This window comes from Miniopterus natalensis, chromosome X (assembly GCF_054644295.1).
Source record: "Miniopterus natalensis isolate mMinNat1 chromosome X, mMinNat1.hap1, whole genome shotgun sequence".
In the NCBI taxonomy this organism is placed as follows: domain Eukaryota; kingdom Metazoa; phylum Chordata; class Mammalia; order Chiroptera; family Miniopteridae; genus Miniopterus; species Miniopterus natalensis.
Window position 1 is genome coordinate 25,905,041 of NC_142103.1, and position 138,783 is coordinate 26,043,823.

Below are 138,783 nucleotides of genomic sequence, written 5' to 3' on the forward strand. Positions count from 1 at the left end.
GTCCAGGGGTGGCACTGGTTAAGCTCTTGAGAAGGTGGGATGAATGTCCTCTGCTTTGTATCCACACAGCTTAGTCACTGACACACCCTGAGTCTGTCTGGACCGCAGGACCAGGCAGCTGACTCCTTGCTGGGCATGAGCTCTAGGATGGGGCAACATAGAGTCAGGAGGTTGGGGCATTTCCCCAGGCTGATGCCATATGGAGAGGAGTGCTCAATTCAAGAAAAAGGGCTTCTCTGGTGTGGGAGAGGGACTATGCACAGGGGTACTGGTGGCTGCCTCTTCAGCTCTCTTGTTACATTACTCTAGTCTGCTTTGCCGTCCCTCTGCCAGAGCCGAGGGTGAGTGGCTTCGAATGAAATTTTGTGTGTTGGCCCTTTAAGAGAACACCTAGGTTTTTATCATACTCCTGTAGCTCCCTGGCAGACAGAATCCATGCTGGTTTTCACAGCCAGATGTTATGTGGGCTGCTCTTCCCAGCTCTGGTGCTCTGGGCTTGGAAGCCTAGCATGGGGTTGAGATGCCACAGGCTTCTCAGCCACTGCATGTGGGTGTGGGGTCAGCCATTTTTATGTCTCCGCCCTTCCTACTAGTCTAATGTTGCTTTTTCTGTAAATCCTTGATTATAAGACTATGTTTAGCTAGTCTTTAGTTGGTTATTCAGTTTTATTATTCTGGATTTTAGTTGTAATTCTAGTTTGGTTCTGGGAGGAGGTGAGTATAACATCCACCTACTATGCTGCCATCTTGGAGAGGCAGAGTTTGTCTTTAAATCAAAGGAAGATTTTCCAGTGAAATTCTGCCAAAAATATACAAAACGCTATCAGAACCAAATGATTCTTATCCTTTGTTCTCCAAATGGCCAAAAACAAGCAGTAGCACAGGGTGTGTGATCTACTGGAAAAAAGAGAAAAATGTCACAGTGAAAACCTATTAAGCAGTGGAAATATGAGGGCCATAGAAGTGTTATATCAAACCAGTAGTAACATGCTCAGCTGTTCTTTTTTTGTTTTTCTTTTTTTAATTAATTTTTTTTTTCAATTTTCATTTACATTCAATATTATTTTCTTTTATTTTTAACCACAGCATAGTGGTTAAAACATCATATACTTTCAAAAATATTCCCCCTGATTTTTCTTTTAACATATTTCTATTCTCCAGCTTCTCATGATAGCAGTTTACTGGATTTGAAGTTGGGATATCTTTTCCACCATTTTCTGGTTTCAAAATTTTTATCATTCTTCAATGAAGAAACAACTGAATATAAGTATGAAAACTCTGATGAAAAGACACAAGAAGCTGGAGGTGAGGAGGAGGAAAGAGATAGAAATAAAGAATCAGAAGGAGAACTGGAGATGGATGTGGACTTAGCAGATGTCAGTCTTGGAGTATCCAGGTATTAGTGTATACAGCTTTGAGTATTAACCAGCTATTCCTGACATATACTTGTTACTGATAGCTTTATGCTTTTAATTTTTTTCTGTAAACTAATATTTGAAAAAATGTTGAAATTTAGTTTTGAAAAGTTTGATATTAGTAATGTTTTCTATACTATACATTATGAAACCAGTGTGTTCTGGAATGTACTTCATTCACGGCTATAGCCCTTTTCCCTGTAGCTTTAAGACTACAACATGTGGGAAATTTATCAGACCTGGTAATAGAGAACAATAATTTTTTAGAGAATGGTCACCAGAAGAAGCAGTTAAAGCAGCTAGGCCATGCACTAACTGAGGCTTCATCACTTGGTCACAGCAATGTAATCTCTTGTAATAACAATGCCTTTGAAAAGGTGACTCCTTAAAAAGTAGTAAAAAGTTAAGGATTTCAAGTAAGACCATATTTTAGGATTAATTTAAAAATATTAGTTCAATTTATAATTTTGTATTTCACATGTCAAAACAAAAGAAAATTAGTCATAGTAAGCTTATTGTTTATCATTGAATTGTTAATTAAATCTTAACTTATATTTCCTCTACCTATCCACTCCTCCCTTTCTTTCTCTTTTCTTTCTCTTTATTTCTCTCTCTTTCTCTTTCTGAATTTTCAGAGTTGTGGATGTCTGATAACAGCCTTATTTTCACTTTACAGATACAGAAACTGAACTTATAAGAGTATAAGGGTTTTTAAATTAGTGTAAAATGCATAGGCTTTTAAGGTAATGAGATTTATTTAAATCAAAGAGTGGCATCTCAAAAAAAACAGCATTTATAGTGCTAGGCAAAAGGCAGACAGTTGGTGTAATCAAATGATTGAAGCACGTGCATTCTGACATCCAAGGGTATGAAGAAAGCATTTTATTTTCTCCTTGTTGAGACAACAGATGTGGATAGGATTGACTTTTATTTAGAAAATTACTGGTGCATGTTAATGGTATAAAATTGTTAATGGACCTTTTTTATATTCCACAGCTGGAAAGCATAGAATGAAATGGACGTTGGAAGAAAAATTATTTGTTCTTCATGGATATTCTAGTTTTCAGTAGCCCAAAATACTAGTTTTGTTTCAAAGTTCATCACCCAAAAATGATACTAACTGACAGCTGACTTCACACTTACCTTTTAGATATATATTTGACAGCATTTGTTTATGTTAAAAATAAAAGCTTCTTTGAAATGTATAAGCCGAAGATATTTTTTAACATAAATAACACTGACTCAAATCTATCTTTGTATCTTTTCTATTTGTTTTGGCTCACCTTACTGTCATTGAAAGAAATCTCTTTCAACTATTTTGTAAACCTGTTTAAATTCTTTTATTGCAGCCACAAATAAATTAAAATATAAAGTTATAAACAATTTGTTTAATGGCAGAAATGGTGGTCTAGCCTCTAGTGCATGTTATTGAAAGAAACCAATGGATAACCTAGCTTTCCTGGAGACCAGAAGGTGCTATTGGGCTGCTATGGGCCAGCAGCATCAACAGCACCATCACCTGAGAACTTGTTATAAATGCTAATTCTCAGAACTGACTATAGACCCACTGAATAAGAAATTCTGAAGTTAGGCCGCTACCCATCAGGAGTTTATGTCTTCCAGGTGCTTCTGAAGCACATTAACGTTTGAGAACTACTGGTTTAGAGCAACGGGGTAAAACATTGAACTTCATCTATAGTAGGATCAACCTTAATTTCACTAACTTGGTACTATTGCAGGTAAACTGAACAGGTAGTAAGATCTGGACTGAGGAGAAGAATAGAATCTCATGAGCCTGACACACAAAGACTTCCTGGAGGGATGTGTTAGTTTCCCAGGATTGCCATAACAAATTACCACAAAGCAGGTAGCTTAAACAACAAATTTATTCTTTCATAGTTCTGAAGGCCAGAAGTCTGAAATTAAGGTGTTACCAGGGTTGGTTCCTTCTAGAGGCTCTGAGGGGCAATCTGTGCCATGCTTCTTTCCTAGATTCTGGTGGTTGTCATCAATCCTTGGCAATCCTTGGCTTATAAATGCATTACTACAGTTTTTTTCTTCATTGTCACATAGCATTTTCCCGTGTCTCTTTCTGCATCTCATCTTCTTATAATGACACCAGACATATAGTGTTAAAGGCCCACCCTAATGCAGTATGACATCATCTTAACTTGATTACACCTTATTTCCAAATAAGGTCACATTTATAAGATCTGGGGATTATGGCTTCAACACATCTTTTTGGGGTACACAATTCAACTTATAACAAGGGGCAAAGATTAGGGGGGTGGACGTGACAAATGGATAAAGGAAAATGCTAGTTTTAGAAGGATAAAAACATGATACTATGCATATATGAAGTTAAAAGCATACAAAATCATTAATATTCATTATAGATACACATATTAGTAGTAAAAGGCATACATAAAAGTGATGCATACATATAGTAGCATGCAGAAAGATATGTATGAGAATGATAAACTTCTTACTTAGGATGGTGGTTAGATCTCATGGAGAGAGAAGTTTAATTCAGTCTGGAAGGCATACACAGTGGGTTTCAACTTTATTTGTAATTTATGTTTCTTATGTTGAGTGATGGGTGCATTGATGTAATATCCTCCTTACTTTTGTGTGAGTCTGAAATATTTTCTTAAAAAAGTTAATAGAAGGAAGGGCAAAAATGATCCTACATTGTGAAAACTGTTTAAGAAAAAAAAGTGAAGTATTTGACTGGACTGTAGGATCAGAGAAGGGGAGGACCAAGGGTTTGAGAGTAGAAAGCTTTATTAAGTTAAGATTCCTTGAGTGCTTGTTAGTTAGCATCAATACATTTTTCTATTTTCTGTGGTAGCTCATCTCATCCTAGAGTATATTAACATTATTTATATTATCTCCCTTACTCCCTACAGTGTGATCTTCTGAATGATTGGGACTTTAAAGGATTTTATTTATGTCTCCTAAAGCACTGAACACTGTGTTTTCTTCTTCGAAGATGCTTGATAAAGTTCTGTTAAAATAAAATTAGTGTAATGTGTCCACGACCCTTTTCTGTCACTGAGGTTGACTTTTAAAAACATATTATCACATAGTTACACAGTAGTCCTTATGGCCACAACATAAAAGGTACAAGGTTGTTTAATGAAAGAGCAGTCCAAGTAGGGATTGTCACTTGAAAAACCTCAAATTGGTTCTGTTTGGTTCATGCTATGTTGACTGTGTGTGTGTGTGTGTGTGATGCATGCATATCATATGTAGCATACAGAAAGATATGTATGAGAATTATAAACTCATTTAGGATACATACACACACACAGATTATATATATATATATATATATATATATATATATATATATATATAATTCTGTTTTCATATAGTTAATATTAAAGGTCCTTATCTTATGTGGGCTCAAAAATCTTATGGGGTTTGCATTAAACAACAGATGAATATACAACTCTTTGAGATAAGCCTTTTTGGGGCACACTCAAGATCCATGCCCCTCCCACTGACCATGCTCCAGGTACTTGGAACCCTGAAATTGCTTCCCAAGTGGCTCCATGTCCCAAGCCCCAATAGGCCTACATGCTCCTCTTCACTAAGTCTGTGCTTCTGAGGGTTGAGTGTCACTGTCAGTGTTATACTCTCAGGGATGAGAGATAACCAAGAGGTAATGGCTGTATGCAGGTAATGGAACAAGTGGGCTGCATTATCCACATATGTGCATCTGAAGCCTTTCATGGTGTGGGAGGGAGCTCAAGGTATATACAGAAGAAGCCGGCAGAATTTAGGGAATGCGATGTGGACCGAGGGTCTGAGGTGGAAGACCCACTCTCCTCACATCACTAGAACAGAACTTTGTGGAGTCTAAGTATGGAAGACAGACCCTAAACTGACTCCCAATAATCCCAACCTGGAATTCACATTCTTGTATAGTCCCCTGCTCTTGAATTGGGCAGGACCTGTGACTCTCTTTTACATTAGGTCCAATAGAGGGCAGCCTTGGACACTCCAAGGCATCCCAAAGTGTAGTGAAATTCACCTAACCAGTGATTCCAGACTTATATTAGTTACTGACAGACTTGCGTTTTAAAATAGTCTTGATAATAAAGGGTTAATATACAAAATATATAAGGAACTCATACAACTTAACAAAAGGAAGACAAACAGTACAATTAAAAAATGGGCAAAGGACCTAAAAGACACTTCTCCAAAGAGGACATACAGATGGCCAAGAGACATATGAAAAAATGCTCAAAGTCACTAATCATCTGAGAGGTGCAAATTAAAACCACAATGAGGTATCACTTCACATCTGTCAGAATGGCTGCCATCAACAAATCAATGAATAAGTGCTGACAAAGGTGTAGAGAAAAGAGAACCCTAGTACACTGCTAGTGGGAATGCAGACTGGTGCAGCCACTATGGAAAGGAGTATGGAGTTTCCTCAAAAAATTAAAAATTGAACTGCCATTTGAACCAGTGATCCCACTTCTAGGAATATATCCTAAGAAACAGGAAACACCAATTAGAAAGAACTTATGCACCTCTGTGTTCATAGGAGCACAATTTACAATAGCTCAGATCTGGAAACAGCCCGTGTCCATCAGATGAATGGGTAAAAAAGCTGTGGCACATTTACCCCATGGAATACTATGCAGCTATAAAAAAGAAGGATCTCATCCTTTGGGACAGCATGGAGGGAACTGGAGAGTATTAAGCTAAGTGACATAAGCCAGTTAGAGAAAGACAAGTATCACATGATCTCACTCATATGTGGACTATAATGAACAGAATAAACTGATGAACAAAATAGATCCAGAGACACAGAAGCATGGAACAGACTGATCAATCTCAGAGAGAAGGTGTGGATGGGGGAGTGGGGAGAGATTAATCAAAGAACTTACGTGTTTATAAGCATAACCTATGGATACAGACATTGGTATGGGGAAGGCGTGGGGGTGGGGTGGTTGCGGGGTGGAGGGGATCAATGGGGTAAAAAGGGAACATCTGTATATTTTCAACAATAAAGATTAAAAAAAAATTCTTGATAAACTAAATAAGAAAAATACATTTCTAAATCACACCCAGTATTCTAAATATGAACATGGTCTTTCAGGTTAAGAAGGTAGATTTTTCATGTTATTAGAGATATTTAATAGTTTATTCATTGATTTAAACCTTCCAAATATTTTTATACATGGCGTCTAGGCTCCCAGTTGAAGTTTGCCCTGAAACCTTTAAATGTTACAAATGTTACAGGTGGTCCAATTTGAATATCTGGTCTATTACCCCATCCCTTTCCTCATTTCCTGTCATACTTTTTTACCTAAGCACTGAAACAGTGCTGCCCCTTGCTTTGGAAATGGCCTCTGCAGATGGATCCTGTAGCCCATCTTTCATAGGTCTTGGACCTAAAGACCTAGTCCTTGGGCAAGACTACCCTGCCCCTTTGCCCACGCCAGACCACATCCACCCTCTCCCACTCATCTCACTTTATCTGCACATATTCCATGCACATATTGTCTAACTCCAAACCACTTCTTCCCCATGCAAACAGTCCCCTGGGGGCTACCAGTCATCAGCTTGTTAAGGCACACCTGTATTGAGCCCATTTAGGATCAGCACAATCCTTCTGAAGAACATTTTCTTTCTCTGACAAACCTCAGGTCTGAACTGTCAATATCCTATTTGATTTCTGACCCATGTTACATACAAACTGAGACGCATTTCAGGACCATTTCTGTTTTTATAATTTTATTTTTTCATAAAGTAAAGACCAACAAAGCCACAAAAAGTTGAAAATGTGTCAGGATGTACCTCTTGGCATTTAAACATCCTTAGCCTCTTCATTAAAGTACAGAGTTTTATTGCTAACTTTTTAAAAGAAAATATTAATTGGGAAATTTCCAGAATGAGAACAACACAATTATCTGGGTGATGCTATCTACCAAAATAAACGATTTGCCGTGGAAATAAGAAGAAAATATTAGCAACTATATCACCTAAAGGAGCCTGAAAATACTCCATACAGCATCCTGATTTGCCACAGTGCCACTGGATCTGCTGAGCCATATTGACAAAGTGTCAGAGCAGCTTGCCTAGCAGCCTGGGTCTGTTGTAGAGTATCTTCTTGTTCTGGGTCCTGTTAAAAAATGGCAGCCTTTTGATTACCCACTCAATAGGTAGGAGTTTCATTCTCAAGCAAGGTATATGTTGCTTTCAGAATCAAAAGAAGCCCACCAGTCATTTGTGCCTATTTCTTAATAGGATTTGAGATGTAGCAACCTGTATTTCCACTTGGAAGGGATATTTCAATATGCCTTAGAACTCTAGATCCCTAGAAAATTCATCAAGGAAAACTGCCTTTGAATTTCTGTGGGGTTCATTTCCCACCCTCTGGCATTTATGCATCCTACCATGGTGTCTAGGTCAGTTGCTACATCCTGTTCATTAGGTCCAATCAGCATGATATCATCAATATAATGGGACAGTGTCCTGTGGAATGACATGATGTCCTGTGGAAGAAAAAGGCAACCAAGGTCACTAAACCCTTGTTGAAGCTGTTGTTTGCAAATATCTTCTCCCATTCGGTTGTGCCTTTTTGTTTTGTTGGTGGTATCTTTGGCTGTGCAGAAGCTTTTTAGTTCGATACAGTCCCAATCATTTATTTTTGCCTTTATTTCCCTTGCCTTTGGGGTCAGATTAATAAAATATTTTTAAAGACCAAGGTCCATAAATTTAGTACTTATGTTTTCTTCTATGTAATTTGTATTTTCAGGTCTTATATTTTGGTCTTTAATCCATTTTGAGTTATTTTTTTTTTGTATATAGGGGACAAACAGTAGTCTAGTTTCATACTTTTGCATGCAGCTTTTCAATTTTTCAAGCACTATTTACTGAAGAGGTTTTGTTTTCTCCATTGTCTTTTTGGCTTCTATGTTGAAAATTATTTGCTCATGTACACAAAAACTTAACAGGGGGGAAGTGCATGTCTAAATTGGCAAAGGGACATGGAAATTAGATGCATTAAGAAATAGAGGGACTACTGTACATACAAAACATTCTTTTACAGAAACTTAATGTTAACCACACACACAAAAAAAGGAAAACTGAGACACATAACTTAAAAAAAAAGAGGAAAGAAGAAAAAAGTATAGAATACAACAGACAGAAACACAAAGGAAAAGAACCAATGGAGGCACAGAGCTACCAGGAAACAAAAGATAAAATGGCTACAAGAAATTCTCATACATCAATAGTTACCATAAATATAAATGGACTGAATTCACTAATAAAAAGGCACAGAATAGCAGATTGGATCAAAAAACAAAACTCAATTTTATTAACCAATGTCACCCCAATAAATTCAATAAGAAAGTAAAAAACCACAACAACCATATGCTGCTCTCAGGAGACACACCTAAGCTTCAAAAACAGATCTAGACTCAGAGTGAAAGGGTAGACAATGATTCTCCAAGCAAATGACTTCTACAGAAAAGCAGGTGTAGCCATACTTATATCTGACAGGACAGATTTCAAGATAAAAAATGTAACAGGAGACAAAGGTGGACATTTTATAATAAAGGGGACACTACATCAAGAAGACATAACACTTCTCAATATATATGCACCCAATCAGCGAGTACCGAAATATATAAAGCAACTACTAATAGAATTAAATGGAGAAATCTATGAAAATACAATAATAGTAAGGTACTTAAATACCCCATTTACAGCTATAGATAGATAATCCAAACAAAAAAATCAATAAAGAAATATTGGCGTTAAATGACACATTAGACCAAATGGACATAATTGACATTTACAGAGCCTTTCATCCCAGAACATCAGATTATACATTCTTCTCCAGTGCACATGGAACATTCTCAAGGATAGACCATATGTTGGGACACAAAGCTAGCTTCAACAAATTCAAGAAGGTTGAAAGTATACTAAGCATATTCTCTGACTACAATGCTTTGAAATTAGAAATCAACTGCAAAAATGAAGCAAACCACCCCCCCCCCCCCAAACATGTGGAGATTAAACAACATGTTACAAAAAAACTATTGGGTCAAAGAAGAAATAAAAGATGAGATCAAAAGATATATAGAGACAAACGAGAATGACAATATGGGTGCTGCTTCTGTCCAAAGGAGATTATCCATCACAGAATACTTGCTGAAGAACATCAACATGTCCCTCAACACCTGGTATGAAGCTTCTGTGCTGGTGAATTTTTTTCTCTATCTGGTAGTAAAGACTATATGAAGTAGTAATGGATTACAGAGTAATGAGGGCATTCTATTACTGTTACAACATATTACAGGGATACAAACAAGTGATACAATGTTTAGTACTAGAGTGTGTAGTGAGGTGGCATTCATATGAAGGATGAGTAAATATGTTAAGGAAGTCCAAGGAAAGAGTGAGGGAGTTCACAGTTGATCCAGAAAGAAGCACCAGCTGGTGACAAGGCCCCTGTACTGGAGCAGGCCTGGCACATCTGAGGAACATTAAGGAGACCAGATTGACTGGAGCTGAATGAGCAAAGAGAGTAGTAGGAGATAAAGTCAGAGAGGTGATGAGGAGGCCAGACTATATATGACCTTAAAAGGCCATTGGAAGAATTTTGGCATTTACAGTTGACTTTTCAACAATGTGGGTGTTAGGGATACTGATCCCTTATGCAGTTGAGTATCCATGTATAATTTTGACTCCTCAAAAACTTAACTGTTGACTAGAAATCTTACCTATAACATAAACAATCAATTAACACATATTTTGTATGTTATACATAGGGTGTCCCAAAAAATGTATACACACTTTAACCACTGATAACTCACTTAATTGTCACTCCTTTTCAGGTTTAACTGATTTGAAATAATGGGTGAAGCCAGACTAAACTTTGAACAAAGAAAATTTCCCCTAAAGTGCCACTAGACTTTTTTTTAAAGGGGGTACATAAAAGATAAAGTTTACGGTTCAAAATCAGCAACAGTGGATGAATTGAGGGCACACAAATACCAAATGAAATGATTATTGATGTTTGCGATTCCATTGTTTCGAGTTATCAGCAGTGCCTCGACCAGAAGGGTCATCAGTTTGAAAACAGGCATTGACAAAAAATTATTCATTTCTGTAGATTCTTTTAAATTTTGAAAATGAACTCTATGTTAATAAATACTGACTTTGTAATCATTCAAAGCGTGTATACATTTTCTGGGACATCTTGTATTATATAATCTTTTTTAAATTTTTATTTTATTTTTCTTTATTTTACTTTATTATTTTATTTTATTTATTTTATTTTTTCTATCACCATTTATCATCCCATACCCTCCTCTACATCCATTCCCCTCTCCCCCTGCAGTCACCACACTATTCTTACAATAAGGTAAGCTAGAGAAAAGAAAATGTTAAGAAAATCATAAGGAAAATACATTTACTGTTATTTATTGAAAAAAAATCCACATGTAAGTGGACTCGTGCAATTTAAACCTATGTTGTTCAAGGGACAACTCTACTTTGAGAAAAAAGATGCGAAACAATGGCGGAGTTTAGAGTGCAGAAGTGACACAACAGTGATAGCAAACACATACGTAGATTTTATCTATGTCAGACTTTGTTGAAAATTTTACAGGTATTAATTCATTTAATTCTTACAACATTCCTCTAGAAGTTAAGTGTTATCACTATCCCCATTGTTCAAATGAGTAAACTGAAGCAAGAGAGGTTAGGAATGTTGTCCAAGGCTACACAGCTAGTACATGGGAGAGCCAGACTGCAAAGCCAGGCAAGCTGCTACAAGAGAGCTGCTTCACCCAGTGGGACTTCAGTTTTAAAAGGCTCACTTTGCTGCCATTAAGTAGTGTGCTCAGGCATCAGTTAAGTCTATTTCATCAAATTGCTCCCAGTGTTGCAAAAGATCACTGTGTCAGGTCAAACAGCAGATGAAGTCTGTGGCTTGAGTTCAGGGGCCATAGCTATACTGTTTGTAAAATACCCATGTTTTCTCATAAAAAATGGGAGACTAATGAGCTCCAAGGACCTGTCCCTCCATAGAAACACCAAGAAAATGAGCAAAAACTGGAAGAATCGACTATGTCAGACCTATGGAGTATCATCAAAGGATTATAGTTATCAAGTAAATGTTGAATTCAGTAAAAGGTGACAAATTTCATAGGAATGTTTTGTGGCATTTTAATTTAACCTTGTCCCACTCTCCTCCCCAGTGTGATGGCAGTTTTAAAGTGGCAGCCTGTATTCTCCCATATGGGTACCTGGTTCCAGAAGTAGTAGAGTAGAATTTGTTCCCAAGGAGTTGTGTTTGTTTGGATCTGTCTGGAGGTTCCTTGAAAGACTGATTGATGCAAGGCACTTCCATTTGCTTTACTTAACTGGAACTCTCAGGGCAGAAAAATAGCTAAGCAGAGGGTGCTCCTGGAAAATATTGAAAGGCAAATGAAGCCATTGATACCTGGGGCAAAAGATTACAGTTTGTGTAAATACTAAACACATTAAAAGACTGGGAAGAAAGGCTGAAGAGAGTTACTTAAGGGAATGAGGGCTCTGAAAAGCTCTCACTTATAATGAATGTCACATACTTGTTCTGGTCACAATGCTTGTGGCCCTCAGCTTTCACCTCTGGCTGATTTTAGCCACAGCACAAGTAGATAGTGAAGGCTAAGATAGTTATAAATGGATTGGCTCAGCACCGAAAGTGTTCCAAAATTGAGCCAATCAGCAAAGACGAGAAGGGTATTTTTTCTATTATCTTTTGTGGACTCCAGGAATTTACGGAAATTTCTGCTATACCACTAACTGATCATAAGCTAAAGAAACAGAGATTTTAGAAACCACACATGACAAAGTCTTCTTAAAAATTCATTTATAGCCCTGGCCAGTGTGGCTCTGTGGTTGGAGCGTTGGCCTGTGGACCAAAGGTTCACGGGTTTGATTCCCAGTCAAGGGCATGTACCTGGGTTGCAGGCTCGGGGCATGTGCAGGAGGCAACCAATCGATGTCTCTCTCTCACATAGATGTTTCTCTCTCTTCCCTTCCCTTCCCTTCCCTTCCCTTCCCTTCCCTTCCCTTCCCTTCCCTTCCCTTCCCTTCCCTTCCCTTCCCTTCCCTTCCCTTCCCTTCCCTTCCCTTCCCTTCCCTTCCCTTCCCTTCCCTTCCCTTCCCTTCTATCCTCGGATGAGGATTAACAAGGAAAATTCCTTTATAAAAGTCATGAAGCAAGCAACTACATTGCACAGCAAGCAATAACAACAAATCCTAAGGAGAAAAATTTGACTTACAGAGTTACTACATTATTATATTCAAAATGTCCAGTCTTCATTTAAAAATTAAGAGGCACACAGATCCCAAAACAAGAACATACACACAGGAGTAAACTATATTAGCAGTGAATGTCCCTCAGACATAAACACATGGAAAGATGCTCAATGTCATTAGTCATAAGGGAAATGCAATCAAAACCACAATGAGACACCACTTGCCACACAATAGATTGGCTATAATAAAAAGACAGCCAAGAACAAGTTTAGCAGGGAAGATATGGAGATACTGAAATCCTCATACATTGCTGATGGGGATGTAGAGTGGTGCAGCCACTGTAGAAAATGTTTTATCAACAAGTTAAACATCTAGTTTTTATATACACACTGATATATATTATCAGCCATTCTACTACTAGTTATATACCCAAAAGAACGAAAAACAGGTATTCAAATACTTGTACATGAATGTTTATAGCAGTACTATTCACAATAGCCAACAGGTGGAAACAACCCAAATGTCTAACCATAAATAAATGAAAAGATAAAATTTGGTATATTCATACATTGGAATAGTACCAGTTATAGAAAGGAATGAGTACTAATACATGCTACCATATTGATGAATCTAGAAAACATCATGCTAAGAAAAAAAAGCTAGATACAAAAGGCTGCATATTGTAACTTCCATTTATATGAGGTATTTAGAATAAGCAAATCCATAGAGAAAGAAAACAGATTAGTGGCTGCTAGAGACTGGGAGAGGGTCCCTAGCTTACTGGCTGTGAGATCTTTGGGAGTGATGAAAGGTTTCAGATAGAGGGGATGATTACACAACATTGTGAAGGTACAAAATGTCACTGAATTGTACACTTTAAACTGGTCAACTATGTTATATGAATATTTTAAAATGCTCACTTTTAACCACTGGAATCACACTCAGAGTTCTCACAAGATTATGAGTTCACAGGAATGAGACTAAATAAAGCAACATCTGGATTAGGTCTCCACATCACATTCAGCCTTGGCCATAAATTCATTGACAGAAAGCATCAACTTTCCCACCTTTCCATACTTCATACCCTTTGTGAGTGGGACTATTTGAATGTGTGTAGGTTAAAGTAATAGGGTTAATGCTTCTATCCAACCCTTGCTGACTTGCTTGCTCCTCTCTTTTCTCTTTGCCAGATAAGACTGCTTGCTGACTAAGGCTCATTGCAATTGACTGCTTTACTTCTGTTATAGAACATGCAATGCCCCTGGCTCTCAGAAACTTGCTTGACCCTTCTCTTATTAATTTATACCTGGCCTTGACCTGCTGCACATTGAACACTGGGAATTTTTCCAGGTGCTTCCTAATTTTTATCTCCTAAACTTGTCCGTTCCTATTTGTACCTATTCCTTAGCATGTCATTCTCTATTTGGAATCCTTTCCCCAGTAAACAATTGTGAAAATAAGACACAATATGCAAAGGACCTTTGTGAAGTACATACATGGTTAATAGAGCATTACTTTTCATAGTGAACATTCATAGAACTACTCAGAGAGAACCTGAACTTTCTCTTTTGATAATTAATTCCATCTTTAGGATGCATTAAATCCTTAGGAATAAGATTAGGATTTAATCAGCAGGTGCTCAATGAGTGCTTGTGCTTTGAAGTGAATCAATGAAATGGTTTTTAATGCTATGTGCTGTCTCTGTTTCAAAGTATGTGAGATCTTGGTTGGGTAAGTGTAGGTGGGCAGGTGCTCGGAGGTGGAGATAAATGGTAAGGATGATGACCTGTTCTGTTGCATCAAGTCCTAGCCAGTACTATATGAAACAACGCTTAGTTAAAGCCTGGGGGAACCACAAGACAGAAATGGCCTGATCCTGTCAGCAATTTTTCCCTAGCTCTGAGCATGGTGCTTGGCACATAATAAGCATTCATTGATTTTTTTTTAATGAAAGAAAAAATAAATGTTCAGATTATGACTCACAATATAATTAACAAAGATGGGCTGTAGAAGTAGACTTGAACATGAAATCAGAATCCGTAGGTTCTAATACTAATTCATAGACTCCATGCAGGGCTTGGTGCAAGTCCTTTCCCTAGTCTGATCCTCACACATATCTGGAAAACAATGGTGTGATGGTGGAGAGGAAAATGGACAAGGTTATTTCTAAGGGCATTCGTACTACCTTGATATTTTATGATAACAGTGACCACATCTTGACAAATGGTAAATTGATGAAGCACAGGGAGTTGTGATATGGCTGTGAAATGTGCCATCAGGGACCCAGATTCTAACATGGATACAAGTTTCAGCTTCTGTCAGAGAATGGGAAAGAGACAAGATACCTCAGAACCTGAAGACACAGAGGGAAAGGCAGTGGTCCTTGTTGTTAAAACCTTGTCTTTGCCGTGCTAGGCAGTGGCAATGACTGAAGTTAGAAGCCATATAGCATCACTCAGATGTAGAACCTTAGCTGAAAAGAGGGAAATGCCAAAGATCCAGGGAAATAGAATTAAAATCAAGGTTAAGTCAAGAGCTACCTTAGTACATAGAACCCTAGGAAGATAGAACTGAAAGGACCCATCCAATTCAACCTCTTAATTGAAGTTATAATGATATAGGCCCAAAAGGAAAAGGAAACTGGATGAAAGTCACACATACAGCACATGGCAGCATCAGATCCAGAGGGCAGGCCTCTGATTTCAAGTCCAGTGCCATGGCTGTGTCTTCAGATTATAAGTTCATGCCTCTGCCTCTCTGTCTCTGTCCCTGTTTGTCTCTCTGTCTCTCTCCTCTCCCTCCTCATTTTTTATAGCATATAAGAGGAAATTCCATGAATGATTTACAACCGGAAGAGAAAGTATGACCTGGGAAGATCTTACAGAGCAAGCAAGTACATAATTTTGTCTGCAGTTTCATGGGATGATCGGACTCCATGTTAAGGACCCATGTCATATAAGATGTCCTAGAATCCTAAAAACTCAGGGCAGGAAAAAACTCTGTCATTGATTGTACTATTATTGAGCATCTTTGACAGCTCTTCTGTTTGACAATTTTCTTTATTAGAAGGTTTTTGGATATTGTAATCACATCAGGTTTGTATTGCTTTTAGCTAAAAGCTATTATAATACTCTAAGTGAAGTAGATATGATGTCAGGTTTCAAATAAATTAGATTAAAATAGATCAAATGAGAGTATGTTACCAAGGGTAAGAGTGAGTCATATTTTTAAATATTCAAACCACTTAAAAGAACTTTAAATTTTATTTTTCAATTATAGTTTATATTCAGTAAGAGTAATATTTTAATGTGTTCATAGAAGGTGTCATCCAGTTGATGCACATCTGTTCATTTTATATACAGCATTTAAAATAGTTTCACATGGATTTCTGATGTCATCATTACAAATTAGGACTCTACAGATCATACTTACATCCATTCTGTGTGGCAATTTAATATTTTTCTGGTATTCTATTCTCCAAAATTTCTATAATAACTCTAGATTCTTGGAGACTGAGTTTAAAATTGTAAATGTGGAAGAACCTCCCACAAAGGCAAAATAGTTGAGGTGGGAGCCTCCATCCGTAAAGCTTGGCAGTGGATTCATGGAAGTTAACCTGAGGTTGGAAAGGTAAAATAAAGTGAACATGGAAACAAATTTGTAAGTTTGTGTTCTAACTAGCCAGCCTGTGGGATCCTGTTTTTTAAAAATATATACCTTTTTAAAACCAACTTGTTTTTTTAAAAATAGCTTCATTGAGGTAATAATTGACATACCATTAACTGCACATATTGAAGTATGCAATTTCATTTAAATTGTTTTTTTTTTTTTTGTAAAATACATCTTTATTGATTTCAGAGAGAGGAATGGAGAGGAAGAGAGAGAGTTGAAACATCAATGATGAGAGAGTCTTCATTGATCTGCTGCCTCCTGCACACCCCTGACTGGGGACTGAGCCCACAACCCAGGCATGTGCTCTGGCTAGGAATCTAACTGTGGTCTCCTGGATTTTAAGTTGTTCCACCCCTGGCCGGGCTCATTTAATTTTTGGCATATGAACACACTTATGAAACCATCACCACATTTAAAATGGTGAACATAACTTTTATCCCCCAAGGTTTCCTTATTCCCTTTTATATTTATTCTTTTGCCCCTCCCTATACACCAATCCCAACACAACCATTGATCTCCTTTTTGTCACTGTAGACTAGATTGCATTTTATAGAATTTTATATAAATGAAATAATATAACATGTACTCTTGTTGGTCTGGCTTCTTTCACTCAGCATAATTATTTTGAGATTCATCCATTGCTCAGTAGTGATCCATCATATTGATGAACCACAACTTGTTTGTTCACCCGGTGATGGACATTTAGGTTGCTTCCAGTTTTTGACTATCACTGTGGACCAAAAAGGGTCACATACTAAACTTGACAAGCTCAGGGGAGGCTTGCATGGCAGCCTTGCAAACTCGGAGACCAAAAGTAACCACATAGGATGATCTGAAATTAAAACTTTTATTTAAAAAATATATATATGTCTTTATTGATTTCAGAGAGAGGAAAAGAGAGATAGAAACATCAATGATGAGAGAGTCATCAATTGGCTGCCTCCTGCACACCCCCAACTGGGGACCAAGCCCGCAAACCCCGGCATGTGCCCTGACCGGGAATCAAACCTTGATCTCTTGGATCCTAGGTGAATGCTCAACCACTGAGCTAGGAAAACTTCTTAACTAAAGAAGTCAGGGATGGTAGTCATGTCTTAAGGTCTGTATCTTCCTTGACAAAGATCAGTCTCTACCTTAACTGAGCCTGTTGCCTTTTTGTATCTAAGATAAGGTACCTTTGGAATGTCAGAGTAATCTCTTTCTTGAGACCGACCCCTCAGGGCACAATCTCCCACCAGAGAGCAAGACCAATGAACCCCTCATTGTTATCTTGTTCCTTTGCATACCATCTCTATGTGCTGTAAATGTTAATTGTTAACTACCCTATACCCACCAAAGTAAAGGACTATTTGTCTCTTCATTTTACTCTTTATCCAGTCCCAGAGATTTTCCCGCTTTGCTTTCTCACACCTCCCTAATCTATCACCATGAATTTCATGTACCCCTCTTTAGGCCTCCTTCTTTGATTGTAATGTATAATATAAAGAGCAAAATTGCCATTCTCTGGAGCATTTTCTCAATCTGTTGAGATTTTGCTTCCCAGCAATTGTCAGTTCAGCTCAAATAAACTCATAAAACGCCATTAAAGAGTTTCAGTATTAAAAAAAAATTCTTACAGGTTTGGACGTTTCTTACATTTACATTACAAATAAAGTTACTATACAAACATTTGTTACAAGTCTTTGAACAGATACATGATTTTATTACTCAGGTAAATACTTAAGGGTGGTATGACTGGATCATATAGTAAGTGCATGTTTAACTTTTAAGAAACTGCTTAAATATTTTACAAAGTGATCGTACAGTTTTACATTCCCAACACCAGTGCATGATTATTCCAGTTGCTTCACATCCTTATCAACACTTGCTCTTTGAATTTTAGCCATTCTAGTGAGTGGGTAATGGCATCTTATTGTGGTTCTAATTTGCATTTCCATAATAACAAATGATGTTGGGCATCTTTTCACATATTTATTTGCCATTGATGTATCTTCTTTGATGAAGAGTCTACTCAAATATTTTGTCCATTTTATTTGATTATGTATCTTCTCATTGAATTGTGAGTTTTTAAAAATTAATTCTATATACAAGCCTATTGTCAGATATATGATTTACAAATATTTTTTTGAAGACTGTGACTTGTCTTTTTATTCTCTTAACAATGTCTTTCAAAAATATAGGTGTTTTTAATTTTTAAAAAATATATTATGGATTTTAGACCGAAAGGAAGGGAGAGGGAAAGAGAGAGAAACATTGATGTGAGAGAGAAACATCAATCAGTTGCCTCCTGCATGCACCCTGATTGGGGATCAAACCCACAACCTGGGCATGTGCCCTGACCGGGAAATGAACCAGCAACATTTCAGTCCATGGGGCGATGCTCAACCAACTGAGTCACTGGCCAGGCCTAGAAGTTTTTAATTTTGATGAAGTTCAATTTATCAAGTTCTTCTTTTATGGATTTTTTTTAATGCCTTATAAAAGCAATCTTTGATTAACTCAAAGTCTCAAAGATGTTTCTTTTACATCTTTTCTTGAGGTTTTATAATTTTGGGTTTTATATTTATGTCCACAATCCATTTTGCCTTAACTTTTTTCCATATTGAGAGCAATTTATTTATTTATTTATTTATTTATTTATTTATTTATTTACTTTATCTTTATTGTTGAAAATATTACAGATGTTCCCTTTTTCCCCCTTGACTCTTTTCACCCTGCACCCACTCCCCACCCCAGGCCTTCACCATACTGTTATTATTTGTGTCCGTGGGTTAAGCATATATGCATGTACATTGTTTGGTTAATTTCTCCCCACCTCCCACCCACCCCGATCTTCTCTCTGAGATTCATCAGTCTGTTCTGTGCTTCTATGTCACTGAATCTATTTTGTTCATCAATTTATTATGCTCTTAAGATTCCACATATAAATGAGATCATGTGACATTTGTTTCTCTCCCTGGCTTATTTCTCTTAGCATAATATTCTCCAGCTCCATCCATACTTACCCAAAGGGTAAGAAATCCTTCTTCTTTACAGCTGCATAGTATTCCATTGTGTAAATGTCCCATAGTTTTTTTATCCACTCATCTAGGCAAAGCATAAATAAAAGTTTTGTTTTGTATAGTGTAAACACTGAAATTGTTATTTTTTAATTTTTGTAATGAAAGTACATGATTGTTGTGGCATCCACTTCAAAGATAGCTATCTCCAATAAACACATTGCCAGCCATAGGGCTAGGCAAAGAGCCAGGCCACTGAGTTTCCTATGTTTTACAAATCTTGGTTGAGTTCAACAACTGACCATTTGAGCCTCTTTTTTTTCTTCTTCTTTTTTTTTTTTTTTTTTCTTTTCCCAGGATTTAAATTCTGGATCTTTGTTTTAAATTCACCAATAAAAAATGAGATCTTGAAACCAGAAGCCCCACCCTTGACCCCAATAAAAGTAGAGCTCCAGGCCCATGCTCAATCCCTCTCTCTTTGCTGTGTGGATTCAGGTATGCCATTTCTAGGTCATGTAAGTAATATAACATTTCCCCCCTCAAAGTTTCCTGGTGGTTACTGTAAAGGGTATCTTGCAACCATACTAAGAACTGCAAGGGGCCAATCCAACCACAACATTGGTTTTGATAGGCTGGGACTAGCACACAACATTTTGCATATGGCTACCCTAATTGTTCCAGCACCATTTGTTTGTGCTATGCTAACACCACACTATCTTAATTATAGTAGCTTTATAATATATAAAGTCCTTCCATTTTGTTCTTTTTAAAACTTAATTTGACTACCCCAGATCATTTGTCTTTTCATAAGAATTTTAGAATCAACTTGTCAATTAAAAAAAAAAAATGTCTGCTGGAATTTTGAATGGAATTGCATTGACTCTATAGATGAATTTGGAGAGAAATGGTTTCTGAACAATATTGGCTCTTTCAGCCAATGATCATGATGTATCTCTATTTGTTTAAATATTTATCTCAGTAGCATTTTGGAGTTTTCATTGCACAGGTCATTTATATCATTTGTTAGATTTATCCCTAAGTATTTCATATTTTTTGATGTCCTTGTATCTGGGAATTTTAAAAATGTTAATTTCCAATTGTTATATGCTAATATATAGAAATTTAGTTATTTTTTGTATATTGATCTTGTATCCTGCAAACTTACTCAACTCATTACTTCTAGTATCTTTTTTGATACATCATAGATGAACATACAATGTACACAAAGGAGAGTTTTGATTCTGCCTTTCTAATACAAATGACTTTCTTTCTTTCTCTTTCTTTCTTTCTTTCTTTCTTTCTTTCTTTCTTTCTTTCTTTCTTTCTTTCTTTCTTCTTCTTTCTTTCTTTCTTTCTTTCTTTCTTTCTTTCTTTCTTTCTTTCTTTCTTTCTTTCTTTCTTTCTTTCTTTCTTTCTCTCTCTCTCTCTCTCTCTCTCTCTCTCTCTCTCTCTCTCTCTCTCTCTCTCTCTCTCTCTCTTCTCTCTCTCTCTCTTTCTTTCTCTTTCCTCCCTCCCTCCCTCCCTCCCTCCCTCCCTCCCTCCCTCCCTCCCTCCCTTTCTTCTTTCTTTTCCTTACTCTTCCTCCTCCTCTCCCTCCTTTTCTTGCTCCTTTTCTTTTTCCACTGCCTCTAATTCCTTTCCTCCTCTTCCCACTCTTTCTCAATTGCTCTTGCTAGACTCTCCAGTCCAGTGTTGATTATAAATGATGAAATGGACATCCTTGCTTTGTTCTTGATACTAAGGGAAAGGATTCAGTCTTTCATTATCAAGTATGATGTTGGAATAGTTTGAGGAGGATAGGTGTTAGCTCTTCTTTGAATGTTTGGTAAAACTCCCCTGTGAAACCATCCTGACCAGGGCTTTTGTGTGCTGGAAGTTTTTTGATTACTGCTTCACTTCATCAGCAGCTATCAGCCCATTCAGTTTCTCTGACTCTTCCTGATTGAGTTTTGGCAGGTTGTATTTTTCTAGGAATTTTCCATTTCATCCAGGTTGTCCAGCTTAGTGGCATATACTTGTTCATAGCATTTTCTTCCAATCCTTTGTATTTCTGTTGGGTCAGTTGTTATTTCACTTCTTTCATTTCTGATTTTGTTTATTTGGTGCCTCTCTCTTTGTTTCTTGATGAGTCTGGTTAAAGGTTTGTCAATCTTGCTTATCTTTTCAAAGAACCAGCTCTTGGTTTCATTGATCTTTTATTGTTGTTTTCCAGTCTCCATGTCATTTATTTCCATTCTCAGTGGGAACGCCCCACAGCTAGATATCCCTCTGTACCTTCAGCTGCTGTCTGTGGGAGCCCAGCCAGCCCTCACATGCCTCCGCACTTCCTACCAGTCTCTATACAGTCTCCACTTTTCCTCCTTGGTTATGAGGGTGCTCTCCAGCTTGTCTTCAGTTGCAGTTCATTATTCAGGCTGGTTTTTCTATATTTTAGTTGTAATTCCAGTTTGGTCCTGGGAGGGTGTCAGTGTAGCTTCTGCTCAGCCTCCCTCATCCAATAAAGATGAATTTTAAAAGTATATGGCTACACCTACTCAAATACTTACTTTTTGTATAAATTCCAAATACTTACTTCTAGCCTCCATTTTAAAACTTTATATGACTCCTTTTATTTATCATGGTTCCAACAGAATCATATGGCTCTCTCAAACTGGATAATTGAGAAACATTTAATTAGTGGACTATTTACCGAGTTGTGGGCAGGATTTAAGGAAACCAAAAAGATTCCCTGGAGTTATTAACTGTAGCAGCCCTTATTTTCCCTAGGTTTGAAGGAATAAGAGGAGAGTGCACTTATCAGAATCTAAAAGGAGATGGTAGCCATAGAAAGTGCTGCTTGACAGAAGTTGTTACCTTCAGAACAGGGACAAAAGAAACCTTTGGCAAACTATCAGGGAAGCAGCCATGGAAATAACTACTCTGTCCTCTCTCCCTTCTAACCCCTCACTCTGAGCTCCTGGAAGTCCTTCCCACTGCCTGAAACCAACTTGAAACATTACCTTGAGGGGAGCCTATTGAAGCAGTCCATGCAGGTTACACCATGGGGTAGCCTATGGGGCAGCGGCAGCAATGGAAAATATTAAGCACAGAAAACTCAATAGGAGTTGGAAATACATGTAAGAACTCACTGGAAAGCCTTCCCCCACTTGATAATTTGGTTAAAGCTATGGAAAGTTCCAAATAAAGATAACAAAAAGTACAAATAAGTATAAATATTTGATTTTTTAAAAATATATATTTTTATTGATTTCACAGAGAGAGAGAAACATCAATGATGAGAGAATCATTGATCTGCTGCAGCCCACAACCTGGGCATGTGCCCTGACTGGGAATCAAACCCCAATCTCCTGGATCCTAGGTTGATGCTCAACCACTGAGCCACGCCTGGCTGGGCTAAATATTTGATTTCTGCATGACTTTTCAAGGGGGTTTTAGCCCCTGTGTTTTCTCCATAGTGTACACAGAAGTTCCACAGATACTAAGTTAAGAACTACTTACTCTGGAGAGCATTATATAGGAATGCATGCCATCTTATAATAGCTTTTATTTCATTAGATTTTATCCCTGCTATATTTCCAGCAACTTTGATATCCCAGAGTAAAGCTGACATATTTGGTCAACTGTAAGTGACCCAATCAGACCTGTCCTTTTCTCAGGTCTGCTGAATCTGAGCTATAGTATGGAATCTGAGCTCTAAAGGTGAAGGAGACAGAAAACATGGGGTTGACCACGTGATACTGGGTTGCCTAGCAACACTGGCTGGAAGGCTCTTTTTCTGTGTCTGTTGGTAGAGAAACTTGGCTTAAAAAGTGTGTGACCAAGATGGGGGTGGAGAAGCAGAGAGAGAGGGACAGAGAGACAGAAAGTGAAATTCAGAGACAAAGACAGGCAAATGAGAAAGTTTATTGATATACAAAAAAATTAAATTAAAAGAGAATAAGAGCAAGTTTAGGGGAAAGGGTAAGTGGAGAGAGGTTTAGGGAGTGGGTGGTGAGATAAATTTAGCTGAAGAAAAGAGAAAAGGTAGAAGAACAAAGGCCAGGAATTATTTATTAAGCACCACTGTGACCACCGCCATACTAAGGCCAGTAAAGATCCTTTTATAGTAACCACAATGATGATTCATTCTCTGAGCACAGCTCTTTACAGTTTACCAAGTGCTTTCACAACTGTCCTTTCATGGGGGGCTTACTGCAGCTTTGATTGTCATTACTTCAACTGTGCACATGAAGAAATTGAGGCCCTGAGATGAGGAGGAGTTGTCCAGGGTCATAAATTTAGTGAGGTTAGAGCCTGTGGCCCTGACTCCAAGTTCTGTGGCTAAGGCTGGGATGCTGCTCTGTTTGGACTTTCCAATTACACCCTAAGTGTGGTGGACACGACAGGGTGATGGCTGCTCTTTACCACCTGTTGAGATGGGAGATGAAGACCTATTGTTAAATCTCAAGCCAGGAGAGGCCTTTTTCTTCCAACTTCTTTCCCCCTAATGTGTAAATGTGTCCATTTGTACCTCCAAGAACAGTGCTTAATTGGCCCAAATATGCAGTGAGCATCCTACAAACCCTTGATATATCTTTGGGCACACATCTTCTCAGGGAGACCTTGCCTCTCAATTTCAGAACAACCACTAACGATCGCAAAATACCTCTTGGACATGACAGGAGTAATTTGTGACTAGAGTAAGAGGTTCTGAAAGACCACACATAGCAGAAGAGCTGGCAATTGTGTGTGTCATGGAGCAGTTGAGTAGTTATTTCTTTTCATGACTCTCCAGTGTTTGAGGGCTGGATCGACAAAAAATAAGCTCAAGTCCTCTGTTTGGTACTAAGGTTCTCTCCTGCTACAGTCTTCCTCTTGTCTGTTTTATCCTGTACCTGCTGAGAAATTTCCAATAATGTCACTCATCTACTCAGAGATCTTCAATCATTTCTTCATTCATTATATTAGTTTCATTATCCTGCATTCAAGAGTCACTTAATATTGCCCCAAACTTCCTTTTCAGCTTCATATCTGTCTATTCCTAGAGTTAAAGTGCCTGAAAAACTAAGCTAATTATTGATTCTCAAACACACTCCATACCTCACATCCATGCCCTTGTTCAACCTATCCCCTGTGCCTGGAATTCCTTCCCCATTCCAGTCAGACAGTATTTCCCCATAGCACTTGGCTTTGTGATGTTGCAAATCAGCTAAGCTAAGCTATGTTTTTCAGAATTTCTCTTTATGTAGATTAGGGTGATCCACAAGAGAGATTCCTGTGAGAGATTTGGCACAGAAGGGAAGCAGCAGCCATTTTTTACCTCATAAACATTGTCACTTATCTGCTGTCTCACCTTGTTCGTGCAAGGTAGCAGTCAGGCCTGCAACTACTCTATCTTCTCCTGGATCCTATTTCAGCTTTTCTGACTTCTGAACCAGGATGTGTTTAGTTCAATGACAAAGGGGCTCAGCTTCTCCAAAATATTTACATCATCAAGGTCAGAGGCAACAGGAATGGACATGGTTTCAGTTTATTCTTGTGAGCTCCAGCACATGTCTGCAGGATCCATCTTGTTCTTGCTCTCCCCCCACCTTGCATTTATCTTCCCTTTCCTGCTGCCTGATTTGTGGGTTTTAAGATACAAAATCAGATGCACAGATAACAGTGCTATAGTGACTGTTTAACCAGTCCCCACAGTAGTCAAATCCCTGTAACAAATCCATGTATAAAATTATTTCTGTCATTCTACTTCCTTGATTAAACTTGAATGTGAGCTTCTTGATGGCAAATACAATGCCTTTGACAAATTTTGACAAATTTTACAGCTTACAAAATGCTTTTGTATTCATCATTTCTTCGAATTATCACAAGCAGGGCCAACATATATAGTCATGCATTGACCAGCATTACTTTCATTATCCTGGTATCAAAGTTTTGATGGGACTGCTGCTCTTCCCTGGAGTTGAACAATATGACAGTCATGGCCACCACAACCATTCATAGTGGATTACACAAAGATTCTTATCCTCATTGATCTGATGAGAAAATGTGAGGGCAAGGGAGAGATTACCTCATTTGAATGAAGTAACTTTCTTGATTTCACACAATGAATAGTGCAATATATATTGTTATTTTTCAAATAAAAGATCCAATCCTTTATTTTTGAACTATTAGGATAAAGCATAGGTGATGCTCCTTAGTCTCTTACTTTCCCATCTTTCATTTCCTTTTGCTTTCAAAGTCAGTTATGACTGGGATGACAATAAGGTTTGTCTTATTAAAGAAAACACCCACTCCACAATGATTTGGCATTTGCTCTTTCCATGGCAAGAGCATGCTGGGAACAAAATGGTGAGAGCCACCCTAAATGAGGACACAGCTGTGTGATGGTACATGATCCAGACAAAGGTTTATCAGAGCCATCTCCTGAAACATAAGTTCTTTATAGATATTGTTCCACTTGAGTTGCTAAAATTGTTCCATATAAGTATTGTGTACATAGAGAAGTCACACCCATAATAGGGCTAAATAAGGCCTAAAAATAAAGCATAACTGAAAAATGAAGAGAGAAGAAAAGTGAGCTAATCATTTGAAACACTGGATATATCCTTGAAATTCCTAGTTAGTAAGCCAATAATTTCTTTTGTGCTTGAGTCAGTTTGAGAGGTGTTTCTGTTACTTATAAATAAAACCCCTGACAATTATACAGATTGGTACTAAAAATTGAGAGTTTTGAGTTAAAAGCATAAAAATAATGTCAAGGGAAGTGTTTAAAGTCTGAAGACCAAGTTTTAACATCAGTCTATGAAATTTGCAAGTCACTTCTCTTCTCTGGGCCTACGTTTTCCCACCAGTATAAAAAAATGATTTTACTAAATGATTTCTAAGGATACTTCCATAACAGTACTCCTGGTTCATTCTGGAATTCTTAACTCCTGAAACAACAAAGCATTGAGTTGGAGGTAGGAGAGAAAGATTGTAGCCTCACTTCTGTTTCTGCTTACCTGGGAGATATTGGTTAATACTGTTTCTCTTTGTGGGTCCCACCTCCTCTCCCACATCCATGTGTAGAATTTAGACTTGATGCCCTGAGGGGTACACTATAGCCCTAACATAACAGGCTTCTCAGAGTCTCTGAAAGCTTGTCCCTAAATCAGGTCAGGGACATTTCCTGCATTTCCTGTTTCTCTGGATGTTTGTGGGTTTCTTTATTTTCACATTTGTAAAATATGTTCCCAGTGAGTCCTTCAAACTTGAACACTTTGTGCTTCTTCTGGAGAAAGGTCTTACTACCCTCTCCTCACTTAGGAAATGTTAAGATGTTTTGATGTTTTCCTTGGTTATGGTTCAGTCTTTAGAAGGAATTCGACTAAAATTTCCTTGTATTCCACTATCTGAAGAGTAGCCACTGGGTTAAAAAAAAAGGAAGCAGGGTGGGTGCCAGAGTTGGAATCAGATTTCTGTACCAGATGGGAATATTTTAATGATAATAAAGTTAGATATGAATAACTTTTAAATGACAGTATTTCATCTTTTCTTATGAGTAGTATTCCATTTTATATATGCACCACATCTTCTTTACCCATTCACTTATTGATGGACACTTAAGTTGTTTCCTTGTCTTGGCCACTATGAATAATGCTGCAATGAATATAGGGGTGCATATATCTTTGTGAATAAATGTTTTCAAATTTTTCGGGTAGTTACCAAGAGAAGGTTTCTGGGTCATATGGTAACTCTATTCTTAACTTTTTGAGGAAACTCCATACTGTTTTATATAGTGGTTGTACTAGTCTACATTCCCACCAGCAGTGAATGAGGGTTCCTCTTTCTCCACAACCTCTTAACACTTGTTATTAATTGTCTTGTAGACAATATCCATTCTAACAGGTATGAGGTAGAATCTCATTGTAGTTTATTTTTATTGTTGACACTATTGCAGATATTTCCCATTTCCCCCTTCTTTGCCCACCTCCACAAAGTTCCTGCCCCCACCCTCCTTTGACCTTCACCACTCTGTTTTCTAGTAGCTGGTTAAGTTGAGCATCTTTTCACATATCTGGTAGATATTGTATGTCTTCTTCTTTTTTTTAATATATCTTTATTGACTTCAGAGAGAGGAAGGGGGAGAGAGACAGAAACATCACTGACGAGAGAGTCGTCATTGATTGGCTGCCTCCTGCATTCCGCTGACTGGGGAATGAGCCTGCAACCCAGGCATGTGCCCAGACCGGGAACTGAAGCGCAACCTACCGGATCCTAAGTCAACACTCAACCACTGAGCCCACTGAGCCACAGTTGGCCGGGCTTGTATGTCTTCTTGAGAGAACTGTCTGTCCAGGTTCTTTGCCCATTTTAAAATTGAATTGTTGGTTCATTTGTTGTTGGGATGTATGAGTTCTTTATATTGAGAATTAGAAGTAAAATTGTCACGTTTTGAAAATGACATGTTTTATATAGAAACCTCTAAACACACTACCAAAAATTCATAGAAACAATTAAAAAATACATTAAAGTTGCAGGATAAAAAAAATCAATATACAAAAAATGCATTGCATTCCTATATTCTAACAAAGAAATTTCAGAAAAAGAAATGGAAAAAATGCTTGCAATTGCAACAGAAATAATAAAATACCTAGGAATAAACTTAACAAAGAACGTGAAGGACCTCTACACTGAAAACTTCAAAACATTATTAAAAGAGATTGAAAAAGACACAAATAAATAGAAAGATATTCTGTATTCATGGGTTGGAAGAATCATCATAGTTAAAATGGCAATATTACCCAAAACAGTATACAGATTTAATGTAATCCCCATTAAAATCCAAATGGCATTATAAAAGAAATATAACCAAAAAAATCATCACATTTGTATAGGACCACAAAAGATCCCAAATAACCAAAGAAAGGATTTTTCTCAACCAAATCCTGAGAAAAAAGAATGAAGCTAGAGATATCATACTCCTTGACTTCAAATTATACTAAAAAGTGATAATAATCAAAACAGCATGGTATTGGGGCAACTTGGTTGCTACCCAGTTGTTTCTTACTATCAAAAACAGGTGTTATAAAAAATCCTATACCTACTTTAGTCCTTGGAAATTCCTAAGGGCTTAACAGAGGAGGTTCCATTTGAAGGGGCAAGCAATTTCAGTATCTGTTCTGTACAGTGGCAAGTCTTGATTAGCCCAAATCTTCGTTAAGTGGTCTCTACTTAAGGGTGTCTTGGGTAGAGATTCCAAGATGGCAGAATAGCCAGAAACTCCATCTGCTTGCTTCTAACACTGGACCAGACTTGCAGCTAAACTGCAGAGTGATTGGCTTGAAAAATCAGTTGAAGTGTAGCTAATCTGAATTATTGAGAGCAGGGAGCACAGAGTAAGAAGATCCAGAAGATGTGGAGGAGCACCTTATAACAGCTGGCAAAATGTGGTCAGGCTTGAGCCTCAGTCACCCAGCTTGAGGGCTGAGCCCAGCCATGAATGGGACAATAGCAATCAAAACCCAATTACAACAGGAAGGGTCACATAAGCCACACAAGGGACATTCCTAGAGCACCTAGTTCAGAAGATCATAGAGACTACACCACCGGTCCCACAAGACCCCCTCTACAGAAGGCAACCCCACCAAGACTGTGAATCAGAGCCGTCCTGTCAAACACATAGAAACAAACACAAAGAAGCAGCAAAATGGGGAAACAAAAGAAACAGGACCCAAATTAAAGAATGAAAGAAGAGCAGGAATGTCCAGAAAAGGAGCCAAATGAAATGGATGCAAGCAATTGATCAGAAACAGAGTATAAAGTAATGGTGTTAAGAATGCTAAATAGCATGAAAAAGGACATAGAAACCATGAAAAACAACCAGTCAGAAATGAAGTATGACATATGTCAAATAAAGAGTACACTGGAAGGAATAAATAGTAGATTAAAGGAAGCAGAGGATCAAATCAGTGAATTATAAAACAAGGTAGAATAATATTACTCAATCAGAGCAGCAAAAAGAAAAATAGTTTAAAAGCATGAGGATAGTTTAAGGGAATTGGGAGAACATCTTCATCATAGGAGTGTTAGAGGGAGAGAAAAGTGAGCAAGGGATAGAGAACCTGTTTGAAGGAGTAATGACAAAAAACTTCCCTAACTTGGTGAAGGAAAATGTCACACAAGTTCTGGAGGCATAGGGAGTCTAAATCAAAATGAATCCAAAGACACCTATACCAAGACACATCATAATTAAAATGCCAAAGTTTAAAGAAAAAGAGAATTTTAAAAGCAGCAAGAGGAAAGCAGTTATCACCTATGACGGAGCTACCATAAGAATATCAGCTGATTTCGCAACAGAAACTTTGCAGGCCAGAAGGGATTGGCATAAAATACTCAAAGTGATGAAAAGCAAGGACCTACAATTAAGATTACTCTACCCAGTAAAGCTATCATTTAGAATCAAAGGACAGATAAAGAACTTCCCAGACAAGAAAAAGCTAAAGTTCATCATCACCAAACCAGTATTACAAGAAATGTTACAGGGTTTTCTTTAAGAAGAAGAAGAAAAATGATAAAAAATATGAATAATAAAATGGCAATAAATGTATATCTATCAACAGTGACTTTAAATACAAATAGATTAAATACTCCAATCAAAAGACATATGGAGGCTGAATGGATACAAAACAAGACCCTTACATATGCTGTCCACAAGAGACTCACTTTAGGTGAAAAGACACACACAGACTAGACTGTAAAGGGATGGAAAAAGATATTTCATGAAAATAGAAGCAAACCTAGAAAAGCAGGGGTATAAATACTTATACCAGAAAAAATGGACTTTAAAACAAGAGACAAAGAAGAACCCAGCAATTCCACTTCTGGATATTTATCTGAAGCAACCCAAAACACTAAATCAAAAAGACATATACATCCATACGTTCATTGCAGCATTATTTACAATAGCCCAGATATGAAAGCAACCTTAATGCTCATCAATAGAAGAATGAGTAAAGAAGTGGTGCATATGTACAATGGAATATGATTCAGCCATAAAAATGAATGAATTCTTGCCATCCTCAACAACATGGATGGACCTAGAGGGTTTTGTGCTGAGTGAAATAAGCCAGGCAGAGAAAGACAAATGCCAGATGATTTCACTTATATGTGGAATCTGAAAAACAAAATTAACAAGCAGAACAGAAATGGGCTCATAAATAAAGAGAACATTTTGACTGCTGCCATATAGAAGAGGTTTGGGGGAAAGGGTGAAAAAGGTGCAGGGATTAAGAAATACAAATTGGTTGTTACAGAATAGTCATGAGGATGTAAAACGCAGCATAGGGAATATAGTCAATAATACTGTAATAACTACACACTGTGTCAGGTAGGTACTAGATTTATTGGGGTGATCACTTAGTAAGTTATATAATGTCTAATCACTGGGTTGTACAACTGAAACTAATATAATATTGTATGTCAATTGAAATTGAAAAATTAAAAAAATATATTTAAAGTAAAAAACAACCACAACATGGAACAGACTCACAGAACTCAGAGGAAAGGGGGAGGGTGCAGGCAGAAAATAACCAAAGAACGTATATGCATATAAACACAGCCCAAGGACACAGACAATAGTGTGGTGAAGATCTGGGGTGGGGTGGGAACCTGGTGGAGGGGGTTGATGGAAGAATAATGGGGAACATCTGTAATACTCTCAACAATAAAGATAAACAAATTTAAAAACAACAAAAAATAAAATGATATTAAAACTATTCTAAGAGTCACCTAAAAGCTGGTTCTTTTCTCTCCCTCACACAGTTATTTACTCTGGTGCCCTTCTCTCCATTTTTTCTGCTTGATTTTAGACCCCATCACTTTACAAATTATGAACTATTTTATGTATACATAAGATAATATAGTATATATGTAAGGTATATATAATAATAACATAAAAACCTGTATACCCATAGCCAAGTTGAGAACTGGAACATGGTTAATGCTTATGAAGCTCACCTAGGTCCTCCCTGATTCATGGCCTCATTCCTTTCCAGAGGAAACAAGCATCCTGAATTTTGTTAATAATTCACATATTTTCTTTATATACTCACTGCACAAGAATATTCCTTTAAATGATGTTATTGTTGATTTTTGGACTATATATATGCTTGTTTGCTTCTTTCTCCCCTGCCCCCACATTTTTCTTTATTCATGTTGATGTGTACAGCTGTAGTAATAAATTTTCAGTGCTGTATAGTTATCAATCATATAAAAATTGCACAATGTATCTATTTTCCTGTTAATGAAGCTGTGGGTTGTTTCCAGTTTTATGCTTTTGCAAATTATGCTATTAGGATGCTATGAACATCCTCATATTAAAATCTTTTTGATGAGAAGATGGTCTGACTGGATTCTCCTTGTTTGCAATTGAGCCTTCCTTTTAAAAAACCGCACACAATGTGAGAAAGTCTGCTTTCATTTGTGACAGTAAACCCAAACCCATTTTTTCACTTGGCAAATTATCTGTGGTTAATATTAGTGGTTCTCATATCTTACCATACATAACATTTACTTAAAATCAAGGCTGCTGAATTCCAGGATTTTTGGAGCTGCCCTCATAGAGAATATAGAAGGTGGAGAAAAAAACCTTCCTTTTTAACAAGTATCCCTGGAGATTCTAATGCAGGTGATCCAGGGACATAGAAAACCAACATTGCAGTGCCTAATACTTTCTTCAGTTTTGGTTTAATAAATTTTAAAAATGTGTGGTCAATCCTGTTTCAAACTGAATTTAACTTCTGTCTAGTTTCAAAGGACTTTGAACTGATTCCATGGTTTCAGATTCTCTATCTGCTCTCTTCCCTCTACAGAACATCCATCCTATCTGATTCCTACAGGTTGGTCCTCTCCTAGTCAGCTCCTTGATCCTCATTGTAGAGTATTTCATCTCTCTTGCCTCTTTGCAGAAAAGGGTGTGTCTCCCTTTTTTTTACTCCCATCCCAGAATGCATAGTGGTGGGCTGAATACACAACAGTGGCTTGCAAAGTGCAGTTTTGTCCCCTCAAATTATCTGAATTTGTTTTATTACTCCCCAGATGACCAGATAGTACCAAGAACATGCTTTTGTAGAAGAAAATCCAAATAGGCTGCAGATCAAGTCACGAACCAGCCTTCTAATTGGATACCAATGATGTACCGATACCCACTGCAAACACATATCTGGCTGTTCTTCACATTAATTGCTTACTTCTATCTCACAATTGCAAGAATATTCTTCAGAAATTGCCACTATTCTCAGATGATTTGATTTTTAGTCTTTTGTGATTTGCTTTCTAAAATTCTCTAAACATTTCAGCAGCAATCAAAAATACCTTGTCTCTTCTATTTCTTCATCCTCTTTCTGAATTCCTAGGTACTTTTTATATTTGTATGTGTCATTGCTTTTCCCATGGAGCCACTGAAAATAATAAGGCAAGGTCTCTATTCTTGTGAAACATATTTTCATAGAAAGAGACAGGTGATGTACAAAAAATTGAACAAGATGACCTTAGAGAGTGATGCATGATCTGCAGAAAGCAAACATAGAATGTAAACATAGAGAGTAAAGTTGGGCTATTTTAGATTAGAAATATATGACTGGAATGAAGTGAAAATTTGAGTCATCCATCTATCTGGAGAAAGACTATTCATTCCAGTTAGAGGGAGCAGTAAACACTAAGATTAGAGGCAGCAGTGTCCTTGGTGTACTTGAGGAACAGCAAGAGGGGAAATAGAGTTTCAGCAAAGTGATCCAGGGTTGAGTGGAAGAAAATTATAAGTTTGACTTTTATTATAAGTAGAAATAGAAAGCCATTGGAGGATTTTGAGCAAGGAGGTTATAGGATCTTGCTTTCATTTAAAAATATTTCCTTTACCTCCTGTGTAAAGAGTAGAATGTAGAATTCTGTTATAGATAGCAGAAACCACTTTAATGCATTTAAGAATAAAGAGGAATTAGGTGCTTACAAAGGTGTTGGAAGAGCCTGAAGAATAGACTGTAGGTTGAATTTCCTTGAATATATTTATATTTCCTTGAATAATATCACAGAACTGGTATAATCCTGAGGGTGGAGAGTGAGAAAGCCATTGCCCTAATAGATGGTTCTAGGAGTACTTTGCCTCTGCTGAGATCACCACGAGTTTTAGCTTCAACACCACACTGCTCCATTCTCCATCTACATAAACAAAATAGATGTCTCATGCCTTGCGTTTTGATACCCACAAAACTTGGAAGTGTACCCTGGGAGCTCTATTATTGTTGTTGCTGAAGAAGCAAAAGCTTCCAAGGCCATGCTCACTAGCAGAAACCAGAAACCACAGAGGAAGCAGCACAGACTGCACTTCACTGCCCTTTCCAAATCTCATGCAGGTTTATCTGTTTGGCAGAAGCTAAGTTGTCTGTGTAATCCAGGACATAAAGTAAGGAGTTCAGAAAATGTAGACTAGCTTTCCAACCTCTATCATGCAGTAAGTATTGCTGTGATTAGTTTGGAATGGAGTCAGGTGAGCTAATATATGAAATTTGCCCAGGATACAAAACAAAGTGGGGGAACCAGTTAGGAAGCAATTGTAGTAATCCTGAGAGATGAGTGTGACTTGGACCAGAGTGAAAAAAAAAAAGTAAAGGTGTTGAAAAGAGGTTGGATTTATATTTTAGTCAGAAAATCCAACTTGTTTTTAAATTGGGCCAGGGTTGAGGAAAAGATATAAAAGTGTGAAGATTAATACTTTCTTTCACTCCTGCCCCACCACCCAACTTTATTTTTTTTTTGTAAACCCTCAAGTCTGGTTTAGGAGCCCTTTTTATGTTTATCACAGTATCACTTTGTACTGGAATCCCTTGTTTCAACATCTATCTTTTTATTAAATGATCATTTCCCCAGGGGCATAACATGTGTTTGGCTGTGCATGGTACAGTGCCTGAACACATGTTGTTCTATCAATAAATAGTGTTATAATAATTAATGAATACTGGATTACCTTGAGTTTACCAGCTCAGTGGCCTGGTGAATTCCTCTGTACTAAGGGGCCCTTATGACACCTTGCTGATTACAAGTGTTGCTATCATGCATTGTGAAACTGTTTTGACAGTCAGAAACTAGAATCCAACTCCAAGTTAGGGGCACGGGATTGAACTTTACTCAAGTCAACACACATTTTCACTTAAATTTCCCCAGTGCTCTCCATTGGGAGTGATTGCTCTAAGCAAACTTATCTCTTATTATAGTAAATCAGAAACATGAAGAAATTCTGCATTTTGTCCTGTGCTGCATTGTGAACCAGTCTGTATCCACATGATTATCTGAAACATAGCCACTGACAGAAAGATCCAAGTGCTCAAGCTGCTGCTATAAAAACTACCTAAGAGTGTAACAGAAAAGTAAAGGGGAATCATTAGCTAGTTCAATATGGATGGACAGCTTTGAACAAAATCATATTTGAAACATTTAAATTCTCTGATGACAATAAAACACCAAGTCCAATCATTGGAAATTGCAAGGTAATATGGCAAGGTGACTCCATGAAACTCAGGTCTTTGACATCCCTACTAGGTAAGCCAGAAACTGTGCTTCAGTTCTCCCAAAGAAAAAACTATGAAGAACAGTCAATGTTTTCTAAGTTGTCACTTCTAAATTAAGAGGGTAAAGTAGTATTTAAAAATGAATTCACTGTGATTTATTGAGCTTAGTGGTTTGTATATTCCTTGGGGTTATAAACTGTTCCTGTAGCCTATGTTGGAAAGGGCCTTTCTCCTCTTCTGGATTCTAGCAGCTTCAGGCTTGGGCATACACATTTGTGACACATCCCAGGCACTAGCTCCTCCTGGTCTGTATTCTCCAACCATTATATACACCTGCCCCTGCCCCCAATCAGAGTCACACAGCTCATCTCAGGAACTATGGATAAGGCCAGCCAGCTCCAGTGACCCACATTTTTCCTTCTAGCTGGCTTTAGTAATCCATATTTTTCCTTCTCCCTTGTCCTATTGACTGGCCAGAAAGTGTGAGCCTAATTCCAGAAGATCTTCCACTTTGTGAGCATTGACTGTGTGCTCACAATAGTTTAAATGCTTTCCACAAACTCATCTTATCCCTCTTGGCTGGAAAATGGGAAGAAGAAGAATACCTGCCTTACAGGGCTGCAGTGAGAATCAAAGAAAGAAGGGGGGACACCTGTAATACTTTAAACAATAAAGATAGATTTTAAAAAATAAAGTATTATTATTTGTCCTCTGGAATAGGGTGGTCATTTCTGACCAGTGGGCTGGAGTAGAAAGTACATTTTGTAAAATAAGTTTTATACATAATCTTTAAGCTGAAACAAGCATTTCCATTAAATTTTAATAAATCCAAGTTAATGACATGCCTTAATAATGTATTTCAGTAGGAAAAAAGCTGTCTTAACACATTTTGCATTTAATGGAACACAAGAAGGGTCACTCTGGCTTCATTTTGCATAGCTGACTCCTTAAAAGGATCTATTAGGTCCACAGTGAAACTTTTTCAGACCTAATAACTTTTGGAATAGGTTTAAGCACTTGAATATGTATGCACCTTGTTTCAAATGTCAGTTGCGCTACTTAATCATGTCAGTATTAACAAACACAGTCTTGATGGCTGTTTGTCTACTAAGGCATGTTGATCCTTTATTGCTTCATCTCGACTCAGTATACTCCATGTGGGAGAAACAAAGTCTAGGGAAATCAATTCACTGTAATGAGCAATATTCTCATAAACATCAGGGACATGGAAGCTGTCAGAAGAGCTGTGGTGGGTCCTTGGCACCTTGTTTTATGGAAATTGAGGCAGCCCAAATAAATGTTATACTTGCCTCTGGTTTCTATGCGAGCCCACTCACAGGCTAACAAATAAACCAAGTAAGTAGTCTGAGCAACCTTCCCTCTTAGGTTTGACATTTCCAAAAAAAGGAAAAGTGCACTAGGGGAGCAAATGTGACTCCTTGCCAATTAAGTACACCTGGGCAACATTCAGTGGAATTGATAAATTGTAGCCTGATTTATTTTTCCCTACTCAGACTTCTACAATGTCAATTAGCACCTAAAGTGACTTCTGTAATTTGTCTTTTAGGATGTCAGGTGTTAAATTTCCCTTTCAGTATAATCCACACAAAATATGATTGGGTTATTTATTTGTTAAATGGAATAGGGATTCAGGGGATAAAAAAAATCATGGTGGACAAAAAGAGCTTCTTTTTAAAATGAGAAGGAATACGGAGAGAATGCAGCTACTGATGTGAGGAAAGAAGCGTACAGAGTTTCAAGGGAAATAAGGCACACATACACGTAGAACTCTAATAAACGGTATTATGTGATCAAGGCACAAAGAAAGCCACACAGTGCATGCAGGGTGTATGGTTTTGGTTTTTAAAAGAAGGGTGGGATTTTGGCATAAGGAAAACTGAATATCTGCAGGAGAGGGAAAGGCCAGTAGCCCTACTAGATTGGAGTTGAGTATGCATGACAGGAGGGGCAGGGATGAGCAAACTAGAAGGGAAAGTTGGAGTCAGCTGAAAATATTAAAGAGGGGATGAACATCAGAGGTGAAAAACCAATTAGAAGGGTATTGCAAAAGTCTAGGTCAGGGTTCAAGTCTTGAACTGGGGTCCGAAGCAACGATAGGAAGAGGGTACAGTGGGGAAAAGCATCATGAGTATTGCTTTGGAGGCGAAACTGAAAAAGATATTTTAAGCCACACATAAAAGCCTAGATAATCAAGAAACACTCTTTCTCACTGTGCCATTTAAAGTCTTCTCTCCAAAAGGGAGCCATTTATGATAAAACCATAAAAAATGAATGAGAGATTAGTATGGGAAGCCCCTGTTGGCTGAGTCAAGGAGTAAAAGAACATGCTGTCTTTTCAAGGGCTTATTTGATTATTGAAAGGACATGCACGCAGTGCTGAAGCAGAATGCCAGATGCCAGCAGCAGACAGCACAGCTGGCAGTGTACTTTCAAATGCAAGACAATACTACACAGTACTATACATGCCCCCCCCCCCACACACACATAGTCCCTTGAATGGTATTTACCCTCATCCTTAGGCCAATTGTTCCAAAAAGACCTTATTTGTGCATGAAGTCTCCACTGTTAGCAGGGTGGTCTCAGTAACATCTTTTGTGTCTATTTTTCTATTGTTTGGGATTCTTAGAATTATAAAACTGAAGATTGGAAAGGATTTCAATGATCAGCTGGCAAAATCAATTAGAATCCTCTATGTAAACTTTCCACCAAGTAGTTAGTCTGTCTTGGAACATCCCCAATGATGGGGGCCTCATTCCATTTTTGGCTTTTTCTGCATATTACTTCTCTTTATCAATCCTTCTCTAACAATTATCGTGTCACTACTCTACTCTACTGTTTAACTAATCTTAGTGTCTTAACTAACTTGATTTCATTTAATCCTTGCAACACGTAATTTTATAGATGAGGAAATAGGATCAGGGAAAGTGATCTATCCAAGGTCACAACTGTTGAGTGACAGAGCTGGGATTTGAGCTCCTAAATCTATCTGACTTGGATGCTCTCTCCATTAGAACTTAGTCTAAGCCAAAATCAGTTTGCCTGTAAATCCCACCCACTGTCAGAGTTATAACTTTTCTTCTTGGAAAGAAGGTGGCCTCTTTGTGGTACAGTTAGAGATGCAAATCTTCTGGATCTCTTTCATCATCAAAACACTTGAAAAGTGCTGACAAAACTATTAAAATAGCAGGTAAGATAGTTCTCATATTAACGCCTTTGGAAAGAGTGCCTGCCCTTACCTTCTCTTGACTCTTCCATACATGGCACTGAACCTTCTTCTGCTCCCTCACTGCTCACCAATGAGCCTTCTTATCAACAAATCTGATAGCTGCTTCCAAGTACTCATCTTCTATAACCTCAAAATTCTAGAAATTTTCTCTTCTTTTATTGTCTGGGATGCTTCATAACAACTGGACTGGGTCTTAAAGGAAGAGTAGGAAAGTGCTGTGCAGAGTAGGGAGGATATCATATATTTGACAAAAGGGACCACAAGAGTGGATAAAATGGCCACTGGTGGAAAAAAGAAGTTTCCAGGACTCCTTCATATAGGAGCCTTGTACAGTGTGTACCAAAACCCATTGGTGAAACCCTGACACAGGTTACATTTAGATTGAAGGAACATACAAATGCAAAAGCCAACAAGATTATGGAAGTTGAGATGTTTAAACAGGCTTTATGTGAAAAAGTTGTGTCTCTTTTACACAAATGTTTATGAGAATGGATATTATGTCATCCTGGGGAACACTTTCCTATCTATTATTGTAAAAACCAAAACTTTTTGATAAAGTATTAATGGAGGCAGTAGTTAAGAATGTAAGGGTTAATGGAACCAAGGTAAAAGTCTGTAGGAAAATAGGTATGTTTGAATCTGCTTTATGTGTAGTGGCCTTGTCTCTTTTACCTGATTGTATTATGGGGATGAACACTGTATCTGACTGAAGAAGGTTTCCCCTACCTAGGATTGTAAATCAGAAGGTATGTAAACTCACCCTTTAAGCAATGTTAATTGGATATGCTAAGTGAGAACCACTAAGATTTCCTGAGTCCACACAGTGTGGAATAGGAGCTGGTAAATTCTCTATGGCATGTGGTCACACAGGCTATGCCCTGCACAACTCTAGGGGATACTATTCACCATTTGTATAGGAACTCAGATTCTCACCCCCTGGGAACAAGAACAGAGGCAGGGGGTAACTAGAATCCAACCAAGAGCAGCCTTGCCGAAGGGCAGTGTAGCTAGTGGCAGTTAGGACTCCTGTGTAGAAGTCCATCCATTAGTACACTAAAACCTCCACCCTCAGTAGTTTCTTATCTCTGTGCTTATCCCCCTTTGTTATACAAAGCCTCTCAAGAAGATTTGATTTGTCAATATCAGCCTGGCTTGCCTGAATTCAGGGAAACAATGAGATAGTTGCATCCCACAATTAGACAATGAGAACTGAGGACCTCTGGTGGCTAGAAGTGGAAGTGACAACAGCCTTTCTAGACGGGAGATTGAGAAACCAGATGAGGTTGAGGGAATGAGGGAGGTGAAGCCTCAGATTCAGGAAGCCTGGACAAACAGCAATTCCCTTCTGTCAGGGTTGTTCCACTAGCAAATAGGCATTATAATCACCTCCAATTTCAGATGAGAAAACTGAGATTCATAGGCTCTGACACTAGATCTTCAGATTCATAGTTCCATGCCCTTTTTTTGTTTTTTTGTTTTGTTTTGTTTAAAATATTACAGATGTCCCTTTTTCTCCCCAATGACCCGTTTCCACCCCATCCCTTCCCCCTCTCCAGTCGCTCTCCCCAACATTGTCCATGTCCTTGGGTTGTGCATATATGCTTATAAATTCTTTGGTTACTCTCTCCCCCTCCACCCACCTGCCCTCCTCCATCCCTCTGACATTCATTAGTCTCATCTATGCTTCCATGTCATTGAATCTATCCATGCCCTTTTTAGTGGACAAGTCCCTGAGATTAAAACCTTAGAGTAAATGGAGCATTTTCCCTGCATGGTCACGGAGGGACATATGGCTAGCATATGCTATAGATGTTAAAATACAGGTTTCTGAAGGCTCTTGGAGAGAGCTGTAACTTATCTACACAAATTGTGAATGTCCAGCAAAAGTGAAGAGAAACCCTGCAAAATCAGGATAAAAAATCCAGCAATATGTCCCTTTGCAACACTTGGTCAATATTGTTGGTGACATATTGCACACCAGAAATGAAGACAGTTTAATGTCTTCACTGTTGGATATATTTCTGATTGTCTTGGGATTAGGTAATGGAGAAAGCTTTTCTACCCCCCACATATCTTCTCCCTGACAAACAGTATTCTGTGGGGGTTTGTTACTGGAACCTCCATGTTTATCCTTGAGTCCACCTGCCTGGAAGCACTTGCCCAAATAAATGCATGAGCAGGAGTTTGCAGCATAGAAAGAAAAATAGTTTAATATTGAACTGGCCAATCCAGAGACAGGGAGCTAATGCTAAAGACCCGACTCCCTGATGCATGTAGATTATAGATTATACAGGGTAAAATCACAAGACACCATGGTTTAGGGGTTCATGGTCATTCTGGGAGCTGATTGGTCAGAGGTTAGGTAAGGGTGATGAATCATTTCTTCAGGTCTTGAGGACAGCTCTGAGGTCTCTTTGTCTGGTATCTCTCTGTCTGGTATCATGGGAAAGTAGCCAGGGCATCATTCCACCTTAGGACTCAGGAACTGAATCCTAACATAGGTCAAGATGTTATCTTTAGCCTGCCAAAGGTCTGGACCATGTGACCATTAGTCAAGTCCAGCTACTGTCTGCTGCTGCCTAGGGGGTTGCTGATTATCTGGGGAATGGGCTAGGTCTATATATAAGAGAGAAAGAGAGAGTATGTATGTAGATATGTCGGCATTTATTTATTTATTTAATATAGGAATTGGCTCACGTGGTTATGGAAGCCAAGAAGTCCCACAGTCTGCTGTCTGCAATCTGGAGAACCAGGAAAGCCAGTGGTGTAATTCAATCAGAGTCTGAAGGCCTGAGAACCAGGGGCTAATAGTCTGTGTCTGAAAGCTGGAGAGCCAGGAGTGTCAGTGTCTGAGGGCAGGAGAAGATGGATGTCTCAGTTCAAGCAGAGAGAACAAATTGACCCTTCCTCCACTTTTTTTCTCTTCAGGCCCTAAATGGAACGGATTATGCCCACCTGAGTTGATAAGGGTGCTCTTCTTTACTTAGCTTATTGATTCAAATGTTAATCTCTTCCTGAGACACCCTCACAAGCACACACACAGGAGTAATGTTTTACCAGCTACTTGGGCATTTTTTAGCCTAGACAAGTTGACACATAAAATTAACCATTACAATTTTTATGGAATATAATCACCCCACTCATAGTCTATGAGATAAGGGACACATAGGATGATGACCTTCCATGTATGACAAAGAAAATTAGGAATAGCTCCTAGGTATCAGGTTGCTTTAACAAATAAAGGAATTCATACAGCTTAACATAAAGAAGACAAACAATCCAATTTAAAAATGGGCAAAGGACCTCAATAGACACTTCTCCAAAGTGGAAATACAGATGGTCAGGAGACATGAAAAAATGCTCAAAGTCACTAATCATCTGAGAGGTGCAAATTAGAACCACATGAGATATCACCTCACACCTGCTAGAATGGTTACCATCAACAAATCATCAAATGACAAGTTCTGGTGAGAATGTGGAGAAAGGGGAACCCTAGTACACTGCTAGTGGGAATGCAGGCTAGTGCAGCCACTATGGAAAACAGTATGGAGTTTCCTCAAAAAATCAAAAATTTAACTGCCATTTGACCCAGTGATCCCACTTTTAGGAATATACACCAAGAAACCCAAAACACCAATTAGAAAGAATATATGCACCCCTATGTTCATAGCACTGCAATTTACACTAGCTAAGATCTGGAAACAGCCCAAGTGCCCATCAGTAGATCAGTGGATAAAAAATTGTGGTACATTTACACCATGGAATACTGTGCAGCTATAAAAAAGGATCTCTTTCCCTTTGGGACAGCATGGATGGGCCTGGAGAATATTATGCTAAGTGAAATAAGCCAGTTAGAGAAAGACAAGTATCACATGATTTCACTCATATGTGGAATATAATGAACAAAATAAACTGATGAACAAAATAGATTCAGAGACAGAACCAAGGAACAGTCAGATGAATTTCAGAGGGAAGGTGGGAGAGAAGAGTAGGTGAGGAGAAATTAATCAAAGAACTCAGATGCATATATGCATGACCTATGGACACAGACAATAGTGTGGAGAAGGCCTTGGGGTGGGGGGTGGATGCCTGGTAGAAGGGATCAGTGGGGGGAAAGGGGAGACATCTGTAATACTTTCAACAATAAAGATAAATTTTTTAAAAAGCAAAAATAAAAAATACTGATAAAACAAAAAAATTAAAAAATGCATTTCATTAATTTGGAGTGAAATGGATAATATTTATAAAAGTCTCATGGTAAGTTTGAGAAAAAGGCATTTTAAAGGTCAGCTTCTAAAGGCTTATCTCCTTGCCCTTAATCTGTTCTGCTCCGGCCTAAGGATAAATTTTTTTTTTTTTATAATCCTCACCCAAGGATATTTTTTCCATTGTTTTTCAAAGAGAGAGAGAGAAAGAAACATCAACGTGAAAGAGAAAGAGGCACATCGATTGGCTGCCTCCCGCACGTGCCCTGATCAGGGCAGGAGATCAAGCCTGCAACTGAGGTACATGCCCTTGGACAGAATTGAACCTGGGACCCTTCAGTCCTAGGGTGGATGCTCTAACCACTGAGGAAAACTGGCCAGAGCCTAAGGATAAAATTTCATTATCTGTAACTTTGATCATTAAAACAGCTTTCTTTCTCTTTGGTTTTCTGAACTTTCACTATGATATATGTAGGGAGTAGATTTTTTTATTTATCTTGCCTAGGGTGCACTGGGCTTCTAGAATCTGTACATTTGTTCTGAAAAATTTTTGGCCAGCATCTTCTTGTTAATTTCTCTCCTGTCCTTCTGAAACTTAAATTAAATGTAGCTTAGACCTTCCTACTCTATTCATTATGTTTCTTATCTTACATTTTCCTTTTACTTCATATTATTTGTTTCTCCAGGCAGAATTCTAGGTGATTTCTTCTGATCTATCTTCAAATTTAATAATCCCTTCTTAAGTTTATTTTTCTTCATTGCACTTATCATAATCTAACAGTTGTGTTTATCTTTCTGTTAAACACATCCATTGAACGCTCAATCATTATATTTTTAGTTCTAGATGTCTTATTTGATTATTTTTTCAAGTTATGTTACTTTTTTTATGATTATTCTATTTCCTGCAGATATTTTTAAGTTTTTTATTTTTTGAACTATAGTGATTATAGTCTGTGTCTCATAAGTCTGATATCTGAAGTCTTTGTGAATTTGTTTTCATTGTTTATTTTTCCTTCTGGCTATCACAATGTATTTTTCTTCTGTGCCTACTTATCTTTGACTTTGTGCTAATATAGTATTGACAAATTATTTGTAAGACTAATTTCAGGCCTAGGAAGACAGAACTTTCCTGCAGAGAATATTTTCATCTGCTTCTGACAAATGTGTGGCAACATTACCTATCCAAGAACACTTTAATCCAAGTTCAGGGATTGAAGTGCCTCAGTTACCCCAATAATGAGTATCTATCTAGGCTGCAAGCCCATGCAAGGACTTGTTACTTCTGGTTCACCATTATCCTGAAGGAGTAGCCACTTAGTTTCATCTTAAAGTGGCTGGGGGACTTATTAGGTATACCAGTTTGGGACTTGGGCTTCTATTTTTGTCCCCTTTACCCATGATGCTATCAAAACCACAGCTCAGTTTCACAACTCTTTTTTCTGGATTAAATAAATGCCCCCAGGCAAAAGTGGTTTTGAACTCTGGGCTTTCCCATCTGGGTTCTTGTCCTTTTCTAGATTTTAGCCTCATCATTTCTTACCTCTTGATGAAAATCATTTATTTTTATATTTTATCCATTTTTGTCATTGTCCTCATTTGGGATGATTAGTTCAAATTACTTAGCCTGCCACTCCAGAACAGAGGTGTGCAACACCCTCCTAACTGTTCTCCTTGAACTCAGTCTCTCTTCCTTCCATTTCCTCCTGGAAAAGTTTCTTCCTGATTGCATCATTCCCCTGCACAAATCCTCCAAAAGTTTACTGTTGAACGTAAAATTGAAATCAAATTCCTTAGTTTGGAAAATCAGATCTAAAACTCTCTTTTTTGTTTTACTTATTCACTGAGCAGTTATTTACTATGCACTGAGTGTGTGGTCCTCACTTCATATGGCAGAACTGGGTCAGGACACAGATGCACAGACTTCTAGGTCAATGCTCTTCCCTCTACACCTTGATCCCATGTTCAGGTGTAAGTCCTTTCAATCTAGATATTTATGTATATTCTAATAAATTAACTAGACAAAAGCTTGACAAGTACAAATTATACTGGCTTTTTTACATTTCTTGTTGCTTTGTGGGCTATGAGTCTGGGATGTAAGCACTGCAAGTGAATTCATTATTGCCATTACATTTTTGGCAATTGGCATAGTCACAAGGATACCCAGGGGGTAAAAATCAGGCTTGCTTTGCCTGACAAATTAGGGACTGATTGTGGAATTTGATTCCAGGGTGCTAGAAACAACCTGCTTCCAAACAAATCTACTCCCACCTGCTGGTAGTTGCCTGAAATACCAAAGCCCACTTCCACTGGCAAGGGGGGTGGGACAAAATAAAACACTGTTCTGGAAGCAGGCCAACCTGGAGATAGGGTTCTAGTTTTGGCCTTTGTCACTATGTAATCTTGGGCCAATCCATTTTCCTTCTCTAAGCTTGGATCTATTTCATTTAGTTCCTTTTCTAGAGATTTCTTCTGTTCTTTGCTTTGTGACATGTTTCTTTGCCTCCACATTTTGGCTGCTTCCAGGTGTTTGTTTCTATGTATTAGGTAGAGCTGCTATATCTCCTGGAATTTGTAGAGTGGCTTTGTGTAGTAGGTGTCCTGCAGCGTCCAGTGGCTCAGTCTCCCCAGTCACCTGAGCTGGGCCTTCGAGGTGCTCCCCTGTGTGGGCTGTGTGCACTGTCCTGTTGTAGTTGAGCCTTGGTTGCTGTTGGTGTCACTGGGAGGAACTGGCCCCCAGACAATCATCTGTGAGGACCAGCTGCAACAACAGTCAGAGAGCTGCTGTGCTGGAGACACCCCTATGGAGCAGGATTTACTTCAGTGGAGCTTTGGTGTTCACCAAGTGCACCCCTTGAGTGTGTCACTCGTGGATGTGGTAGGGTTGTAATCAAGCGTGGTCGAGTGTGACCACCAGGTGCACTGTCTCTGAGGCCTCCCGGGAGGTGCAAAGGCAGCCTCTGCCAGTGCCTTGCCCAGGGCCACCCAGCCTGAGCTACACAGCAAACCGTAGTTAGCTGTTTATATCTGATGCCTAAGGTAGGTTACATTAAGCTGTTTTGGTATGCAGACCTGGGGCATATGAGAAAAGGTAGGTCCCTGGATTGATTTTGCCAAACAGTAGATGAAGAGGAAGTGCAAGAACAACTGAGGGACTTCTTAAGACAGCAGGGGACACTGCACGCTCTAAGTCTGAAGCTGGTGTGTGTGTACTTGGGGAGCAGAGTTCAGAAGTTGGGGCAGCTGCAGTCTGAATGGAGTGGGTCGCAGGGACGAGGGAAGCAGAGAACAAAGCAGAACATCGTTGTGCAAGGTGTTCCTCTTAGGAGGTAGCTTGTTCACCCCTACCTGGTCAGCAACCATAGCATGCTCTGCAGAGGAAGCTCAGCTCTGGAGCAAGAGAATAGGGAGGTTAACACCTGCCAACAGTCTGTAGGTATCATAGAGGCAAAGTTAAAGTTGTTGGGAGTGTTTCAGTGGGAGGAAAGAGGAACTAGGTAGAGATTTACAACTTGATTCTGAAAGAGAGTGAGACTCCAAGAATCAAGGCATGAACATACAGATTACACTTTGAATTGCATTTAATTTAAGAAGAAAAGGTGCAGCAGGAGAATGAGGGCTGGAGAGAGATGAGTAGAGAAACCAGGACAGAGAGTAAGAGGGATGAGGACAAAGAAGAATAGTGAGGATAAGAAGGAAAATGCCGCCCAGAGATAAGTAGTAGTTCATGTATCAACAGTACTTAAAACCCATTCAAATCATCTCCTGCTCCACAGGCAAGTTGAGCCCACCCCCACCCCAGGTCTGTCAGGTCATCCATCAGTGGCAAGTAGGAGGGAGGCAATGATGCCTACCCCATGAGAGTTACTTGCCCTCTACCTATTTCTCTTTTCAAGTAGGGTTTCAGGGAAATTGGGTCAAGGGTTTCAGAGTTTAAGGACCCCTAGATTTCTCTATGAGGCTTCCCACTAGACTCAGAATTAAATCTTCTCTTTGTGTCTGAGTTAGAGTAGAATTTCAGGTGTTAACCCATTTTTTTTCTCCTCCACAAGTTCACAAGAAAAAGCCTTAGGAATTGTTCCTGTTTAGGTTCAAATAGGAGCTTTATTTCTTCCTTAAGAAGGAAGGGAGAGTGAGAAGAGGAGAAGCAGCCTTGGAAAACTAGCAAAGCTGCTTCCTTCTGGGCAAGAGAAATGAGAGCCACAGTATTGTGTAAAGCAGCTCCCTGAGGGCTTCACCCAGCCCAGGACCCACTATTGTGGAGTAAAGGAATGAATGAGACAGTTATTCCTTCAATCATCTGTTCTTTGAGCACTGGAACTGTGATAGATACTAAGGAGGTAGAGAATTTGGAGCAATGAAGTTTCTAAGAGGGAAGGACGTGGTTACTTACACTTTTCTTGCCTTCCTGAGCTCACTAGGGAGGACAGTGATGGAATATGAGCTGAAGACATCACTCCAAAGATGGGATTTAGGCACCTCATCTGGAGGCTTCTTGTCTTAGTTCTGGCTACTGTTACAAATACCATAGATTGAGTGGTAAAAGAATACATTTATTTCTCATACTTCTGGTGACTTGGAAGTACAAAATCAAGATGTTGTCCAATTTGATTCTTCATGAGAACTCTCTTTCTGGTTTGTATACAACTGCCTTCTTGCTGTATGCTCACATGATGTCTCTTCCTCTTCTTATAAGGCCGCTAATCTCTTCATGGGGAGGCCACCCTCATGACCTCATTTTAGCCTGATTACCTACCAAGAGCTTCACCTTCAAATACCATCCGATAAGCCTTCAACATGAATTTTGGGGGGACACAAACATGCAATCCATAACATTTCTCTTTCACTTAAACTTTTAGAGATGTGGGGATACTTTAACTAAGTTCTCATACTGATCACTGCTAACACATAAGAGGACCCTTCTGGGAAGATAAATTAGAAAAACTTTCCCTTCCTCTGGGTTGCATCTCTGTGCTAGGGCACATGGCTTGGTGACTGCATTTCAGCTCCCACTTGATCTTTTTCCTGGGAGCCCTTGGACAAAGATCTGTGCTGGCCCTTTAGGGTCATCAGGATTCCACCTGGTGGGAAAAGAATTGTCTGAGTTGCACTTAATGGTCTAGAATGAGAAGTATGACCCTGGGATTGATGGAGGGCCCTGGGTGCCTTGACCTGCTGGGTTTTGTTAACTGTCTAACACAAGTTCCATCCTCTAAAGCTTTGTGGTGGGCCTGAAAGTCTGTAATAAAGAATTGTGTTTATAGAAACCTCTGCCACCACATAACCCTTTGCTGGAACTCGTTCACAATAGCCCTGAATGCTGAAGTCTGGGTTATATCTTAATACAGAGGCTCATTTACATCTCAGTTGTCATTCAGACAATTATTCCCAGTAGCAATTGGTTTTCTGAAACACTGGGGTTGGAGTAACACTTCTCTCTCTTTGCAGCTCAGCTTCTGGGTGTTCAGCCTGCAGTGAAGCCAGCAGGCTGAATCAGGAGGGTCACACATGTTTCCATGGCAGCAGTGTGATGTAATACACAGAGGATAATGTGGCCTTGCTGCAGAGCTGATTATAGGAAGGTTTGAGCCAATAAAGAATAAAAACTTATTTGTGCACAGCACCTTACAGTTCAGTATTTAGTGCTTTCAAATCCATGATCCTATTTGAATCCTGTCTGTGGACATGAGGACCTGACAAAAAGCCACAGGAGGAAGAAACACACTCAAACACATGTTCAAATATTCAGTTATACTTCCACATTAAATCTATAACATGAACAAGCATTCTTACACATTCACTCACACAAACACTTGTATGTTGACACATTCACTCATGAACATACTTGCACATGCTCTTACATTTCCACATTAAAATGATCACACACATGCACATAATGGTACATTCACATACACTCACATTTACTCACACATGAACATGCTTATGGACATGTACATACCCACAAATTCACTGAAACAAATGTGCTCACACACGTACACTCACAAATCACTCACACAATAAAATGTTGAAATATTCACAAAAATAAACATGCTCACATGTACATGCATATTAGCTCAGTCGCACACAAGAATATTCTCACACACAAACACAATGACATATACTCACAAACTCACACAGTCACTTGCAAACAAACATGCTCATGTAAATTCATGCTCACACATTCATTCATAAAAAATAATACACTGATACATTCTTTCACATACAAACACACTCATTAAATCATACATTCATTCACACTTGCAGATATACACTCAATCACTCCCACAAGAACACACTCATGCATTCAGTCATACATAGGAGCATATTCTCACATTTACTCACACATGAGCATACTCATATTAGCATGCTCATATGCACAATCATGCTCAGGTATTTACTCATACACATAGATACACTCACATACAACCACAGGACATTATCACATGTTTATTCAAACTAAGGCATTAACAATTTTACCCACATGGACAAACCTACTCTTACATTCACTCACACATGAATATGTTCATCTATTAATTGACACATGCATGGAATCACATATTCAGTCACATATATGAACATACTTTAACTTGCACAACAATACATTTTAATATGATCACACATATGCTTAATATGTCCATACACACATAGCCATATTCACACATTCACTTAATGAACATAGTCACAGTTTAACATGCTCATACATACAAAAACTTCACAAATTTACACAAAGGAAAATGTTCACATAAATGCACATATATTCATTCATACTCAGACATGCTCAGACACTCATGAACACACTAAGACATACACAGACATGCTCACACAAACATATTAACATTCATTCACATGAACTTGCTCACAAATTCACACATATAGACACTCACACACACAACTTCACTTAAAATTGTGCATTATTATGCTTATATACATGAACTTATTAACACATTCAATTTCACAAAGGGAAAATACTCTTACCTTAATGCTTTCATCTAACTTGCTCATGCTTTAATTTATACACATCAATATGTTCATATACACACATGCTCACACACTCAGATGTGAATGAACACACTCAAATTTATCTATACACAAGCACGAACTTTCACTCATACTTGTACATTAACATGCTCAAAAAGCAAACATGTTCACACTTTCATTCATATATGTCCAGGCTCACACATGATCATGTGCAGGCATTCACTCATATGTGAACATACTTAAACATTAACACTTCCAGACACAAAAATTAACTAACACATTGTCTCACTCAAAAGTGCACACTATCTTTCATTCACATTCACATGTCAACACACACATATTATCATGCATTTACTCACACATGGACATGATTGCACACTCATAGACTCTAAACCCCAACATTCACTCACATTCACACATGGGCATGCTCTCACATTTATTAAAAACAAGAACATGCTCACATACACTCATGAATCATTCATGTGTGAATGAGTACACACACACGAACAAATTTACATATTTATACAGCCTACAAGCTCATTAACATACATGCATGTGTATTAACACATTCACACGCCCCAACAAACACAAACATGAGCATGCTCATACATTCACACACAGGATCAGATTCACTCATATAATCTCTCTAACACACATTCACATACACACTCACATTCACTCACACTTGCACATAAATACACATGGATGTGCTTACACTATCACACACAAAAAACACATTTAGTCACACACAAACATGCTCACATTCACTTACACAAATGAACATACACATTAACATGCCCTCCACATACATGTTTGCATATTCATTAACTCACACACATGCTCCTATATTTACTGAAACTTGTATTTTAATAATATGCACCAATATAGATACGCTCATGCATTTACTGACATAAACATTTTTGCACATTCATTAAAAACAAATACTAGAAAACACAATTCACTCACACTCTCATCTGAACACACATAGATATGCTTATACATTCATTCAAACACATGAACATGCTCACATGTATATGCTCACACAATCACTTTTACACAAACATGAACATGTTTATATATACACAAAATGAACCTGCTCTCAAACTCACATGTATATTCATTAACACATTCATGAACATGATCAACAATCACACACAGACATTATCACATACACACATACTTATGCATTCACTCACAGAAAGAGGTGCACACATTAACAAGTTCACACAAATGAACATAGTTACACATTCACTTACAGACGAATATGGTTACATCATGCACACACTCACAAATTCACTCATACACATGAACATACAAACTCACCTTAACACACTCTCACACATATTCATGCTCACATATATCCACACAGTTACACATTCACTCACATGAACATGATCACAGACTTACTCCCATTCATAGACATATAAACTTTCATTCAAACACACAAATATACTCAAATTAACATGCTTATGCATTCACCCACACACCCAAATATGCCTCATCTACTCAATGTTATTCATACATTTACTCTCATGCATAATCATATTCATTCTTAAGATGCTCTCACGTACACATACACATTCAATCACACACCCAAACATGGTTACAAATTTTTTTACACACAGACATCCTCATATATAATTATTTTCACATACACCTGAACATGCTCAAATATACAAACATGATCACTATTCACTCACATCTACAGTATATTCTTCACATGTACACATTAGCAAATTCACTGAGAATCAATTCTTATGTAAGTTATTTTCAGATGTACAGCATAGTGGTTAGACATTTATATAACTTACAAAGTGAGCCCCCGATAAGTTTACTACCTACCTGACACCATACATAGTTATTAAAATATTATTGACTATATTCCCTATGCTGTACTTTACATCCCCATGACTATTTTGTAAATGCCAATTTGTATTTCCTAATCCCCTCACTTTTTTCACCCAGCCCCCAAACCCCCTCCCACCTGCAACCATCAGTTAGTTTTCTGTATGTATGAGTCTGTTTCTGTTTTGTTTGTTCATTTATTTTGTTTTTCAGATTGCACGAATAAGTGAAATCATATGGTATTTGTCTTCCTGAGCCTGATCTCATCTGAATTAAAACTTTGAAAACTCATTGAGGCTTATTTTATGATCTAATATAAGTTCTATCTTGGAAAATATTTTATGTCCATTTGAGAAGAATGCATATTTTGCTGTCAAGTAGAGTGTTCAGTAGATGTCTGTTAGACATAACTGGTTTATAGTTTATTCAAGTCTCCTTTTTTTTCTGGTTGTTCTTCTGCCTAGTTGTTCATTGGATTATGGCTTTTAAAAATCCATTCTACAAATATCTTTTGACTGGAAGATTAGTCAATTTACAGATTTATGTTTACCAGCTGGCTATTTCTTTTTCATATGTTTTATGTCTTTTGTTCCTTTACTCATTCATTTTTGTTGTTGTTGTTAAATAGATATTTTTATTATAAATTTAATTGTCTTATTGTCAATTTTACTATATTTTCAAGTTATTTTCTTAATAGTTGCCCTAGGAATTACAATTGACATTTTAGTTGAAAATAATCTAGGATGGAGTAATACCAACTTAATTTCAATAGCAAACAAAAACTTTGTAACTATTAGCCTTTCCTCCTTTATTAAAGCTATTATTGTACTGTAATACAAATTATTTATGTATATATTATTAGTCCATTGATGAATTTTATAATTATTTTTTCTATAGGCATCTCTTGTATCAGATAAGAATAGAAAAGAAAAGCAAACAAAAATTCATATGCACTGTCTTTTTATTTACCTATCTAGTTCCATTTGCTGGTGTGTGTTTTTTATCTCTTTATGTAAATTACAGTCACTGTTTAGTCTTCTCATTTTGTCCTGAAAAATCCCTTTAATATTGCTTATAAGACAGTCTGCAAGTGATATAACATCTCAGTTTTTGTTTATCTGTTAAAGTATTAGTTCTTCAATTTTTAAGGATTGTTTTTCTAGATATAGAATTTTTCATTGATAGTTTTTTATTAAACAACTAGAATACATCATTCCACTGCCTTTGGGTTTCCATAGTTGTTGATAAGTAAGGTTTTCTTATGTGTGGTGAGTTGCTTTTCTCTTGCTGCTTTCAAGATTTTCTCTTAGGGGCTTTGAAAATTTGATTATATCATGCCTATGTGTATCTTTTTCTGAATTTATCTTACTTGGATGCTATTGAATTTCTTGAAAGCATAGATTAGGTGTTTCTTCCAACTAATTTGGGAAGTTTTGGTGAATATTTCTTTATATATCTTTCTGCCCTTTCTTATATCTCCTCTAGTTTTGACACTCTCATTATGTGTATGTCGATATGTTTGATTCTTGTCCCATAGGTTTCTGACATTCTGTTAAATTTTCTTTTTTTTCTTTCTGCTCTTCGGTCTGGACAATCTTAATTGACCTACCTTTAAAATCACAAATTTTTGTTTGTATTTTTAATTTTTTTCAATTACAGTTTACAGTCAGTATTATTTTGTATTAAGCTCAGATGTACAGCATAGTGGTTAGAAAATCATATACACAAATTCACTGATTTTTTTTTCTTTTATAAGTTCAAATCTGTTATTGAACTCTAATGGGGAATATTTCTTTTTAATTACTATACTTTCAACCCCAGAATTTCTATTATTTAATGTCTTTATTGATATTCTATATTTGGTGAGATATTATTCTCATATTTAATTTTAATTATGTAGATATACTTTTCTTTAGTTATTTGAACATGTTTATAACAGTGGATTTAAAATCTTTACTTATGTCCAATGTCTAGGCTTCAGCAGGAACAGTTTATATTGACTTTTTAACCCTTTGCGGTCGTTTGTCTACTCTCAGCCACCAAAGCTTTTTTACCGTTCCAGTCGTATGTCTGCTCTCAGCCACCACAGCAAGGAACCGTACGAATCTTAACTCTATTCATTCATGTATCAGTTCATAATTTCTCTGAAAGCTCTTAATTCCGACCAGTATGACACCCATGTCCAAATTTAATATGACTGTAAAGGGTTAAAAATTGTTCCATGAGCCATACTTTCTTTGTTCTTTGCATGTTTTGTAGTTTTGGAACTTTAAAACAATTCAGTGTGGCAACTCCAGAAATCAGATTATGCCTCCTTTCCCAGAGTCATTGTTTGATTGTATGGTGACTTTTCCCAATTAATTCATTAAAGCATGGGTACTTTGTCATCTGTGGTTACTGAATTCTCTTCTCTGATTGTAGTGATCAGCTAATGACTAGACAAAGATTTTATTAAATTCTTAAAACAATAAATCTTCCAGCTTTTATCAAGGTGTTCTATGTATATATATGTTTTGGGATACCTTTAATGCTCAGGTAGGCCATTTACATCTCTGCCTAACCCTTCAGTTTCTGTTTATGCAGAGCCTCATTGTCAGCTAGAGGTGAGAACAAGACCTTTCAGGTATTTTCTGAGGATGCACAAAGTTCTACATGTTTATGGCCTTCTAGATCTCTTTGATAAGTTGGAACCTTTTAAAACATCCTGTGGACATTTCCTTTTCTAGCTTATCATTTTAAGTTGTTGGTAGCTTCTTGTTAGCCCTAACTAGTAGCACCACATCTGGAAGTGGCAATGTTAAACAATGGTTGCTGAATATTTTCTCCAAACACCCTGAGAATAAGCCAGTTCACACAAAACAGACTCTGGGTGAGAACAAATGAAGTCATGTCTGACAATGGAGCTTTTCAGAGAGGTGCCAGACAAGTCAAATATTGACAGTTCTCTGAGGATGGGATTGTTGGGGAGCTCCAAAGCTCTTCTGACTCTTCACACTGGCTGTCAGGCTGCAGGTTTCACAGGTAACATACTAGCAAGCCTTTTGGTTTTCCATGCTACCACAGATATGGGGTTGAATGGATTCATAATAGGTTAAATTAAGATGTCACAAAGGTTATTGTTCATAATAATATCGGGCCATTTTTTTTCTTGAATAAATAGTCATTAGATGATTTAAAACCTTTCATTAATTTCCAGAATTCTGAAAAGTTGATTTTGACAATTTTTTTGCCTGTGTTCTTGTTGCGTTTATGGAGGAACAGATTTTCAAAGGTCTATACTTCACCATTTCAGAAGTGCTTTTCTATCTCATTTCTTATTTCAGTAAGTGTTCCTTCTAGTTGTAGAACTTCTATTTTGGATTTGTTTATTTCCATGTAGTCCTAACCTACTTAGTTTTATAGATTCCAAAATATATGTTGTCATGCTCTTAAATGTTTATGATGACTTGTTACTTTCATTAGAATGAAATAACCATCTAAGTGGCTTTGAAAGCAATATGTCATGAATTCAACTATTGTATAGACTTTATGTGTGCTTTGTTGTTTTTCACTTGTGCTTTCTCTATATATTTTCCTTTTCTTTAGTGGCTTTTAAAAAGTAATATTAAGTTGTGTATCTGAATCATAAAGCCATTCTTGTAAAAACTTCAACAAATATTATGGAAACACTAAAGTCCTGTTTCACCACCTCTCACCATCTTTATTCTCCTTGACATCATGTGTTACTCTATTATTGGACAATGGAATATAATTCAATACCTTTATTATGTGTATTTACATGTCCTCGTGTACTATAAGGAAAATAAATTTCTTTATATTTGTGACTTTTAAATAAAGGATACAATTTAGTACTTCTTAGTTTGCAATCTCATTTTCACTTAATTTGTCTTTCCATTTGTTATATTTTTATCAGCCTTATTCTTTCTAATTGATGAATAATATTCCATTTTCTGGGGAGACCATAGATTATTTATTATTTCATACTTTGATAGACATATTTAAATAAGAAGAGATATTTTCTTGTTATAACAGAAGATAATGCAGTGAATAACTTTGTTGTACACATCTCCTTTTGAGAATGGGACATCATGTTTATTGAGCTCCTTTGAAGACTCTCAATAGGTGAAGAGACAATTACATACCTGCTTCACTCACCTGGAAGTCATAATGGAGGTCTTAACTTTTCAAAGGATAAAATGATTTTTGTCTTTTAAATCTAAAACATCATTCAGTAATTTATTACAGTAATAAGGATTTGGAAATTCTTGCCCATGGCAGGGCATGAAGGTCAGAATTAATAAGACATGGGAAATTTACAACAATTAAGTAACACAATCCTAAATAACCTATGAATCAAAGAAGAAATCACATTAGAAATTAGAAAATACTTTGATATGAATGAAAACTTATGATATGCAAATAAAGATAAGAGTAGTAAGTAAATAGAGAATAGGAAAATAATCAATGAATAAACTTTTTCTTTAAAAATAAAAAATAAGAAAACTGTTATAAACCTTTAGCTAGATTGACCAAGGAAAAAATTGAGAAGATTTAAATTTAAAATATCATGAATGAAAGAGGGAACATCACAATAGTTAAAAACAAGACAACAGGCCCAAAATGGAGTCACTTATGCTAAGCTCCAAGTCACCAAACTAAGACTTCATTACAGTTTCTGCTCACACAGAAATGGAATCTTAAACTAGTCAATGAGAAATCATCTAATCAGCAATAGTACATAATCTGCCTGATAGGCACCTGTCATTTCCTAAAAGAAAGTGACCTTGCCACAACCAATTTGCTTTTTGCAAATATAACTTTCTTGTTCCTGCTCCTTTTTGACTAGAAGTGTGTTCTTCAGAGCGCCTTTCTATCTGCTAGATTGGATGCTGCCCTATTCATGAATCATTAAACAAAGCCCAGAAGATGTTTAAAGTTTACTCAGTTGAATTTTGTTTTTTAACACTATCAACACCACAAATTAAGAGGGATTATAAGGGAGTACTATAGAAAAGTGTATGCCAACACATTAGATTATCTATACAAAATGTGCAAATTACTGTAAACACACAGAGCAACAGAAACGATACAAAAAGGAATAGAAATTCTGAGTAGACCTATAACAAGAAATTGACTTACTAATCAAAAAACTTCTCACAAGGGAAAGCCCAGGGTCAGATGGCTTCACTGGTCTACTCTATATTTAAAGAAGAGTTAACATCAATCTTTTAAAAACACTTTCAAAAAATAGATGAACAAATACTTTCCAACTCATACTATAAGGCTAGTATAACCCTGTCACTAAAGACAAAGTTATAACAACAACAAAAACCACTACAGATCAAAATCCTTGACAAATATAGACCCCAAAATTATTAACAGAATATTAGTAATACAAATTCAGCAATATGTAAATATTATTATTTAACATCAGTATGTGGAATTTATCCCAGGAATGAAACATTGATTAAAATATGAAAATCAGTTATCATAATTGTTGGGATAGGCAGTTGTATATAGTTTGTCAAGCCTGTTCTATACATAAGAATTGGCCTTGGGCCTGGAACATTTCCTTGCTGGTAGATAAATGGTGTTCACAGCCTGTACTAGGCTTATCACCTTGTGAGGGAATATCTTTCCCTGTTCTGGGCCTGCTCTGCTTACACACTGCATCAATGGCTTTAAGTCACAGCCCCATCTTTCTATATTTCAGACATCACTATAGAAGGGTTTCTTCCACTACAGCACAAAGTGAGGCACATGCAGTCAAACTGCCTATGACAGCTGCAGAATGGATCCACTGGCCAAGGGGGGCCACTCTATAACAAAGGGCTAGATCTTCTTGTACACACACACTCTTTCCTCTTGTTGTAAGTAAACACTGTACAGCTTGTGCCTGGTGTGAATGTTATATATTCTCCGTGAGCTTGAATCATGCACTGGTTTCTTCCCTAGGTGAAACATATCTGCCTTTTACCCTTGGCCACACTTGTGTTATATTCTACCCCACATCACAGCCTGACCACCCAGTGACCAGTAAAATGGTAATACACCATATTCAGAAAGTAAAAAATAAAAATCACATAATGATCTCAATAGATGCAGAAAAAAATATTTGGCAAAAGTCTAACACCTTTTTATAGTAAAAACACTCTACAAACCAGGACTAGAAGAGAAATTCCTTACCTGTTCAAGTGTATCTATGAAAACACCACAGCTATTATCATACTTAATGGTTAAACATTGAAAGCTTTCCCCCTAAATTCAGGAGCAGGTAATGATGTCTGCTGTTACCACTTCTATTCAACATTGCAGTGGAGGTTCTAGCCAGGGCAATTAAGCAAGAAAAGAGGAAAAAAGACATGCAAATTGGAAAAGAAGTAAACTGATTTATCATAACATAAGAACAAAATACTTAGGAATAAATTTAACAGACAAATGTCCATCAACTGATGGATGGATAAAGAAAATGTGTTATATTTCTATAGAGGGGTATCATTAAGCCATGAAAAGAAGGAAATACTGATAAATGCTACAACATGTATGAGCTGTGGAAAGATTAAACTAAGTGTAAAAGACTAGTCACAAAAGACCCTGTATGGTGTGTTTCAATTTATATAAAATATCCTGAAAAAGCAAATGTATGGAGAAAGCATATCAGTGGTTGTCTGGGTTTGGATCTGGGGTTAGGAGCAGGAATTGCCTGCAAGTGGGCAGAGAGGATCTTTTTGAGGTATAAGAAATGTTCTAAAATTCAATAGAATGTATAGATTGTGGTGAGGCTTGCATAACTGTGTGACTTTAATACAAAATCATTGAATTATACACTAAAACAGGTAAATGTTATATCTCAAAAATATGTTAAAACAATCTCTTTACTAATGGTGTTTTTCATACTGTTTTTGATTCTATAGGAGTCAATTGGAGATCTTAGTGGAAGGAAATTTTCACTTTTCTGTATTACTCAGACTCTGCTTCCTCATTAGAAGCTATCTCAATGTTTAGATGCAAGCATACTCTGTTTTCCCTCATTAATTCAGTTGCTCAGTTTTAGAATTGTGAGTCAAGTGTGAACCACTTAGCTATGGTGCAAGGCTATGATTTTGATGGTAAATTTAAGATGTCACGGAAAGAATGCATTTATCCTGTGTCACATTCCAGGTCATCTGGAGCTATTAAGCATTTGCATTGGATTGGGGGAATCTATGGAATTTAAGATAACTTTCAGAATAAGCACCTGTTATTTTATGTTTTAAGGTGTTCCTGAACAGAGATTGAAACAGGTTTGGTTTGTCTGATGGGAAAGCTAGAATGATTAATTATCATTTGTCCACTTTAACCTACTATTTCTCATTCCCATTGTTTGAAAATTGCTTTATAACCACTATTATTTTATTCACTTATTGTATTGATTCTGAGGATGAATTTGTATCTCTCAGTTTTCATAGAAAGCTAATGTCAAGCTGATTGTTATTTTGATAATCTTGTATAATGACAACTGGGAAAGTTTATTTAATAGCTGGAGTTAGAAATAGGTTTTAGGGATATTTAGAAGCAGGAAATATGGCATACCTACATCCATTAACAGCCCCATTGGGGGGGGGGGTCTACCATCACTGTGACTGTGTGAGAATATGTGTGTGTATTTGTGTATGTTTGGGAAGGTGATATATTTTATTGAAAAAGTTATGACTGAGACCTCTGTTACTTGGGATAAATTGTTAGCTTCTCATGAATATAGTTGGAAGTAGCTGAGTCACCAGTTACTCATTCATTTCCTTTGTTTCTGTGTCCAAAAATAGCCTGACAACTGTGCAGGGAAAGCCTAGCTAGCCTTTGATGCTTTCAATTGGATTTCGTTGATGGACATAGAATAAAATTTGGAAAATGAGAAAGAAAACTAGTGTTTTTCTTTTTTCTTTTTTAATCCTTACCCAAGGATATTTTTTCTATTGCTTTTCAGAGAGAGTGGAAGGGGAGGGGGAGAGAGAGAGAGGGAGAGAGAGAAACATCGATGCGAAAGAGACACATCAATTGGTTGCCTCCCACACGTGCCCTGACTGGGGCCAGGGAATGAGCCTGCAACTAAGGTGCCCTTGACTGGAATCAAACTCAAGACCTTTCAGTCCGAGGGCTGACACTCTAATCACTGAGCCAAACTGGCTAGGACATTGTTTATTTTCTTAGGAAACCTAAGGTTAATTTTATGCATTTATAAAATATTAAAATATTTAAAATTTTAACATTATGCATTAAAAATTCACCTACCAAAATGAGTGTTTCTTATTAGAAAAACTAAAACTTTAGTGAGGTGCTAAAATCTCTCTAAATTGTCCTATATATTGAATATCCAAACAATTAATTATCAAAATTTCCTTTTAGTTATACAAGGAAATTCTAATAGTTACATAGTGTCAGTATGGTGCCAGAGAAGTCAAAATTCTGGACCACTATGGACTCTCCTTTTACTGTAATAAAGAAGTTCCCTTTCCCTTTATTTTTCAGATATTTTGAGTACCTTTAAATCTTCACAGGCTATATCATACAAGAAGCTCCAAGAGCTTAAAATTTCAGTGAGGGATTTGGGATAAAGCTGAGAGAAATATAATTTTTCTTCTGAGTCTTAGTGTTCATGGGGATCATTTTATATAACATGCACTTATTTAAAGAAAATTCTATATACACAGGATTTCTTTTCCTTTAGGTATATGTTAACTACCAGGGTAGAGATTATTAGAATATAGCTTCCAAATTAATACTTTTGCAAGTAGTACCCATTTGTTGGATAAGAGAAAACTGTTTGTTGTTCAGTGAATTTTGTGTTTGACTCAAGAGAAATAGTGGAAAATGAATCATTTTTGTTAAAACCATGGGGATTAAAGACTCTTTCTTTGGACACTTTATTTCCTGATAATGCTTAGAAAACTTTTAAATTATTGTGCATGAATTTGGAAACATTAATTTTTGTTCTTTATGTTAATTTTATTTTGGACAGGAAAGGGTTAACTCAGTAAGGTGAGATTGTTCAAACCCCATACTTTCCAAAGCAGGGCCAGTCTTTGGACTGGCTCTTGGCTTGGTCCTGGGGGTGCCGGTAACCTCTGTGTCCTTAGGATAAGTCTGCCTTCATATGTTTGAATTCTTGGTCCATGCTGTGCCCATTTGACCAGTTCCATTTACCCTAACAATGCGATTTACTGTGAATGCCTATTTGTGCTCTGTGGGGTGGACTGGAATCTGAGTAGCTGTGATCAGTCACAACGGTACTGCATGCCTATGTGACTTTACCTCCAGTAAAAACCTCCAAGGCTCAAGTGAACTTCCTTGGTTGGCACACATCACTAGAAATTGAAGAGCAAGATTCAGCTTACTTAAATGCAGTGGTGACACAAATGACTAACAAAGGTTGATTGATAAGTCCAGCAAAGATCCAAGGGTCTTTCCAAATGGTGAAATTCATAGGAAAAACATGGAGTTGTATGCACTGAGACATTCTATAGATAACTAAATTAAATGCTGTCATTGTTTACCCCCGGAAATAAATAAGAAACATAGCACCTGGTTGGATTTTTTGAATTTTGGAGGATGCATGTTCCACCCCTGGGAATATTTTTAGCTCCAGTCCTTAAAGCCATATGTAAGAAGGCCAAATTTGAATGGGGATCTGAACAATGTCAAGTTGAAATGCAAAAAGCATTGGCTCAGTCAGTGATTTTGAGCCCTTAAGATACACAATCAGATATGATTTTGGAAGTATCTGTAACTTGCACGTATGTAAACTGGAGCTTATAGCAAAGCCCATGAGTGCTGCCCTTCAGTTACCACTGGAATTTTGGGCCAGAAATTTTACAGACATGGAAGTACACTGCACACTGTTTGAGAGACAATTATTGGTTTGCTATTTGACACTTATTGAAACTGACGCATAACTGGAGAACATAAAATTAATTTGAAACTATTACCCAAATATATCTGAGGTAATGTCTAATAAAAAAGCAGTGTCTAGGAGGAATATGTTACTGAAAGAATGCAAGGATATACTCATTGCACTCATAATTAAGGAGCTTCTTTTCCCTCAGGGCAACTTTAGAATCACTTGAGGAACTGCTAGATCCCAATGCCACATGGATGGTGTTCTATGCACAGATTTCAGCTGACCAAATAGCTGCTTCAGAGGAAAACCTCTGAAGAAGATAAGAATAAATCAGCTCAATGGGCTGAAGTACATGCTCTTTTTCTTGGAGTGTGGTGGAAGAATTAAACAATAAAGTTTTAAAAGCCTGGGGGTGGGATAGGTGGAATATGGAGGTGGCCAATGGCCTGGCCATATGGTCAGGTAGAAGGAGAATGGAAAATTAGACTATTAAAGGATTCCTGCATGTATCACAGCCTTATGGAAATCACTATGCAAATTTAAATTACAGGAAAAAACAAGATGGCGGCGTAGGTAACAGCTGCACCCGCCACCTCCGGCAACCACATGAAAATTACAACTAAAATACAGAACCACCATCACTCAGAGCCTCCTGGGATCTGGCTGCACAGAAGCCCCACAACCAGGGAGCTGAAGAAGCCCTGAGACCGGGAGGAGGGGCGGGGACGGGGCGGGGCTGAATTGCAGAAACGTGGCCTCGGGCCCACACCCGGTGCCACGGTTGAAACCCGGAGGGAATCTTGGCGGTAGAGGTTTCCCGGAGGAGGGAGGGGTCCCAGCCCCACAGCAGGCCCCCAGCCCAGGGCTCTAGGGCTGGGAAGAGATGTCCCCACAATTCTGGGCTGTGAACCAGCGGGTACTGTCCCTGAGGGTCTCGGAGGCTGCGGGAGCCCCAGCAGCTCCTCTCAAAGGGCCCGGCACGGACTCACTCAGACGCTCCCTCTGAGCCCAGCGCCGGGCAGCAGCTTGAAAGGACCTGGGACACTCGGGGAGGAACTAACCTGCCTGGAATCCGGGCGAGAGGCGGAGGGGTGGCTTCCTCCCAGGCAGCAGGGCTGGCAGAGGCCATGGCTCCTTTGGCGAGTCCTCCCGCACACAGCCGGCAGGTAGTTGCCATATTTGAATCTCCAGCACCTGACTCACACCTTTGGCCCCGCCCGTGATTCCCGGAGGCCCCGCCCCTCCCCACCTGCAGCTCATCCAGGCCATTTCCAGGGGCTTTTCTGTGCAAATGGCCTCTCAAGCTTCATGCTTAGGACTTTCCTAAAATCTCTCAAACAAGCAGCAGCTGCCCCATATGGCCTGGTAAGTGGCCCCAGGCCTGGCACTAGCAGCAGCCTGCATTGGCTCATAGCTTGGCCTCTCCTGGACACCTCCAAGCCCAGCCCAAGTAGCAGCCAACTACGGTTTGCTGTGTAGCTCATGCTGGGTGGCCCTGCGCAAGGCACTGGCACAGGCTGACTTTGCACCTCCCGGGAAGCCCCAGAGGCAGTGCACCTGGTGGTCAGACTTGACCACGCTGAATTACAACCCTACCACATCCATGAGTGACTCACTCAAGGGGCGTACTTGGTGAACCAAAGCTCCACTGAAGTAAATCCTACTCCATAGGGGTGTCTCCAGCACAGCAGCTCTTTGGCTGTAGTTGCAGGGGGTCCTCACAGATGATTGGTCTGGGGGCCAGTTCCTCCCAGTGATGTCAACAGCAACCAAGGCTCAACTACAACAGGACAGTGCACACAGCCCACACAGGGGGGCACCTAGAAGGCCCAGCTCAGGTGATTGGGGAGGCTGAGCCACTGGACCCTACAGGACACCTACTACACAAAGCCACTCTACAAATTCCAGGAGACATAGCAGCTCTACCTAACACATACAAATACCTGGAAGCAGCCAAAATGTGGAGGCAAAGAAACATGTCACAAAGGAAAGAACAGAAGAAATCTCTAGAAGAGGAAGCAAATGAAATAGATCCAAGCAAGCTAACAGATAGAGAGTTCAGAATTTTGGTTATAAGGATGTTTAAGCAGATGGTTAGGGAAATAACTGAGGAAATCGATAACATAATAAAGTACCAATTTGAAATGAAGGCTACAGGAACTGAAATGAAGAATAATTTACAGGGAATCAACGGTAGAGTAGAGGACGCTGAGAATCAAATCAGCAATTTGGAACATGAGGAAACAAAAAACACCCAACCAGAAAAGCAAAAAGAAAAAAGAATCCAGAAATATGAAGATAGTATAAGGAGCCTCTGGGACAACTTCAAGAGGCCCAACATTCGTATTATTGGGGTGCCAGAAGAGGCAGAAAGAGACCAAGGAATTGAAAACCTATTTGAAAAAATAATTACATAAAACTTCCCCTCCCTGGGGAAAGAAATAGACTTTCAAGTCCAGGAAGCACAGAGGGTCCCAAACAAGAGGAACCCAAAGAAGCCCAGAGCAAGACACATCATAATTAAAATGCCAAAGGTTAAAGACAAAGAGAATCTTAAAAGCAGCAAGAGAAAAGCAATTACTTACCTACAAGGGAGCACCCATACAACTGTCAGCTGATTTCTCAACAGAAACTTTTCAGGCCAGAAGGGAGTGGCAAGAAATATTCAAAGTAATGAAAAACATGGAACTACGACCAAGATTGCTCTACCCAGCAAAGCTATCATTTAGAATTGAAGGTCAAATAAAGAGCTTCACAGATAAGTAAAAGCTAAAGGAGTTCATCACCACCAGACCAGCAGTACAGGAAATGTTGAAGGGTCTTCTTTAAGAAGAAGCTAATGAACGAAAGAATCTGATGAACTAAATAGATCCAGAGACATTGACACATGCAACAGATGATCATATTTCAGAGGAAAGAGGGAAGGGGGGTGGAGGGTGGGAAGAGATTAACCAAAGAAGTTATATGCATATATGCATAACCCATGGACACAGTCAATAACAGGGTGAAGGCCTGGGGAGGGGGTGGGAGTGAAGTGGAGGGGGTCAGTTGCGGGGGGGAAATGGTATACCTGTAATACTCTCAACAATAAAGATAAATTTAAACAGTAAAAATAAAAATAAAAATTAAATTACACACTGAGGAACTTCCTTCCCAAATTAGAAAGTGATTAGAATCAGCAAGTGAACATCCTGGTGCACTTATTTGAGGTGGTCTCCTGGGTCCATAAAATGAATGGACATGGTGCAGCTGCAGCAATGCAGAGATCACCTGATCATCAATATATTCCACTTGCACCTATACCTGCTTCTCCAAATCAGGTCAACTATTTTTTCCTACCTGATTCAATGGTCCTGGGACTAGGGCTGCAGATACCATATGCAGGGATGACCCCTAAGCAAGAAACTTTATGTCAGTATTCAATGGACTGTGCCTTCACTTTATCTGGCCAAATTTGGGTTGATAGTGAATGCAGCTGTATTGCCTAGTGGTAAAGAAAGCCCAGTAGTTGGGGGGTTTAAATATATATATACACACACACACACACACACACACACACACACACACACAAACACACACACACACACAAGGAAAGCCCAGTAGTTCTGTACTTATGTCATCCTATCACATATGGATCAGAATGCACAGAGTTTCTCCTTATACAGAAACTGTTGGGGGTAGGCATTTGTTAGACTGGTATTGGTGCTGATAATCTAGACCATCACAATGACTGAATTTAACATTCCTTCCAAAGATGGAAAAAGTTTGGGTAAAAAACACTGAAAAATGGAGAAAAAGAGTAATAATAGTTGAAGTTAAAGAAATGACTAATTGGATTATGGAATAATGGAAATACAATATTACACTGCTGTCTTGGAAGAGTCTCAGAGCAAGAAAATTATATTGTCCCTTAGCAAAATTACACCCTAATGCTCAAAAGAGTGAAGTCATATATCTTCCAAGACCACTCCTGTTTTTTTAACTTGACAAGATCAAATGGAAACCTGAGTGGCATTGCTTTGGGACACATTTTGGTCATAGAGCATGATGAAATGGGTCCTATGGTTAATGGTTGAGTAGAACTATATTAATGTGTCAGCATCTTTTAACTCTTATTTTTCAGGTTGCATCTAATACAAATGATATAATTTGGAAAGGAGTTTCCAGGAACTACTCCCTACTGAACCATTGGTCTGTGGAGTATATAGCTCCTGGCAGACTAATTACTGTGTAACTATAAACTTTGGTGATCAATAATTGGAAAGATCCCTGGTTATAATGGATGAAACATAGCAGCAGCATTTCTAACATCTTACAGTATATTGTGCACAGATATGTATTACCCTTGTTTTTATGGCTGGAAAGCTATTAACTGGAATGGATTTCTAATGGGAATAAAGCAGTGGGCATCACATAAGTTCAATTCCCCTAAGGAATTGCCTCAACTTGAGTAACTGTCTTAGGTAAATAAGTCATATAACAATATGAACACTGATGATCAAATATACTGGGAGACTGAGTGAAAGCCTTCTCAGGACATAATACTGATAATAAATGATTGGACTGTGGAAGAGCTGGGTTTAGTTAACAAACATTAACTATTTTCTAGGTTAAATACTTCTGTACAAGTTCATAACAAGGTACAAATAATGTTAGATTAATGGGGGAAATTAGTAATCAAATTAGCATAAAATATGAAAATATTTTCTTTTATAGGATGGATTAGTTATTTCATTAAATATATTTCTTCCCACCACTGGTTTCTCCAACTGTTGGGCATATTCATGCTGATACTATTGCTGTATCTGTTATATAAATGTTATACTGAATGTAGATGCACAAAAATTGTGATAGTTTTGCTGTAAGAGGGCTTAAACCTAGAGAGAGTCAGGGGAGCTGACTGAACAGGAAAGAATGAACTCAACTAGCCTGATTTCCTCAAACACTGCATATTCTAAAGAAAGAACCGTGTTTGAACCAGACTTTGACTTAACTCCTGAGAAATAATCTCTGTGCACTGGAATAGTCTACCTGATAAGTTGTTTTTGTATGCCAGATAAGTTTATAACTTATGGTAAAGTCCTATTTTGGCTCAGGAATGGAGAGAGAGGTGGAGGTCTGAGTAAGTGAGGTGAGTCATGTGCTTGTGTGACTTACTGGCCCAAAGATTAGGTGAACATCCTTGCTTAACAACACTTCACATGTGTTGTCACACGTTGCTGGAAGGATTTAAGCATGTTCCTGTGCAAATCCACTGGGATGAAACACCTGGAAGCTTGAGCCTGGTTTCTTCTGGATTTTGTCCCATGTACTTTTTTCCCTTTCATATTTTGATCTATATTTGACCTGGGTTTTCAATGTAATAAACTGTAACTGTAGGCGTAACAGCTTTTTTTTTTTTTAAACTTTCTTTTGAGTCCTTAGAGCAAATAATTGAGCATGAGGGTGAAACAGATTGTGTGTTTAAGCATACAATACATGGTAGAAAATTTAAGTCAAGATAAATTGAGATATTTGGTTACTTGTGAAAGTACCAAAACTTTGATAATTTGGAGATAGTTTAACATATGTAGGTGTTGAAGAGTTTCATGTACTAATATTCAAAGAGAATAAAGGAGAGAGAGAGAATGGGAAATATGTCTGTGTTTGTGGTGGTGGGGGTAAAAAAGAGAACAGGTTAGGAGAAGAAAGGGAAAGAGGGAGGGAGAGAGAAAAAAGAGGGAGGGAGGAATAAAATTCCTGTGGGTGCGGTGGGCAGACTTGAGCAGATCTAGGACAATAGACCAGGTACAGAAGGTCACCAAGATGGAAAACCCCAGGTACCTAGCAATGGAAAAGACTGGGAAGACAAGGACCTCAACCTCAGGGTAATCTTTCCTTCCCTAGCATATTCCTGGTCCTGAGGTTTGGACCCCCTGACCTTTAATATCGCTGGATATGCAGTTCAGACACTCCCCTGACCTTTCTTCCCATGGCATGTGGATAGTCATGTGGTAAACCTCTCTGGAGGAGGAACAAGGGGCCAAAGAGTGGCCTCATGTGACTCCCATGTGGGACCTTGTAAAACCACTCCCTTAAGCATTAACCCCTAGGGATAACATCTAGGCCTCAGCTGTGTTTCAGCTCTGGGCCCAGAAAAGCAGCAAAACCAGACAAGAGATGTCATGGCTGACCTCAGGACCAGCTGCATTGAATAATGACCACCTTCCCTGGTGCTGACCAATCAGTGGAGACCAGGAACCTAAAAAGACACACTTGGAAAGCTGATGAATATTCTATTGCAATCTTCTCCTGGGACCTGCCCTAAAATCCCTGCCTTTAAAAGCCCTTAGGAGGGAGGACTCAACATTCTCCGTCTCAGGAAAAAGCCTGGCACGTTTCCTAGCACCCTCCTCTTTCCCCCAAGCACATTACCTTTACCCCTCTCTCTCCTAAGCTCCAAGGGCCCTTCTTTTGCCTCTGTAACTTGTTTCCTGAGTCCATTTCTACTACTTCTCACTTTTACCTTTGTGACTTTCTACATAAACTTTCTATTATAGTTTAAGTCTTAACTCTGAATTCTTTCTTAGCCAGAACTCAAGTATTGAGGTTGCTGGACCAAGTTCGGGTCTGACCCAACTGGTCTAACATCTGGTGCAGTTTTGTTCTTACAGCCAACAGGGGTACATAAAATAAAATAAAATTACTGGAAATTTATGTAGAAACTTGGTTGTAGAAGGTATACTGAGAAGAAGCCATTAGGTGCTGTGCTAGTTCATTTAAACATTTTTATGTAAGATATTTTCCCATTAGTTGTTTATATTAAGCATGCATATTTTTTATCAGAAAAAAACACATATGTTTTGAAAGTTGTAGAAAATAAAGCAGCCTCATGATTTACATTTTCTAAGTAATATAAATATAAAGAATAAAGTATGTTGAAATTTGGTGTAGAACTAAATTATATTTTTCTTTTAGTTGTAGAAATTAAAAAAAAAAAGAGAGAAAACCTGGAGGTAGAGAGACTCAAATATTTACAATGTTATTTTTACATCTTTATTATTATTATTATTATTATTATTATTAGCATTTTCAGTGAGCATTCCTATGGTGATGAATACTGGGAGAGATACACTCTTACTTTGGTGGTTGAGTAACCTAAATTCCAGTGCTGGTGCTCCTTATTCCACCTGTGTTGTCTTGGGAAATAAGCAACTCTTCCCTAGGTATATGATCCCTATAGGATTCTCAAATATCAGATCCAAACAGTAGGCAAGTGGAAAAGAACAAACAAGGTTCTGAGTGTCCTGCCTGCAGCACCTGTGCACACTCTAAGGAATGTTGATTGAGAGGTTCAGATATCCCTATCTACCATCTGCTTCCTCTTAAAGCATATTTCATACAAGGAAGTCAGCAATAAACTGAAGAGACTGTGCATCTCTTCCAAAGCATAATTGATACAAAGAAATACTAACTGCATCTTCAACAATATCTGCTAACAGGCACCCAAACTGACATAAAATAGTCTGTGTTAAAGGCCTTGTGCTTTATGCTACAGGCAAAGGGAGGCCATATGGAGATTTAAATTACTGGTGGGAAAAGACACAAATATTCCTGCAGAGAAGAACTGGTTTCCAAAGTGATGCTCAGCTATGTAGGTGTTAAGAAAGATGATGATGTATTGGAGCCCACAAAGATAACATTAGATTTTCCAAACATTTAAAATATAATCCTTTATAACAGAGATCAACAAACTAAGGCCTGATGGCTGTATCTGGCCTGCTACTTAAAAATAAATAAATTTTATTGCACCATAGCTACCTAATTTTTTATCTTGATGTCTAAGGCTACTTTCTTGTTACCATGGTAGAGTTGAGTTGAGACAGACCTGTATGGCCCCAAAATATAATATATCTAATATCTGGCATTTCACTTAGAAGTGAAAGCCAGCTCCTGTTTTATAACATCAAGTTTGTGTGTATTTCTTAAAGTGCGCAATGGTTATTATGTTATGTAGCTAGATAATGACGTATGATTATATGTCGTTTCTAGATTATATGTCAATTTCTAGACAAAAACTTTCTTAAACAAGGATGCTTGCTAAGAAAAGTACAGAGACTTCTGTTTTATGAAATCAATACCAAATTGCCCGCCTAACATAGGGCTCCTATCATCTTAGTTCACAGTCAAGGGAGGATAAACCCAGGTTGGTGACTCAGCCCCTTCAGGCTCCTTTTAGCAAGAGCTGCCAGTGTGTCTCCCATAAAACAGGAAGGATCAAGCACTCTCATATCCCAGTAAATACTCAGACCCCAAACATAGACACACACAAACATGCTATGATGATAGACTTTCAATAGGCCTATAACTGATGCAGATTCTTCACCTTTTCTGCCTGTAATTCTATCAGATGTATCTACCAGGAGACAATAGCATAAAGAGTTGTCATAAAAAACAAAATGTTACCATATTTCCTGCATTAGTGTCACAATGTACAGAAACTGGGATATGTACATTCACTATAAGAGTCAGATTCATAGTTGAGAGGTCAGCTACTCCAGTCTATACCACTCCAACTAATGAATGCACAAAATCACTTTAGGAAACATACTGCTAACCTTTAAATAGGTATTTCATGGAACAAACCTTTCAAACAATGGTAATGGAGAAAGTTTAAGATTGTTCATAGGCTCAGATTTCCCATCAGACCCACTGTCAAGATTAATTTAGAACCAACAATACCACATGTGTGGTCCCAAAAGGATGCCAAAATCCACAGGCCTCCAAATTTACCCCCAATAATTAGTTCTCACAGTTGGCCACCGCATTCAAGGACAGGGAGGAGGTATCAGAGATATCCTCACTGAGTGCAGGACTGACTGCTGAGTCCAGAGGGCTTTCATTATTTGCCTCTGTTAGCCAATGGAAACACTCAGTGCTATGAAAGTTATGTCACAGTATTTCTGGTGGCAGACTCTGATGCACAGAAGATCATGCTGTTCCTAACACAGCTTTATTACCTCAACCTCCAGGCATAAATCAGTACAACCCCAGTTAATGAGAAACTCCGTTGGCACTTGAGTCACAAGACAAATATATATTTTCCATGACACAATTTTATCATTAGATCTTCAGCATCATACTAGACCTCAAAGTCTCGCATGTGACTCACATTGCTACAACTGAATGAAGTAGAAAAGAAGGTATCAGAGCCAGACAAAAGTTACCTTCTTCAATAATACAGAAATGCAAGACCATATTTTAACCTCTTATGATTAGTAAAACAAAAGAAGTATGGCAAAGGGGAGATTTTCCAACATCTGGGGAAACAACCACTAAGGAGTAATAAGTGGGGAGTTGTTGTTTCCCAAGATCACACTGGTGGGAGGTGGAGTACCCAAAACAGAACTCAGTTTATGAACCACCAACATTGGCAGGTATATCTTCCCAGTATTCACCAACATATAATGCTCATTGAAAATGACAATATACTACTACTACTACTACTACTAATAATAATAATATAGAGGTAAAATATTGTTGTTAACATTTGGGTCTCTTTTCTCTCTGTGTGTTTTTCTTTTTACAACTTAAAGAAAAATCTATTTTTTGGCACCAAATTTCAAAATATTTTTTGTTCATATTTGTATATCTCTCAGAAAGTGTGAATCATGATCATGGTGTATTTCCCAGAAAACTTAAAATATAAATAGTAGCTTTTTTTCTGATAAAAAATGATGCATGCTTAATATAAACAAATAAGAGTAAAATCTCTTGCATAAAAAATGTCTAAGTGGACTGGCACATCATCTACCCATATGACAAACAATAAATTGGACCCTGATCTTACACCATACACACACAAAAAAAATCAACTCAGAATGGATTAAAGACTTAAACATAAGGCCTGAAACTGTAAAAAGCCTAGAAGAAAACAGAGAGGAAGAACTTTAGGATATTGATCTTGGAAATAACTTCACTGACTTGACACCACAAGCATAGGCAACAAAACCAACCAGCCAACCAAACAAACAACATGTGGGACTATATCAAATTAAAAGGCTTCTGCACAGGCCTAGCTGGTGTGGCTCAGTTGGTTGGAGCATGGTTCCATTCACCAAAAGATGGCGAGTTGGATTTCCGGTCAGGGCACATACCCAGGTTGCAGTTTTGATTCCCCAGTCAGGGAGCATGTGATCCATGTTTCTCTCTCACATAGATGTCTCTCTCTCTCTCTCTCTCTCTCTCTCTCTCTCAATAGAATAAAATTTTAAAAGCTTCTGCGCCACAAAGGAAACAGTACACAGAAGGAAAAGACAAACTGTGGAATGGGACATAATATATGCAAATCATATATCTGATAATAGGTTAATCTCAAAAATATAAAAAGGACATCTTATAACTCAATAGAAGACAAACAATCAAAGCCTAATAACTCACTTTAAAAAATGAGCTAAGGAATTTTCTCCAAAGAAGACATCCATGACAGCAGGTATATAAAAACATGCTCAACTTTATTAATCATCAGTGAAATGTAGATCAAAACCACAATGATATATCACTTCACAACTGTCATGTTGCCTATTATTTTAAAAAAATAAGATAAATGTTGGTGAGGATATGGATAAACTGGAACCCTTGCACATTGTTGGTGGGTATGCAAAATGGTTTAGCAACTTTGGAAAACAGTATGATGGTCCTCAAAAAATTAAGTATAGAAACACCATATGATCCAGTAATCCCATTCTGGTATTTATCTAAAATAATTGAATCAATATCTTGAAGAGATATTAGCACTTCCATGTTCATTGCAGCACTATTCATAATAAGCAAGATGCAGAAACAACTTAAATGACCATCAACAAATGGACGAATAGAACAGAGGTGGTAAATTCATACAATGAAATATTATCTTGCTTTAAAAAAAAGAAATCTGACATATGCTACAACATGGGGACATTATGCTAAGTGAACAAATCCAGTCACAGGAAAACACATACTGTATGATTCCACTTACATGAGATATCTGAAATAGTCAAATTCATAGAATCAAGAGTGAAATAGTGGTATTCAGTATCTGGGAGGAGGGGAAAATGGCAAGTTACTTAGTCAACAGGCATAAAGTTTCATTTAAGTGAGATGAATAAGTTCTAGAGATCTGCAATATAGCATTGTACTTATAGTCAACGATAATATATTGTACACTTAAACATGTGTTAAGAGAATAGATCTTATGTTGTGTTTTACCACAATAAAATAAATATTTTTAAAAAGAAATAAAATGTCCAAATTAGGAGTTTTTAATTCCTATGCTTTTAACAAAAATGATTTTTTTATCTTCCACAATTGCTCTTAGGTTGATATAAAATCTCTAATCAAATATTACTTTTCAGTTATCCAATTGATAGTTATGCTTATTGAAACAGTATTTGGGAAACTATATTCTGATAACCACTTACCCAGGTGATTGATTAGCACATACCTCAAGGAAAATAAATCTTAGTATGGAGTTATCTCTCAATAAGTGCACATTTCTTAAAATGACTCCCATGAATACTGCCACCCATAGGTTTAAAAAAAAGTTTTCCACTTTGATTCCAAATCCACATTACTAAAATTCTAAGCTATTACTTTAGAGCTCCTTGTGAATGGGCTATTTCCTAAAAATTATAAGGAAACTTTATTATACTATAGGAGCAGTTTGTAATGGCCCTATGTAATATAAATATTTTGCTTTTCTGGAACCTTACTGACACTGGATAAATTTTATAATTGCCTTGTGTAATTAAAAATGAACTATTGATAACTATTTTAGTATTGAATATATAAGACTATTTAAGGAGAATTTAGACTATCACTGAAATTCATTTTTTCCCCCCATAAGTTATACCCATTTTGTCAGGGGAAATTTTAATACATCATGTTAAAATGAAAATTATTATATACCTTTTAAAAATTATAAAATTAATTTAACCCTTGTTTGGATCTTCCAAATGTTATTCTAGGTCCACCAACAAAATCCAATTGAAAGAATCAAAAGCTAAACAAGCTCTCCTAGCACAGATGCCAGGCTATTTTAGGACACAGAGATAGGGAATTGAGTAAATATCCAGTGTCTAAGCTATTTACCATTCTCCTCACGAGGAGCTTACAGCCGTTCTGAAATTACAGGGGGAATAGGACCCAGGTTCTCCAATTAAGAAAACAAAAACTCACTCTCTCAAATCCACACACAAAAAGGCACACAATCACAATCATAGTGATGGTAGACTCCCCGGTAGGCCTGTTTTAGATGAATGTATGCCATTCTATCTGCCTGTGAATATCCTTGTTAACTGTCTCTACCTCTGACCATTAGACAGCATATTCCAGTTGTCATAGAAACCAGAATATCAGCATAACAATCAGTTTTGCATCAGCTTTCCAAAGAAACTGTAAAGTACAAATTCATATCCAAATTCATTCTCAGAATCAATGAAAAGAATGAATAAATGAATGAAATATTACAAGAGATTCAGTAACTACCCCCAAATTTACCATTGGAGTAAAATAAAAGAATTTTGAGATAGTGAGTTGATGTGGAAGAAAAGAATGGTCAATTATCCTGGGTTTTCTGTCAGACACACCAAATATGGTTTTAATGTCTGTTTAAGACCATTTTAGAACCTGAAATAACAGCTGCTTGTGCTGAAAAGGATTTCAAAATCCATATAGCCTCAAACTCAGTGCAAACACTTAATAGCTTAAATGACCTGGTTTAAAAGAACACCACATTCTTTCTACTGCACCATAAATTCATAATCAAAATCATAGCCTTGCACCATAGTTGAATGGTTCACTTACTACTCACAATAATAAAACTATATAAATGGATGGATGGATGGATGGATGGATGGATGGATGGATGGATGGATGGATGGATGGAAGGATGGATGGATGAATGAGGCAGAACAGAAAATGTTAGAATCTGGACATCAAGATGACTAATGAGGAAGAAGAACCTGAGTAATATGTGAGAATGAGATTTTTTCCTCCACCAAGATCCTTGTTGATAACGTAGACACTTGATTACAACAGTCCCCAGGTGTGTATTGAGGCCAGCCAAGAATTTTGGTACTTTTGGAACAACATGGAAAGAAAATTTAGTGATTATTAACCTTCCAGGTGTAGTATTAGGGAAACCAGCCACTGAGGAGCTGCTTGGGCTAAGGACACTGGTAAATTTTTAGACAAATGAAAATAGTAGTATGAAGAAAATAAATAAACTGCTTTCCAGTTTCAAGACAAAATGGCATAAACGAACTCCTTTCTCCTCCTCTCTAAAAGCCATGGTAATGATTCAACAAACAATTATAAAATGACTCTGAACATGGAAGGGAGAAGTTGACAAGCCAGGGAACTGAAGACTTGAAAAACATCACGGTAAGTCTTTTGTCTTTTCTTGATATCTCTTGAATATTCCTCACTGGGCACCAAAGAGAAACTGTAGCCTGGAAACTCCCACAGGCTTAGAAGAAAAACAAGAAATCAAGAAGAGCCTACTCCTTTTTTATTTCTTTTTGTCCAGAGGAGTTAAAATGTCAGCCTAGCAAAGACCTAGCAGGGAGATTCACCTGGCCCAACAACAAATGCAGTGGTGACTCAATCAACAACACCAGCAGATTAGTCATCAGGTCCACTCAGGGATCTGTTCTACACTGCATGCATGGAGCAGTGGTGGGTCAGTCCACCACAGTATCAGCAACCAAGGCCCAGTGCTTCATGAACTCCCAACCAGTGACATTGGGTACACAGGTGACACCTGCAGAGATTGAGAGTAAGGAACTTCTAGGTATGTGAATTGTGCATGTGATTCTTTCAGCCTCTATTGATATCTCTCTGCTGTGCTCCAGGACAGCATTGGCCATTGTCATGAAATTATTCATTGCATTGTTTTCATAATAAATAAAAACAACTGGAAACAAAGTGACATTATAGGGAATAGAATAAGTAATATAAGGTCTAGATCAAAATGGAAAATTGTACATCCAACAAAAGAATGAGATGAATCTAAATATATTAACAAAGAAAGGAAAAAACAATCAGGTATAAAAATAATATTACAGCCCTGCCCTGTGTGGCTCAGTTGATTGGAGTATCATTTTGTCATCTTGTACACCAAAAGGTGGAGGGTTTCATTCCTGGTCAGGACACATACTGAGGTTGTGGTTTTGATCCAGGTTGGCACTCGTGAAGGAAGCACCGAACTGATGATTCTCTTTCACATCAATGTTTCTTCCCTCTCTCTCTCTCTCTCTCTCTCCCTCTCTAAAAATTCAATAAAATTGTAAAAAATCATATTACACACCAAAGGGAAAAATGATATCATTAATGTAAAAATCCTATAAAGAAAGAAAACAATACTCTATATTCTTCTTTTAGGACATAAAGACATATCAATATCTATAGAAAGAGATTGAGAGTGACGTTAGAGTAATGGCTGCGTGAGAGATACCCTTGGCCACCTCTCCTCCTAAAATTTCAACAAATTAACCAACTATAATTTAACAAAGAATTCCCTACTCAACACAGAGGAATGCCTGAGAGACCCGCTCATTGAAATACCTAAAGGTGGGAAACTAGGAATAAGCAGGGAGATGATAAAGGAGGAAAGTTCAAATGGCCTGTAGATGCAGCCCTGTAGCCAGGAGCTCATGGATCAGCATGGCCTGAAAAAGGGAGGGAGCTAGCAGCAGCAGGCGCTTCCTTGGGCTGGGAGGAACAGAGAGCTGCTGGGGGAGGCAGTACAGTAGGACAAGCAGAGTGAACAGTGACTGAGCCAGGAGACCCCTGAAAGAGTGTAGGGTTCTGCCATGTGGATATCCACTGTCAGTGGTGGTGTTTCTGACAAAGAAAGGAACCACAGAGTCCTTTCACCCCTTGAACTCCCAACACTCACCTCCCATTGCCCTCAGTGTCAGGTTGAGGAACATTTTATCTGTAAACCAAGACCTATTGCAGTGGAGCCATTGTTTCCCTCTGACTGATCCCTAGGTTTGGTGATTGGGGCCCAGACCCCAAAGGAGTCTGGGCCCCCATTACAGTGAGGACAAAACAAACCCCACCTCCAAGCGGTGTGGTTATACTGTCTTACCAAAGCCTTCGGAGGTCAAGTCTGGGAGATCACAGAGGCAAAAAAAATCTTGAGATTCAGTGCCATCTACTGGAAAATAGTAGAAAGACCTCTTCAGAGAACACTGTTATTAAAGGGATACTTATGTGTAGACAGAGGAGAGGAGCAAATACCATGAATGACCATGGTAATGAGGATGATCAGAAAGAAAATGAAAAATTCTTATAAAACATGCTGGAACACATGGAAATATTTCAAGATTGCGGTTCTGAAAATACTCAACAAGATGTGAGAAAAAAGACAGGCAATTCAGTGCACTCAGAAAACAAATGAATGCACAAAATGAATACTTTACCAAAGAGATTGAAACTTTAAAAAAGAATCAATCAGAAATACTGGAAATGAAGCATGCAATTAAGGATATTAGGAATAAGCTACTGAGCATAGAAAATAGAGCCAACAAGATGGAGGAAAGAATTAGTGATATCGAAGATAGGAGTCTAGAAATCACACAGAGGGAAGAAGAGAGAGACCTGAACATAAAGAAAAATGAAAGAGCTCTACAAGAAATATCTGACTCTATCAGATAAAACAATATTAGAATAATAGACATCCTGGAAGAAGAGAGGGAGAAGGGAACAGAGAGTCTATTCAAACAAATAGTAGATGAGAACTTCTCAAACCTATAGAAAGTACTAGATCCTTGAATCCAAGAACCAACAGAACACCTAGTTACCTCAATCCAAAGAGGCCTTCTCTAAGGTGCATTGTATTAAAACTGTCAAAATTTAATGACAAAGAAAAAAATTCTCAAAACAGCCAGGAAAAAGAAAGAAGTGACCTGTAAAGAAAACCCATTGGAATTTCATCTGATTTCTCAGCAGAAATTGTACAAGCCAGAAGAGAGTGGAACCAAATATTCAAATGTTTGAAAGAAAAATTATCAACTATGAATAATATACCCAGCAAAATTATCCTTTAAATATGAAGGAGAAATAAAGATGTTCCCAGACATACAGAAGCTGAGAGATTTTATTACCAAAAAACCTCCACTGCAGGAAATACTCAAGGGAGTTATTCTACCTGAAACAAAGAACATAAGGTCACAAGACTACGAGTAAGATCACAAAAAAACTTACAGCATAAACAGGGATAATTTGTGACAACAAAAACATAAAGGGTGAGTGGGTAAAGGTCTGAACTAGTAAAAGAGGATGAACATCATATGCACTCGAAAGAAAAAAGAAACTTGTATATATGCAACTTTAAGTTTTATAAACCTGATGGTAACCACACACAAAAATTCCCAAACCAAGACACATAGCTTAAAAAAAAAAGGACACAGAGAAAAGAAGTATGAAACACCACCAAATAAAAACAGAAGTACAAAGGAAAAGAGCCAATGGAGGCACAGAGCTACCAAAAAAACAAAAGGTAAAATGGCTATAGGAAATTCTTATACATCAATATTACCTTAAATGTAAATGGTCTGAATTCACCAATAAAGACATACAGAGTAGCAGAGTGGATCAAAAAACAAAACCCAACCATATGCTGCCTACAAGACATGTATCTAAGCTGCAAAGACAAAGGTAGATTCAAAGTAAAAGGGTGGAAAATGATTCTCCAAGCAAATAACATCCACCGAAAAGCAGGTGTGGCCATACTTATATCTGACAAAATAGATTTCAAGACAACAAAGATAACAAGAGACAAGCAGCAGCATGCCCCACATGGCTTGATAAGTGGCCTCATGTCTGGCACTAGTGGCAGTCTGCATTGATTCATAGCTTGGACTCTCCTTGACACCTCCAAGCCTAGCACAAGTATCAGCCAACTACGGTTTGCTGTGTAGCTCAGGCTGGGTGGTCCTGGGCAAGGCACTGCCACAGGCTGACTTTGCACCTCCCGGGAAGCCCCAGAGGCAGTGCACCTGGTGGTCAGACTTGACCACGCTGGATTACAACCCTACCACATCCACAAGTGACACAATCAAGGGGTGCACTTGGTGAACATCAAAGCTCCACTGAAGTAAGTCCTGCTCCATAGGGGTGTCTCCAGCACAGCAGCTCTTTGGCTGCAGTTGCAGCTGGTCCTCACAGCTGATTGGTCTGGGGGTCAATTTCTCCCAGTGATGCCAACAGCAACCAAGGCTCAACTACAACAGGACAGTGCACACAGTCCACACAGGGGAGCACCTCGAAGGCCCAGCTCAGGTGACTGGGGAGGCTGAGCCACTGGACCCTATAGGACACCTGCTACACAAAGCCACTCTACAAATTCTGGGAGACATAGCAGTTCTACTTAATACATAGAAACAAACACCAGGAAGCAGCCAAAATGGGGAAGCAAAGAAACATGTCACAGGAAAGAACAGAAGAAATCTCTAGAAAAGAAACTAAGTGAAATAGATCCAAGCAAGGAACAGATATAGAGTTCAGAATTTCTTTTATAAGGATGCTCAATTATATTAGTAAGAGTATTATGAAAACAACTGAGAAAATCAAAGACATAATAAAGTACCAATTTGAAATGAAGGCTACACGAACTGAAATGAAGAATAATTTACAGGGAATCAACAGTAGAGTAGAGGACGCTGAGAATCTAATCAGCATTTTGGAGCATGAGGAAACAAAAAACACCCAACCAGAAAAGCAAAAAGAAAAAAGAATCCAGAAATATGAAGATAGCATAAGGAGCCTCTGGGACAACTTCAAGAGGCTCAACATTCGTATTATTGGGGTCCCAGAAGGAGAAGAAAGACAGCAAGAAATTGAAAACCTATTTGAAAAATAATTACAGAAAACTTTTCCTACCTGTGGAAAGAATTAGACTTACAAGTCCAGGAAGCAGAGAGGATCCCAAACAAGAGGAACCCAAAGAGGTACACAGCAAGACACATCATAATTAAAATGCCAGAGGTTAAAGATAAAGAGAGAATCTTAAAAGCAGCAAGAGAAAAGCAGTCAGTTACCTACAAGTGAGCACCCATATGACTGTCAGCTGATTTCTCAACAGAAACTTTTCAGGCCAGAAAGGAGTGGCAAGAAATATTCAAAGTGATGAAAAACATGGAACTACAACCAAGATTGCTCTACCCAGCAAAGCTATCATTTAGAATTGAAGGTCAAATAAAGAGCTTCACAGATAAGAAAAAGCTAAAGGAGTTCATCACCACCAGACCAGCACTACAGGAAATGTTGAAGGGTCTTCCTTAACAAGAAGCTAATGAACGAAAGAATCTGATGAACTAAATAGATCCAGAGACAATGACACATGCAACAGATTATCAAATTTCAGAGGAAAGAGGGAAGGGGGGCGGAGGGAGGGAAGAGATTAACCAAGGAAGTTATATGCATATATGCATAACCCATGGACACAGTCAATAACAGGGTGAAGGCCTGAGGAAGGGGTGGGAGGGAGGTGGAGGGGGTCAACTGGGGGGGGGGGAATGGGCCCCTGTAATACTTTCAACAATAAAGATAACTTAAAAAATAATAATAATAACACATCACGATCAATTGGGGTTCATTCCAGGGGCACAAGGATGGTTCAATATATGTAAATTAATCAGTGTAATACACCACATTAACAGAAAAAAGGATAAAATTATATGATGTAGAAAAAGCATTTGATAAGACATAACATCCATTTACAATTAAAACACTCAATTAAATAGGAATAGAAGGAAAGTATCTTAACATAGTAAAGGCCATATATGATAAACCCTCAGCTAATATTATACTCAACTGTGAAAAACTGAAAGCTATTCCTCTGAGTTCAGGAACAGGACAAGGATGTCTACTTTCACCACTCTTATTCAACATAATTCTGGAAGTCCTAGCCAGAGCAATAAGGCAAGAGAAAGAAATAAAAGGCATCCAAATAGGAAAGGAAGAATAAAACTCACTTTTTGTGGATGACATGATCCTGTATATAGAAAACCATAAAAACTCCACCAAAAAAGTATTAGAAATAAACAAATACAGTAGAGTTGTAGGATACAAAATCAATGTACAAAAATCCATTGCCTTCCTGTATACTAACAACAAAACTTCAAAAAAAGAAATGAAAAAAAACAATTCTTTTGCAATTGCAACCAAAACAATAAAATATGTAGGAATAAACTTAACAAAGTACGTGAAAGACCTATATACTGAAAATTATAAAGCATTATTAAAAGAGTTTGAAAAAGACACAACAAAATGGAAAAATACCCCTTGTTCATGGATTGGAAGAATCAATATTGTTAAAATGGCCATATTACCCAAAGCAATATACAGATTTAATGCAATCCCCGTCAAAATCCCAATGACATTTTTTAAAGAAATAGAACAAGAAATCATCAGATTTGTATGGAACCACAAAAAACCCTGAATAGCTAAACTAATCCTGAGAAAAAAAGAATGAAGCTGGAGGTATCATGCTACCTGACTTCAAATTACACTACAGAGTTATGATAATCAAAACCGCATGGTATTGGTGCAGAAACAGACATTCAGATCACTGGAACAAAACAGAGAGCCCAGATATAAAACCACATGTATATGGCAAATACTTTTTGACAAAGGAGCCAGAAACACACAATGGAGTAAAGAGAGTCTCTTCAATAAATGGTGCTGGGAAAACTGTAAAGCGTCATGCAAAGAATGAAACTGGATTACAGTTTGTCGCCATGCACAAAAATTAACTCAAAATAGATCAAAGACCTAAATATGGGACTTGAAGCAATAAGTTATAGAGAAGAAGACATAGGTACCAAACTTATGGACCATGGTCATAGAAAACATTTTATGAACTTGACCCCAAAGGCAAGAGAAGTAAAGGCAAAAATAAATGAATGGGACCATATAAAACTAAAAAGTTTCTGCACAGCAAAAGAAACCAATAATAAAACAAAGAGGCAGCCAACCAGATGGGAGATGATATTTGTATGCACTATCTCCGAAAAAGGTTTAATTTCCAAAATATATAAATATCCCCATAGTTTCCTAGTTTCATGTGGGTAACACTTTCATGTTTGAAAGCATTTCATAAAGATTCTCTTGGGAAAGAAAAATATTAAAATATGATTAAAGCATTGTATTAATCAGCAAAAAAAAAAAAGACACGCATAAAAGTCAACACCAAAGAAACAAACAATCCAATCAAAAAGTGGGCGGAGGACCTGAACAGACACTCTCCCAAGAAGACATAAGAACAGCTAATAGGTATATGAAAAGATGTTCAACCTCACTAGCAATTAAGGAAATGCAAATCAAAACTACAATAAGATACCACCTCACACTTGTTAAGAGTGGCCATTAGTAACAAGACAAGAAATAATAAGTGTTGGAGAGGTTGTGGGAAAAAGGGAACCCTCCTTCACTGCTAGTGGGAATGTAGGCTTACAACCACTATGGGAAGCAGTCTGCCAATTCCTTAAAAAATTAAGAATAGAGTTACCATATGATTCAGCAATCACTCTCCTGGGTATGTACCCAAAAAACTCGAAAGCATATATTCTCAAAGATATATGCACCCCTATGTTTATTGCAGCATTATTCATGGTGGCCAAGACATGGAGACAATCAAAGTGTCCTGCGATAGAGGACTGGAAAAAGAAGATGTGGGACATGTACACAGTGGAATACTACTCAGCCATAAGAAAGGATGAAACACTGCCATTTGCAACAACATGGATGGACCTTGAGAATATTATGCTAAGTGAAATAAGTCAGTCAGAAAAAGCTAAGAACCATATGATCTCACTCATATGTGGGGTATAAAACTGAAACTCATGGACACAAATAGCAGTGTGGTGGTTGCCAGAGGGAAGGGGGTGAGGGGTGAAGGGAGGGTCCTAACATATGGTGACGGGAGAAGATATGACTTTGGGTGGTGGGCACACAGAGCAATATACACATCTTGTAACATAGAAACCCACACCTGAAACCTATATGTTCATATTAACCATTGTCACCCCAATAAATTTAATAAAAAATTTTTAAAAAATGTTTTTATTGATTTCAGAGAGAGAAAGGGAGAGGGAGAGAGAGACAGAAACATCAGTGATGAGAGTCATTGATCAGCTGCCTCCTGCACCCCCCACACACCAGGAATTGAGCTCACAACCTGGGGATGTGCGCTGACCTGACGGGGAATTGAACCATGACCTCTGGGTTCATAGGTTGATGCTCAACCACTGAGCTATGTTGGCCAGGCTCTCTTTAACTTTTAAAGAAACTTTCAAACTGTATTTCAATGTGTCTGTACCATGTTATATTCCTATCAGCAGTGTATGACAGTAGTGATTTCTCTATATTCTTGCCCTTACTTGGTATGGTTAATATTTTTAATTTTAGCTGTTCTAATAGGTATGTGGTGGTAAGTTATAGTGGTTTTAATTTACATTTTCCTAAATAACGATGTTAATTTTGATGCACTAATTTTTCATCTGTATATCTTCTTTAACAAAATGTCTGATAAAATTCTTTTCCTATCTTATGTTGTGTTGGTTTTTTTAATCTTATTATTGAGTTTTGTGATTTTATTTTATGTTGGGTTGTTTATTTTCTTACTGAGTTCTGAGATTTTTGTATATTCTTGATCTGTGTCCTTTATGAGGTGTATGATTTGAAAATATTTTATCTCTGTAGCTTGCCTTTTCATTCTCTTAACAGTATCTTTGAAGGAGAATAGTTTTAATTTTGATGATGTGCAGTATATTAGTTTTATTATCAATCATGTTTTTGTTGTCACAACTATGTTTCCTTCTGGATGTTTTATAGTTTTAGGTTTTACATTTAATTTGATAATGCATTTAGAAAACATTGTATATTTTGGGAGGTGTATATCAAGGATGAAAAGAAAAAGTGATATATCTGTGATCTCTATGAATGTTAGGCATTTATATTCCAAGTCTTTGAGCTCTCTGATACTCTCACTTTCTATATGACAGTTCTCACTCCTGGATTTCAAAATTCATTGCATTTAATTAAGGGAATACAAGAAAAAAGAGTATGTTAAACTCACTGTCAATTCCATGATACTTTGAATTTGATTGTTCTTTCAGAGTTTGCCTGCTGCTATTTACATTTCAGTGCCCTCATGGAGCTTTTCCATGCATCCAGTTCTAGTTTTATAGCTGTATTCAGCAACACCATGCAAAAAATATTTTTAAACTTCTACTTCATACATGAAAATCAACATTGAAAGTGTGTATAACATATTAAAATTTTTATTTGCAATGATTTTGCCTGAACATCTGTCTTCCTCTTAAAACATTAATTTACTAAGTAAAGGGAAAATGGATAATCACCCATCCAATAGAAAATGCAATATAATTTTTGTTAAAGGAGCTTCTTCTGTAAAGTGGTCACATTCTCCCCATAAATTCAACTACCATAGTCATTACTATGAAAAAATATATGTAAATGTTATCACACATAACATGCAGTTGATGTATCTTAAGAGATTAAAATGCAGTCGGGTCTATGTTAAGCCTTTGATATTTATTTTCACATCAAGTTTTTAAAAGTAATTTTCCAACATTTATTTTTACAAAAAATTTGATTCAAGTTAAACAATTAATTGGCTTCAGACTTTAACTTTTAATTGTGTATATTTATCCATATTCAGATAATTGTCATATTTAGCCAAATGGAGGCTTTTTCTGTAATATATTTCCAAATTCCTAGACCTGGTACATCTACTCCTTCTAGTGGCCTGGAATGACTTATCAGTCAGCATTTATATTATTGGAACCTATTGGAGATAATATATGAATAAATCAAATGATAAAGCTTGCTTGGTTTATGACAAATGATTACGTTTTTGGAGGTGCAAGAATCAGAACAATGTGCTTACATGGTTTGTTTATACCAAACTAGATGGGCATTCAGCTTGGATTCACACTCTAGAGTAGCCAAATCATGAAATAATAACTCTATCTGCCTTCTACATGTGGTCAGATATCTATATTAAGACGATCCAGTCAGTGACAGACATACAGCAAAAAACTTGTCTATTTTAAGAAGCCATCTAGCCATTGAAGTATTGATACTCCCATAAATGAAATTTCAGGGAAGTGTAGAGTGAATAATTTTTCACAAGGTTGCCAAAATAATTTATATTTATTTACACACATATAGACTGCATAAAGATAATGCATTAATTTTATTTTAAATTGCAGAATATTTTTTTAAAGCAATTGAAATTAGTGATAGTATATAAGAAAGCCTTTGTTATTGGTTTGCTGTCTCAAACTAATTGTTCCAAAAATATGGTTAATAGGGGACATGTAGGAATTATTTTTAAAAGAAATCCAATGGTTTATATTCATGAAGCAAAAAAAAAAAAAAGGGAAAAAAGATTTTACATTTCTAGAAAAAATAAACATTATTTTTAAAAAATTACTATTGCTTAATATTTGACACCAGTGCCTTTTCATGTAAAATAAAAGAATGTGAATCCTATTTTAAAATATCAAGTGTAATTAAAAGAAATGTTATAAAATAAAATATTTTCCTTTGAAATTATTTGGGGAATTGGTCCATTTCATTTAAGTCATTTAAGTTGTGTGTATAATGTTATTGATAGTATTTTATTATCCTTTTAATTTCCACAGAATCAGTACTATGTCCCCTCTTTCATTGAAAATATTGGTCATTTGTGTCTTCTCTCTCTCTTTTTCTTGGTTACCTTGGCTGAAGTCTTAACAAATTTATTGATCTTTCCAAGGAACCAGCTGTAGGTATCATTGATTTACTCTATTGTTTCCATTTTCAATTTTGTTTATTTCTGCTCTATTTATTTTCTTTCGTCTTCCTGTTTTAGATCTAATGTGCTTCTTTCTCTAGTTTCCTAGGTGAAAACAGATTATTGATTTTGGCAGGAGGAATAGCAGGAAATGTAGCTTACCAAGAACTGGAAATTTTACTAACTTTTAACAGCTTTCATTTATGAATAATTTAAAAATCTTTAATATGTTTTTGATACAGTGGTTCCTACTGTTTTATAAAATATATACATAATTATTGCTGGTTATATTAGCCTAAGTGTACACAAAGGATAGTGTGATACAGGAGTTTCCATGTGAGCAGTTCTTTCGGCAAGTGGTTGTAGTGAGTTAGAGTGAGGAAAATGAGTGGTGAAACAAGGTAGGAGGAAAAGTGAAACAAAGTTGTGTTATGATGTGCACACCACTACAAGCAAGTGGTGCTTGATCTTATGGGTCTAAAATTGGTATCCATCCTTGTGAAGATGAATCAATGTCATCTCTAAGATAGAATGGGTTCGGTGCATTCAATGTGGAATGAGGTAGCTGGATGATACCTTGGAAGGAAGGTACAGAATTAAGGGCTCAGCCTCAGATGTCGCTCTTGGAGAGTTACACATTCAGCTGTGGCAGTAGCCTGATTACCCTTTGTGAGCTGTTGAGCTCAAGCTTAGGCTTCATTCATGCCCCCATGACAATTCATGGATCTATTGTGCCAGAACTATGACTGAGGAGAGAAGCTGTTTGAGTCATCAGATCCATTTGGTTTTTTAAGAGTCTTCTATACAGTCCTCCGGTTGGTCATTACGATGAGGCACAGAGATACATATGCTTTGTTTCCATTCCCATAGTTCCATCCACATGTCTCTTATCCAAACTTGCTTACCTTCCATTTACAATACTTCTCTTCCCAGTACCCTGGCATACCAACCAAATTGTTCTCCACAGTCTAGGAAACCACCTCAAGCTACAACTCCCTCCATTCAAACTGAAAGACCAGGTGTAACGATCACAGCTCTGCCAACTGGAAGTTTTACGTTCAACATTATTCTTTAGGGCTACTCCAACTGAAGCTGAAATATGGTGGTAGTCTATTTAAAGCTATAGTAAGTATTTAATGCTGACACATCTTCAGCATGCTGACACTTCATTTCCTCTTTCATTGGTTGGTCATAGATGACCCCCTATTCCATAAGGGGTATCATTGCTCAATGGCATGGGAGTTTGTGCAATCATTTATTTGTGACTTCTCAGGCTAGATCCTGAATGTCGCATTTCCATCACAGGCTGGACTGCTCTTAAGGCTGCCAGATGTTATCAAATGATGAATCTTATAATGCACAGTGTATGGTGGCCAGCACCTGTCATATAGTCAATTACTGCCTCTTGATTAGGCACTCCAGATCTACTAACCTTAAATAGTATACAAGGAGTTTTATATACATATAAAATATCTATAATATCTATATTATGTTTTTATTGATTTTAGAGAGAGTAAGGGAGAGGAAGAGAGAGAAACATCAATGATGACAGAAAGTCATTGACCAGCTACCTCCTGCATGCTCCCTATTGAGGATCGTGGCCGAAACCCGGGCATGTGCCCTGACTGGGAATTGAACCGTGATCTCCTGGTTCATGGGTCAACGCTCAACCACTGAGCCACACCAGTTGGGCAGGAGCTGTATTTTAAATGGCTAGTAGTTTACTGGCACAGGAGGTATGGCTTTTGTTCAGAACCTCAGATTCTGTTTTGTAACTCTATATTATGGCTTAGAATGACTAGTAAGTGCAACTTTATCCACCATAGATACTGTAAGGACTGTCAGAATATGCTGAGTCATATGGCCTAAGTCACAGGGCTACTTGCACCACAGGTTTGGAAAAAAAAAAAAAAAAAGGTCGATCGGGACCATGGTTTTCCACCACAACTGCTAACATTGGACTTTAACTTGCCAAGGCTGTTTTTTTTTTTTTCCCCAATTTCTTAAAAATTTATTTTTTATTATTGACTGTATTACAGATATCCTCCATTTTCCTCCCCTCAATTGTCTCCCTCCTCCCAGCACCACCCCCAACCCAGGTCTTCGACACACTATTGTCTGTCCACGGCCTATGCATATAGACATATAAGTTCTTTGGTTAATCTCTTCTCACCCCTCCCCACCACCTTTCCCCCTGAGATGTCAGTCTGTTCCATGCATTCATTGCTCTGGATCTATGTTGTTCGTCAGTTTATTTTGTTCATTAGATTCCACATATAAGTGTGTGATACTTGTCTTTCTCTGACTGGCTCATTTTGCTTAGCATAATACTCTCCAGGTCCCTCCATGCTGTCACAAAGGATAGATCCTTCGTTTTTACAGCCCCATAGTATTCCATGGTGTAAATGTACCACAGTTTTTTATCCAGTCATCTACTGATGGGCACTTGGGCTGTTTCCAGATCTTAGCTATTGTAAATAGCTGTGAACATAGGTAATACTCTAATCAGTTGTCCATACATCTAGCCCTGGAATACTATTTGTAAGGCATTGCCATAGATTTCTATCAGTCACCATACCCTGACTCCACTCTGACCTTCCTCACTGTGGTAATGATGCTCAACTTGCCTGAGGTTTTGTGCCACCATCTGGGCCTTGTCATTCTAGAATCTTATCATTCTTATTGTAACACAGCCTACTTCCAACCATGGTTTGCAGAGGTGAGCCAATATTTGAGCTACTCAAAAATGTCAGTGTTTCCCTTCACTATTATAATGGTGTTTTCTCTGCCCTCCCAGGGAGAATAGTTTAGAGAAGGGTCCTCTTGTCTCATGCAATAAGTCATTTCTAATACCTTCACTCCATTTGACCTCACCAATTCCTCAATACTCAGGCAAAGAAGTTCCAATGTCCTCATTTTATTTACTACAGGCTGTTGTCCAAGCTTAAAGATGCCACCTAGCAGAATATTAAGGTAGCTCCAGGTCATGGAACCCCAAATCATAAGTGTGTGCTCCCATGTAACTTTTCCTCTATATTCACTTATAATCTGCCTCCTTCCATTGCTAATTTGATATCCTCAAAATCCATTCCAAAACATATTATCCTAGCTCAGGCTAGTACATTTTAGCTAGTTCCTACAGCTCCTTCTGGATTTTCCACCTAAACAGAGACCGTATTTTGCTTCTTGTGCGGTGATACATTACCCTTGTCATGAATTGGGATCAATGAAAAATATGTGATGGATGTTGAGTAAGACAGACAATGTCTTTTGAGGAAGTTGCCTTAGATGAAGTTATTGCCTTGTTTCTAGGAACAAGGAAGCTGTTCTCTAATAGCAAGGGTTGGGGGGCTGCTTTTGACTGGCCGAGAAGTGAGGGGATTATAGGTATCCAAGATTCTCACACCCATCACTATTATAAACCTCAGAGTTGTACTCTTTCTTTATTAGGACACATATATTGATATAGAGACCTGTAAATGTTGTGAATAGTTTCCATGCTTCTCCACCAACCTTTCAATTAGAATATGGACCTGATATTTGGCAGTCTGCCTTATGACTGGAGCAGATGAGGGTCTCTATAATCCAATGAGTTAGGGAGCATACCCATCAGACACACAAACTTAGGTTAGAGATCCAGATTAAGGCATTCTTAGAGACAGCCTCAGTCACTCAGGCTGAAAGGGATCTCAGAATCCATACTGAGTGGGAAGCCAAATTCATCCACTCCCACACCCCAAATGCCAACTATGCAAAGAGTAGATGCATGACTGAGACACATCTCCGTCACTTTATTATATGCCAAATATAAATGACATCCCAGGAGGAATCAGGTGCCCCCCCCCCCTTTTACCCCAAACCAAGTAACTCACAAATGTGGGAAAGCCTGGAGCTCTGGTTTTCGAATACAGACAGTTAGTACATAGGATTAATAAATATTACTCATTATTATGATAAAGTAGTGCATCATAGTGCTTTTAGAAATTAGGTGGTCATCTGGCTCACTTTAAATCTGACCTTGTCATTTGGGTCACCTTAAATCTTTAGAGCAGAGCAGTGTTTTAAACCGTTGCTTGCTCTCCTAACAAAAGCATGAATGAGTGAATATACAAATGAGGTAGTAAAGAAAGTATCAGAAACAAAAGATAGAAATGGCTTCACTGAGAAAACAGAAGGTGGGCAATATACTGGAATCAAAGGGACACAATGTTATAGAGTAAATACAGTATGTTTTCCTAAGGAATGAGGTCCACATATAGCGTGGTGATGGTTTGTTGTCAAATACTCCTCAGGATCATGAGGAAGCTGTGTGGACTGATACAGGCTATATGTATCAATATATAGATACCAAGGAGTCTTGGTCTTTGTCAGGCAGACCAAGAGAAGGTGGTTCTATGGAATCTAATGTTTATACAATTTGGAAGGTTTTCTTTTAAAATAATATAAAATCAACCATGAAAGTGAATATTTATTTAGAATGATAAGATAATGTATAACAAGAAGTAAAATGATGACAACTACAAGCAAAAATTCCAATCAGAGAAACACCAGTTATGTAACTACACAATCTGAAGTATGATGAACATCCAAAATGAAAGCTATAATGGTTTTATTACAAATCAAAACATTAAACTTTTGCAAATTTTACATAAACATGTGGCCATGTGAACATATAACAAAAACCCAAGAATAACAGTTGTCTCACTCTATGAGTAAAAATGCAGACAGGTTCATATTAAGCCTTTAGTGTTTATTTTTATGTCAAGTTTCTAAAATAAAGTAGCCCTTATAACATTTATTTTCACTAAGGTCTTGTTTCAAGTTAGAATAAGCTATTCATTGGTTTCAGACTTTAACTTTTATCTGTGTACTTTTAAATATATTTGGATAATTGTCATATTCAGCCAAATGGAGGCCTTTTCTATGACCCATTTCCAAATTCACAGATTCTGGTCCATCTACTCTTTGTTTTAGCCTGGAATGACTTACCAGTTAACATTTATATTATCAGATCCAACTGGAACTATTCTACTAATGAGTCATATGATACAGACTGCTTGGTTTGAAACAAATGACTATGTATTTAGAGATACAATAGTCAGAACAAAGTGCTTGCATTTACTACAGTTTATATCAAACTAGATGGGCTCTTAAGCAGTCAGCCTGGACTTATACTCTAGAGTAGCCAGACTATGAATACAATGACTCTAGCTGCCTTCCACATGTGGTCAGACAGCTATATTAAGATACGGTTACTGTTAGTTATGATAACAGCCAAAAGCCTGTCTGTTTAAGAAATCACTCACCTATTGAATAATACACGCTCCATAAATGGAATTTCAGGGAAGTGTAGAATGAACAATCCTGTTCCAGGCTGCCAAAATTATTTTCTGCATGCTGAGATGTTATTCTCACACAGACAGACTGCATGCAGGTAATCCATTTACTTTATTTTTGAATTCCAGATTGTTTTCTTGCAAAAGCAATTACAATTAGTTATAATATATAGCAAAGCATCTCTGTTATAATATATAGCAAAGCATCTCTATCTTTGGTTCTATGTCTCAGATATTTTTCCAAAAATAAATAGGCATGGCAGGAAAAATAATTCAACTATCTTAAGAGAAACCCAATATTTTATAAAAATTAAGCAAAAATATATAATCAATGTTTCTTAGACTTTTTTCTAATCATCTTGCTTAATATCTAATACTAGTGTAATTTTAATATGCAAATGATTGTGTACACTGTATTTAACTATACAGAATACACACAAAGATGTCCAAAAAAACCCAAAATAGTACTTTCCCTTAAAAATTGTTTAGGAATTATGCATTCTAGAAATGTATGAGAAAGTAGAACTGCTGAAATATGTTAATAAAATTGACTTTGAAGAAGCTTAAGCAAGAAAATGTTGATGTAGTAATATTCACAGATTATAGAGATTGGGGAAAAAAAAAAAAAAAAAAAAGCACAGCAAAACCTGAACATATTACCTAAAGTCTCCCATTTCTGGAAAATATGTTAGAGGGATTTTTTAAACTAGTATCTATGAAAGCTCTCTGTTATGATTTGGACACTCAGGTGATTTAATGAGCTTCTTTTGTTAATGGCTTCCGTCTCTTTTCGAATATGATTTTTGCATCAAATAACTCTCTTTCCCTGTATCCTAGAGATGGTCCTTTTAGATACTTTGCTTCAGCTGCCTTGTAATCTAATCCATCAACAGCAGAAATTGAACAAATGATTGCTTCTGGCAGAAGAACTTCTAAGATAAATTTAATTTTATCATCTTTTATCAGAGCCAGCATTCTTTTGTCTATTTTTTTGTAGATTTCTTGTAAATATTTCACCACCTCATCCAACTGATCTTCATCCTCAAAGTATGTTTCAATGCAGGGAGTGAATCTCTTTGCTTTCAAAAATGATTTCAGCCACCTGGACTTTTTTGTGCCATTTAAAATGGACAGAAGATGATTCTCCGTTCCTTTTGCATTCACAATGAAGTCCACTAGGTTCTTGTTGGCTCGATCCCGAGCTGCCTTCATTCGGTCAGGGAGAATTTTTTGGAAGGACATTTTCTTGGTCTGGGAAGTCATAGCCATTGGTTCCACAGAATCTTCATTATCCAACTTTGGAAATAAGTTCCTGAAGGTATCCTGTTTGATTACTTTCCTCATTGGATAACTAATGTCAGCAGCATAGTACTCAAAGAAAGAGCCTGTAAAAGAACCACAACCTAGTCTAACTCTGTAGTCACAAATCAGCGAGATGCACCAGTCAATACTTTCACTGTAATCCTCCCTAGCTTTATCCACTAGTGCTTGTTTCTCTTTACAATCAAATTTCTTTAATCTTCTCAAAAGCACTCTAATGCCTCTCTTTTCAGGATTCATGTTTGCCTCAACAAAAAGCACACTTGCTTTTCTCTCTTTTCGCCTGATGCTTTTCACCACGGCTGGCCAAAATGGATATTTTTTATATTTAAACCAGACAATCATTCCTGCTTCAAATGAACGTGGCTCATAATGAAAAACCACCGGTGGAAGTATTTCGTCTTCCTCATCGTCATCTAATACAGAAGTATCAACAGGATTTAGAGGCACTGACTTGTCAGAAGCCTGAAGCTCTTCCCTGTGCTCCTCAAAACCCAGATGTTGAACACTTCTTTCATTATTTCCAAGAAGTGAACAATCCATGACACAGTTAGAAGCATCAAATGAACCCTGACGTTCCCACGAACAATGCCTGGGAGATGCCACAGCACCCATCTCTGATTCCACAGGTTGATTCTGGCTTGTATCTAAGCATGAATTCGAGGGACCCTCTCCAGGATCCTCAATATTCTCTGAGAAGGTAGAACATTCAGAGGAAGTAGCCAGGGCCTTTGGGCAGATGTCCTCTGGCTCCTCTTTCAAAGTTTTCGGCACAATGAAGATATCTGGTGGTGAAGTTGGAGTGAACTTCTCTTCCTTAACATAAGCATCTTCCTCTTTGATTGTGGAATCCAAAGGCATAATTGTTGGGATGTCAATCTTTTTCTTGCTCTCCTTTTCATCCTCGTCTGAAAGTGAAGGGAAAATCTGGCACCAGCTGGAGTTTTGTGATGATTTTGTTTCCATCTCACTTGGAATAGTGTCAATGGTTGCAAGCACTTGTGATTTATCATCATACAAGGAATCATCACTCTCTGAAGATACCAACAGGCATATTGGATTCTCACTTTCCTCAAGACGCTTTGAAAAGTCTCCTTTATACTTCCGATACTTTTTATGAGGGGGTGAATCAGAACGCTTTTGTGGTACATTTTGAGGCAGTGTAGTAGTCTCTTCTTCATCTGAACTGCTTGCTTGATTAAAATGTGTTCTCTTATTCAGAATACCCAATGCCACTTTTAGTGACCTTGCATAGGCCGTTTCCTCTCTAGGTGGGGACCTGCCCTCTGACTGCACTGCTAGTGAGGATGCAATGGCTTCAATTTGAGATTTATTTAGGATCTTTGTTTCCGTGCTTTCCACTTTAATTTTTTCATCTAGTGAGAGTATCTGAACTTCTAGGGAAAATGTCTTTTTTCTCTTACTGTTTGATGAAGTCTCAGATCTGGACAAAACTTTTGCTGGCCATAACTGGTCTCTCCAATTGCATAAGACATACTCGGCATCCATTGTGATTTAGATTTGTTTTGCTAAAAGGTTATTATCAGAGACTGAGGTGTATGGCTATTCTCGTCACTGCTAAGGCAGTGCCTACCAAAAACAATACTCTCACCAAAATCTCCTTTGTCTTAGAACTACCAAGTGTTTACAGCTTGTGTGGTCTGTTCTCCTCCAGCAGAATTTCCCAAGGATGCTTGAGCCCGTTGTTTAAATGGGACAATATGGGAGATACTGGAATAAGGAAAAGGAAAAGAAGAAAATTATCAGCAAACAAGGTTATTTTGCCAAAGTGGAAGGCGAGCAGTAACAAATAGAGAGGAGATCAAAGAAAGAATAATGCTCAATGGGGCATGAGATGGGAGGGGAAAATGCAGCATAATGTAAGGTGAGGGTAAAAATTGAAGAAGTGGTTTATAATGCCTCAGATTCAAGAACTTGCCTTTACTATTGCACGTGATTATTAAGGACTGAATCAGTGTACATGCTGGCAGAGGTGGGAAAGGTTGCAGTGGTGTGTCAGGGACTCTATGTTATTAGATACGTTGGGACATTTGTGTCCCTAATGTTATACCTAGGGCAGTGGGACTCCAAACTTTGCATGCATTGGAATCATCTAGAGGTCTTCATAAAACTAGATTTCTAGGCCCTATCCTGAAGAGTTTTATCCAGAAAGTCTAGATAGGATCCAACATTTTGTATTTCTAAGTTCTCAAGTGATTCTATTGCAACTTGTCCAAGAACTTGAGAAGCACTGCTCTACCTGAACACACAGCTTTATAAATATTAAGCTATAAATACTTTCTAGTTTACCCAAAACAAGTAGACAAAGATAACAGGGTATGCATCTCCTTGGCCCAGACAATAACACAATGGCCTTGTTAAAAGCATGAGCTTAGAAAGCAGACATTCAGAATGGTTGCTATGTTTATTAATTGGATAGGATAGTTATAAAGATTTCTTGAGAGTCAGGTGGCTAAAATTCAGGTAGAAATCTGAATAGCCTCTTGCACAATTACTTCACAGCGGTTTAACATATGAGATTCTTCCCCCAAACTAGAAGTGATGACTTTTAATTACACAATGTTACGGTTATAGAACAAGGAGCAAAATGAATTATATCTCAAATTTTCAATCTACCATGGTTTTAGTATGAAATGTGGCTTCTAATTAAAAATACTATGGCTTCAGCCCTGGTCAGGTGGCTCAGTTGGTTGGAGCATTGTATTGTACATCAAAAGGTTGCGGGTTTAATCCCCAGTCGGGGTGCATACAAGAGGCAGCTGACTGATGTCTCTCTCCTTCCCTCTCTCCCTAAAAAAAAGTCAATAAAAATATATCTTCACGTGAGAGTTAAAATACTATGGCTATAGAGAAGGAAGCAAAATAAATTATAACTCAAGTTCTCAACAAGATTTTAATGTGAAATGTTTCGTGAAATGGGAAAAGCCTTACCCAGTGTCACGTGGGTCATAGAGGATCTGGTCCTGTGATCCGGTTGTCTTGATTCTCACTTCAAAAGAAGAAAAGCTATATAAAACGAGGTAGAAATTCAAACCAAACATATGGGAAAAGCATAAAGAAACTTTCCTACCCAAATTTAGAAGGCATGTCATTGTGAAACACAGGAATGAGATGAAATTTCATCTGTGATATAGATGCCATTTCTACTTTCCTTCTTGTTCTTTTTGAATTCTGTGACACAGTTATGTTATTTGGTTCATACTGAAATCACCTCTCTGATGGAAAAATTGTGAGGTTGGGACAAGAGAGAAGGAAGTAAAAAATTGCCTTTTGTCTATTATGAGCAAGACTGTATATTTTGCTTGAATCTGCTCATCAATCACCATGTGGATTTTTCCTCCTTTGCAAATGTAATTTTTTCATTGGAATTTTAATAATACTCTACACGCTGTCTCACAGTCTCCACTAATGCAAAAATACGTTTCATTGCTTTGTTTGACATTTTCATAAAAATGGTTGCCTGAAGAAAATGTACTAAACCTGGCAAGCCCCATCTTGTGACTAGAATCAGAACTGCAGCCACCCCAGGAGGTATAGGCAGGGCCTCAGTCATGATCAGATCCTTTTTATGAGAAGCGTAGGAACTACATTTAGCGAGCCAGAAGCCTTCCCAGGCTTCTAGAATTTTCTATTCTAAGTTCAAGGGTTTTGTTTTGTAAGATTATAACAGGGTCATAATGTCTTCAATTACAATGTTTCTGATTATAAAAATATCCAGAAGCTTATTAAAAATTGAAAAGATGCAGATATATATATATATATATATACAAAATAAAGTACAACTTTACAAAGAATCACTATGAATATTTTCTATAATTTCAGAATTTTTTACATATAGAGATAAGTATTTTCAAACCAACATCAGATCTCAATTAAGAATATATTTTGAATATCATTGTATATATTTTCCACATGATTTTAATGAATCACTTTAAATGTATTTTTCCCACATTTACATTTTATCTCAGTATTTTCCCTAATGATGTAAACCAAGTAAATAAATAAGTATATATTAATACTATTTTAAATAGAGAGCAGTAAAGCTAGCCCTGTCTCTTCAACTACACAAATGATACTATTAATAGTGTGGCAGATATGTTTTCCCAGATTTGGTTGCATATATTGTAGTAGCATACCTATGTTTTCCTAAGATACATACTTCTTTTTAAGTGAGGTTATATAATAAATGCTATGCTATAATTTATTTTTTCACTTTATACTACTTATCGGATATTTCAAATCACTACATGTTTTTATTCTCCAGATACATAATATTCCACTGTATTGTTACACCATTCCATATAATATTTTAAAAACTCATTATAGAAATAAACCATATCCTTTTTCTATCTCACTATTGAAAGGTATAGAAAAATAGTTCTTGCTGACCATAGCCATACCTGTGGTCTGAAAGAATGGGTTGTGAGGAGGACACAGGCAGGGCTGTAGCCAACAACAGCAATTAGGTTACATGCTTGATCAGGTCCAGGAAAATGTCCACTATCGGCAAAAAACAAAGGGAGGATGTTTGCACATCTGCATATGTCTATGAATGCTTATATGTTTTAGACAAAATGGGTATGTTGTTTCAGCTTCATTTTTTCTTTCTTGATTATAAATATAATCATGGAGCAATCTACTCTAAAGATGCTGAAAGAGGCTAAAAAACTAGTATTACACTACTAGTAACCTGACAACTCAGAAATGCTGACTAACATGGGAGTTTATGTTTTCTCAGTTTTTCTAATCACACACACACACATGCATATGTATGTACAAGTTTCTTTAGTCAACTATATATCTGATCCCCTTTCCATGTTCATATACAAGTGGCATGTAGCCTTTGTATGTGTCAATCGATTCATGAGTATTCTTTCCCATATTGTCACACATTTGACCCATCATTTCCTGTGTAAATTAATGCTTAAAATTCAAACAGTAACAAAATTCCAGCAACATAAACGTGGAATGCCAAGTCAATAAATGAGCATGAATGGCTATACTGCACTGACATCTTAATATAGAGGCTGTAATCTGATCACTCCTTCTCCCACTGTGGATTTTTAAAGCATTGGGAGATACAGAAATTCTAAAGGATTAATTCCTTCAAAATGCCAGCAATTCTTTCAAAACCACACACCCTTCTCACCCACTTTAAGATCACCATTCCTATTTTCCTCATCTCTGCTCTAGGGCCTTGAGAAGTCCCTGGAAAATCACTAGATTTAAGACAGTCATTACCTTGAAGCTTTTTGTCAGCTGCAGCCTCCTGAAATGCAGTCCCTCCACCAAGACTGGCCAGGCACGGATTGCTTCAAGCTTCTTAGAGAATGCTCCGCCTCCTCCCTGTGATGGGGAAGACAGAAGGCCTCTCCCTGAATAGAGGAGGGACAACAGCCAAGTTAAACTGCTGAAGTGTTAAAGGGGAGAAAGTGTTCCTTAAGGAACTTAAAAGTGAAATGGCAACAAGTGTCTGTTTAATTTCCATTCAAACCCTTAGAATGTGTCAATTTTTGATAAAAAGAACCACTTTACTAAAAAATGAAAATCTAGTTTAAAATATTCCTTACATATTTTTCCTTGCCTTGGCTGGCACCTTACCTCTGCAGGTACATTTAAAACCCAGCTGGTCAAGCTGCATTAAAACAGCTCACTAAGAATCTTGATTGGGATTGCACTAAGACTGTACATTGTTTTATGAAGAATTACTTCTTTATAATATTTTTTCTGTTTGCAGGATATGACAGTCTGTCTCTTTTTATTCAGCTCTTCTCTTACGCTCTTCAGGAAAGTTTCGGAGATTTCTTCACAAACTTGGATGTTCCAACTAAAGGCTGAAAATCACTGGTTTGGCAGTAAAGTATACATTTCACATACCCTCATCAATAATTAGCAATTCCTTCTTCTTATATTTTGTTGGTATTTTTCACTCAGACAATTCAATGTGGAGAAAATTAATTTTAAAAAATTACATGCCTTTGTTCATATGTATGTCTAAAATAAATTTTGCAAATTTTGTTCATTAAAATTCTCCCATGTTAAACTTAGATTTCTGATTTAACTTAGCCAATTTTAAGTATCATTAGTGTTAATTTTTGGAATGAAAATATTTGGGGATGAAGCACCTGTGTATCATATAATATGTAATATATATTTTTAAAAATCTACCCTTATATAAGCATTAATATTGGAACAATAAATATCAATAAATAATGAAGATCATCTCATACTGGTGTATTAGTAAGGGCTTTACTAATGATATGCAATGTTTTGTGCTATAAACAATCCCTAAATCTCAGTGGTTCAACCACAAAAGTTTATTTTGCTGATGTCAAAGCTCAATGTACCTCATCAAGTGGTCAGAAAGGGGAAAGGTTCTCTGTTCCAAGCAGTCATTAAGAGACTCAAACTTCTTTACCATCTTCTTTGGTCTTGAAGTCCTCCATTGCATTCTTTGCACTTGGCCAGCAATATTACAAAGAGGGGTGTTGGTGAATCATGTGGAAGATTTTAGGGGCCAAGTGTGGCAAATTTTACTGCCGGCCACAGTCAACTAGCTAAAACTGCCATAGAGACTGGGGAAGGTATTCTTATGACTCAGGAGGAGAAGGAAACAGGGTTTTGTGAACACATAGCGTTCTCTCTGCCACAGGAAGTTTTCCCTTTCGATTTTTATAGGCTTTTGTTATATGATTAATGCCTTTTCACAACCATGTGTCATATTTATAATGACTAGGACAGGAGAGACTTTTCGTTGCCGGCCCTAAATCTACTCTTTGCCCTCTTATTCATTAGCAGAACGGCAGTTGCACTCAGGGTGACTATGTAAACTCTTAAAATATTCTTTTTCCCAGGCTCCCTTACTGTAAGCCGTGGCCAGGTGATGGAATTCCTTGCCAAAGAATGTAAGCAAAACTAGGTGTGAAGATTCTAGAGAAGGTACCTCAAAAGTGGTTGAACCACCACCTTGTGCTTTTTTCTACTTTCCTTCTTTCTCTTGCCTCCCCCCCTAGAACTTGACCATGATATAATATAGAGAGCTATTCTTGACTGAGTGACTTAAAGAATGTAACTCGTACCCTGGCCAGGTGGCCCAGTTGATAGGGACATCGTCCCGTACACCAAAAGGTTGCAGATTCAAATCCCAGTCAAGCACATACTTAGGTTGCGGGTTTGATGCCCGGTTGGGGCGCATATGGGAGGCAACCAATTGATGTTTCTTTCTCACATGAATGTTTTTTTTTCTCTTTCTCTTTCCCTTCCTTTCCATAGAAAACCCGTATCACTGGGTGAGGATTAAAGAAACAAAAGAATGTAACTCACTAGGGATGGAAGTACCTGAACCCCTGAATAATGGGATCCCCTCAACCCAATAACTTTAACTTAGTGAAACAGTAAACTTCTATTTTACTTAAGTCACTGTGTTTTCCAGTCTCTCTTCTAGAACAAAAGAATGGTTCTTATAATCACCAACAAAAATAATATTATTTTTATTACAGAATTAATATTTTCAAAGCTCTCAAATTATTACTATATAAATTCAAGAGGATTATTAAGCCAGTAGAAAATGTGGCTTTAGTTAAATAAAGAGATATATTCAATTATATATTTTATAATGTAATATTTATCATTCTGTCCTCTCATTTCACACATTTGGAAAAAAACAAATGCACGTCAAGTATAGTCATTATACTAAGACTACACTCACTTCTATTTATTTTTTTTATTTTCTATATTGCACATAGATCAGGAAATGTTACACCACCTCATTATTTCCCAAACAAAATGCAAAGGAAAATATTAATTCCTTATATAATATTTTATATTTTACTGTTTTGTAGGAGGGGGAGAAGAATGATAACCAGTAATATATGCTGATACTATGACTATTATTATAATAAAGACAGATAAATAATTATAGATAGAAAAATATTTAATACCTATAAAAGTTTTTTACGTGCCAGGCACTGTTCCAAGTACTTGCTATATTATCTCATTTAATAATCATGGTTATTTTATGGAGAAGAGCCTCCATAACTGACTCATTCTGTATAACAACAGTAATATTATTAATAATAATGACAACAGTGGAAGCCAAAAGTGTTCTGTGCTGTGTGCCAGCATTGTGTCAAGTGCTCTGTATTCACCATCTCCTTTGATACTCATAAAATCTTTTTAGGTAGGTATTACGAATATTCTCATTTTGTAGATAAGGCATCAGAGAGGTTAATGAACTTTTACAAGTATTTTACTCCAGAGTCCATGCTCTTAACAAATAAGATACACTGCAACTACCTCATTTTAAGTGAAAAGTGCTCTATAAATGTGTGCTGGATGAATGGGTGAATTAATTAATTTGCAATAGTTACGTATTAAGAGTCACCGGAACTTAGAGAATTCTATACCTGGTTCTGCACCTGCTATAACATAAATTAGTCTTATATGACAAAATGCAATTATGACAGTGAGTGGAATCCCATCACTTTAGCCAAACTCTATCTATTAGAAAAAAGTCACAGGTCCTGCTCTCACTTAAAGGGAGGGAATTATACAAAGCAGTGGGTCACCTAGGGTTTGTTCACCACAATACTGTATAATGAAAAAAAGAGAAAAGTATGGTGATGATAACCTGATCATGATGGCTGTCAGGGGTTACAGTTAAGGGGAGGTTATAACTATATAAGGATAGCATAGGAAGTTATGGGGGAAATGGAACTCTTCTGTATTCTGACTGCAGCAGTGATCATATGAATCTATACATGTGTAAAATACAAAGAAGTGCATACACAAAAAGTCATATATTATGTATGAAAAAGTATGATATTAATGGGTAATTTTAAAAATAACTTAAATGGAAAAACTTAATAACCATTATATAAAAATAAATTCTTTACAAGTATGCTTTAAAAACCATTTGCTTCTTCCTAAGGCATATTTAGTAACAAAGAAAACAAAAATAATACCCATATATACATTATTAGAAAGCACCAGTTCCACTTCCACTTAGGATATAAAAAGTCATAAAAGCATGTCACCCATAACTTAACAATGATAAAAATCGAGATAATCAGCAAAAGCATACCATTCCTTGAGCCCATCAGGGAACTGAGGTAAACTGAATTCCAAAGGGTAACCAACCCCTTAAAGAGAGACATATGCATTGTTTTACCTTTGGCAAAGTATGGAGACAGAGGTGGCTGTCAGTAAGCAGGTAAAAATAAATCAACGGAAATTTTAATGAATTCTTAAATTCTTAGTGGGCTAGGGTATCAATAGTTTGGAATATCTGGCATCCCAGGCACTAATACACTCACTGCCAAGTTCTTTTTCACAGTCCTTAACCAAAAGCAAACAAACATGACTGGGGACAAAGCAGGAGAACAAAAAGAGCCCATTTCAGTGGTTCAGGTATGCAGGAAACAATCAAGTGTTATTGGTGGACAGAAACATAGCCCCATATACTAGCCAAACTATCCTATGGGAAGCAAAAGCCCTAAGCCACTAGGGGAGAAACCGAAAACCCTCTCCTTCTGGGCCCAGGTTGAAAACATGCACAAAACATTGTTCCTGGAGGAGGAGCAGGAAACTCTGGGCCCAGGATCCTACAAGGATAAAAAGCAGTGGTCAGCTACTGATGAGGAAAGAGCAAGAATATATCTCTCACCAAAGACCAACCCCAAATAAAAATCAGAGTTTAGTTGTCATGATAAGAGGAAAGAATGTTAAAAAAAAAAGTGCAATCCTCAAGGTCCAGTTGCATATGACTTCCTTAAGTTTAAGGATGAACAGGACAACCATGAGCTTAGTCTCTAATAATAACAGGAGCCTACTGCTGTGAAATAGGCAAGAGCACAAAAACAGACATCCTCTAGAGGCACAGGTGTGAAGGGACTGCTGAAAATTTAGGGTGGAGAAAGATCATTGAGAAAAATGCGATGTTACTCTAGGTTCCACTTTAAGCAAAGCAATGTACCTTATGCAAGCCAGATGGCAATGAACTGAGAAAAGGAAGACACAATCTCCAACATCTCCAACATATTTTATGATACCAGCATTATCCTGATACAAAAACTAGAAGAAGAAAAAAAGTAAACTACAGATTGTCTCTCATGAACAAAGGCAGATCCAATGACACAGATACAGAAATGATACAGAAAACGATATCAAAGAAAAATAAAATGACATGGAGTAAAATCCAATGTTATAGAAAAAGAATAATACATCATGACAAAATGGAGTTTATAGTGGGAATGTAAGGATACATTGATTTGCAAATAAATCAATGTAAATATCAACAGACTAAAAAGGAAAAGAGAAGATCATCTCAATGAATGCAGAAAAAGCATTGACATAGTTCCAGAGACATGCATGATAAAAATATTCAGTAAACTAAGAATTAAATGGATCGTCCTCAACCTGATCATGGGCATCTACAAAAATCTTAAAGTTAACATCATACTTTATGGTGAAACACGGAATGATTTTCCCCTAAAATCAAGAACATGTCAAGGATGTCTGCTCTTACCACTTCCATTCAAAATTATATTAGAGATATTAGCCAATTCAATAACTCCTGAAAAATAAATTAAAGGCATACAGATTGGAAAAAGAAGAAATGAAACTGTCTTTATTTGCAAACAAGATGATCTATGTAGAAAATCCCAACGAATTTACCAAAAAAAGCTACTAGACCTAATAAGTTTATTACCGCCAGATACAAGATCAATGTAAAACAATTCATTTATATACAATAAAATTTGGCAGTTGAAGTTTAAAAAAGAACCATTTATAATACCATTCGAAACAAGAAATACTAAGGCAGAACAAATGTAACTAATATGTGCATGATTTCTGTGACGAAGACTTCAAAATCCTGAAAGAAACTAGGGAAGACCTGAATAAATAGAGAAATGTACCATGTTCACTGACTGAAAGATTAACTATTTTTAGGGTGTAACTTCTGCCCAAACATATTTACAGCATCATTAAAAATCCCAATCAAAATCCCAGCATAGCTCTAAAATGTTTATGGAAAAGCAAAGGAACCAGAATAACCAGACCAAATTTGAGAAGGAAATACAGAGTTGGAAGACTCACACTAACTAGCATAAGATAGACACATAAATACAATATAAGCAAACTAGCAAATATTCACTTTTTTCTTTAAAGAATGCATCAATTTTATAAAATTCTTTTCTAACGTCTGTCTGTGCCACACCAACCTCAAGATCTCTGGTCCATCCAAAGGCCCAGGCTCCCATGCTCCAGCTCACTCTCTTACTGGTGCACCCCACCCCACTCCCACTCATGAGAGAATTCCAGCAGCTCCACTGTCTTGCCGCCAGGAGATGCCAAAACCCATACAGCTAACTTTTATTAAATGCCTGCTGTGTGCAAAGCTCTGAACTCTGTGTTGGGCGCAAGACTCCTCAGTATGCCCTGGACCTGGTCCCTCTGCCCTCTGAAAGAGGATCCCAGTCCATCCCAAATACCAGGCCTGCCTCCTCTCTAGCCTCTACTCCTGTCTGTGAGCATTTGTGCACTAAGGTATCAAGAAAGCCTAAGAGAGCTCGTAAATGTGTTATGCTTAGCATAAAACTAGATACAATTAAGGGTTTCAATCATGGTGAATGAAATAAAGACATTGTGGGTGCTCTGAGCTTGCCTGGTTTCACTATTCATGCTATTTACATGCTGAGAGAAAGAATCTTGAAAGCTGTAGAAGTTACCAATTGGCTCTGCTAGCAGCAAAGTGCTTTCTTTTAGTTGGCATCCAGTAATGGATAAAGTGGACAGCCTATTGCTTGGGTGGATTGATGGGTGGACTGTGGTGTTCTGTTATCTTATACTTAAGGAGAAATCAGTCAATCTTTTTAGTAAGTGAAACTACACTGTACATACATTACTTCTACTTTATACAGGCTGTGGATTTATCATATCATTCTTGATTTTACTATATTTTAGTGTTATTTTAGGTTATATGTGTTATTTGGTATGACCTGGTAGGTTACTTTTTGGGTTTAGGAATTTGGTAGGTTACTTTTTGGGTTTAGGAATGCTAGAACTTATTTCCATGTAAATTAATGGTAATTCCTTCTTTGCTTTATGCCATTTTGGCTTATGGAAGTTTTCATAGGAACACTCTACTTTTGGATAACAGGGGGAAATTGTATATGAATGTCAAATGAACACTTTTTAAAAAGTTCCAATGGTATTTGTAATTAAGAATATGCAAGTAAAACCACAATGAGATGCCACTAACACCTTTATAAGAATGGTAAATATTAAAAAGAGGAAAAAAACCTGACAGTATCAGCTATTGAAACTTATATACTGCTGGTGGAAATACAAAGTATCAGTTGCTTTAGGAAACAATTTAGTGGTTTCTAACATAGCTAGACATACACTTACCATATATAACCCTAAGATCCCACTCCTAGGTATTTACACAAGAGAAATGAAAACTTATGTACAGACAAAGACCTGTTCTGGAATGTTTATAACAACTTTAATCATAATCACAAAAACTATAAATCTATTGGTGAGTTGACACACAAAATGTAGAATAGAATACCTCTAAGCTATTATAACAAGGAATAAACTATGGATACATACAACATGGGTAAATACCAGAAACATGGCAGCAAAAGAAGCCAGATGCAAAAGTCCATACATTGTAGGATTCCATTTATGACATTCTGGAAAATGAAAAACTGTAAGGACAGAATTTAGATCAGTGACTGCCAAGAATCGGGATAGAGTGTATTCATTACAATGGGGCAGAGGGAACATTTTGGAGTTCTGGAAATATTCTATATTTTGACTGTATAGGCATGCCTCCTTTTATTGTGCTTTGCTTATTTGTGCTTCACAGATGCTGTGCTTTTTACACATTGAAGAACTGTGGCAGCACTGTGTCTAGAAAGTCAATTAGCATCATTTTCCTAATAGCATTTGCTCACTTTGTGTCTGTTTCACATTTTGGTAATTCTTCCAATATTTAAAACTTTTTCATTATTATTATATTTGTTATGTTGATTTGCGGTCAGTGATCTTTGATGTTACTATTGTATTTGTTTTGGGGCACCACAAACCACACCCATATAAGACAGTGAACTTGGTGATAAATGTGTATGTTCTGACTGTTCCACCAACCTGCCATCCCCGTCTCTCCCCATCTCTTCAGGATTCCCTATTCTGTGAGACACAACAATATTGAAATTAGGCCAATTAATAATCGTACAATGGTCTCTAAGTTTTCAAAAAGAAGAGTTGCACATCTTTCACTTCCAATCAAAAGCTAGATATGATTAACCTTAGTGAGGAAAGCATGTCTTATTTTAAGAAATGGCCACAGCCACCCCAGTCTGCAACAATCACCACTCTAATCAGTTAGAAGCCATCAATATCGAGGCAAGACCTTCCATCAGCAAAAAGATTATGAGTCGCTGAAGGCTCAGATAATGGTCAGCATTTTTTACAATAAAGTATTTTTAAATTAAGGTAGTACACAGTTTTTAAAGAAATAACGCTATTGCACACTTAACAGACTACAATATAGTATAATATAACTTTTATATACAGTAGGAAATCAAAAAATTGTGTGACTCTTTATATTTGCTTTATTGTGATAGTCTGGAATTGAACTTGCAATATCTCTGAGGTATGCCTGCATTTGTTGTTACATGACCATAGCTGGCTGTCAAAACTCATCAAACTATACACGTAAAACAGTGAATTTAACATTGTAAATTTTACCTCAATTATCCTGAGTCTTAAAAAAGCATCCAAAGTCAAACTACCTATATAAGAAATTCGTATTTTACTGTGAGAGTAATGGGGTTACATATAGAAATGTTGATTTGTGCTTTGGATCAATGATTGCCAAAGAAAGTCATGGGTAACACAAGGTACATGTGAAAATATCCTCTTGGAGTGTACAAAGAATAAATGAGAAATTCATTTTTAATCTCTTTAATTTTTATTAACATCTATTTCTGAATTTGCTTTAAAATGTGAGGGGGGGTACCTAAGACACATGACTTTTGATGCTGTTATATAATTTTTTCTATATATTCTTATCTTCATTAAATATCTCTTTCATTGTTAGTTAACAGAGGACAAATGTCAAAAATTCAAATGACATCAGCACTTTATAGTTTGTGAAAATTATCCTAATTGGCAGAGCCTTTAACTACACTGAAGTTCTTACTTGCCACACAATCATATAAGCAGAAGGAAAGGAAGGAGTTGAAGCCAAAGTGCTATAATCTGGAGATAGAGATCAGGTTAAGAATATGTCCCCAGTGAGAAAGCAGAAACCAAATATCATATGAGAAACAAAGTGGTTATAGAATAAACAAATATCAAATTTTTAGTGTATAATGTCTATATAAAAGAGTACAAATGGTCCAATAAGAACGGTTGCAAAGACCATGAGGGAGCCATGAGAACTGGTAAAACAAGGAATCTTAGATCTTAAGGGCTATTCAAAATAGTCTGTGACCCCTAAGACATAAGCACAAGTAACTAAAACTGGCTGTAAACAAAGTTGAAACTTTATTATTAATGTTCACTAGCTGAAAGTCAGCCTACCTGAAGAGGAAGAACGTCAGAATAAAACTTACTAAGAATGAACAGGGCCAAAGGGACATATAATCTCTGTTTAAATGCATGTGAACATGAAAGAGAGGGGCAAAAAGAAAAATAATACCAACCAGTGACCTAGATGTCACAAGATAAACTTGCTATGTTTGGAGATTTTGTGTTCTGGTCATTCTAAAACCTACACAGTGCCAATGGGTGAAGCTGCTAAAAATCAAGATTCAGAATGATGGAATCGGAAACATTAAAATAAATAAAAGGAAGGCTGATGATGACCTTACAACTTCATCATCACAGCACACAGCAAACAAAGCTTTACTACACTATGAATATTAAAGTAGAGAGGCTAATCTGCAATGTTCTTCCCTGGATTAACAAACAAAGAGATAGACATCTGTGGGACCTGTCGGGGGATTTAAAGAAAAAGAACTTCCTGCCCGGCCGGGCGTGGCTCAGCGGTTGAGCATCCACCCAGGATCCAGGTGATCGGGGTTCGATTCCCGGTCAGGGCACACGCCCGGGTTGCGGGCTCGATCAATGACTCTCTCGTCATTGATGTTTCTGTCTCTCTCTCCCTCTCCTTTCCTCTCTATGAAATCAATAAAGATATACTTAAAAAAAAAAAAAGGAAAGAAAAAGAACTTCCTTCTTGTCCTCTTTTCTCTCACCCTCACAGCCATTCTCTGAGACACCCATAGAAAAGATCCAGGCTGGGCTAAAATTATTCCTGTCACCACTCTAAATAAAGGTACTTATCAGTTCTTTAGTGAGGGGATATAAGAAACTTTTTTAAACAGAAATTCCCCCATTACTTTAATTCATTACCATATTGTCCACATACCAGGATAAGATATGAGATTAGAGTTGTTTTCTTCTTCTTTTTCTTTCTATTGAATTTATTGGGGTGACACTGGTTAACAAAATTATAGAGGTTTCAGGTGCACAACTCCACAGCACATCATCTGCACACTGTATTGTATGTTCACCATCCCAAGTCAAGTCTCCGTCCATAAGCATTTATTCCCCTATACCCTCTTCCATCGCCCCCACCCACTGGCAATCACCATACTGTCGTCCATGTCCATGAGTTATTTTTCTTTTTGCTCAATCCCTCCACCCTACCACCCAGTCCCCCAAACCCCACCACTGACAGCTGTCACCCTGCTCTCTCTATGAGCCTGTCTTTATTTTGCTTGTTAGTTCATTTTGTTCATTGGAATCCACATATGAGTGAAATCATATGATACTTGTCTTTCTCTGACTGGTTTATCTCACTTAGCATAATGCTCTCTAGATCCATCCATGCTGTCGCAAAGGGTAAGATTTCCTTCTTTTTATGGCTGCGTAGTATTCCATTGTATAAATATCCCACAGCTTTTTTATCCATTCATCTACTGATGGGCACTTAGGCTGCTTCCAAATCTTGGCTACTGTAAATAACCCTGCAATGAACATAGGAGTGCATATAGTCTTTTGAATTAGTGTTTCAAGTTTCTTAAACTATTAAAGACACAATATCTAAACTTCAGAATTTCTCAGACAGCATTATGGCAAGGTTATTTGTTAAAATTTCTCAGATAGATAGATACACAAACATGGATTTGGGACTGAGTTCTAACTTTATTAGCTAACTGGAGGGACAATTGAGTGAGTATCCTCTAGTATATTACAAGATTAAAACAATTTTTTAAAGTTCAGCAACAGTCTAAGTGTGTAGTAGAAATAGATATGAATGTAAGAAGGAAATGGGAAAGAGGAAAATAAATTCAAATTCACTGAAATTCACTGATGATCTGAAAATGTGTATCATTGATTGGTACATCTGGATATAGACTAGAAACCAACCAGTGCAATCTGAATCATCTAGAAATATCCTTAGGTCATTGGTCTGTATTTAACTACCCAGTTAACCACAGAAACCAGTGGTGTTAGAGGCCTCTATTTCCTTAGGGCTATTGATAGTTTTCTCCTTTTGTGCTTACACATATCCCTCCTGAAAACTTGCAAGGGAGCTTTAAAATAATTTTGAATTGGCGATACTAGAGGATACTCACTCAAAGAAAAGAGAGTAAGTAAAGCAATTTCATCTATTAAAGAAGAAAGAAGATGGACAATGAAAAGGGAGAATACATACAAAAAGATGACTAAATACTGGGCACCAAAGAAGCATTGTGGTTGGTGAAAATATTTAAAAACTAAAGAAATGCATAACTCATGGACACAGACAATAGTGTAGAGAAGGCCTGGAGGGGGGTAGATGCTGGGTGGAGGGGATAAATGGGGGGAAAAAGGGGACATCTGTAAAACTTTTAACAATATACATTTTAAAAATAAAATAAAATAAATGAGTAGTTCTATAATGACCCCAGCATGCAGGCCTTATAGCTATTACATATAAGGAATGAGTGTTTATATGGTAGGAGATTGGGAGGGAGGAGATGTTGGTGAGTGCGTCGGGGACATCATTTATGTTATTGGATACTTTGGAGCCTCTTGAGATTTAGTCTCAGATAATCTTTTAACTTTTTAAAGCTTCCCTATCTACCCAAGGAAGCCAGACACAGGTACTGGGTTTGGTGTCTTGGCTCAGAAAATAACACAATGACATCATTAAGAGGATGAACTTAGTGGTCAGATATTTAGACACAATGGCTACTATTAAATAAGGTACTTTGCAAGGACTTCTTGAGTCAGGCAGTTGGCTGGGACCTACGAATCTTCCATAAGTAGACATCGTTATACCTATTTGAATAATTTCTTTATAGGAGGTTTAACACATTTAATTCTTTCCTAACATTAGAATCCAAGGTGTTTAATTTAAAATGTTATGGATACTTAGGCAGAATCAAAATAAATAGTACTCCATATTCTCAACTTAACCATGTTTTAACATGGAATGGAAAAAGCCTTACCGATGTCACATGTATTGTGGAGGGTCTGGCCCTGTGATCCTGCTGTTTTGATTCTTACTCCAGCTGCTTGTCCAGCAGGGCCTTCTTCCTGCTCAAGGCTTCTGTGCTTGCACTGCCTTTCTGGGGCTCAATTGGCTTCACATGCACATTCACTAGGTCATGTGCATCTCTGATATTAACCTAGGCTGTCCAAAAAGAGGCAGCGCATCAAACCAATTAAATGGAAATTGGAAATAGTGTGAAGAAACTTCCTTGTTAAAAAAAAAACTTCAACAGGCATGTCATTCTGAAACACAGGAAGGAGATGAAATATCATCTGTGATGTAGATGCCATGTTTATTTTCCCCTTTGTTTTTATTATTTGAAATGATCTCTGTGAAACAGTTTGGTCACATGTTTGCTTATTTGATTCATGATGAAATCATTTCTCTCTGGAAAAGTGTGAGGTGAGGACATGGAGCAAGGAATAACAACTGCCTTGTGTCTTCTGTAGGCCAAATTCAATGTAGATATATTTTTTAATTATTTTTTTTTTTTTTTTTTTTTTTTTTTTAGTTCTCCCATCAATTCTAATGTGGGTATTTTATTCTAGACACGTACAAATTTATAAACAGAACTATACTTACTCTACATACTGTTTCATACCCTGCTAATATAAAATATGTTTCATGGCTTTGTTTGCTCACTTCATAAAAATAGTTGCCTAGAGAAAATTTGGAAAATCTGGCAAGCACCATCTTGTGACCAGTACCAGAACTACATCCTGTTACTACCAGATGCTTCTTACGGGAGAAGGTTGGGAACTACATCCTGACAAGACAGCAATTTTCTCAGGCTTCTAGAATATTCCATGCTCAAATTTATAGTTTTGTTATACAATGCACAAAAAAATGGAATGCTAATGTGTTTACTTCCAATGGTCTAATAAAAAGAAAATGGCATGTTTGTGAAAATTGAAAAGATAAAGATTTATTTTAAAAAGTATAATTCTGGAAAAAAATATTATGGTTTCCTAAGTATCTTTCCATATTTTTCTTTACATATATACATGAATGCATATCATTTCAGACCACCTTTTTACTGTGCTCAAGCCCATAGTTTGAAAGTATTTTACACATCAATAAGTATTTTCAATGTCATTTTTAATGAATCATTTCAAATATAATTCCCTCCTAATTTGGAACATTTTATGTCAAACTTTTTTCTGATATTCTTTTAAAAATGACTAAATATGTATTAAGAATTATTTTAAATAGATAGTGAAGTGTTCTGTCTCTCCAACCACACAGACAATCCCATTAGTAGGCAGCCTTAAATTTTTTTCTGATTTTGTTACACAGTACTTTATCTTTAAATAACACGTGGTACTTGCCATTCTGCAATTTTCATTTTTCACCTAATACAACTTCTCAGATATCTTTTCAAATTGCTACATGTTCATACATCCATTTGTCAGCTATATAACATTCAATTGTATGTACGTATTGCATCATGCCACATAATATTTTTAAAACTACTAATAAACATGAACCAGATCCTCTCTCTGTCTCACTCTTAAACTTAAAAGATATAGAAAGATGATTTTTGCTCACAATGGCCATACCATACCTGTGGGTCTGAAAGAATGAGTTGCAAAGAGGACACACGCAGGGCTGTAGCCAACACAGCAACCAGGCTATGCGCTTGATCGGGTCCAGGAAAATTTCCACTATTTGCAAAAGACAAGGCGGGTATGTTTTCATGTCTGTGTGTGTGTATCTATGAGTGTTTATGTGACTGAAACCAAATGGGTACACTGTTTCAGCTTCATTTTGCTCTTCTAATGATAAAAAAAAAAAATAATCACGGAATAAAGCAATTCTAAAAATGCTGAAACTGGTTAAAAATCTATTTTGAAACCTCCAGAAATCTGAACGCTCCAGAGATGCTGACTATGAAGGGGGAAATTCTAGTTCCCTCCTTAAGGAAAATGTATACAATTTTTACAAATGCTATCACTCAACAGCATATCTGGATCCCTTCCATGTCCGTGTACATTTATATTTCTGTTTGCATGTGCCAATCACTTTTTATGTTTACATTTTTCTACCGGTTATTTTTGTGCAGAATAACAATGTTTGAGTCAAAATATTACAAACTCTCTAATGGAGATAGAAACATGGAATGTCATGTAAAAAATTAACATGAACAGCATGCCTCACTGAAGTCTTAATTTAGAAGCTGTAATCTGATCACCCATTCCCACACTGTGGACTTCAAAAAATATCGGGAGAAACTAAATTTTCCAGGGGGGGGGGGGGTTGACTCTGTCACGATAACAGCAATTTCCCCCAAACCCTATTTCACTCCCACCTCTCGCGGACGACAATCTCTTTTTCTCCATCGTAATAGCAAAGCCCGAAGAAATGCCCAGAAAATAACTAGCTTTAAGACAGCCATTACCTTGAAGCTTCTTGTCAGCTGCAGCCTCGTGAAATGCAGCCCCTCCCCCAAGACGGGCGAGGAACAGCTCACTTCCAAGCTTCTGCGAGAACGCTCCGCCCCGTCCCTGTGATGGGGAGAGCAGGGGGCCTTTCCCTCAATTAGAGGGAGGAGAATCGCCAAGTCAACTGAAATTCACTTAAAGGGGAAAAACGGTCATTTCTAAAGGACTTCAAAGCGCAATCGCAACACGTGTCTCTTTAATTTCCATTCAAAACACAGGGGTAGGTGATATCCTGCACAGAAGGAGAAAATCCCTTTATCATACCGTAAAGACCGAGATAAAAATATCTCTTACATATTTTTCCTGCCCTTTCGACACTTTATTTTTACAAAAGATGTTAAGACACAGCTGGTCAAGTATCAGGGGGAAAGCCTTTGTAAAGTATATGGTTGTGTCACCATTATGTGGTGCAACTGAAACTAATACGAAATAATATTACATTTAAAATTTTAATAAAAATGTAAAAAAAAACACAAAAAAACACCCACCAGGTTCTTGTTTGTGATTGCACTTCATTAATACATGATTTTATGAGGAATTAAATATCTACAATTCTAATTCTTCTGGCCCTGGGACATGGTATGTCTCTGTTTTTACTCAGGTTGCCTCACATCCTTCAGAACGTTTCATAGGTTTCATAGTATTTCCAAGTAAAATAATTTCATAACAGAAAACATCAATCAAAATCCTTATATAAAGTAGTTATCTAAATATACTGAAATTGAAAAAAAAAATGCTAAAAACACACTAAACCAAAGTTAAAAACAGAAGAACTTGACAAAACTTTTAAAAAAAATCCCTAATCTAAAGTAGCTCTTACAAATTAATAATAAACAGCAAAGTTTAAAAATGAGTAAAGGAGATCAATAGGCAATTAACAATGTTCTGAAGGCATAATTCTTCTCTGCTACTGATATTTACTTCTCTGTGAACAAACTCATGTAGTACAATTACAAGTATCTCTGTTCTTCTTGTACATTTACAAGTCCCTAGGCTGTTTGCTAGATTTGTTTAAATTTGGTGTTAAAAGACCCGCTTGAATCTCAGGATGGTCATTATCCTTCAGTTAACCATTCCCTTGTGCAAAAGCTGACATCTTGGCTTCCATCTGCAACTGCATTTGTTTTATGTCAATGTGTTCAGTGGAGAAAGGGAGGTGTTATTCACAGACTCCTCAAAACCCAAACATTCAAATAAAGATTAAAACCAAACAATACATAAAAGATAATGACCTTCCCCAATAATCAGAAATGTAAATATAAACAATATTTCATTTTTCTACCTAAGTTGACTTACAAAGTAGCAATGAAATGATACAATGAATGGTGAGTTGACAATGGAGTGATGAAATGGGCACTTCTTCTCATGTCCAAGGTCACAAAGATGGGAAGAGGGAAAGACAAAATCAAAGATCTATCTGACTCTTTCCACCAGTACTTGCTGCCTCCTGGGCTTGGAATCTTGTCTCTTTGGTAGAGTCAAGGATGATATCATTCACCTTCAGATTTTGAGGACATTGGTGAATGTAACCTCACAGTGGGTATTGCTTAATCTCATGTCCCTGCTGGTGAACATATTGGTGAACTAAACCATCTTCATTAGTAACTACCATAGTTATCTATGAACTCTCTTTCACATACACCCACATTCCCACACAAAATTTAAAAAATATATATTTTTTGCACTATTCTTTCGCACTGACAATATCTGCATGATACCATTCACTTGGCTATAGAGTAGTTATGACACCTGTCTTTGTGTTGTAGGGCTTGGCAGTACTTTCCCTTTCAGATGCAACTATTCCTGGAGAGCGACTAAAAATCATTTGTTATGCAGGAAAATGCCCATTTCATTCCGTCTTATTTAAAACTGGCAACTCCTTGTCCTTGTGCCTTTGTTGCTTGCAAATGCTAATTCAATATGGAAAAATATTTCTATTCTCTTTTATTAAACTTTTTTGTTCACAAAATGTTCAATAAGTTAAAATTAAGAGTTAGATTTCTATTGCTTTTAACTGCCAATGGATCATTCTGAGCATTAGTTCTGGTAAGATAATGTTACGTTGAGTTTAAAAACAAAAAAACAATATAAAATGTAAAAGTTGATGAGGCCTTCACAGACCCATGCATTATTAGAGTGAACTGGTAAACATGACTCCTATCTCCTACCACCTGACTATTCAGGTTAAACAAACAGATCTGCAGTATGACACAGCTCTTCCTGTAATTAAGAAATTAAGACGAATAAAGCTATCTACACTGGGTACTCTAAAGAAAGAATCTAACATTCTTCCAGAGACACATAACAGAAGGGTCGGGGTACTTCAAAATTATTTCAGTAACCAATCTGAATAAAGGACATCTTTGACGAGGAGGTAAGGATTTCTGATGGGAGAACTCAATGTCTAGCCTTTAAGAGTTTGTCATGAAGGCATTATGACAAAGTTATGTTTCCGAAGTGTTCAAATAGGCAGGAGGGAAGGCAGTTCTGTTTGAGACTTTTATTATCTGAGTGGAGAGAAAACTTTCCAATCACTGACAACGATGCTGAGTTGTCATCGTCTCACACCATATAGCATAGTTAAGAAAGATGCATGAGTCACTTGCATTCCTGCTATTAACTTAGATTGTCTAAATATTAAACCATATTTAATAGTACAATAATAAAAAGGAGTTAAGTACTTATCTAAGTGTGTAGTAAGAGACAGGTAAGACAGAAAGAATGGGAAAAGGGGAAAGAAGTCCTAATTTAACCACAGAGATACTGAATGTGCACATGTTTAATTAGTGCATCTGGATATAGACAAGAAACCAAACAATATACAAAACATGGTAGAAAAATCCTTAGGTCACTGGTCTGGTTTTAGCTGTTTGGTTTTCTGGAGAATCAGTATTTTGAAGAGCCCATAACTCATTAGGGCCAGTCAATGGTTCTCATCTGCTATCCTCTTCTTCAGAAACTTCACAAAATAGCTTGAATAAAGTGTATTCAAGGAGGAATGACTGGATTACATAAAAACATGGCAGGTGGAGGTGGGCAAAGGAGGGAAAAACAGGGGACATTTGTAATAGTGTCAACAATTTAAAAAAAATTAAAAAAAAAGTGGCAAAAAAGAAAATGGATTAGGTAAGTTTACTTTGCTAATCCAAAAGCAAAGTTTACTTTGCTAAGCCAAAAGAGATGGACAATTAGAATGGAGACAAGATACAAATAATAATAGTGAGTATCAGATAGAGATGGTGGAATATATTTAGGAGGAGGGGAACAAAAACAGAAAAGAAGTATTATGATAACACAAACCAAATATCCTATCTTTACTATTTCTGTTGTACTAGAAGAAGGACATGTGTGTGGGAGAGTCTTCGGTAGTGCCAGGGATATTAGTTGTGTCCTGGATAATTTTTGCCTTTTGAACCCCACTGGGTTTTCATGAGAGAACACTGCTATTGCTGCCCTGTCTGTCCAAAGCAACCAAAGGTCTCATGGACACAGATAGCATGGTTCAGCACCAACAATCTCATTAAGAGCATGACTTGAAGAGCCAGAAAATTGTGATGGTTGTTAGGAAAGAATTAAATATGTTAAACCACTACAAAATATTATTCAAGAGCGTATACAGATGTCTACTTAAGGAAGGTCATAAGACCTTAAAGAAATCTTTGTAACTATGCAATCTAATATATGGTGATAATTTAGCACAGCTATCAAGGATTGGAGAGTCAGGCCACTCGCTGGAACCTCAAAATGCCTGAATAGCCTCTTGAACGATTTCTTCATCGTGGTTTAACACATAAAGTTTTTTTCCCCTAAGCTAGAAGGTATGACTTTTAATTACAAAACATTATGTTGGCAGAACAGGGAGCAAAATAATATGTACCTCAAATTCTCAATTTATCATGATTTTAATATGAAATTTGGCTTTTAATTTAAAATGCTACGGCTGCAGAGCAGAAAGCAAAATGAATTATATCCCAAGTTCTCGACATGCTTTTAATGTGAAATATTTCGTGAAATGGGAGAGCCTTAGCTAATGTCACATGGATTTTGGAGGGTCTGGCCCTGTGACCTGGTTATTCTGATTATCACTCTAGCTGCTTCTCCCTGCCCACACTTCTATGGTTACGTTGCCTTCCTGGGGCTCAACTGGCTTCACACGCAGATTCACCAGGTCATGTGCATCTCTGATATAAATCTAAGGGTGTTCAAAAGAAGACAAGGAATCAAACCGATTAAATGGAAATAACATGAAGAAATTTCCCTACCAAAACTTCAGCAAGCATGTCATTCTGAAACACAGGAAAGAGATGAAATCTCATCTGCGATATAGATAACAGGTTTATTTTCCCTTTTGTTCTTATTACTTGAAATGCTCTCTGTGACACAGTTGTTGTTTGGTTCATGATAAAATCATCTCTCTTATGAAAAGTGTAATATGGGGAGAGGAAAGAAGAGAACAATTGCCTCATGTCTTCCTTCTATAGGCTAAATCTGTGCAGCTACATTTAAAATATGTTTTCTGTTTGAATTCTCACAGCAGTCTTGGGTGGGTTTTTTCTTCTGTTACACCTGTGCAATTTTTCAGCAGAAATGCAAACACGCTCTGATACTGTCTCGTAATCTGCTAATACAAAATACGTTTTATTACTTTGTCTACTCCATAAAAATGGTTGCCTGGAGAAATTTAGGACGCCTGGCAAGTGCCATCTTGTGACTAGAATCAGAACTGCAGTCACCTAGGTCCTTAGTGGGAAAGAGTGGGAAGTACAGCCAACCAGAGCCTTCTCAGGCTTCTAGGCATTTTCATTCTAAATTTAAGAGCTGTGTCATAAGTCCTCATTTTAACATTTATGATGATATCTCTCATGCATATTGTTTATATTTCATCTTTTGATTTTTCAAAGAAGAAAGCAAACCCTCACAATAATGGTCAAAATATACTGGTTTGCTCAATATACAGGGTGTCCTCCCAAAATGTATGCACACTTAGAATAATTATTAATTCCAAGGGTCAAATCTAAAAGGAAAGAAACATCAATTGAGCTATCAAAAATGTATGTGTATACATTTTGGGGGACACCCTATGTTTCTAGAATTTTCCTATACACATTTATAAATGTGTATTTTTTTTTGAAACCAGACCTTTATCCCTCCCAAGGATATATTTGAACATCTTTCCAGATCAATAAATATTTTCAACATCATTTTGTGGTGAATTACTTTTATAAGACTTTTCCATATTTTAAAAATGTATCTTATTTTATCATAATGAAATTATTCAAGCTTACTCTTTTCAAAACAAGGAAGGAGTTGGTCGGAAAGGGTGGAGGTGGAAAAAGGGGGAGGAAGAGGGCCTCCTGCAACAATGTCAACATTAAATTTTTTTTAAATAAAAACAACAAGGAAAAACAATATTTTTAAAATGGAGAAATGCTATACATAGAAGGTTGAAATGTTCTGTTTCTCCAGCTACACATGTATCTCCAAGTAATAAAGCAGCAAGTATATTTCCAGGTTTTCTTATATATATTGTACTAATATGATACAGGCCATTCTACAATTTATTTTTAGAATATACCTTGTAAATATTTTATTATCATTGTATTTAGCTCACTGCATTAGCTTATTATTTTTACAGCTGTATAGTATTCAGCATTATGGATGCAGTATTCTATGTGACTATCCCATTGTGTTTAAACTCATTTTTTAATTCTTTCTCAAAAGTACATAAAAATACAAGTAAATAACTTCTGCTTGAACCAAAGTCTGTAATACAGTCTAAATATTTGAAATGCAAGAAAAGCACAAGCAACCATCTAACCAGTGTTCTCAGATCCACAGAAAAATCTACCTTCAGCTAAAGACAATGCAGTGTGTTTGGGTATCTATTTAAATGTCTCTTAACCGAATGTATTTTCTCTTTCAGCTCCATTATGTGTTTCAAAAAAAAAATCTAAAGATACATAAAATCTAAAGAAGAAAAAAACACACCGTCGATACTCCAAAACCTCAGTTTTTCACTGATTACATTTGAGTCTAATTCTTTTGATTTCCCCCCTCATTTATATATTTATAAAATTTGAAATTACATTTATTCACCAACATATTTGAACATCTTTCCATGTTTTCCATGTTTATATATGTTTACACGTTTTTGGTAAGGTAGTTTCTCCATGTTTTTAAATTCTCATCTCAGTTATTTTATGCTGATGTAGGTACTACATGTTAAGTGAAATGGGGAAGGAAAAAGTGGAAAATTTCCTTTTTTCCCCTTAGATATCCTTTATTACTGGATATACTGTTTATTTTGTTTTATTATATTAACATGTATTTAATATTCTTTAGGTTAAGATTTTCAGATATTTTCACATTACAGCACAAACAGGAATATATCATTCTTTTGGTAGATAGGTAGAGATGTAGACAAAGGTCGTCCTTTGCACATCCATAAACCAGCAATTCTTTTAAGACATTGAGCATCCCCTGCCAATTAACCAAGCTTCTAATTCTCAGAAGTACTTAACTCTGCACAGTTATACAGTACTTCGGATTACCGCTATACAAACCAATAAAACAGGAAGATTTGTTAGAAACAACAATCAACACAACCAAAGTAACATTGAATGACAACACCCCCAACCAACAACTTCATTTTTCATTTGGTATTATCACTACGTGTGTGGGGTTTTTTTTCAAAGTAAGGAAGATAAATTTATCAAGTTGTTTCATCACTTATATCGGTTTCCACTGCTCTTTGATGGAAACGTAAAACATCCTACTCAGAAGTGAGCTTTCACAACCCCCATGAAGTATTTCCCCCCGCAGGTGTCATCCGATCACCAAACGCCCCACTTTTAAAATCTGGACTTTGGAAAGAATATCTGGAGGAAGACAAAATCCAGATATTAATTCCCTCACAGAAGCAATTAACTCTCACAAAACGACACTCCTTTCCCACTGCTCCAAAGCAACAGTCCTTTCTTTTCTCACCTTTACTCCGAAATCTCCAGAAACCTCGGTTAATAACTAGATCTTAAGACAGCCATTGCCTCGGAGCTTCTGCTCTGGAGCCGGAGCCGCAGCCTCAGCGGCCGCGGGGCACAGGCCCCTCCCCCAAGCCTGCCGGGGAGCCGCTCCCCGGGCGCTCCGCGCCGCGGCCCCGCCCCCGCCCCCGCCCCCGCCCCCGCCCGCGACGGGGGGCGGGGGCCTGTCCCTCCCTCACCGGGAGGCGAATCACCAACTCGAACCAAACACAGTCCGAGGAAAGAAAGGTTTCTTTTCAAGAACTTGAAAGTGTAATGGCAACATATGTTTGTTCCATTTCCATTCAAACCCCCTAGGGAGGGTGATTTCCTGAAAAGAAAAAAAATAAGTAAAGAAAAAGGTAGCAAATCCCTTTTTCATAGAATAAAGATGCAGTTAAAACATTCCTTACTTTTTCCCTCCTCATACTTTATCTCTGGTGAGTTTAAAACCTGCAAGGCAAACGCCACTGAAAAAGCATGCTAAGTGTCTTGGTTGGGATTGTAGGGAATTAATCCTTTATTTTAGGTAAAATTTTTTTTTAAATAATTTTGCATCTGAACCTGGGGCATAATATGTCTCTCCTTTCATTCAGGTCTTCTTATACTTCTTTCCTTAGGTCGGTTTTAAAGAAAAATCATCAAACAAAATCTGACTATCCTGAAATTGATATATATATACCTCAATAGTAAAATCGCAATAAGTCAGTAAAAAAACAACAACAAACTTAGAAAATATTTTCAGTGCATATGGTTGTATAAACAGAACTACCCTTAGACTGGTTATTATATTTCAAAAAGTGAACAACTGAGTAGAGAACTAGGCAAAGGATACAAGCCGACAGTTCACAATTTCTTTCCTACTCTTGATATTTTCTTCCTTGTGAAAAAAGGTCAAGTAGTGCCACTTGAAAGCTCTCTCCGCTTCTTCTAGACTAGACAAACCTTTAGACTGATGGATAGAGAGTTTGTTAAAATCTGGGGTTTTATTAGTCCTATTTCACTCTCATTATGAGCAATATCCTGCAATTCATTTCCCCTTCTTAATAAAGATAGCATTTTGGTTTTATCTGTTATGCTATTTTATTGCAACTTGTTCGTTATTTTCAAGATATGATAATTTTTAACTTTTATGTACATCATTGGGCAAACAAGAACATTTTGTTCTGCTGTAACAGAAGTGGGAAAAAATGCTGGTCAGCTTTTCCTGAGGCTCTTGTAACATACAAAGCACTTTGCTAAAGTCTATTCATTTTGGTCTTGTAATGTCTGATGTGATGTCTAATAGCACATTCTCTCAAGGTCTCTGTAATAATTTCAAAAATGAAAGCTTCTCAATACTGCAACTCTACAAAAACAGTTTCTGTTCATGAGAATCTCTACAAAATTGTGGAATCCGTTCTACTGTTTATCAAGGACAGAACATTAAGAAACATTGTTCATTGAAACAGCAACACTGATAACAGAGAACTGACAAACTTTGCTCTTGAAAATTATTAGACCTTGAGAAACTGCTATTCAAAACAAAAAGTTTTGAATCTGAGGGTTGCCCTTTTATTGTTGTTGACATTAATTTTCTATAGTATTAAAATATTTTAAAAGGAACTAGTGGAACATAGAAAATAAACACAACAAGCCCAGCAGGGTGTGGTTCAGCGGTTGAGCGTCGACCTAGGATCCAGGCGATCAGGGTTCGATTCCCGGTCAGGGCACAGGTCCGGGTTGCGGGCTCGATCAATGACTCATCATTGATGTTTCTCTCTCTCTCTCTCCCTTCCTTTCTCTGAAATCAATAAAGATATATTAGAAAGAAAGAGAGAGAGAGAGAGAGAAGAAGAAGAAGAAGAAGAAGAAGAAGAAGAAGAAGAAGAAGAAGAAGAAGAAGAAGAAGAAGAAGAAGAAGAGAGAGAGAGAGAGAGAGAGAGAGAGAGAGAGAGAGAGAGAGAGAGAGAGAGAGAGAGAAAGAGAAAAGAAAGAAAGAAAGAAAGAAAGAAAGAAAGAAAGAAAGAAAGAAAGAAAGAAAGAAAGAAAGAAAGAAAGAAAGAAAGAAAGAAAGAAAGAAAGAAAGAAAGAAAGAAAGAAAAGAAAGAGGGAGGGAGGGAGGGAGGGAGGAAGTAAACACAACAAAATATAAAATATGAATACACCAAATGTTGGTGAGGATGAAGAGCAACTAAAAGGTCTGTACACTGCTGGAGTATTTATTGGAATTCACACTTTGGGAAATGTTTGGTGTTATCCTCTAAAACTGAACACTACAGAGGTTATCAGAGAATATTTAGGGCTTTAAGTAGCAGAGTGGCAGGAGAGAAATTATCTCCTCAGAGAACTACGTATACCTCAGTGCATATTTAAACTATACAATGGGATATAGGAAGTAAATATTTAAAATTCAATTTTTAATCTTGATTTATTTTATAAGTTTCTATTTATAAATATTTAAATGCTCATAATAAATTATTTGTACTCTTGTATATTATATACTTTATACAAATATGAACTTTGGGGAATGTCCACAATTTTTTACAGTAGTGATAATACAAAATATATGTGGAGATCTCTGCTTTATGGGACTCAGCCCACACAGCCTTTCCACTTGTCTTCTTGATTTTTGTCGTTTTTTTAAATAGGACAAAGGCCTCAAGGTCTGCGTGGTTCTCACTAAATGCTGTTCTTGCTAACTGTTAAAATGTAGCACAATGTTTTGCAGATGCAGCTGTAAAGAGATGAGCTTGACAAGAGCTCAACCAGGGAAGTGCAGCCAACTGCAAAGAAGAAATCAACATATAATTGACCAAATTGTGTAATTAACAATGGTTAAACCTTCCTTCAGGAAGACAGATCTTTGTATGTTAATCCCCTTTCTCCTTTATTGCTGCAAGTAAATAAAACTAGCTGGCAGCCATCATATCTCCTTCTTGAATAGAATACCTCAAGCAGTGAACCCCTTGAGTTTGCCAACAGTTTGGGATTACAATCTATATACTGATTTCACCTCTCAGAAAAACGACCATTACTCCTATTAAATATTTAAGATAATGATGGGAAACTGAATTGTAGCAAACCAAGTTTTTAACCAAAAGATTGGTTCCTGTCAACTTCAGACAATGCTACAAAATATGTGGGCCTACAGCTATTCCATTTGGACTATATTATAATATAGGTTTTTATAAAGCTAATTTTTAATGCCAACAATGATTGTTTTTCTTTAACGTCAATCTAAATTTAATTTCTAAGTTCTCTAATTGACTTTGAGACCTTGAAAGTAATGAGTAAATATTTTTTGGCTACCTGGAAAATTCCTAAGAAAATCAGAATCCATTAACATATAGCATCAAACATATCAAGTTGCAATGCAATAATTTTTACTTAGAATTTTACATATAGAAGTATTTACTTTTTATAAAATTCAGATTAAATGCTAAAATCAATATGGTATATGCATCACCTTATATGTTGAGAGTTTATATTTTAAAGCTCAAGTTTAAACTTTCTATAATATGTATTTATTTGTGTGTATCTGGGTCCATGTGCGTCAATATATACATATATGTACACTAATTTAAATAAGAGCACCCTAAGAATAATAGAAAGGAGAGGATTAAATAACTAAAATAAAAAATGCTCTTAGGATATAAAATTTGCCCTCACAATAAGATCATATAGACATTTATTTTTCACATATTCTATCCAGATAGCAAAAAGATGTAATATGCCTCACCTGTATGTATATTTTCATTTTAAAATAGTTAACCTGTATTCTTTTATGTGGCTTCATCTAATACTCAGAAATTCTTCATTTCAGGAAGAGCTAAAGTTTTTACTCATTGTTGTGCTTCTTTCTGCTGTTTATTCTAAATGTTGGATGGTCACTCTGGTTAATGAAGTAGCCAAGTGTAAAACTGCTCCTGTACTTAGGTACCTATATTCTGATTTTAATTGGACAGTAAGTTTCCTCTAAAAGATGCTTTTGTTATTTTCTTCCCCAAAATCTAACCCTAAGTTTAGAGTAAGAAAACTGTCAAGGTGTCTCTTACCCCCAAATCATCTTTGGTAGTATCCGGATGGCTAGAAGATAACACAAAAGGCTTATTTCCTCAACTTCTAAAGAGAAGGATAAAAATACACTTAATTCAAGTGTATTTGGTCTGCTCTTTATTTTCTAATTGTATCCAGTGTTAGAAGAAATACTTTTTTTTTTCTTTCCAGATTCACATTATAGAAAGCCTGTCAAATCAAAAAAGAAAATCAACTCCTAGCTCTTAGGTTAATTTTGTATAACTAAATTATTGCTCATATAAATATGTTTCAGTCACTATCTTTTCAGCATACAGGGTGGACCAAAAGTAGTTTACAGTTGTTCATATGGAAAATAAGACAATAATTAATAAATAAGAATATAAAAATAAACTCTATGTTTTGCGGACTCACAACCATTAACCTACTTTTTTGCTCAACCCTGTGTATAGAAACATGCTCTTATTTGTGTGCATGGGCTGGCACAATAACTTTACAAACTGATGTATCAGATTTCATTCCTAGGTTATTATTTCTTGCTTATTAGTAATGATTGTGGTTTACACTTTATAGGAAGGTTTTAAAAACCCTAGAGGTTTGTCAATCACAATCCATAAAAAGTCTTACACTTACTTTTGACAAATACTGCCTAACACCCTAAGAAAAGGTCATTGTTAGGTCCATATATTCATATATTTTACCCAATAGGGGAATCCATGATCCTTTCCTGATATATTCAATCTCTCTAATAAACTGACCCAAGTCTGTCAGTCTTGTATATTCCTCCCACATATGTGTGAACTGAGGGGCACCTGTCACAAGCTACTGGTCAATGATTGGGTATAATAGAAGAAAGGTCCAAGAAAGCCTTAAAGCCACAATGAAATGGATTGTATAAAGGATGGGAGATTCAAAATTTTCAGGACTTATCGATGCAGAAGCATAGGACTTCAAGGGGTAGCCTGCTGATCCCAGAAGAATAAACAAGAATTAGTTACATGTGACTGATTAAAACTAATGAGAAAAATCCATTTCTGAGTTTGCATTGGGATGATTTAGGTATCCTGCTTGGTATTCTCTACTCAGAAAGTCTTATGTCACAAAGTGTTATTTTCTCTTTCTTCTTTTTCTTCTCCTCTTTTTAAAATGAAAACTCTCAAAAATCACAGGGTAACAGAAATATCTCACTCTTTAAGTGGTGTAAAATTCAAGTGATCCCCCCAAAAAAATCCAAGGAAAGAATATTATGCTATAGTTATTGTAATCAAATTTTAAGATAGAGCAAATTAAAATTTTCAGACTATTACAGTATAAATTATAGCCCATCAGAATTCAGAAACACATAAAATTTCCTATATGTTCATATTATGAAATTTTAATGTAAAAACAGACTTAGATATGAATTTTCAGGGGAATAAAAAACCTTAAAGATTATGGCTCTAGATATACAAGAAGCTATTCAAAGGCTCACTACTTAGTCTTTATATATTGCCAGGGAAGCATATGGCAAGATGGTTACATGTTTGATATCTTCAATATGATAAGCAAAATGAAGTTATTTCTCAGCTCTACTTTTTATTAGCTATACAATCTTAAATTCCTTAACTTTTGTGTGCCTCAATTTCTTCATTTATAACATGTGTTATCTTAATATCTATCTCTAGAGTTGACAAAAGTAATTGAAACAATTCTGTAACTCACCACAAATAAAAATAAATTTGTAACTGTAACCACACCAGACAAGTCATATTTGAATGTAAAATTAGCTAATCAGAATTGACAAGCCTACCATCAAGGAACAAGGATTATGCTTGATAGCAATGCCTAAAATGACCTCCCAGGAAACTGTCTGGTACTTGCTCTGTTGCCCAAAGAGTCCCTGCCTCACAGGGAGTGAAGAATGTCTCTTTTGTGGCAGATCAGGAACCTTGGAAATTTGCAGAGACTTATGGAAATGAGGGATTGCTGCACAGTAATAAGTACTGCAAACAAATGGAGGTGAATTTCTTGGTCCTTGCTCTCTAGCTTTGGATAAGGTAAGTGCATAAAAATGATAAAGGGCATTTCTGAAGTAATAAGAACCATTTAAAACAGAGCTTTGGATCTTTTCATAATCTTCCAAAAAAGTTATCGGGCCTTGGTAGTTTCCAACCACGAAAGTTGTCAACTATACAATAAGAAGGCATGTGTATGTTTAGGGACACTCTTAAAGTATTTATGTAAATATATCAGGGTGTGTAGGAAAAGAACATACTCTGAAAGTCCAGGTTCATAGGTAAAACTAATTTGTTACCATTAAGATTGATTTACTTTGGAATTTTATTTGGAAATTCTTCCTAAATATTGGAAACTGAATATATATATGAACTTTGTTGATAACCATGATTGTAATTACAGTGTATAAAGTAAGCTTATGTCTAATTTTTGTTATATTCAAAAATTATAAAAAACAATTATTCAAACAGTAAGTTAACATGAGAATTATTCTTGCGTTTTGGAATAAGAAACCAAAAAGAGTGAAGGACAAAGTAAAACACAGTTGTTCCCAAACTAAGAAATGGGCAAACTATATATTTTGCATCTTTGTTTCAGCTTTAAAATAATCACTGACACTATTTTGTTCTCAGCTCCCAATCTCTGTTGACTTTGTTTCATGCTTTCCTGATAGATGTCCCCATTATGCACTATTGCTGGAGAATGAAAAACCTAATCTCAGTCTCAGGCAGATATATTCTGAACGTTTTCTGTTTACCTGCACTGTTTGTTAACTTCCGACTGATAGGCAGCATGTACCATTCTGCCACAAGCTTCCTTTTATAACAATGGCAAGACCATTATGTCCCTTAGACTTTGTGAAAGGAAACATTAATTATTACAAAAACTTACTTGTTTGTGGAAGCATTCTTAGTCCCCAAATTTGTAACCATTCCATTTCAATATCTTTTCTGACCTGGCATACTTTTTAATGTTTTTTTAAATGTTTTTGTTGTCTTGCCGGTTCTCTTACTAGTGAGTTAAAAATTGACATATTAGAGATAAATTTATCTAAAGCAAAGTTTTACCAGATGATATACAAAGCCTGTAACATTTCCTAAATCATAGGCCTTGACCAGTATCCAACACTGGCTATAAACAAACAGTATGACCAAAAGAATGTATACTGGCTGAATGTCACCCCACCTTAAAAGTGCAGAGCAGGAGAAAAGAACTTCCTACGGCTGAGTGCTCAGATACAGAGAAAGGCAAGCTAGGCAGTGAGTCACTTCCAGGTCCAAAGGGAGCTGAGATATTTCTGTGCTTTCCTGAGAAAATGTGCCTTCAGAGCAGAGCAATGAAGTCCCACAGAGAAGCCTCTGACACATGACCCACAGGGAGACAAATTTGAGTTTGCCCCGCCTGTGGATTTGTGTTCCTGGGTTGATACTAAAACGTACACACTGTCAATGGCTAAAGATATTAGGAGGCAGACCACTTAGGGTAATATTATGGTAAGATTTTTTAAAAATGTAAGGTTGCTGAAGATCCAACAACCATATTATCACAGTGAACAGGTAATTTAAAAAAAAACAAAAAACAGCTCTTGTCCCACTCTGAGATCACATGTTAGGTGGACTTGAAGTGTGGCACAGCTGTTTTGGGACTAACAAGCAAAGAGCAGGGCACTTTGTGATTTTTCTCAAGGACTCTAAAGCAAGAAGGAGTCTTACTCTCTATGGGAACCATAAAAAAAGGACTCAGATGGACCAGAATTATTCCTGCATGTACTTTGTTTTTTGTTTATTTGTTTGTTTTTGTTTTTATTTTAAAAATTCATCTTTATTGTTGAAAGCATTACAGATGTCCCCTTTTTTCTCCATTGACCCCCCTCCACTCAACACACTATTGTTTGTGTCCAGGGGTTATGCATATATGTATGCAAGTTCTTTGGTTAATATCTCCCCACCCATCCACCCACCCCTGCCTTCTCTCTGAGATTTGTCAGTGTATTCCATATTTGTGTCTCTGGATCTATTTTGTTCATCAGTTTATTTTGTTCATTAGATTCCACATATGAGTGAGATCATGTGATAACTTGTCTTTCTCTGACTGGCTTATTTTCCTTAGCATAATACTCTCCAGGGAGACAAAAAACAAGCCCCAAATGTAAGAACAAGAGAATTCTGCAGAAGAGCTAAATGAAATAATTATAAGGATCCTGTATGTATTTTGAATTGCGGCCATTATCATTTTCTAGTGAACACACACACACACACACACACACACACACACACACACATGGTCCACTGTTAAGCCATTGTAAATTGTCAGGGAGATATATGCCAAGATAGTTACATATTTGATATTTTCCATGTGACAGGCAATTAGATAGATATAAATTTATTTCCCAGCTCTGTCACTAATTAATCATGTGATACTAAGTTTTTTTACTTCTATGTACCTCAGTTTCCTGAGTACATAAGTATAAAATATGAGTAATCTTAATACCTACCCCTAGAATTGATAGAAGTAATCAAAACAATGCTGTAGTTCACTTGCAATGAAAACATCTGAGAATTTCCAGGAAACTTCTGAAAGAGAAGTTTAAGTAAGAAAGACTAACACTATTATATATGAAGCCATATAAACAAAGTTACAATGATTAAAATTTAGTACTAACCTAATTAAGTGTATAGCAAGAGGCTAATAAAGTCAGAGCAAGAATAGGAGAAAGGAAAAACAAAGCCCAAAATGAACCAAGAGTATCTGAAGATATGATACATATGAATGTAGATGAGAAATCTAGCATGGATTCTCTGTGCACTGTAAAAATCTTTAGGGCATTGGTCTGTGTTTAATTTCTAGTTTGCAACTAAAGCAGTGTTTTTAATTAGACTCTTTTGTCTTAAAATTACTAAAGATGTAATTTTATTACATCTTTAAAATTACTAAATCAGTAAAGATGCAAATGAGGATATAGCTATGGGGCCCTCATTGGCTGGAATAACTCTTCAGCTCATCCATTGGTTGATTCATGAGCCTAGAAGCTCCTTTTTAAGGGTCTGCTCAGACAGCAGGAATATAGTTCCTGCAGGCAGCTCTGTGCAGTTTTCCCCTGCAGTGCAGAGAGCATGAGAGGCCCCTGTTTGGCAATGACTCCTAGACACTGTTTGTAAATTTGAGCCTGATTAGCCACCAGGAACCCGTCTTAACAGGCACATTCATTTTTGATGTTGAACATGAATAACATTCTCATTATAGTTAATTTATTTTAAGGTTTAAGTATGTGTATCTGTTCTCCTGTGTGTGAGAGAGAGCAACACTGATGTTAGAAAAGCCCACATACTCAGTCACCTGCCACTTTTGTCATCAGAACTAAAGCCCATGAGTGCCCAGAAGCTATAGGGATCAGAGCATAAAAGTGTAGTGTTACCAAGGCTTCTGGAACTCCCACTGCCACTGGTAAAGCCAGAGCCAGGTGCGCGCTGCTGCCTAAGCTACCAGAACATCTGTGGCTCACTACCATGGCCGGGACCCTGCTGCCTGAGCAGGGACCAAGGAGACTACCTGACCACCTAGGAGCAAGGGCTGCTGCAGCTGCAGGAAGTGTGGCAAGCAAAGGGAAGGGGAGGGGAGGGGAGGGGAGGGGAGGGGAGGGGAGGGGAGGGGAGGGGAGGGGGGAGGGGAGGGGAGGGGGGAGGGGAGGGGAGGGGGGGAGGGGAGGGGAGGGGGGGGGAGGGGGGGGGAGGGGAGGGGAGGGGAGGGGGGAAGGGGAGGGGAGGGGAGGGGGGAAGGGGAGGGGAGGGGAGGGGGGAAGGGAGGGGGGGAGGGGGGAGGGGAGGGGAGGGGAGGGGGGAGAGGGAAAGGAAGGGAAGGAAGATGGCTTTTCTCTTTCTCCCGCCTTCTAATGTCTTAACAGTGCCTCCCTTTGATGTAACCTAATAGATACCAACTTGGAAAAGTAGTATGTGCGTTTCCATCTCCTATAATATGAAGGGAGTTGAGTGCACCACATACAATACGATTATAATGACCTTATTGCCAGTATTTTTCTGGAAAATAATTACATATGCTTATAGAAAATACAAAAATGCAAAAATACAAGATATGTAAGGAAGACAGCATAACACACCAGAGATATTCACCGTTAATGTTTATAGTTTTATTCTTCATAAATTTTTACACATTTATATGTGAATACTATTTGAAATTAGGATTATTTTATTGGACAATATATTTGAACACTTAAACAAAAATTGAACAGTAGAGAATTGTATAATATAGAAGTTGATATTGTACTGTGTTTCTACCACCTCCACCTCTTGCCTTCCTACTGAGATATACTCTGTTAATTATTGGCCTATATTTTCCATATTATATGCATATTGTTGAGACACATGTATTCTGCTTTAAAACAGGGCTATGGGATACATGCCACTCTGCATTTTTCTTTTTAAAAACATAACACGACATGCTTACATATCACTGTATATGCCATTCATTCTTTTTATCAATTACATAATGTAGTATCTAATGCACAGACCATCTTACATAGTGTTTCATAACCTGCTTTTATTTAAAAAATTGACATACAATGAAATGCACATATTTAAAGTTTTACAATTAACAATTTTTGACATATACAGGGTGTCCTCAAAAATGTATACACACAGTAACAGCTGTTAGCTCAGCTTTGAAAATGAAATGTATTTTAATAAACACTGCCTTTATTATTATTGAAAATGTGAGTATACATTTTTTGGGAAAATCTATATATGTGAAATTATTACCACAATAAATATAATAAACATATCAACTCCCTCAATTTCCCCATAACCCTTTGTTAGGTCAGTTTCACACTCAGTCCTTATCCCCACTCAACCACTGAGCTGCTTTCTGTCACTATTGCTTTGTTTGTTTTTTTCTAATTGGATTATTTGTTTTTTTCTCTTGAGTTGTATGAGTTCTTTATATATTTTGGATACTAATTTCTTATCAAATATATAGTGTATTTAAATATTTTTTTTCCATTCCATAGGTCATCTTTTCATTTTGTTAATCATTTCTTTTATTGTGCATGGTTTTGTTTTTTGATGTTGCTGTTTTTAAATTCACCTACTAATCTATTTCTTTTTATTGATGAATTCAGACCTTTACATAGAAGGTAATTATTATGTTTGGGCTTAAGTTTGCAGTGTTGTCACTCGTTTTCTTCTTTTCTTCTTTCTCTACCTCTCTTTCCTTACCTTCCTTTAGCTTATTTAAATATTTTTAGAGATTTCATCTTGATTAATTTATAGTGTTTTAGAGTATAATGGTTTCTATAGTTTTCATAGTGGTTGCTCATGGTATCTATGACTGTTCCCATTAGAGAAGAGTAAAGTGATAGCTCACAGTATATAGCAGCAAAATAGTTTCTTATATTATCACCTGTAGATACCTAGAAGCAAATGCATATACATTGCAAGACTTTGGGTGACCAAAAATACTTGCAGCCATAAAACACTTTAATGAAAATAAGGATTACAGTGTGGGTGGTTGGTTGCTTCTACATGTTCAAGAGAACTTGGGAAAGAAAATGTGTTCAGGACTTTATATTTCCAGATCAAGTACTGGGTAGGGGCCAAAGCACTACCCAATACTAGTATGACTAGTATGACCACTCTAAAAACAATAGTTATCTCTTATAGTTATGAGGCTGAGATTTCTGAAAAGCAAAACTGAAGTATAATATTTTGGGGGACTGAAGTACAATGCAAACCTATTTTCCAACCTCATGGTTTCTCTTATGTTAAAGTTAAGACATTGATAGGGTAGGAATTGAACAACGAAAACTTAGACAGGGACATATGAAAAGAGGATGATGAAACTGAAGTCCTTGAACCCTAAATTCTGCCTTATCTACCTTTGCTATTAGTAGAGACCTTTAAACTCATGTCTGAGATCAGTCTCCTCTAGCATGAAAAACTTACAATGGACTTGCCTGTGGCAGTTGCCTTGCAAGGGACTATTTATCCTCCTCAGGGCCTACCCACACACCATGTATCATTGCTTTTATTTTTTTTCAGTTTTATCAAGATACAATTGACATTCTGTTGTCATATGTTGATTTGTTATACTTATACACTGCAAAAGGATTGCCACCGTATTGTTAGCTAACACCTCAATCACATTACATAATTACCATTGCTTTTAAACCTATAACCAGACTCAAATCCTAGCAACTTTCAGAGCATGAGATAAAAAATATAGCCTTTGAGGAGGTGTGATATACATCAAGAGTTAGATGATTCTGTCCATTTACATTAATGAAAATCTGGGGAACATGTGTGGAAATAAATCCTAAAGTTGTTGGAGTAGGATAAAAAATATGTTGGATTGGGTCAAATTTATTGATATTGTCTCACTAAGTAGAGATTCTTTATTTAATATGTCAGCTTGAGTGGCAAGAGTGCCCTTAACTATTTGCTTTGTTGGTTGAATGAAACCTGGACTCAAAGAGTTATTCTATAGAAAATGCCAGAACTTCCATAGAACATTGGAGATAATGGTATGCAAAGATTGAGAGAGTTTAAAAGGATAGAGTGGATTTATCACTTAAGACCTCTTCCCACTACCTCACTATGATGCCTATAAGTCTGGAAGATTCTTTCTTCACCAAAGCTGTCAGAAACACATTCACGATGGGAGTCTCACTGTCACTGCAGTCTCTGTGGCGTATGAACTTTGTAAGGCATAAATGAGAGTGGGAACTACTGACGTCAATTTTGGCTTCCTGAACTAAGAGGGGTCATTGTGATCCTGGTTTGTAAGGAGCCAAGCGACAACATGTATTTACCAAAGACAGGATGGAAATGGTTACTATAATCGGTGGCAGAGCTTAAGCAGTGATAACAATTTTCTGACTTACCATGATCTTTGGTGTTGTTGATTGTGGTATACCTAGAAGTAAAATAGATGGGCAGCCTACTAAATTCTACTTCATCTGTATAAATTAAACAGCTCTATATCTAACGAATGGAAATCTTACTTGAACAACTATAATAACTCACAGCCCCTCATCAATTCCCATATTTGAGCCACTTCACAGACTCAGGGCCCTGTGATCCAAGGGGAGGCCAGATCTCCTTGATAAAGGACTCTGCTGCCTGGCTGGGCGTGGCTCAGCGGTTGAGTGTCGACCTAGGATCTAGGCAATCAGGGTTCAATTCCCGGTCAGGGCACAGGCCCGGGTTGTGGGCTCTATCCCCAGTTGAGGGCATGCAGGAGGCGGCCGATCAATGATTCTCTCATCATTGATGTTTCTATCTCTCTCTCCCTCTCCTTTCCTCTCTCTGAAATCAATAAAGATATATTAAAAAAAAAAAAAAAGAAAACACTGCTATCCAGCCAAATAAATATTGTAAACCTTCATATAGTCTTCTCTAAAGGGCCTTGTATCTATTTAACAGAATAACTGTGCACTGAGGAAGGAGGGAAATAATCAAACTTTTCAGGGATTACTAGATACTGACTCTGAAGTACCCCTAATTCCTGGAGACCCAAAATGCCACTGTGGAGTTTTGTCTCTAGTGAGTGACATATCTCCTGCTACACGTTTGTTATCCCCTTTACAGAATGCATAAAAGAAATAAACATACCGAAACTGAAAGAATCCCCACTTTGGTTTCCTGATCCATAGAATGTGGGTTAGTATGGTAGGCTCGGTGAAAAATACTAAAACTGCTTCTATCTACTAGTATAGTAAACTAAATCAATACTTTCTTCCTGGAGGAAACTTCAGTGATTAACACCACCATCAAAGACTTGAAATATTCAGGGAGTGGAGATTCTCATTACATCTATATTCAACATTCCTATTTGGCCTGCACAGGAAAAAGAAGGATTTTCAAGAATAACAGTGGATTATTAAGAAAGCAGTGAGATGATGAATCTAATTGTACATGTTATTTAAGATGTGATTTCTTTGCTGGAGAAAAGCAGCATATTCCCTAGCACCTGGTGTGATGTTTTTTCCTTCTATATTTGGCAGTAAAGACCATATCATTAAGTTTTTTTAAAGAATATGTCTTTATTGTTTTCAGAGAGAGGGAGGGAGAGGGAGAGAGAGAGAGAGAAACATCAATGATGAGAGAGTCATTGATCAGCTGCTTTCTTCACTGTCCCTACTGGGGATCAAGCTCACAACCAGGGCATGTGCCCCAACTGGGAATCAAACCTTGATCTCATTGATGCTCAAGCACTGAGCCATGCTGGTCAGGCCATATCAATAAGTTTGATTTTAGCTGGAAAGGCCAGCAGGTTACCTTTACTGTTCTACCTCAGAGCTACATTAAATCTCCAGTCCTATGTCAAAACCTAATCCTCAGGTAGTGTGATCACTGTTCCATTACATTGATGAAATCATGCTGACTGAACATGATGAGCAGGATGTAAGGATAACCTTAGACTCCTTGGTATAATAAATGCTTGTCAGAGAGGGAAATGAAACCCACAAAAATTCAGGGAATAGCCTCCTTGGTGAATTTTCTAGGGGTTCCTGGGGGTCTTCAAGGGTAAGGACTAGTGGCTGTACTTGGCCCCTACTACCAAGCAGAATGCCTAGAGGGCTTTTAATTTTTTTTAATTTTGAAGGCATCATACATCTTATTTGACAATGCTATTCATATCTCTTTACTGAGTATCCTAAAGGGCTACTGGTTGTGAGTGGAGCTCGGAACAAGAAAAATACCTACAATATGCCCAGGCTACCATGCAAGCTGCTCTGCCACATGGTCAATATGGTTCAGAAGATTCAATGGCATTTGTAGTGACAGTGGCAAATCATGATGCTGTGTGGAACATTTTCCAGGCTCCTATATGTGATACTTTGATTATATTTCCTTTAAATGACATGACAAATAGTTTATTAAGGTTGATACCCTTCCCCAGATAATTGTGGTATACTAGGTGCTACCAGCCCTTCACTTTTCCTCAGAGGAGACCAATATGAGGTTATTCTTACTCTAATAATTTCCACATTAATATTTTCTGTCCAAAAATTAGCAATATAACTCTTTTTATCTAATGAAGAGGTTAAGAATTTCTAAATTCACAGAGACACATTCTGACAAATTTCCAGCATATTTGTAGCTTCCTTGGTCTTTTGCTCTACTAATAACTACAAAAATGGAAACTATTCTGTATCCCATCTCAATCTATGTGTAAAAGAAAAGAGAAATCAAATAAGATATTGACAGGTCAGACCAGAAGCTAGTCAGAGAAGCAAAATATTCTTAACAAGGATTGTGCTGGTCGTAAATGGGCTCCAGACAGGTGTACCTGAACAAGCTGATGGCTGGTAGCCTTCAGGGTACTGTTTGCTTGGGGAAGACATGGTCTTGAGTTAGAGGATTTGTGCATGGAATAAGTGCAGAGAAAGTGAGATGAGTGGGAGAGAGGGTAGTTTTGGTTGGGCAAGGGCAGACGGGCAAGATGGTTGGTGGTTACACTTCAGTCTTGCCCAGGGACTAGGTCCATAGGTCCAAGACCTATAGGATGATAGGCTATGGTCAGCTGCAGAGGCTATTTCCAAAGCAAGAGGCAGCACTGTTTCTGTGCTTTGGGGTGAAAAGGTGTGATAGAAGTGAAGAAAGGGAAGGGGTAACAGACTGAATATTCAAACTGGACCACCTGCAACATTTGCAATATTTAAAGGCTTCTGGGCAAAAGTTCAATTAGGGGCTTGCCTATCATGTATAAAAATACATGAAAAGTTTAAATCAACTAATAGACTTAAATAAAATATATTTCTTACCATGACAAATATACCTTCATATTAACCTGAATGGTCATGTTCGAATTAGAATACTCAGTGTATTTTTAAGTTTCTTTTTCTTATATAGTTTATTGAGGAAATTTAAAAACAAAGCTGTCAGTAGGTTTGTATCAGGGATGGTTAAGTGATACTCAAGATCACACATCCGGATACTTGGAGTCTCCAGGGCAGCTCTGTGCTAAATCAGTGTATAAATTTTCTATTGTTAAACAAAAAATTACCACACAAAGAAGATTTACCTATCTAATCTATCATCTATCTATATACAGAAATCTCCATCTCTTTCTATCTTTCTCTCTCATCACCTTTTCCACGTTCTATTAGTTAGAAGAGAGTCATTGGCCCTGCCAAACTCAAGGGCAGGGGATTATACAAGAGCATGAATATCAGAAGGTGGAGATTATCTGGGTCACTTTATGGTCTATCCATCATACTTATACTCCTCTATATTGTTTAAGCAATGTGAAAATAATGGAACACCCACCCGGACCCCTGGTCCTCATCCCAGACTGCAGGTCCCAGCCCCCAAGATGTCCTCTACCTCTTCTCTATACATATACACACTGAGCTCATTCTTCACCTCAAGAGGTTTCACATGCATTTATGAGAATAATGTAGCTATCTTGTCCTCTGTTCCCTACATACAGCCACCACGTTTTAGTCATCTCTCAGTCCTAGGAGTATATATATTGGCAATGAACTCAACTCTCAGAAGCACAGACACACGTGAAGAAGAGCATGCTGACCTCTTCAGGTTTGGGACTTGGGGCTAAATGGGGAGCAAACTCAGGGTCCTAAATATATGGAGCATGGTTCAATGTGGGGGGCATGGGTTCTGAGTGCGCACATCTCCTTAACCTCAACACACTGAACCCTTGGCTGTTTACAGGGTTAAGGCTGACTATGTAACACTTACCAATTAAATTGCTTTGTTCTCCACAAGACATCACCACTGTCCTAATAAGTTGTTTATCATTCTCATGCATGACTTTCTGCATGCTATAATATACATGCATAATTTGTATGTGTTTGTTTTACTACCTGTATATTTACCTATAATCAATTTATGGCAATTTTTTAAAAATTTATTTTATTGTTGAGAGTATTACAGATGTCCCCCATTTTCTCCCCTTTGCTCCCCCTCCACCCACCTCCCACCCCACCCCAGGCCTTCACCTGTCTTTTGTCTGTGTCCATGGGCTATGCATATATGCTTATAAGCTCTTTGGTTAATCTCTTCCCACCCACCTTCCCACCTTCCATCCGAGATCTGTCAGTCTGTTTCATGCTTCCATGTCTCTGGTCCTATCTTGTTCATTAGTTTATTTTGTTCCTTAGATTCCACATATAAGTGAGATCATGTGATATTTGTCTTTCTCTGCCTGGCTTATTTCACTTAACATAGTATTCTCCAGGTCCATCCATGCTGTCCCAATGGGTACAAGATCCTTCTTTTTTGCAGCTGCATATTATTCCATGATGTAAATGTCCCACAGCTTTTTTTTTTTTTTTTTTTTTAATATTTTATTCATTTCAGAGAGAGAGGGAGAGGGAGGGAGGGAGAGAAACATCAATGATGGGAGAGTCATTGATAGGCTGCTTCCTGCACACCCTTGACTTGGGGTCGAGCCCGCAACCCGGGCATGTACCCTGACCAGGAATCGAACTGCGATCTCCTGGATCACAGGTCCATGCTCAACCTTTGAGCCGTGCCAGCCAGGCGTCCCACAGCTTTTTTTTATCCACCCATATACAAGGCATCATAAAGTTTGTATACTTCTGGAACTAGTTTTTTCCCTTATCCATGTTTTCCACTGCTATCACCCAATCTTTGCATCTGGAAGTCTTTCTCTGTTTCTCTAACCCTGAAAATTCTAGACTCTTTCCCAGTCCAGCCTGAAATAGTATCAACTAAGTATACTATGGCTGGCCATCATATAAGTGAAGCTCAAACTAGTGGTTCTCAAACTTTAATGTATTTCAGCCACTTGAAGGACATGAAAAACTCTGATTGCTGGCCCACTTTCACATTTTCTAATTCAGTAGGTCTGGACAGGGGCCTGAGAATTTGCATTTCTAGCAAGTCCCCGGTAATGCCGATGTTACTGGGCCACATCAGTCCAGTACCAGCCAGCATCATCTGATCTCTGGGTAAGATAGGTCATCCATCAGGTTCTTTACATAAATTGTTTATAACTTGATGTTTTAATTAATTGAAGGATGCAATAAAAGAACTTAAAACATGGTTGAAAGTGATCCCTTGCAATGACGGTAAGGTAGGCCATAACAAAAAGATATAAAGATAGATTTGAGTCAGTGTTATTTATATAAAAAACCTGCAACTCATTTATTTCATGCCAACTTTTATTTTTAACATGAACAAATGCTGTCAAAGATATCTGAAAAATGTAAAAGTCAGATATCAGTGGATGTTACTTTTTGGGTGACGAAGTTAGAAACAAAACCAATGTTGAGAAAACTTCCCACGGACTACTGAAAATCAGAAAATCTCAAATCCGTGAGGAACAAATTCCTTGTTTCTTCATCCTTATCTGTCTAAGCCGTCAAACTGTAGGAAGAAATAGGAGAATATTAATAATTGAATACAATTAACATACACCAGGGACTTTCTAAATGTAAAAATAGTCAATCCTATGTATGTCTGTTGTCTCATTAAGAGAAAGCAACACAATTCTCCTCTTGTAACACAGACCCTTGACTGTCAGGGTCTAAGTGAATCATTTGATATCTTCAGTCATGTGATTGAATGAACCTTTTTTCCCACTTGTCAAACACCAAGAATGCTTTTTATTTGGGGGAGGAGATCATTCAGGGATATGAGTAAGTCTTTCCACCTTAAAAACCTGCCTGTGCTTTTTCCATAAACCAGAGTCTCTTAACCTCCCAGACCCTTACAGTATCCATATCTGTAAAAAGAGAAAGAAATAAAAGGGAAAGGATAGATGAGATGTAAGTTAAATTAACAACTCAGTGATAACCAAAATCTTACTAAGACTAAGTTCATTTTCTTTTGACTTTTATGTGAAATACAAAAATTTAAAACTGAATGAATACACATGCATTGATCATTAAATGTGGTCTTACTTGCAATTCTTAACTTTTTACAATTTTTTATGAATTCACACCCGCAAAGGCATTGTCTACTAGTTAGTATAAGAGTCCACATTTAAGTAGTCACCAAATTATGAAGGCCCATCTAGTGCATAGTACAGTGGCTTTATCTACTTGTTCTAACAACTTCATTCTAAACAAATGTGGTATCAGTTACCAAGGGTGATAAATTTCCCACCTGTAGAAATCTTATAGTTACAGCTCAAAGAATGTGTGCTTGAAAAAGTAGATTTCAGAACATGCTGCATTCTATATGATCTAGTATATATGTGCATTATTAACACTAAAACTGGTCCTTGCCCTCACAAGGTGCAGTTCCCTCTCCAAGATTCTCCGGCTCCCAAAGACCATGCCTGGCCACCACACCACCTGCCTTGGGCTGCACCAAGACATGGTCATTATGATGGATAGTGCATAGAAGGGAATGGACCAGATCCCAGAAACCTATGACCAAAATCCAGCCATGGGGAACTCACAGAACTCAGTGATGAAACGTCATCCTCCTCCTCCTGTACCTCTTCATTGGGGTTTCTCTTTTCATCATTTTCTTCCTCTTCATAGTCTTGTTCTTCTTCTTCCTTCTTGTCGCCTCCCTCACACTCCTCCTCCACGTACCCCTCAAGCTCTGTTGGTCCATCTTCCTCAACTGCTGACTGATTGGCCATCTGTGAACTCTCTGTCTCTTCAAGGGCACTTTCGACCACTTGGGAAGCCAGAAGGGCTGCGGCCCCTTCGAGTCCATCTAACCCTTCTGCAGTAATCACGGGGACCCCAAAGAGTCCAGGGTCGTGGTCCACCACATCATCAGCTCTGTGCTGGCCATATTGAGCCAGGTCTTGCACGTCTGTGTTAGACATGGCAGGATGAAAACACCAGGCCGTACCTGCACTCGAGTGGCAGTTGGGTCACTGAGACCACCACGGTGAAGATGGAGGCCGCCAAGGTGACTGGAACTGACAGGAAGCTGTGGAGGCAGTAGAGAAGATGGACTCAAAGGGGACAGCAGCCTGAGAGCCAGCCTTGGAGGCACGAAAACAGGAAGGGCAGGGCGCAGCTGGTGAAGCCGCCCACCAAGACTGATTCTGAGACGTTACTGGGCACGGCTAGAAAGAATTAGATGGCCGGAGATGGAAGGCGGAGTCAGGAAGTGTCAACAAAGGGCAGCTTCCGTCATCGCGAGCTTATCTAAGCTCATTTGCTAAGAAGTGAGGATTGACATGTCCAGGGTCCAATGAGTGATCAAGATACGTTGGTTCTTAACTGCTCACAATCTC

At 37.3% G+C, this 138,783-nt stretch overlaps 1 protein-coding gene across 4 annotated transcripts; it reads right to left on the reverse strand.

The window, feature by feature from the left end:
* Positions 1-11,741: 11,741 nt before the first annotated feature.
* PWWP3B (PWWP domain containing 3B) lies at positions 11,742-118,590 on the reverse strand. 4 transcript variants are annotated; one of them, XM_016206404.2, is made up of 5 exons: positions 118,535-118,590; positions 96,788-96,921; positions 95,947-96,046; positions 94,478-94,535; positions 89,325-93,256 (listed from the first exon to the last, which is right to left on the reverse strand). In XM_016206404.2, exon 5 carries the CDS (start codon positions 93,032-93,034, stop codon positions 90,959-90,961), a length of 2,076 nt encoding a protein of 691 aa, XP_016061890.2. In that variant the 5' UTR covers positions 93,035-93,256; positions 94,478-94,535; positions 95,947-96,046; positions 96,788-96,921; positions 118,535-118,590; the 3' UTR covers positions 89,325-90,958. The 4 variants fall into 4 exon arrangements, 2 of the variants coding, with proteins under 2 accessions (XP_016061890.2, XP_016061891.2); XR_015716450.1 differs by lacking the exons at positions 89,325-93,256; positions 118,535-118,590 and adding an exon at positions 11,742-11,858 and having other exon boundaries at positions 96,788-96,949; XR_015716451.1 differs by lacking the exons at positions 89,325-93,256; positions 118,535-118,590 and adding an exon at positions 19,373-19,457 and having other exon boundaries at positions 96,788-96,949.
* Between the last annotated feature and the right edge of the window lie 20,193 nt (positions 118,591-138,783).

Coding starts and splice junctions, on each gene's coding strand:
- PWWP3B (XM_016206404.2), bottom strand. CDS start 93,034: ATGGATGCCGAGTATGTCTTATGCAATTGGAGAGACCAGTTATGGCCA.